General features: G+C 43.3%; 3 protein-coding genes and 1 pseudogene across 10 annotated transcripts in view; all 4 read right to left on the bottom strand.

The window, feature by feature from the left end:
* LOC147009944 (uncharacterized) overlaps nt 1-33,112 on the bottom strand; it is a 34,399-nt gene extending 1,287 nt beyond the window's left edge. Inside the window, exons 1-5 of the mRNA XM_085863252.1 lie at nt 32,792-33,112; nt 32,478-32,637; nt 30,567-30,626; nt 13,399-13,506; nt 1-3,866 (exon numbers count right to left, since the gene is read on the bottom strand). The exon at nt 1-3,866 is cut by the window's left edge and continues 1,287 nt beyond it. Coding sequence (XP_085719378.1) covers nt 1,864-3,866; nt 13,399-13,506; nt 30,567-30,626; nt 32,478-32,580 — 2,274 coding nt within the window. The 5' untranslated portion in view covers nt 32,581-32,637; nt 32,792-33,112 and the 3' untranslated portion in view covers nt 1-1,863. The remainder of the gene's footprint in view (nt 3,867-13,398; nt 13,507-30,566; nt 30,627-32,477; nt 32,638-32,791) is intronic.
* Nucleotides 33,113-36,371: 3,259 nt separating this feature from the next.
* On the bottom strand, nt 36,372-38,142 carry LOC147009943 (uncharacterized; annotated as a pseudogene).
* Nucleotides 38,143-47,562: 9,420 nt separating this feature from the next.
* LOC147009942 (uncharacterized) lies at nt 47,563-104,762 on the bottom strand. 8 transcript variants are annotated; one of them, XM_085863292.1, is made up of 6 exons: nt 104,389-104,762; nt 98,650-98,709; nt 95,249-95,356; nt 61,526-61,585; nt 56,583-56,690; nt 47,563-55,391 (listed from the first exon to the last, which is right to left on the bottom strand). In XM_085863292.1, exons 1-6 carry the CDS (start codon nt 104,540-104,542, stop codon nt 54,535-54,537), a joined length of 1,347 nt encoding a protein of 448 aa, XP_085719418.1. In that variant the 5' UTR covers nt 104,543-104,762; the 3' UTR covers nt 47,563-54,534. The 8 variants fall into 8 exon arrangements, with proteins under 8 accessions (XP_085719418.1, XP_085719423.1, XP_085719420.1 ...); XM_085863294.1 differs by lacking the exons at nt 47,563-55,391; nt 56,583-56,690; nt 61,526-61,585 and adding exons at nt 81,360-88,913; nt 96,815-96,855 and having other exon boundaries at nt 104,410-104,482; XM_085863295.1 differs by lacking the exons at nt 47,563-55,391; nt 56,583-56,690; nt 61,526-61,585; nt 104,389-104,762 and adding exons at nt 81,360-88,913; nt 96,815-96,855; nt 98,989-102,787.
* Nucleotides 104,763-106,669: 1,907 nt separating this feature from the next.
* On the bottom strand, nt 106,670-124,242 carry LOC147009941 (uncharacterized). The gene is made up of 5 exons (XM_085863302.1): nt 124,224-124,242; nt 123,167-123,377; nt 117,556-117,615; nt 113,865-113,972; nt 106,670-108,288 (listed from the first exon to the last, which is right to left on the bottom strand). The coding sequence occupies exons 2-5, from the start codon at nt 123,318-123,320 to the stop codon at nt 107,201-107,203; spliced, it is 1,410 nt and encodes a 469-aa protein (XP_085719428.1). The 5' UTR covers nt 123,321-123,377; nt 124,224-124,242; the 3' UTR covers nt 106,670-107,200.
* Nucleotides 124,243-144,179: the final 19,937 nt, after the last annotated feature.

The following is a 144,179-nucleotide window of genomic DNA, read 5'->3' as shown; positions in this document are numbered from 1 at the left end:
CATGTATGGAATACGTTTGGCAAGAGAGCATAAATTACTTTCTTCGATACACCAGATCATCCCATTTACAATTCTCGTGTTTATCTCGAGTTGCTACATATAAGTTGTTTTTGAGGTCGGTCTCACTTTTATCTGGCTTATTGCTTTGGTGCATAGCTCCATATCATAACTCGATTGACATCTTCGTCACTGCAAAATATATTATAATTTGTTTTTCCAACAGGGATCAAATGTAAATGTATTGCCCGCTTCTGAGAAAACGCATTACTGCACAAAATGCACCGACATGGCTTCTCTCGTTGGTTGTAAATCTCCACTTTTGGGGTTCAGAAGGTGGAAATGGAATCCTCCCAGGATTAAAAGTATCCTCAGTTTTGGTAAGGATGATGTTTAAAGCCCAAGTTGTGAAATTTTCTCGTTCTCAATTCTTTGTTTGAAGTATTCTTTTTATTGCAGTCACAGAACCCCGGACAGCTTCCAATTGTAGTTTGTTTGTCGCCATTTCCCCAGTGTAGTTTTTAAGATCTCAGTGAGGTTCCTTTTTATTACTCCAACTGTCATTAATGTCAGCGCTCTTTAGTTTCCAGGTTCTTTTGATTTGATTTTTCAAAAACCTGGTACTTGATCATTTTTCCAATTTCTATGTAATTTAAACCGAAGTGGCCGTGTACTGACTGCCACCTCAATTAGAAATGATGTCCTTTCCTTTTTGCATCCAACTATTTTGTCCGGCAGCAACTTGATGTTTTCTCTGTTCAAACTTAATGGGAGGGTCAGGTCACATGTGAGCACTACGTCCTCATTCTCAATGATCGCTTTTGGTTCGTGCTTGCATTCGTTTTCAAGACTGGACAATGACGTTTTCCCAGAGGTGTCAGTGGATTACTCCGCATACAATGATGTGCCTTTGTGTGTACAGCTGGTCTGACATGAGTTTTTTACATCCCAAGAGAAGGTGGTTGGTGCTTTGTTTCTTCCCTGCAGAACCTACACTTGTCTGACTGACTCAATCCTGCCATCTTGTTCAAGCCATTGGGAGCATGTCCTTCATCTTGTTCATTTATTCTGACTCGTTCTCCATCCAAGTTAATCTGACCTATTCTTAGCCACTCAATTTATTCTTTTTTTGTCTATCCCCACTCTGTCCGAGCTATTCTTTTAAACATTCCTACTCTTCTTTCATTTTTCCAATTGTAAGTAGATGTTTGTTTATTTTGTTTTATACATTTCCTTTGTCTTATTTGCAATCATTGGGGCTGCATTCAATGTTGTTGCAATTTCATGTGAAGCATCTTCTATTGACACCCACTCCTGAAAATCTTTTCTAAGGTGAGTTAGAGATTCCTTTTTCTGACTTGTCTTCATATATGTGTACAAAATAGATTCGGTAGTGTGTTGAGCTTTGCACTTACAGTCAGATCCTGCAGTTGTTGTTTTGTGCATTTGGTTCAACTCCATCAGGTCACCTCCTCCTTTTTGTTGAGGCAGGTACATTCTCTGGATGCACTGGTTTTTGTAGAACATTTTGTGTCTCTTGAGGAGCTTCCTGGTTTTGGTATCAAGCATGTTGATTTCTGATTTTTGTGAGTCTATTGTTAAACCCACAACTGTATTGGAACAATGGTCCTGCTGGTCAGTTTATGGGTTTGATTTTGTTTCTTGGGGAGAGAGATGTTGTTTGGATCAGCCTCGTTCCACGTCGGTATTCCTTGGCATTTGTTTAAAACATTTGTTTTTGACATTTGATGATTCTCATATACTCAAAGGTATTTGTATGATGATTCGTTTTCGAGCTCATGTCATTGTAAGGGAGATATTTCTGTTGTACTTCGTGTATATGAATGTTTTTGTTCATTAATGAGGTCATTTAGTGTGTGTCCTCACGTGTGCACGGCAGCCTGAGGGGTCACTGAATGATTTATCACAGAGACTGCACTTATGTGGCTTTTCCCCAGTGTGAATCCGCATGTGTAACTGGCAGTGTGAATTCCGCGTGAATGATTTTTTGCAAAAAGTGCAGGAATATGGCTTTTCACCAGTGTGGGTCCTCATATGCATCTTGCAGTGTGACACGCGCCTGAAGAATTTATTGCACACATCGCACTTGTACGGCTTCTCACCAGTATGAGTCCTCATGTGAGTCTGACAGTGCGTATTATAAGAGAATAATTTATTACAGAAGCTGCACTTGAACGATTTATCATTATTATGAATCCTCATGTGTGATTTGCGGCTCGAGTAATGACTAAACCATTTGCTACACACAATGCACTTATACGGCTTCTCCGTAGCATGGGTCCTCATGTGTCCCAGGCGCGATGAGGACTGACTGAATGATCTATTGCACACGGTGCACTTGTACGGTTTCTCACCGGTGTGAGTCCTCATGTGTCCTCGCAAGGCAGATGACTGAATAAACGACTTATTGCACACGGTGCACTTGAACGGCCTCTCGCCAGTATGAATCCTCATGTGTTGCTGGCGGGATGAAATCTCACAAAACGTTTTATTGCAAACGCTGCACTTGTACGGCCTCTCACCAGTATGAGTCCTCATGTGATTCTTACAGTTTGCTTTGTAATGGAATAACTTATTACAGACGCTGCACTTGAATGATTTCTCAACAGTATGAATCTTCAGGTGTCTGCTGCATGTCGAGTAACAATAAAACGATTTGCTGCACACGCTGCACTTGTACGGCTTCTCACCGGTGTGACTCCTCATGTGCAATCGGCAGGTTGATGATTGAATAAATGATTTATCGCACACAGTGCACTTGTGCGGCCTCTCACCAGTATGAATCATCATGTGATTCTTACAGTGCGAGCTGGAACGGAATGACTTATGACAGATCCTGCACTTGAATTGTTTCTCGACAGTATGAATCTGCAGGTGTCTGTTACGGACTGAGTAACTAATAAACGATTTGCTGCACACGCTGCACTTATACGGCTTCTCACCGGTGTGACTCTTCATGTGCAATCGGCAGTTTGACGACTGAATAAATGTTTTATCGCACACGGTGCACTTGTACGGCCTCTCACCAGTATGAGTCATCATGTGATTCTTACAGTGCGAGTTGGAATGGAATATCCTATGACAGACGCTGCATTTGTACGATTTCTTTCCAGTATGTATCTTCCGGTGTCTGTTGCAGGCTGAGTAATTGATAAACGATTCGCTGCACACGCTGCACTTGTACGATTTCTCTGCAGAATGAATCTTCAGGTGTCTGTTGTAGGCCGAGGAATTGAAAAACGATTTGCTGCAGACGCTGCACTTGTACGATTTCTCGACAGTATGAATCTTCAGGTGTCTGTTGTAGGCCGAGGAGTTGAAAAACGATTTGCTGCACACGCTGCACTTGTATAGCTTCTCCCCCGTGTGTGTACACATGTGCATGTAGCAGCTTGATTTCTGACTGAAGGATCTTTTGCAAAAAGTGCATTTAAACAGTTTTTCGCCGGTATGAATCCTCATGTGCACCTGGAACGCTGACTTCCATTTGAATGACTTATTACAGATAAGGCACTTGTACGGCTTTTCCTCAGGATCAGGATGTGTCCTCATGTGTGTCCGGTAGAAGGAGTTCTGCATAAATGTTTCATTGCAAACATGAGACGTGTACGGTGTTTTTCCGGAGTGCATCCTCTGGTGATTCTGATAGGAATAAATGCAACCGAATGATTGATTGCACACAGCACACCTGTGTATGTTTTCAGAAGTGGGAATCTTCATCAGATCTGGTCGAGGAATGCTGTTCTGTTTGCAATCCATAGACTTCTTGTGTTGCTGCGAAGAATCTTCATTGACAGTGACAGTATTCTTGGTAAGTGACAACATCCTAATGACCGGGGTCCGTCTCTCTGAAGATTGGTCAGAAAAAAAAAGATTCGTCACAGGGATGCAAAAAACATCATCAACACATGAGGATGCATTTCAAAAACAGCCATTATTATTATTATTATTATTATTATTATTATTATTATTACTAAAACAGCCAGGAAGACAATCAACATCTTTTTGAACGAACCAATTACTCTTCAACAACTTGAAACCATGCGAGTGGGGAGAGAGGTACAAAAGTGGAGCAGAATGAAAGTTTCCATGATAAAACCTATTGATGAGACTTCAGGAACTGAGAAGGATTAGTGCGGAGATCTTTATACAGGGAACGTTCATCATCACAATGGGAAACAAATCATGCACCAAGTTTCATCATAATCCGTCCACAACTTTTTAAGATATCATGCTATATATCATTTTTGGCCCCATCTTTCAATGGTAAAGAATCACATAAAAAAACTAGAGGGGGAGCACTTGGTAGAGTGCAAAACCTCCGCCGCCAATACTGCTGGGTCACTTAAGTGAACCTGATATCCTATTCATTGTAGGTCAAAATGGATCAGACTCTACTGAACCACGATTGAATAAACTAAACTCGATCGACGCGCATGTAGAAATGTGAAAAGAATAAAATCGAAATTTTTTTGAAAAAAAAGGTGCAAAATTTGTTTTTTTTCTCTAACAATTTTTTTTTGGGGGGGGGGGTTGGAAATCACTTAAAGCATGTAGAAATGCAAAAAAAATCAAATATTTTTCAAATAAAATCGAAATTTTTTTGAAAAAAAGTTGTAAAAAATTTTTTTCTCTAACAAATTTTTTTTTTTTTTGGTTGGAAATCACTTAAAACATGTAGAAATGCAAAAACAAAAATTCAAATATTTTTTTCAAAATGGCCGCCACAGCAGCCATATTGGACTTTGGACCGAGTCAAAAATCTAATGGCATGATCCTTGGACCATACCTAATCCCCCCACCAAGTTTCGTCGAAATCCGTCCAGGAGTTTTTCCGTAATACTGTTCACAAACAAACAAACAAACAGACAGGGGTGAAAACTAACCTCTGTCAAACTTCGATGGCGTAGGTTAATTATCGTGTTCAAATCCAGATCCAGATCCAGATATTCACCAAAATGTAATCAATTCTTCCTTTTCACACAACCAACCTGTCCACCAAATTTCGTAGAAATTGGTCCATATCCTTTTGAGACATCCCACTCAAAGACAGAGAAACAAACAGACACACAGACAGGAGTGAAAACATAACTTCTGTCTACCTTCAGTGGTGGAGGGAAAAATGAAAAAAAAACACCTCTCATGTCCGGATCCGGATCTTCACCAAAATCAAATCTCCTTGTTGTTGTCACCGACCCAACTCAACTACCAAGTTTTGTCCTAACCCATCTGCAACTTTTTGAAATATCATGCTAGAAATCGTTTTTGGCCCTTTCTTTCAATGGTGAAGAATCACATTGCAAACTTGAGGGGGAACACTCGGGAGAGTGCAAAACCTCCGCTGCCAATACTGATGGGTCACTCAAGTGAACCTTATATCTTATTCATTAAATATGATGTCAACAGTGCTGACAGAGTTATAGTTCTTTTCTCCAACATTTTTTTTGGGGTGACGAGTGGGGGGGTGGAAAGCAATTAAAACATGTAGAAATGCAAAAAAAAAAAAAAAAAAAAAATCAAAATTTTGTTGAAAAAAGAGTTGCAAAAATTTTTTTTTCTCTAACAATTTTTTTTTGGGGGGGGAGGTTGGAAATCACTTAAAATATGTAGAAAGGCAAAAAAAACATTCTTTTCTCTAACAATTTTTTTTTGGGGGGGGGGTTGGAAATCACTTAAAACATGTAGAAATGCAAAAAAAATTCTTTTCTTGGGGGAGGTAACAATTTGTGGGGGGGTTGGAAATCACAAAACATGTAGAAATGCAAAAAAAAAAAAAATTCTCTTAATTTTTTTTTTTGGGGGGGGTAACAATTTTTGGGGGGAGGGGGTTGGAAATCATTTAAAACATGTAGAAATGCAAAAAAAAAAATTTCTCCAACAATTTTTTTTGGGGGGGGGGGACCAAGTCCAAAATTTAATGGCATGATCTTTGGACCATACCTAACCCCCCCACCAAGTTTCGTCGAAATCCGTCGAGGAGTTTTTCCGTAATACTGTTCACAAACAAACAAACAAACAAACAAGCAGTCATAGACTGGTACTTATGAAATCGTCAACTTGACCTCTGACCTTGTCTAATAAAAGCTGTCTCTCGAGAAGGTAGCGATGCAAACCAGAAGTTTCTTCGATGATTCTGTACCAAACCATCAAAAATCGAATGTTTTGGATGTTTGACCTCACTGTGACCTTGACCTTTGACCGATTTTGACCAAAATCTAATCAGCGCAAACAACCACCCTCCTGAATCACGTGGTGCAATTTGACATTGGTAGCTTCTTCCCTTCGCAAATTATCATTTTTTGGATGTTTGACCTCACTGTGACCTTGACCTTTGACAGATTTTGACCAAAATCTAATCAGCACTAGCCATCACCCTCCTGAATCATGTGGTGTAATTTGACATTGGTAGCTTCTTCCGTTCGAGTTATCTGTACCAAACCATCAAAAATCGAATATTTGACCTCACTGTGACCTTGACCTTTGACCAATTTTGACCAAAATCTAATCAGCACTAGCCATCACCCTCCTGAATCACGTGGTGTGATTTGACATTGGGAGCTTCTTCCGTTCTCGAGTTATCTGTACCAAACCATCAAAAATCGAATATTTGACCTCACTGTGACCTTGACCTTTGACCAATTTTGACCAAAATCTAATCAGCACTAGCCGTCACCCTCCTGAATCACGTGGTGTAATTTGACATTGGTAGCTTCTTCCGTTCTCGAGTTATCATGCCTACAAACAAACAAACAAACAAACAAGCAGTCATAGACTGGTACTTACGAAATCATCAACTTGACCTCTGACCTTGTCTAATAAAAGCTGTCTCTTGAGAAGGTAGCGACGCAAACCAGAAATTTCTTCGATGATTCTGTACCAAACCATCAAAAATCGAATGTTTTGGATGTTTGACCTCACTGTGACCTTGACCTTTGACCGATTTCGACCAAAATCTAATCAGCGTGAGCCATCACCCTCCTGAATCACGGGGTGTAATTTGACATTGGTAGCTTCTTCCGTTCTCGAGTTGTCATTTTTTGGATGTTTGACCTCACTGTGACCTTGACCTTTGACCGATTTTGACCAAAATCTAATCAGCGCTAGCCATCACGCTCCTGAATCACGTGGTGTAATTTGACATTGGTAGCTTCTTCCGTTCTCGAGTTATCTGTACCAAAGCATCAAAAATCGAATATGTGACCTCATTGTGATCTTGACCTTTGCCTGATTTTGACCAAAATCTAATCAGCACGAGCCATCACCCTCCTGAATCACGTGGTGTAATTTGACATTGGTAGCTTCTTCCGTTCTCGAGTTATCTGCACCAAACCATCAAAAATCGAATATTTGACCTTGCTGTGACCTTGACCTTTGACCGATTTTGACCAAAATCTAATCAGTACTAGCCATCACCCTCCTGAATCACGTGGTGTAATTTGACATTGGTAGGTTCTTCCGTTCTCGATTTATCGTGCCTACAAACAAACAAACAAACAAACAAACAGAAGTCATCAATATACTTACGAAATCTTTAGATTTCGTAAGTAACAAACAAGCAGTCATAAACTGGTACTTACGAAATCGTCAACTTGACCTCTGACCTTGTCTAATAAAAGCTGTCTCAAGAGAAGGTAGCGACGCAAACCAGAAGTTTCTTCGATGATTCTGTACCAAACCATCAAAAATCGAATGTTTTGGATGTTTGACCTCACTGTGACCTTGACCTTTGACCGATTTTGACCAAAATCTAATCAGCGCTAGCCACCACCCTCCTGAATCACTTGGTGTAATTTGACATTGGTAGCTTCTTCCGTTCTCGAGTTATCATTTTTTTGGATGTTTGACCTCACTTTTACCTTGACCTTTGACCGATTTTGACCAAAATCTAATCAGCACTAGCCATCACCCTCCTCAATCACGTGGTAATTTGACATTGGTAGCTTCTTCCATTCTCGAGTTATCTGTACCAAACCATCAAAAATCGAATATTTGACCTTTGACCTCACTGTGACAAAAAAAACCTCACTGTGACCTTGACCTTTGACCGATTTTGACCAAAATCTAATCAGCACGAGCCATCACCCTCCTGAATCACGTGGTGTAATTTGACATTGGTAGCTTCTTCCGTTCTCGAGTTATCATGCCTACAAACAAACAAACAAACAAACAATCATAGACTGGTACTTACGAAATCGTCAACTTGACCTCTGACCTTGTCTAATAAAAGCATGAATCAGTCAGAAGCCCAAGGGGAGCTTGAATTCTGAATTCATTGTGGTCTACGATTTTACACTGTGGTTTGCAGATAATGAGTCCCAGACAAAAACTAGATTTCTTATAAAAATTCCATTTTTTTGTTTTTATTTTTAAAAAAAGTGATTCAGTACCAGCAGGATATGCCAGATAATAGGTGTATTACTTTTCAGAAGAATATGATAAAAGACTTATTATTTATTATATATATCAGTTATTCATCGCTGTTCCACAATTTCGACAACCGAGTTTTAAGCGTCCGAAGCGATCGCAAAAACCGAAGACAAAATTAAAATCGAAGTTAACACAAACTCGTAACGTCGAGCGAAGCAAAAATACTCCATTTCTCCACGCAAAACCTTAACGTCACTCAACGACGCGTCTGCTCGAGTGCACTGCATCACGTGACGACCCGTGACGCGTCGAGTGAAATATTTTTTATACAATCTTAAAACGTCTCCAAAACATCCGATTTTTACCAGAATTTCGACAACCGAGTTTTAAGCGTTCTAAGCGATCGCAAAAACCGAAGACAAAATTAAAATCGAAGTTAAAACGAACTCGTAACGTTGAGCGAAGCAAAAATACTCCATTTCTCCACATGAATTTACGGAATTATGTTTGACCTCACTGTAACCTTGACCTTTGACCGATTTTGACCAAAATATAATCAGCACTAGCCATCACCCTCCTGAATCATGTGGTGTAATTTGACATTGGTAGCTTCTTCCGTTCTCGAGTTATCGTGCCTACAAACAAACAAACAAACAAACAAACAAGCAGTCATAGACTGGTACTTACGAAATCGTCAACTTGACCTCTGACCTTGTCTAATAAAAGCTGTCTCTTGAGAAGGTAGCGACACAAACCAGAAGTTTCTACGATGATTCTGTACCAAACCATCAAAAATCGAATGTTTTGGATGTTTGACATCACTGTGACCTCACTGTGACCTTGACCGATTTTGACCAAGATCTAATCAGCATGAGTAATCAGCCTCCTGAATCAGTTGGTGTAATTTGACATTGGTAGCTTCTTCCGTTCTCGAGTTATCTGTACCAAACCATCAAAAATCGAATATTTGACCTCACCGTGACCTTGACCTTTGACCGATTTTGACCAAAATCTAATCAGCACTAGCCATCACCCTCCTGAACCACATGGTGTAATTTGACATTGGTAGCTTCTTCCGTTCTCGAGTTATCGTGCCTACAAACAAACAGAAACGGAAGGCATCAATATACTTAGGAAATCTTTAGATTTCGTAAGCAACAAACAGAAAGGGGTGAAAACAGTAACCCTCATCCATCTTCGAAGATGGCTGAGGTTAAATATATAAAAACTCTCATCACCGGATCCAGATCTTTTCCAAAATGGAAACCATTAATTATTGGCACAAACCCAACCTGGCCAACAAGTTTCCTCCGAATCCATCCATAACTTTTTTGAGATATCGGTCCATATATCGTTTTTCGCCTGATCTCTCAATTGTGAAAGATCACAAAAAAAACATTCTCGTATCCAGATCTGGATCTTCACCAAAATCGAATCAATTCATCATCACACACCCAATCTGTCTCCAAAGTTTTGTTTGATTCCATCCCTAACTTTTTGAGACATACTGCTCATAGACAAACGAATAGACAAACAGGGGTGAAAACACAAACTCTGTCCACCTTCGGTGGCGGAGATAATTTTAAAAAGTATATATTTCTATAACTGGAAGCCTGGTGTTGGCGCAGTGGTTAGGGCAGCGGCTTGGAATACAAAAGGTCCTGAGTTCAAGCCCCGTTGGGCCACTGAATTAATACACCAGGGGGTTGACTCAGCCTGTCATCCTTCCGAGGTCGGCGAAGTGAGTACCAGTGTACTGGGCCGGTGTATACCCCGGTTAAAATAGGTGTACCATATCCCTGTGTTGTAAGAGGTAACCAGGGTTGCGTCAGGAGGGCATCCGGCATAAAACATGTGCCAAATCACGATGCGGATCATACGGATGATCCGCTGTGGCGACCCCTAACGGGAGCAGCCGAAAGCTGAAGAAGAAGATCTTTCTATAACTGATTATACGAGTGTTTGAGTGATGTGGAATCAGTCAGGTATAGACAATTTTGCAAAAGAGTGAGTCTTCCATTTATAAAACAAAAGACATGAATATAATGGGTCCACCTTGTACCGTAATGACTCATGGAAATAAATAAATAAATAAATAACTATACCTCAACTATTTTCCATCGTCATCAAATTCATTTTGAGTTCCTGATTTCTATTATTGTATTATATAACTCCTACCCACCTACAAGGCCTTCATCTGCAGCTCGATGGAATACTACCCTCCCCGCTGGGCTGGCTCACATGCCTCACATCTTGCTCAGCTTGACGCTGTGGAAACCAAGGGCCTCAAGATCATTGGAATCTCCCCCAAAATTAAGCCGAGTCTACAGACGTATCACTTTCCCATGGCAGACAGGTTGGTGGTCTCTGTCTTCCACGACCTCCTTTCTGGTCTTGCACCCTCTGCTCTTTCCATGCTTTGCCCCCCACACCCACCCCCAGGTTTCTGCAGGGCTCATACGGTCTACAATCAACCCCTTTCCGGTAAAACTACCCAAATCCAGGATCACTGTTCACCTCCACTCATTTGTTCCTCTTTTTTCCCCCACCTGTGGAATCAACTTCCACATCGTCTTCAATAATTCTTCCCAACAGGTCTTCAAGACAGCTGTTCACCACCATCTCACACCATCCCCAATCCAAAACAATGATCTTTTCTACCCTCGTTAACCCCACCAAAATAATCTGCCCTCTAAATTTTCCAGTTTTTACTCCTTGGAGTTTCTTTCTCCATACATGAGTGTTTTGCGTCCTGTTTTTGTTTGTTAGTTCCTGATCTGTTTGAATAGTGTACTGGCTCTTCCATGAGCCTCAAGTAAGTTTACAAAAAAAAAAAACCAACAAAGCAACTGTTGAATCTGGCACTTATTTGTACCTGATTTTGTTGTATGTGACACCACAATTTCCTCTATTTCAACAAGACAGCGTTCCCAAATTGAAGAAATCAACTTCCATATTTTCACTCAAATACCCCCACACTCTGCTAAACCCTGCACCTGAGAAAAAGGTGAAAAAAAATCAGGCGCAAATAACGTGTGCACGGGTATACTTTGCAAACCAGCTACACGGGAGATACACGATCTCCATATTTCCAGCACACGGCACGGCTTTGTTGTCAATGGCCAACAAACGGCTCTTTTCAAATACAACTGCGGTGAATAAGCAATTGATATTAAAGTGAATATCTTGATAAAGGGTTGTGATAATTAAAGTTTCCTGTACTGGTGTTAAAAACGAGCGTGGTTTCCAGTACCGATGCGGTACCGAACCACGCTGCTCATCCATTAGAAACGTATAAATACCCTACAGACTTGAATTTCATATCATTACACAAAATCGTCCATACCATTCCAAGTTCCTGCCGTGCAATGTCTGCTGTCAGTCCAAGTCAGAGAAAACGTTAAAGGTTTCTTTCTCGGCCAAATTCAAACAGAAAGTTTGTCATTTTGCAGAAGAGCACGGCAACAGAGAAACTGGTTATGTATCTTATTTACGGAAGACGATTCACCAGTACTTCAAATAGCTTTGGAATTTTTAAAATACTTTATGTGAAAGAACAGCAATTAAAGATACTACAATTAAACTTGCAAAAATTTTTAAAAACAGCTGCTAATTTTGTATATCCTTGATAATTCAATTTTGGTGATTATTATCACGTGCCATATGGTGAAATACTGTGTATCACCCGCACATCAGTTTTCCCCGCAGATGGAATTTTTGTAACTAATTTCACGTATAGCCCACGGGTGATTTGCATGAAAATACCGAACTGCAGGAACTTCAGTCAAATAAAAAAAAATTCATTTAATCTTATTTTGTAGTTTCAAAAATGGAGGAAAAACATTTTTGTCATAGAAAGATTTCTGGTGGTATATTCACGATACGTTTGCTGCAATATCTGTTCAACAGATCCAAGAATCACCAACTAAGGGTGAATAATTGGTCCACCCATGGAAGGTTCGATGACATAGCACACACACCACACATCAGCCTCTGAGATCTTAGCAATAGTTTTGCTTCCAAAATCACCAATCGTCACACCCTCTTCTCTCTCTCTCCCACCCCTCTCATCCCCCACTCCTCCCCCTCTATTGAGGGGACGGTTTAGTTTTGAATTTAAAACTGCTTCCCCAGAGTGCAGCATGCACGAATCAGATGCAGAGTGAGCCGTCCGGAGGGGTATAAAGGTCGCTAAATGTACGAGTACACATGCATGTATGCAGGCCTTTGCCAGGAAGACAGTGTAGGTTTTAAATGCTCCCACCTGGTTTTATGTGGAACCCGGCGGTTAAAAAGAAAATGTTGCTGTTTGGGTGCATTTTATCACACTTCCCTTCCCCTCACCTCCCTTCATGCTGCCTTTCCTTGCCTGCCCCTCACACTGTCTTCCCTTCCCTTCTACTCATGCTGCCTCCCTCTCGCCGCGTGCTGCCTTCCCTTCCATTCACACCACATTCCCCTCCCCTCACACTGCCTTCTTTCCCCCTCCCCTCACACTTACATCCTCCAAACCCCCTCCCCACTCCTCTCAACCCCTCATGGGCATCTCCGGATGGTCTCCGCATACTGTATTAACGTGGTTTCACCGTACCTCATTTCCTTCTTATCCTACCTCTCCTTCCCCCCCCACCCCCACTTTTCCACAAGTGACACTACCAAATGCAATTCAAGAACCCTCTCCCCCCATGCTTATCTGCTTCCATTCCCCCTCTCCCTTCCCACTTCCCCCTTGTCTCTCCACCATCCTCCTCGCTCCCATCCCCCTCCCGGAGTGCATAGTGATGTTTGGTGAGGCATTGCTCTCCCAGCCCCCTCCTCACTCTTCCCCCCTTTCCTTGCTACCCCACCCTCCTTGCTCCTCCTTCCTCATTGCTCCCCCTCCCTCCTTCCCTTTCCTTCTTCTCCATCCCCCCTTCCTTCTCTCTCTCTCCCTCTCCATTTCTCCTTCCCCTGAAAACCCCCATCAGTGAGATGGGTTGTATTTGCGAGTATTTAACAAGCCTGTGAGCTCACCATTGGCATTGGAGGAATCTTCACTCAGCTCTTTCTTCACATGGATTATGTTTGAAGTTGGAAGTTTGTTATCACGGAGACATCTCCCCTCATCTTGACCAGTTTCACCTGCACAACAACCAGCATCAGAGCAGTACAGTATTTTAATTATTTAATAAATTCCATTTTCAGCATTAAGGATTACGTTTGATTCCAATTTATTTTCATATTCAATGCAATAACTCGTGCAAGAACAAGGAGAGGGAGAACAAAAGAGCAACGTATGGACAGTGGTGCCATAGATAGATGCAACAAGTAAGGGAATGAGGATAAAAGAGCGGAGGAAACCTGTAAGTAAGAGCATTGGGATATATTGGATTAATGGGGGTATAAAATATTGCAGGTATGGATGGAAGATGACATCAGATGGTGGAATATCACAAACTTGAATCAGTGGACGGAAGGATGGAATCGAACAGCCAAAGGAAGGAAGTTCCTTTGGAATTGGAGAGAAAAACAAAAAAAACAAAGAGTGAACAGGGAAGTCTAAACATGGATTTCAGGAATTTTTCCAAGTGAGGATTACAGGAAGAAGGCATGTGCCCAGGAGCTGGATAGAGTTGAGGGATTAAAATACAGAGGAAGCCAGACCTGACTAGAGATGGTAATAAAATAAAAACTAGAAGGGCACTCAGTACAGCGCACACCTCCGCCAGGCTGATTAGTTACCTCTACCACCGATGGTGAAGGAGGTTATGTTTTTATCCCTTTCTGTCTGGCTGTTTGGTTGTGGACGGATTCGGATGAAATTTTGTGGACAGGTTGAGTGTGTGATAAGGATGAACCGATTAGATGAACCGACCAGACAGCCAGCAACCCGTCTCCAATGTGAAGTGAGTGCAACTGCTCTGCCTTTTTCCTCAAAGCAGGAGATGAAAGGATTTTGACAGCTTGAGATTCAACAGAATTCCAGAGAAACAAATGTTTTGTGAAGTGCCAGTGCCGAGGGGATTACAGTACTCTACTGAGATGCAGAGAAAGGATTGTAGGCTGTGCAAAGTTTCAATTTGTCAAGGAATGACAATGAATGCACCTGTGTATCTTTTAACAGGTGGGATCTGTGGCTGACTTTGCCTGCAGTCTTTGTGACTGGGTCAGCATGGAGAGGAGAGATTTGACCTCTTCCAATGCCCGACCAAAGAAATACATCGGTGGGTTCGTTTGACAATCCTTCCGGCATGAGAAGATGAGACCGTTTGAATTCTCAGGATTAAAAATACAGGGTGTTCCAAAAAGAACCGGACAACTTTGGTTGTTAATATATTTAGAAAAGATACCATGATGCTAAACCAGAAGACGATTGTTGTGTCGTATTGTGGCATCGTAATGTGATGTCATTCTTCATTCTTTTTCTTCATCCATCACAATCCCACAACAAAAGTAAAATATCAAAAGATGTGACGGTAATTCATAACAGGATTGTGGTGTCGTATTGTGGCATCATAATGTGGTATCATTCTGACCTTGTTTGGTTCTTTTTTTGAGATTTCGTCCCTCTATGTTTTTACTTTTATCTTCATATATACATACATATATATATATATATATATATATATATATATATATATATATATATATATATATATATATATATATATATATATATATATATATATATATATATATATATATATACACACACAACAATTACTCGATGTTTCGATCAGTAACACGGAGCAACCATGCACCCTTTCTCAAAAGTAAATAAAAACTCAAATTCCCCCTGACAACAATGCGAAAAAGTGGGTGTGGCATAGCTGGACCCACCAATCAACGCCATTCTGGCACCAGACGCGTGACTTCACATTTCATTTTGGCACGTTAAATCAACCGAACCATCAATTAAGCCAAACTGTAAAACCAAATCCAACCCAACATTGGTACGTTAAATCAAACCAACTACTAAATCAAACCAACCTCATTACAATTCAACTTAATCTATGTAACCCAAAACAAACATGAATACAATACTTGCTTCAGGTGATGGATGTAATGTGAATCAATTAAACAAAACTGATATATGTATTACCTACAAACATTAATTTAATGTAATGGCCTGAGACACCAGGAATGATTGTGACTTTGTATTTGAAAGGTGAAGCATTTTCCAGAGACAAACTTGACACGGCGCCACCAGGTTTGAGAGGAGGGAGACAAGTTTGAAAGTTCAGTCTTTACGTTGGACAAGTGTTATTTTCTGGCTCTCCTGAGAGTACACACACACACACACACTTGATACAGGCTTTGTGTAATGATCTGAGGTTACCTTCGGTCGGAATTGCCTTCCAGGAAGAGAATTAAATTTTTCCAAAGCAACTGCCTCACCACAGCATTCAGTGTACCATGGGTGGGAGAATAGGTAGGATAACTGAAGATGACATCGGATGAATCTGTGCATAAGGGAGAGCAGGTTTCCATGGAAGAATCCCCAGGCTGAGTTAATATCAGGGGTGGTAGATATGGGAGACCAGTCCTAAAGTATGACGGCTGTTTGCAGTCCCTGCCAGTCTGCCCGAGTGAACTGCCACACTCATCGACACTGAGGCTGTTCTGTGAGAATGGGCAGCGATGTTGACCTTTACAAGAACATAATAAAGCACCTTCACAGTGTTTTATTTGATTGTCATATTTGCTTTGATTTGTAGCATTTTTGTTAGCTCGCCTGTTTGAAGAACAGAAAGTTATAGCGATACCCCCGGCGTGAGCGTGAGCGTCAGCGTGAAAATGTTAAAGTTTTTGGTGCAAGTTATTTCCTTTCTAATGTTTTTATCTACCACACTATTTTTTACTGATTACAATATACAAATACATATATTGCTTTAAAATTATTTGGATCAGACCACTGCAATGCTTTATAAAAAATATTATTAGACTAGTCTTTTAAAAACGATAAATGTATAAACAGGCGAGCATTGGGTGGCTTTGACACCAACTCTCTGGTTCATCTTGTCCTGGTCTCTCATTTATTACCCTGATCACACGAAGCGAAAAGCAGGGTGAAGCAATCGCTTCACTTCTGTCTGCCCATCCATCCAACCACAGACGTTAGTGCATGATTGAGGAACAACTTAATTTCAATTGAATGTTATATTTTGAACACAAATTGAAAAACAAACTTGTAGTTTTGCAGCACATCGTCTCTGAATTTGGTCCGATTGTGCAAGCTCAGAGAGGAAGGAGTAACATCGTTTATTTTTTGTTTTTAACTCTGCCTGCCTAGCACTAAAACAAAATTAAAAATCATTCCAAATAGGAAACTTACCGTTTTTAAGGACTTCATGAAGGACACAAACAACAAGCACGAACAACTCATGTAACGTGTTAAAAAGGTGCTGTAAAAGATACTGCATCAACGGCAGTAAACATTTTACTAAGACGTTTAAAATCTACATTGTATTTCAATTTAATCATGTACTTGAACAGTGTAGAACACAAATCGCCATTTTGAAACTTTCAAAACCCTTCCGTTTTTCACAGTACTTAGACATCAATAACTAGAAGAGGCACCAATCTGTGTCTGTCTGTCTGTCTGTCTGTGAATTTTTCTCAGGGATGGCCAAAACGGATCTTCGTCAAACTTTCAGAGGTTCATCACTGAATATCAGGGAGTATTTTCTGCAAATAATTTTTTGAAAACTTAAAAAACACAAAAAAATCCAACTTTTTTATTTTTATTTTTTTCTCCTCATCGCTCTATAGTGCCTACACCTCTATAGCAATGTGAAAGGTAAGATCAAATGATCCATGACACCCCCCCCCCACTTCCAGTTGTTGTTCGCACACCACTTCCGGTTGTTCGCAAGCGGCTGGGATGGCAGAACCTGAGACAATGGCAGGTTGTCTTGTTCAGCGTTCCAAACTACCTGGAGCACTCCCTACCAAGTCAGTGTTCATCAGATCGGCAGTTCGGGGTTTTCGGCAGATGGATGTTGGATCAGCAGTTTGGGATTTGCTGCATATGGACGTCAGATTGGGGACGCTTCGACGACCGCGTGCCAATTGACTTCCGAACATTTTCATTTAATTGAATGATAACACTGTTTCATTTCTGTTTTGTCTGTCAACTAAATAAATTGTTGTTTTTATGTCTGATTAAGCTGTTTTTATCCTGCAACGTGCCATGAGCGTCACCACTTGATGGACACCGGTGCGCTATAAATGTCAATATTATTGTTATTATTCATTAGTAGGTATCGGGAAGTGTTTTTGGTTCCCCCCAAAAAAGATATTCTTTTTGATTTCTTCAAAATGTCAACAGGATTTGAACAGCACCGAGCAACACCGGGTACCCCTGCTAGCGTTAAATAAGGTGGTGTACAGGGTGGTGCAGAGCAGACTGACACATTTGGATATGCGATAATTGAACCACATGAGGTTTATGTTCAAAGCTTGAAATTTTATTAGTTATGGGAGATAAAATCAGGAAGGTGGCCTCCACCAGTTGAAGTGCATCGTCTTAGAAAAAATGGCTCCACAACCCCAAAAGTTCCCATCCGACCCCTCGGAAAGGAGAGCGGTCTGAAATGTGTCAGTCGGCTCTGCACCACTCTGTTTACGACACCATAAATGAAGCTAAACCTCTGGAATGTTTTTTTAATACAACCTTTAAAAACATTATTTTATTTAAACTGAATTAAACACTGAAACACTATGTGGGGTAAGGTGTTCTACGAACTCTCCAGGTGAATGATGTACTTATTGTGAGGAGTGCTATGTTATGGTCACATCCGATCCATACTTAATACATATATATTAGTTAGATCTAGGGATTCGAACCCACTTTTAAAATACTCTGTAAATGCTTTGGTTTAACTGTCTTTTAGTGGCATGGTGTCCCAGCAAGTCAACCCACCAGATGCCCTCGAAAGACGCAGGCTGTGTTATTTCAATGATAGCGTCCCGAGGAAAATGTTATCTGGATTCTCCACTCCTGGGCCATTTGATTAGGTTAAAAAAGGGTCATCGCCTGTAAATGCTGTCAGGTTGTCCATCATTGGCACAGGGCTGCCCCCTAATGGTCAACCCACATTCCTTTTCTGAGAAACGAATAGAGCTGGGTTCTTTTACCAAAGCCAGACCTGTTTTCCTCTTTGGATTTATGGGAACTTAAAAGGGATTTCTGTTTGTCCTGCAACCATCCCACAGTGATAACACTTTTGGACGTGGGAGATGGACGACTGTTAGGCCATAAAATAAGAGCTCTTGTCACACCAACTCGGGTTAGAGTACAACCAGACATAGATTGGAATTAGAGATAGATTGCTCTTGTCACACCAACTAGGTTAGAGAATAACCAGACATAGATTGTATATAAGGGAGAGTTTGTGAATGTAAAACTCAGTTTGGTTTTGGGAGCTCTCCATTGTCGGTTGGGCTGCCAACACCAACTCTGCTGGCAGGCGTGTGGTCCTTCAATAATGCTGCATTTTGTTGAATCCTCTTCTGTTGACTCTCTTCATACCTGGCCGGGGAACGGAGTCTTCACAGTTGGCGACCCCAGAACGGGACCTCACAAGACTGAGGCTGTGGACCGGAGGAGTGCCGCTTGGTGTACAGCACTTACAAGGGTCTCAGTTAAAAAGGTACGTGATGCACAACACGTTGGGCACCTGCAAAGGATAAGCCCTAGTTTAGGTAAGAACTGTACACCCAGCGGAGAAAGTTCCTTTGAACGCAGCTTCAGGTTTTTGCTGAGGTGACGAACTAATAATGGTAACATATGAGGAGAATCAAATGCGGTTTTATTGATTGATTGCAAGGGGCTGTGAGGCCATGTTTGTTGACCGGGAAAGGTGGTGGATAAGGATATCCAAGTGAAATAAGAAGAGACAAGTTGAAGTCTTGTACTCTGTGGTAGGGGAGTACAGCCACTTGAAATCTTTAAAGTCTGTGTTGTTGTATGAAGAGGATAACAAATATCCATGTGAAATAAAGAGAAGCAGAGTAAAATCTTGTTTTCTAAGGTGTTGTGTGAAGAAAGACTAATAGGTTAAAGTCCTGTAAGGAGGCTTAAAGGCTGTTGATAAGAACGGGACCCCGGTTCCGTGCAATAAAAGGAGAAACGTTTTTTTAAGCTACAAGGCGGTGGTAAAAGCTTAGAACATAAATATGGGGAATAGCTCTGTTAAATCACAGGAGTTACCAAGAGGAACACCATTGAAAACCGTGGGGCAAAAACACGGAATGGAAAAAGTAGAGGGAGTGCAAGATTGGGTGAACTGGACGGCGGGAAGAAAGGATCCCTTCCCGTTGGCCGGATCCTTCGATCCAAAAGTATTGCACACAGTTAGCACGGTGCTGACAGAGGGAAAAGCGGGAGGCCCGAGACAGAGAGAAACACTGGAGGACGCTAGCCGCTTGGTTAACGGAGGCACAAGCTCAGACAGAAAATAAGCGTACGGGTCTCGAATAAATTTTGAACCAACGAATGACACACGAGGAAGCGAGACAGGAGCAATTGAAACAAGCACTAGCGCAGCTAGCAGAAAAGAATGCTAACAGACGGGAAAATAACCATACGACCTGGGATAACAAAAGGAAATTACCCCGTCCTGGAGGAGGAAGGAGCGATGGGAGGGACTGACATTAAGCAGTTCCCCATGGTGCAAGTGGCGCACAACGATTGGGTCTGGAGATCATGGACACCCCAAGACATTAGGGGGGTAAAAGCCAGTATGGAAGAATGTTTGAAATCAAACCCAAGGAAAGCAATCAAAATACTGCATGACCATATAAAAATGCATGGGGCAACTAGAACAGATATCGGGTTCATATGCACAGCTGTGCTACCCAGCTCGGTTTGGGGTGCCCGCGCAGCGGCTTGGGGAGTAAAACCGGAGAATGAGGTGGACAATACTTTGAACCGACCCGGCTTCAACGACGATGAGCGAGTAGCACAGACAGCATATAGAACCAGAGTAACTGAACTAATGGATCAACTAGCAACTGACATGGCCCCGAGAGTGATGGATTGGCAGGCAATCACAGAGGTTGTACAGGATATAAAGGAACCACCTAGCGCATACAAAGCAAGATTGTATGAACATATTGAACTACACTTGGGATATGAGGAGATGGGAGTAGTGCCCAGACAATTCCGAAACAATATGTTTGTGGAAGGGTTGTGTGACGAAATAAGGAGAGAAGTAAAAGCAACTCCAGATTGGAAAAACGTGGTACCCGCCACTCTACATGAAAGAGCAAGGCAAGCATGGCAGACTTTAAAAGAAGAAGACAGGAGGGGGAAAAGAACCGAGAGAGCCCTTGTAATGAAGAATCTGAGGAGAAAGGACCGCCAGTATGAAAACCAGGAACGGAGACCCCGCAGGGATAACCCGGACTGGGAACCAAGGCAGGAGAGGGGACAGGATCAACGAAGACCGTGGAACAGAAATAATAGCCCGCAGAGGGCAGGAGAATGTTATACGTGCGGACAATCAGGACACTGGAGCCGGGAGTGCCAAGCTGCACCCAGACAAAGGAATTGGGACCAACAGCTGCCACCAAACCGGGAAAGACCAACAGCGCCTCCTGGGGGAGAGGAGAGACGGGAGAAGAACTATTGACATAAGGATACCGTAGTGGCTCCGCAAAGGGAAACGAGGAACGTGAGAGAATTAACCACAATGGTTAACATAGAAGGAAAACAGGTAACATTTCTAGGAGACACGGGGGCCACACGGTCGACACTAAAACAAGGAGAGATAAAGAACCTGCCGCTCTCCAGCAACTCAGTAAGAGTAATGGGGGTCTCGGGATGGAGAGAAGATATCCCGATTTCAGATAAATTACGAATTGAAGTAGGCCCCCTGAAAGGAGAACATGCATTTTTGATCGCTAAACACACTCCGATGAATCTGTTGGGTGGAGATTTGTTGTGGAGAATGGGATGTACCATAACATGTAACAAAGACGGAGTTTTCATAGATGCCCCGCTAGCATTACAAGAAGTAATGACACTCATGATGAATGAACTCGAACCAGTGGTGTATTGGTTGCGAATTGTGTCTCAGGAGGGTAGAAACCAGCTGGGTTGGGATTGGGAAAATGCAACAAGATTGCGAAATGTAGAGGAATGGTTGCTTAGCAACGACATTGATTTGGATGAAGTGAAATTGACTTTGCACTGTACCGTCTACTACGATGAAACAGGGCAGCATTTTGAATACTCAGCCAAAGTGCATAGAGATTACACCGGTAAGCGCACACTGATGACAACCAATTTATGGATCGGAAAGGAAGAAGCAGCGGTGGAGGTGGAACTCGCCGCCGAAGAGCGTGAACTAATGAAGCATAGAGAAGGACTTACACCACACATCTCCATGGCAGTAAGTAAAGAACACAGCGCAGGAGAATTGGGGAAAATGATTACATGATTGAGATGCGCCCCGAAACCAACAGAAAGGGGTAACGAGGCTCGGAACACCTAACACGCAATGAGGCGCGGGGATGGATGGAAAGTATGCTTACCTGATAAGGTTTTGACTTGCGTATTGGAAAGGCATGAGATGAACAGCGAGAAGCCCCGCCGCCAGACAGACAGGCGAGCGGGGACCGAGGAAAGATTACAGGAAGTACCAGACAGATTGTGGACAGAACATCGAAATGATGTAGGGGGGGTGCTGGCTGCAACGCCTGTGTCCATTCAGGTAAAAGAGGGGATACCCCTGCCTCGAGTGAGCCAATATCCATTGCGAAAGGAGGCAATCGAGGGAATCGCACCGGTGCTTGCATCATTGCGGGAGCAAGGAGTGATAATACCTACAAAGAGCCCATGTAATACGCCTGTCCTCCCGGTTAAGAAGCCCAGTGGAAATAAGTGGAGATTCGTGCAAGATTTGCGGGCGGTGAATAAATGCGTGAAATCATCTTTTCCTGTAGTGCCGCACCCTGTCACGGTGCTGGCAGGGGTGCCATCGAGCGCGACATATTTCTCCGTGGTTGATTTATGCTCGGCGTATTTTTCTATTCCCCTGGCAGAGGAATCACAATACTTGTACGCCTTTAGCTACGCGGTTCAACAATGCACTTGGACGGTACTTCCACAAGGATTTTGCAATAGTCCAACACTCTTTTCGCAAGCCTTGAAGAAAGATTTGGAGGACATAGAGCTTCCGGAAGGTTCAGTGATGATCCAGTATGTCGACAATTTATTGATATGCTCAGACGACCAGAGGAAATGCGAAACGGACACGGTGGCGTTGTTACAGGCGCTCGCTCAGAAGGGTCACAAGGTTAGCAAGGAGAACTTGCAGTTCGCACAAACAATGGTAATGTACCTGGGACACGTACTGGAACAAGGACAGAGGAGTTTGGGAGACGAGCGAGTGGAAACAATCCTGGGACACCCGAAACCAACTACATCGCGGGAACTTTGGCGATTCCTTGGGATGACAGGGTACTGCTGGCAATGGATATCTGACTACGCAGTTCAGGCACGATCACTGTACGACATGGTAAAGGAAGCGAAGGGGGATAAGATCTCTTGGACGCACAACGTGGAAAAAGATTTTGATACACTGAAAACAGGCTTTGTCCTCAGCACCCGCATTGGGGTTACCCAATTATGATCTTCAATTCACTTTTTTGGTCCACGAAAGAGGAGGGTTCGCCCAAGCAGTGCTGACACAAGAACACGGGGGGAAAAATAGGCCAATTGCGTACTACAGTAGTCACTTGGACCTGGTCGCCGCCGCCTATCCCAGGTGTTTGCGGGCGGTGGCCGCGGCACAATACGCCGTGACCGCAACAGCAACTTTGGTTTTAGGCTCCCCACTGACAGTGAAAGTTCCGCATGATGTGGCGGCGCTGATACTGCAAAACAAAACACAACATATATCGGCGGCGCGGGCAGTTCAACATGATCTGGTACTCTTGCAAGCAACTAACATTACGATCGAAAGATGTTTGTCATCGAATCCAGCCTCCCTACTGCCAACAGGTGGCGAGGGAGAGCCACATGTGTGTGAACGAGTGCTGGTGGAAGAAACGAAGGCCAGACGTGATCTGCAGGAAGCCCCAATCGCGAACGCAGAGTTGGAACTGTTTGTAGACGGAGCGGCAAGGAAGAATCGCTGGGGGGAAACCATTGCTAGTCTTGCAGTATGTACCGCTAATGCCACCATGTGGAAGGAATTGTTACCAAAAGGATTTTCAGCGCAACAAGCCGAATTGAAAGCACTAATACGTGGATGTGAAGTGGGAGCCGGTAAAAAATTGAACATCTATCTATAATTCCAGCAGTGTGTGTGTGTGTGTGTGTGTGTGTGTGTGTGTGTGTGTGTGTGTGTGTGTGTGTGTGTGTGTGTGTGTGTGTGTGTGTGTGTGTGTGTGTGTGTCCGCTGTTTCTCGACAACCTCTGGTCCGATCTAATTGAAACTTGCCAGGTATATTGCTGGGGACCTGAGGATGTGCCTTTTCAAGGTTTGATATTAATCGGACAAGTGCTTCCCAAGTTATGGCCATTTATTTACCAAACCAATGGGAAGACACATTGTTGCGTGGGCGTGGCCAATGGGGAAGGGAAGCACAGCCACGTTCCCCATTACGGATTACAACGTACGGGCTTCCGGAGAGTGATGACTTCGTGTATTCTAATAATTTCTCGATTTCTTATGCGCATTTATAGATAAACACAATGGCCCAAGTTATGATCGTTTTCATATTAGACGGTGTATAAATTTCGGGAACATCAGAGTGCTGGTATGCTCCGAACCAGGAAGTAAATTTTTTCTCTCTCTTCTCTTCTCTTTTTGTTTTTCCTTGCCACGACATTGCGAAAAGGTAAAATACGTTGGCGCTCATTGAATAATTGGGTATTAAAAAGAAATTGCGAATAATATCGAACTTCCAGGTCACGCACGTACAGGCACGTGAGGGCGAAGAAACGGCCTGTGTGGTTTATTTATTTTTTATTATTATCTTTTTTATGGGCACATACTAGTATATACAGATTCCAGATATGGCTGGGGCATTTGACATGACTCCGCTGCCATATGGGCCTTGAGGGGTTTCAAAACGTCTGCTGGAAAAGTTATCAAACATGGGGAGCTGATTAAAGAGTTGATACAAGCGGCGCAAAAGCCACATCAGATTGCGTTGATTAAATGCAAAGCCCACACAGGAGGGACAGACGATGTTTCGAAAGGGAATAATCGAGCGGACTTGGCGGCAAAAGCAGTGCTCGATGAAGAAGAATCTAACCCGCAATCATCCGCCGGCATCTACGTGGAACAAATGGTGGAGGTTCCCCAAACACAGGAACAACTCAAGGATTTGCAAGCCTCCGCACCAATGGAAGAGCAGGAATCATGGAGGGTGAAGGAAGGTGCACAACAAAACACACAGGGAGTGTGGGTGGATGAACAGAGTCGACCTTTCGTGCCTCAGAAATTGCTACCGTGGCTAGTATTAACTGCCCATGCACAGGGACATATGGCCGCTAAGGGAGTATCAGAAATTATTCGTCAAACCTGGAATGCTCCAGATGTGACGAAAGCGGTGGCAGAGATGGTAAGCAATTGTGCGACCTGTGGTAAACATAATAGAAAGCATGCCACCAAGAAACGGGGAGCACACCTGCCCCCGTCTGGACCTTTTCAACTCTTGCAGATGGATTTCATAAGTTTGCCCGCATATAAACACCACAAGTATGTGTTGGTAATCGTAGATATGTTTTCAAAATGGGTGGAGGCTTTCGCCACCACCAACCAGGAAGCTGAAACAGTAGCCAGGCTGCTTTTACAGGAAGTAATTCCGCGATTTGGGATTCCAACACGATTGTCGTCGGATCAAGGAGGGTCGTTCACGGCAAAGGTAATGGTGAATGTAGCCAAGGGCTTGGGCATTAAACAGAAACTACATTGCCCGTACCATCCTCAGTCTGCAGGAGCAGTGGAAAGGGAGAACCAAACCTTAAAACAGACACTTGCAAAACTGTGTGAGGGCCAACAACTGCCCTGGCCAAACGCGCTTCCCATAGCGCTCATGAGAATGCGAGCAACAAACAATGCCACAAGGTGGCTCTCGCCCCACAAAATAATAACAGGATGCCCAATGCAGCTACCGGCCTCGGCTCCCCCGGATATGGGAGAATGGGATGTGTCTTGTATGACTGACGGGATGATGAATTATTGTAAGGCGCTAACTGCTACCATCAGGAATTTTCACTCACAGGTGCAGGAAGCGCTACCGATACCTGCTGGAGGCCCTTTGCATGATTTTCAACCCACCGATCGGGTTTGGGTGAAAGAGTTCCTGAAGAAAAACGCCCTACAACCAAAGTGGACGGGACCTTACACTGTACTTTTGACAACGCCCTCCGCCATCAAAGTGGGAGGTAAGAGTGCATGGATACACCACTCGCACTGTAAAATAGCACACGAAGCGGCGAGAGACACCCAGGATTTGGAAGAAGTTTATCCCCCAGGAGAAGTCAACCCTCCCATTGCAGATTCAGTTTCCTTCAGAGACAGTGAAGAGGACGACGAGGTGGAGGAATTGATACCACATCACCCACCACACGTTCCCACCAACATCGCACCAGCGGCGGCGGAAGGAGAACCAGGACAGGAGAACCCACCCCGGGAGCCCATTGAAGCCCCAGAGAACAATGAGCCTGGACAAAGTGACCTGGAAGAAGATAGCCGGAGGAAATACCCCCAACAGAGGATCCAACAGTGTCCGATTCAGCGTCTCACCAGGACAGTGAGGACAACGACGAGTGGGAAGACATACCTCATCAGGGATACCCTACACCGCCACCGAACCAGGAAGGAGCCGGCCCGGCAAGACAAAGAGACAGAGTGGTGAGAGACCCATCGCAGGAGGACTCAGACACCCTGCCGAACGTGGAACCGGGAGGACCAGGGAACAGAGACCTTGGAGCACCGGGGCCAGCGGCAGAACCCTTAACGATCCAACATGCGTCTCCTGGCACTGACACTACTCCTTTGCAGCTGGGGCCTGTCACTAGGCAACGAACTAACACACTCAAGCTGAAGACACCGTACACACCTCCACGGTAAAGGAGGGAACGGAAAGGAACTTGGAGCAACACAGCAACGACATAGGAGGAAAGCAGATGAAGAAAGAACAGCAGAAGATAAATACGCAGCCTTTGGAAAAACACATAATCCAGAGCTAGATAACGTAAAGGTATTTTCAAAAGGACAGGTAAGCCTTTTTCGTTCCTCGTTCCCCAAAGTGATGAGGGAGACCAGGGGATAATCCCACAACTAATCCAACCACAACAACTCATAGAGTTGCCATGCATTTAAGCCAATGGAACTTATGATCTGGTGGAACGGAACGAAGAGATAAGAATAGTTAATTGGTCTTATAAGGAAACCCTCAAGGAGGACACAGCAATAGGGAAAAGATTTGGAGTAGCTTGGCAGGTAAGATCAGAAATAAAAAACACCGGGGACATGGCAGGAAAGCGGGATTCGCATGGGGTCAACATGCATCTTTAATTACACGAATCCCACTGGTCCCCAATAATACCCGTCTAGATGATACTTGTTCAATCGTACGGCCAAACAAGGGACACCATGAAAGCTCCATAATGTCCTTTGTGGTGCGCAGCAAGGAATCTCCAGTAAAACCTCCAAACACCTTTGTGGCTTTAGCTACCGAGATAGCCAACATCCAAAATCGTAGTGACTTGGGTTTGTATGGAACCGCCAATGGGGTCTTTGAGTGGCCTCCACTTAGCAGTATTACCATTGACTTTCTTCAAACATCTCAGCAATCCGGTGGAGGGCCTGACAGCTATAGCAGACGGCAACCACACAAGACGGGTTTTTGCACCTAAGAATCCAGGGGCCAATACGAACCAGGTCCCGTCGCCTCTCTGGGTGGAGGACACCACAGGATCAGTATGTTTCACAGGAAAGGGGGCTAACCCCATGGGACAGTCCTCTTGTGAATTTTCCCTCCCCATGCCAACCCAACGTGAGCAAACAGTAACAGCCACGAATCCGGATCGCCATACCAGGGATCAGGTGACATTCACTATAACGATAGAGCTTCATCACGAAAATAAGATAATCCCACCAAAAGGCATCTCCCTGGTGTGTGGGGACAAGGCTTACCCCTACTTACCAAAAGGATGGGCAGGAAGCTGTTATTTAGCCTCAGTATTTCCGGATGGTAGAATAAAGACCACTTTCCATCAAACCTCCCCGCCCCAACGGTACCGGCGCAGCACTTCCAAAACTTTGGACCCAAAGGGATGGGTCGGTGTAGCAGAGCGCTTAGGACCGTTGACGGGAACATGGTGGGAGAAGAATATTGGGTTTTTATTTCTGGGAGCCGGTATGGTTATGAGTAGCGATAGGATAGATAAACTTTCACTAGCCCTGGAATATGTAGCCAATGTATCCATGGCTTACTATACCGAATTGTCGGATATGTTAGTATCAATGCGTACCATGGTAATGCAGAATAGAGTAGCTTTAGATATGCTTTTAGCAGAGCAAGGAGGGGTGTGCGGGATGATTAAAGGAGAATGTTGCGTTTGGATTCCGGATCCTACTAACATAACTAACCGGGCGGTGGCCCGACTACAAAAAGTTGCAAGCGCCCTCACTAGCAGACGAATGGATCGCGAGGAGGGCTATGAATGGTGGAGATCCATATTTCAGGGCTGGGGAGGCTGGTTGCTGCGCTTGATAGGGTCAGCGCTTCTAATCATCGTGGTGGTGATTTTTTGAGTATTTCTGATTAAGATTCACATTTCCATTTGTCTAAAGAAATGCTCTGAAGCCTCACCCCTCACCCACGCCATCATAATAATTAATAACGAACTCAGGGAGGAAGACCCCGAGGACCTCTGTATGGGGCCACAACCAGACCCGACCCCCACCAGCTGAGGGGCCAACAATGTGTTCTGGCGGAGGGCGCCCTGGGGAAGACTCTTCCAGGTATTACTGATTACTCAACGAACTTTCAAGTGAAAAGGTAAGCCAAACATGGACTCACACATCTCACTACACACACCGATACAGGAAGTTGTAACAAGAAAGAAATGAAATCTACAAGTAAAATGCTGCTGGAAGTTTATGATAAATGTGGCAGTGTTTTTGACTAGCATATGCATAATCGGGGAAAATGGACAATACCAGATAGTGAAGACATGTATGGGAAAATACTGGTATGACCCTTATATGTAAATATGCATCTCATGAGCCTCTTTTGTCTTCTAGCGCAGGTTGAGAAAGGAGCTTACACCACACCTTGAGTGCTCACAGTGCTGCTCACCCATTATTACATTTGCATATTGTCGATAAGTATTGCTGTAATTAGTGTCTAGTATAATTACCTAAATAAGTATTGTTGCAAGTAGTGTCTAGTAGACTTACCTAAATAATATTGTCACAATTAGTGTTGGTAGAATTACCTAAATCATATTGGGGCAATTAGCATTTTGTGAAATTACCTACACAATACTCTGAATAAGGAAAATTTACTACAATTTGATGTGAGGCATGTGGCAGCAAGAAGGACAGATGCTAACCTGGGCCACCAGTCGTCGGGGTCTTCTCATTTGGAGGTTGTCATTGGCTGTTCACGGCATTTGCAAATACCGTTTGGTGGTGGCGGAGCCTCGGGATGGTCAACTCAGCCGTCAAATGGAGGCCCACCTATTCGGTGAGCTTGGGAAATGGCAAAGTATGGTCAAATGTGACCAAGGAGGGATTGTGAGGAGTGCTATGTTATGGTCACATCCGATCCATACTTGATACATATATATTAGTTAGATGTAGGGATTCGAACCCACTTTTAAAATACTCTGTAAATGCTTTGGTTTAACTCTGTCTTTTAGTGGCACGGTGTCCCAGCAAGTCAACCCACCAGATGCCCTCTAAAGACGCAGGCTGTGTTATTTCAATGATAGCGTCCCGAGGAAAATGTTATCTGGATTCTCCACTCCTGGGCCTTTTGTTTAGGTTAAAAAAGGGTCATAGCCTGTAAATGCTGTCAGGTAGTCCATCATTGGCACAGGGCTGCCCCCTAATGGTCAACCCACATTCCTTTTCTGAGAAACGAATAGAGCTGGGTTCTTTTACCAAAGCCAGACCTGTTTTCCTCTTTGGATTTATGGGAACTTAAAAGGGATTTCTGTTTGTCCTGCAACCATCCCACAGTGATAACACTTTTGGACGTGGGAGATGGACGACTGTTAGGCTATAAAATAAGAGCTCTTGTCACACCAACTTGGGTTAGAGTATAACCAGACATAGATTGCTCTTGTCACACCAACTTGGTTTGAGTATAACCAGACATAGATTGGAATTAGAGATAGATTGTATATAAGGGAGAGTTTGTGAATGTAAAACTCAGTTTGGTTTTGGGAGCTCTCCATTGTCGGTTGAGCTGCCAACACCAACTCCGCTGGCTGGCATGTGGTCCTTCAATAAAGCTGCATTTTGGTGAATCCTCTTCTGTTGACTCTCTTCATACCTGGCCGGGGAACGGAGTCTTCACACTTATTAGCTTAAGCAGTGCATCTGCGATGCTTCTTTTTCACACCATTTTGTCGTGTCCAGTTTGGTCCAGAAATGTTAAGATACCAGACCCGATTAGCATTATGTGCCGTTCTCTGGTTCCTATTGTCCAATCATTTATTTATTTGTTACTGTTACAAGGCATTGTAGACAAAGTGTTATTGATTTTGATGTGGATAATAATACAGTTCAAAGTTCAAAAGTTCAAAGGTTTGGAAAATGGCTTCGTGGTCCAGTTGTTTATAAAACCCAATTTATAACTGATGGCATTTACTTCCCGATCAAAGCACGCGGCATATTCTCACTACTCGGGTGTGCTTTAGGGTCAACCAAGTTAATTAGAATGAGCTATCCGTGGAAAAGGTTTGCAGTGCATGGTCTTCGTTACTCTGTGGGTACTATGTGTGTGGATCGAGGACCGTTCACGTGATGATATGCATATAAACGTTGGGAGGGTTCATTTCAGCTTCCTCTATGCTGTCCAAAAACCTTTGGGAATATTGCGGAAAGCGAGTCAAGGAAAGCAAAACATACAAGGACAAAAGATCACGTTGAATTCAAACTCAATTACAATCAAGTGTCATTGCCTTCAATTTGAATATTATTATTTTAGATTCTTACCTTGTGAGGGAGAACCATTTGTCGGTTCAGGTTCTACCTTCACCACCACAATAGAAGATTCTGCCAAAAACAAGACATGCTTTAAACAAAGCAAAGAGAAATAGAATAAAGATTATGAACAAACACATAACATTAAAGAGTAACAACATTTACTTGTGTGCAGCTTCATGAACATATAAGGGAAAAGGCAAAACATATTAACACGTTGGTACTCAAACGGACAAGGAACTAATAATAGATATTCCTGATATTTCATTTATTCCTGTATAATAGTTATTGTGTTATAGCTTCCACTCTGAATAAACCATCTGCATTTGCAAATAAACATTACAGTCAAGATTGTTAGATTTTTGGTGCACGCGGAGGGTGTGCTACATGGTGCACCACCCTCCATCCTGGTGGAAATGCACAACAAAAGGGTGAAATCAAATTTAACTCTCCAGAGAATAAAATCCAGGACCAGACAGCATGGAGGAAGGGAAGCTATGGGGGGAGGGTGGGGGGTGGGAGGAGAGAGAGAGAGAGAGGGAGAGTGGTTGGTGGGGGGGGGGACGGATATGTTGTTGGGTGTTTACGAACAATCCAAGTGTAAATGTTATAAACAAAGCACTTGGTGTGTAGTTTTATCAGGTTAGAAGAACATTAATCCAATGAGATATGTGTAAGAGCCTGCTTTATGGTCTGCCACAATCTGATGTCCATCAGAAACTAAAATTACCGAGAAAGTTACAAGAAGGCAAGATATCTCACACGTGCTGAAAACAAAATCTCCACCGGCTTCCCAGTGAGAAGAGAATCGTTTTTAAGATCCTTGGACTCACCTATAAAGTACAAAACAACATGAACCCCGCCTACATAATGGACATGATCACCCCTTATGTACTAGCAGGCATGTTGAGATCTCCAGCCAAATCACTCCTCAGTGTCCCAAAAGTCTCAACTCGCTATGGCAACCGAGCATTTTAAATATCCATCCATCCATTGGGACCATACTCTGTGCAGAGCATTGGTGCTGCCTCAGCAGTCTCCTTGGCTATTGGGCACAATTCTGGATGGGTTGCCACTCCGACGCAGGAGACCAGCAAGTTGGCACTCATTTTGCCGACCTCAGAAGGATGACAGGCAGAGTCAACCCCACCTGGTATTAATTCAAAATCCAAGCAGGATTTGAACTCAGGATCCGAGGATCCCAAGCCCACCACCCTAAACATTAAGCCAACACCAGGCATTTGAAATATCTGCTCCAACTATTTGGAATCCACCCCCTTCACACATCCATCAATCAGCCAGCCTATAAATGTTTTAAACAATGCTCAAAAAACACATCTTCTTAGCAAGCACGACATTAAAATCCCCATCTTGATGAAGCATACGTTCCCACATTACTGTTGTCAAGGGTGGTCCAGATGTCTTGTGACTCCACATTTTGTTCTCCTAAACATAAAACATTTTTGTCTATCAATGGGTGTGTAATGTAAGTATAAGTAACATAAAAATGATGTCTTTATGAAATGTCATGATTGTAAATATTAACAATGTCCTTGTTAAGGATCCAGTAAGTCTGTGTGAGAAGCAGCATTTTCTTTGCACAGGATGATTCGACGCCATGTCCTATTTATTATACGAGAAACGTGACTCACCGTCGTCAGATCCACCAGGAGCAAATGAATGAGAAAAAGAAAAAAAAGAAAAACAATTCGGGGTAACAAGACATCTGGACCACTGCTGGAGTTTTCCCATTTGACATAAACGTTCGTTAGTTAGTTATAGTTAGTTAGCTAGTTAGTGAGAACATTGTTGATCGCAATTGATTCATATTTGTAAAGCGTGTGGAGGATATTAAATTATTTTTAATGCGCCATGTAATCCATACTTCACATTATTATTCACCTGGACGAGAGAACCACATACCTGGTCCCAGGTGCGGACCGTCCTGTCCAACAGGAAGGTTCTGAACGTCCAGGATCTTGAACCCTCTGATCCCTCCATCGGAGCTCGTGGGGTCTTGGTTCATGACCCTCAACACGGAGTCCGTAATGAGGGAAGAAATCCAAACCACCACGATCTCTCCCTAGTGGTCGAGCCAACTCTCAATAGAACAAACTGTCCCAAGATCCAAATCGCGAGCACACGTGGATATAGACCGGAAGTAAGAAAACATACCAAGGTGACCATTTCCTCATTACATTTACATCTATTTACACAATCACTCTCTGTCAACATACCTCATGGATCTCACATCAAAGTTCTTCTTCTTCTTCACGTATTTTAATAATTTTCTTCACTTCGTGAGGTAAATATTCTTTTTTTATCTCCACACCGATTGTTGTACCTCACAATCCTATTTATTTATTACGTACACAGTTTGGGGGTAGCGTGTTACCCCCCCCCCCTCCAACGAACCCTCCATTCCGTTCCAGTTTAATTCCTCTTCCCTTATTTTAAACAAAGTTCCCGTTCCCTCCTCGTGTCCATATTTAAGGAACCCGTTCCCAAGGTACATCTGTAATGGGCTGTCCATGTGTATTAAAGGTGAATCCATGTTGTATCAAACCCTTCTTGTGTTATCATCGAACAGATGGATTCTCTTTGGTACAAAAAAAGATTGTCCATCAGGTGTAACAGTCGCCGAGTGCCGACAATGATTCAGACTACTTTTTTATACATACGCCAAACTAACGCGTCATCAGCCGCGCATTAATATTACTAGTGCGGGCACGTAGGTGCGTGCCAGTATGTGCAGCTTCGTGCCTGCAGTATCAGGTCCCCAGCATCAATTGTGACGTCATATCAAACGAAGAAGAATTGTGACGCCCCTCTCTCTCTCGCCCCTCCTCTGCCCCCGCTCCTCTGTCCCTCCCCACCCCTGCCCCCTCTCACCCCCTCTCTCACCCTTCTCTCTCCCTCCCCTCTCTTACCCCCCTCTCACCCCCTCTCTCCCCCTCCTCTCTCCCTTCTCTTGCCCCCCTCTCACCCCCTCTCTCGCCCTTCTCTCTCCCCCTCCTCTCTCCCCTCTCTTGCCCCCCTCTCTCGCCCTTCTCTCTCCCCCTCCTCTTGCCCTTCTCTCTCCCTCCCCTCTCTTGCCACCTCTTCTCACCCCCTCTCACCTCCCTCCTCTCTCCCCCTCCTCTGTCCCCCTACTCTCTCTCTCTCGCCCCTCTCTCCCCTCCTCTGTCCCCCTTCCTCTCTCCCTCCCCTCTCTCGCCCCTCTCTCCCCCTCCTCTCTCGCCCCTCTCTCTATAAATGTATTCACAAATGTCTACCAAGCACAACGATTAATTCCAACCTTGGGAAAAAACAGCTTTCAAACCCTTGGGAAACAGCTGTTTCCCTCGGGAAAATTCAAACCTTGGAATTAATTAATAATTTGAATAATATCAAACCTTGGGAGTAAATAATTAAATAAATTAATAATTACATAATAATCAAACCTTGGGATTAATTAATTAATTCAAACATTGGGAAAGAACAGTTTTCAAACCTTGGGAGACACTTGGGAAACAGCCGAAATGGATGAGGAAGAACGATACCAAACCCAGGCACATACCCAGGTCACCAGTGTCGATTGTGATGTCATACCAAACGAAGAAGAAGAATTGTGACGTCAATCCTTAAAAAAACAATTAATTAAATAAACATTAATTGTGACGTCATTCGTGCATTCCACACTTTCCCATCATAAAGTCTGAAGGTAGCAGGTCCTCTCTGTTCACTGATCTTGAGGGGTTGAGTAAACTTGTTTTGTCCTTTCTGGTGAAGTCCAGGTTTCTGAACTCGCATAAAAGAACCACATTGGAAGATGGAAGGTTTCGCTCCCCGATGCTTGTCTGTGTATCGTTTAGACTTCTCTTGTTTCTGTTGAACACAGCGTCTAACATCCTCGAGCCTTGCAGCAGGTACGCTGATTTGATGGTCCCCAATGTGCAACTTGGTGTGCAATGTACGTCCATGTAGAAGTTCAGCAGATGTCTGATGAGCTGTTGCAAGTCTTGTAGCTTGATACGTTTGCAAGAAGTTGGGTACGAATGATTTCCAGGGCTTCCCTTCGAAATTTGCAGCATGTAAACAGTCCTTAAACACTCTGTTGAAGCGTTCTATCTCCCCGTTGGCTTGTGGGAAATAGATAGAACTGTGGCAGTGCTTGATGTTTCTTCCTTACAAGAATGTCTCAAACTCACTCAAAACAAACTGAGATCCATTGTCAGAGATAAGTTCCTGCGGATTTCTTTCACGACTGAATACTGATAGTCGGGAACTTGATAACTGTAGCAGATGTTACTTGGGATGTAAGGGCTACTTCTGATCATTTGCTGAAGTAATCATTTAAGGTAATGGCATAGTGGCCGTTATCCAGTGGTCCCACGATATCGATGGCAAGCTTTTCCCAAGCAGCATTAGGGAGAGCAACTGGTTGCAAAGGATTCAACTGGTTGAGAGGAGAGGAACTGGTTGCATTGGAGGCTCCTTTCAACGATTTTATAGGTTTACCCTTGATGGGATGGTCAGATCATACATGAGAACAATTCCTCATTTTCAATGATCACTTTTGTTTTGCGATTCCATGATTTTTCTCAGACTGGGATATTGAAGCTTTTGGATTATTCTGCATACATGGTTGTGCCTTTGTATGTACAGCTGTTCTGAAATGAGTTTTTTGTATCTTGAGAGAAGGTAATTGTTGTTTTCCATTTTGACGTTGCAGAACCCACACTTGCCATTTTCCTCAAGCAATCGGTAGTTTCGTTGATGTCGGCCATTTATGATATCTTCATCTCCATCCCAGTTAAGCGGATCTTTTCTTTGCCACTCCAAAGATTCCAAATGTGTCCAGCACTTTTAGAAAAATTCTCTTGCTCTTTCGTCATTCTCTCAATTCTCGTTTTTTTCTATTCAAACATTTTGAATAAAAAAGCATTTTTCTATTCAAACATTCTATTCCCAATAGCATTTTGTACTCAAACCTGTTCTTGAAAATTGTGAGGTGAGTGAGGGATATCTTTTTTGGCTTGTTTTATTCATGCTCATCATGTGGATTTGATGGTCTGTTGGGTTTTTGACATGCATGGCCAATCGTATGGACGTCGTTCTGTGCACCATGTCAAGGTCCACGAGGTCACACCGCCTGATTCCTGTCATGGTAGATACAATCTTAAAATGCAGTTTTTTTGTTTGTTTGGTTTTTTTTTGTAGCTTTTGTGCTTCCTAAGCAATGTACTCGTTTTGGTCGGTCATCCATCAGATTACTTGAAGCATCCAGAAGCAAGCAAAATAAATAAAAGAGGGGGAAGACTATCTCCTGGAAAGTTATCACAGTGTACTTTAATATCTGGAATTGCAAGTGTGGCTCTCATGTGCATTTATAATCCCATAATGATGTAAAAGTCTTGTGACAGAGCATTTGTACAAGTGTTCACACCAATGTGAATTATCTCATGTTCTTTCAGGCTAAAGAGTGTCATGAAGACTTTTTCACAGAGCCATGCAGGGTTTTTTTGCCTGTGTGGATCATCTCATGTGTTTTCAAATTTCAAAATGTTGCAACAGTCCTTTCACAGACAGAGCATTTGTATGTTATGCGAAGAATCACTGATCACCATTCACTCTTTCATTCCTCTTTTATCCCACCTTTGGAACAAACTCCCACACTCTCGTCATTCCGCTCTCTTCCCTCCAGGTCTTCAAAACAGCTGTTCATCACCGTCTCTTATCTTCCCCCATCCAAAACCACTATCTTTTCTACCCCCGTTAATCAACCCCAAACCCACCTCCTTCAAATTCCCTGCTTTCCTTCCTGAAAGTCCCTGTGGTGTCCATCTTGTTTAGCCTGTGTACTCCACCCCATCCCTCTCCCTTCCACAGATCTCCTCATGTCTCTGTTCCCCACTGTTTTTTCCTTCCCTCCTGCTCCCCTTGTTGTACATTCTGTGTGTTAGCTCCCATACGAGCCACGACAGTGGATACAAAAGAAGGAATTCTCTAATGTTTCTTCAAACATGATAATAAAGCAAAGGCCTTGTTACAAAAAGAGCATTTGTGTGTATTTTCATACTTGTGCATTTTCTCATGTATCTTCATACAAGATAATGTAAAACTTTTCTGGCAACCAGAACACGCATTTTTACCCGTGTGCATTCTTTAAAGCATCTTCATACAAGATACTGTTGAAAAAAAACCTCTTACAAACAGTACATGTGTATATGCCGATCTACATTTTCTCATGCCTCCTCATATAAGGTAAGGTTGAAAAAGCTTTCTGACAAACAGAGTGCGTGTGTTTGCCCGTGTGAAGATTTTCACGCCTTTTCAGACTCGAGAATCCTCCGAAGGATTTTTCGCAAGCAAAGTATTTGTACAAATTTTTATTTGTGTGAATATTCTTATGCCTCTTCAGATAGAAAGATGTTTTGAAGACTTTTCAACAAACAAAACGCGCATGTGGTTTTTTTTCATGAATGAATTATCTTGTGATATTAAACTCTGATTGCACAAACAGAACATTTATATTGCCTTTCGCGCATGTGAATCGTTTTGTGCGCTTTCAGATCATTTAAACCTTTGAAGCCTTTTTCACAAATAGTGCATTTAAAAGGCCCTTCGTTCAAATGGTTTTCCACATGTTGATCAAATTTATTTTTGCAGATAAAAGTAGCTACAATCGGTCTTATGCTGTGGGCGATTCCTGGAGTTGCTTCTCCGTTTGGGGTTGTTTCAAAGTGATGTTATTGCAGAAAGAAGACCACTTTGAACAACTTTCACCATTCACTTTGCTCTCTGAAAGGATAATCCACAAACAAAACAAAACGTTAATTTCTGAAAAATAATGTCCTTTTCAAAGCTGAACTGAATGCAATACATAATACTCTGGTTACGAGTAATTCAATATGATGGAGAATTGCCATGAATAACTTTTCAGTTTTGCTCAATTCGAGTGTTTTTGTTGGCATTTGAATGCAGTTGCCAAATCTTATTCACAACGCGGTATGTAGATTGATGTTGTTATGAGCCCCCAATTTCTGTTATGTGTTGACCTCAGGGAAACACAGCGTGTGCACCAATAACCCGGAGGGTGTCACGGCAGAAAATGAATAATGACACTGATGTGCCCTTAGTGTTGTTTTACTGGTAAAACAAACATAAGACAGGAGACAAGGGTAACTTTTTATGAAGAATATTTATTATTTATGAATACTACCTTAAGCACGATAATACTAATTAAATGTAACACTTAATGACTTTTGTATGAATCCCCAAATTAAATAAGTACAAATGTCACAGACAACAATGAAGTCCTTGAAGAATGTCACAGATAGAGGGTGTACACACAGAATGAAGCTGACTGGGCAGTCACGTTTTACAAGTCCTCAAGAAGGTGAAATCCTCATACATTGAACGATTGCGAAGAATCCAAGTCCACAGGCAAAGTTGTGTCGAAGATGAAGACGGGAACTCCAAGCTGTAAAGGACAATGTGTTGCTTTAAGGAGAGGTTGGAGAGACGAATAAGTCCTGAGAGTATGCACCATACCAGTCAATCAGCCACGAGCCTTCTCAAAAATGGCACGTCAATCACCTGGCATGGTACCAATGAAGGTATACAAGCTTTTAAATCATTGCTGGGATAACAGCAGTGCAATGTCCAATGGGTAGATTCTGTGAGTATAGGAGTTCTGAGAAGAATACCGCACAGGGTATGATATAAAAAGCGAAGCTGAAACCCCCACAGACCAATTCATAGCAGGTTGATGTTGGTTTATTGTGATCAGGGAATACGTGGGTCGCTGAACCTCTTAAGGTTCGCATATAGAAGACCCCATATTCCTCCACTCACTGGGTATGTCAGTTTTAAAATGGCTTGCAATGTTTGGAAACGAGCATGACAGCTCCGGAGAACATGTCTTTGCCTTTCTCTCCTCGTTTCTCATTTCCTGCCTTCCATTCTGAAAACTGTCCTTTTGTTTTTCTTGTTGTTGTTGTTGTTGTTGTTGTTGTTGTTGTTGTTGACTTAACAAGAAGTTTAACAGACAACATAACCTTCACCAAGGCCCAATTAAATGTTATACTTTTCCATAGCACTCTCCCCCTTCATGGAAGAAAGTTTGAACAGAGTGAGAACTTTCTTTCCCTTTATACAAAATGCAAACAACACCAAAAATAAATTTTCAAAGCTAGGAATAGCATTCAGAAATCTATAATAATAATAAATGTCAGAGTGTGTATGTGTGTCAGACAGTGTCTCCTCCATAACTCCAAAACCATGAAACCAAGTGCCCCCAAGGGAGTGCATGAGTGAAAATTGGATGTTGGGGTAAATTTAAGCATCCCTTTTGAAAATAATTTAGGGTGTGCTCATCATAAAACCAAAACAAGCCTGACCAAGATGGTGGCATGCCATATTTGTTAACCCTCTGTCATATCGCTGGAGTCTCACACACACACACACACAAGCATTTAAAGGCCATTTTCCCCGCTAAAGCGGGGGTTAGCCTTGCGGGCCCCATGACAATCTTCTCCACTTTACCCTGTTTTCTGCATCTCCCCTTCTTAATCCCCTTGCCCACATTTCCTCTTCCACCACATTTAGCCAAGTTTTTCTCGGTCTTCCCCGTCCTCTACTTCCGACTACACTCATTTCCAACACTCCTCTCACCCAGTCACTTTCTTCCTTCCTCAACACATGACCCAACCATCTCAACCTGTTTCTCTTCACAACCTCCATCACAGACTCTATTCCCATCATCTTCCGCAAGTCATCATTTGTCTTCCTCTCTCTCAACGATACTCCACACATCCACCGAACCATTCGCATTTCCATCCTTTCCAGCCTTTGTTGCTGCTCCATGTTCAGTACCAATGTCTCACTCCCATAAATCATCGTACTCCTCACACATGTAGCATACACCTTTCCCTTCAGCTTCAATGACACTCCCCTCTTGGTCAGCACGCCACTCAGTTCCCGAAACTTCTTCCATGCACATCTCACTCTAGCAACTGTCAAAGAGTCTGATCCACCTTCTCCATTGAGCATGTCTCTGAGATAGCAAAATGTTTTCACCCCTTCCAGCTTCACACCATCTCCAAGATCCAACTCAACAATTCCTTCATCTGCTGCTCCCTCGATGCACACCTTACACTTGAATGTAGCTGCCACACTGGTTAATGACCCTCTCACCCCACTGCATTTTCGATGAACCCATTCAGCACACATTGTACACTGAATGGAGTTCACTCCGACACCCTTCCTGCACACAGCACACGGCCACTTCCCAGTCCTTTCCACCTCACCACATGCTTTACCACTTGCCATCACCTTCGTCTTTCCGATATTCACCTTCAAACCTTTTGCCTCCATACATTCATTCCACTTGTTCATCTTCTCCTTCAGTCCATCCAGACTCTCTGCAATCAACACCAGATCATCTGCATACAGCAGCTCCCACGGTAAACCCTCCTTTACCCTCCGAACCAGCACCTCCATCACAACTACAAATAGAAGTGGACTTAGTACCGACCCCTGGTGCACTCCTACCCTCACCTCAAACTCACCACTGTTCCCATCCTTCGTCCTTACAGCTGTGCGCGCTCTCTCGTACATGGCCATCACTACTCTGATCAACCATTCCTCCACTCCTAACTTCCTCAATGCCCATGTCATAACTTCATGTGGAACCCTATCAAATGCTTTCTCCAGATCAACAAACCCAAAAAACAACTTCTTCCTCTTCTCCATGTACTTCTCCTGCAACTGCCTTACAATAAAAATTGCATCTGTCATTCCTCTTCCTGGCATAAATCCAAACTGCATTTCGTCAATCTTTACCTTCTTCCTTATCCTCTTCTCCAACACCCTTTCCAATACCTTCATTCCATGCTCCAATAACTTTATTACTCTATAGGAGCCACAGTCCAGAGGGTCACCTTTCCCCTTGTACAGAGGGACGAGGGTACTCAGTTCCCAATCCACTGGAATGCGGCCTTCTTTCACCACCAGATTACAGATCTCTGTCATTCTCTTCACACCCCAACTTCCCGCTGCCTTCAACATATCTCCCACAACTCCCGTCGGCCCTCCTGCTTTTCTACTCTTCATTGCTCTTATAGCTTCCTCAACTTCCTTCTCAGTTATCTTCTCTGCTGGTCCTAAAACTGGGTTACTCTCGATGTTTCTATCCCATTCATTTTCTACATTCAACAGCCTTTCCATATATCTCTTCCATCTTCCTTTAATTCCATCTGAATCCACAACGATTTGTCCCACTTCATCCTTCAAGCAACTCACCCCCGTCACATCAAATCTCTCTCTCGCTATCTGCTTTGCAATCCTGAATACCGCTCTCTGACCCTCCTCCGAATCCAAGCGTTCTCCAAACATTTTCCTATGGGCCTCCTGCGCCTTTGCAACCTCTTTCTTTGCAGCCTTCTTGGCTTCCTTATAACTTTCATGTGCAGCCTCTTCTTCCACCGTATCCTTTGCCTTTTGCCATTCCTTGAACTTCTTCCTCTTCTCTTCAATCGTCTTTCCAACTTCATCATCTCACCACCATGTTTCCGAGTGCCTCGGTGGTCCTTTTGTCCATCCACATACCTCACCAACGGCTCCCAATAGACTATGTTTCATTGACATCCAACCACTTTCAAGCTCAACCACATCATCTTCAACCATACTCAGCCTCTCTCTTAATGCTTCCTTCACTGTTGCCTCTTTCAACCTCCACACCTTCATCCTCGGTTGGTACTACACCCGCCGAATTCTCCGCGCACCTTTCACCCTTATATCGCAGACAACCAGGTGGTGCTGCGAAACAGTCTCCTCCCCTGGGATCACCTTTGTGTCCCGGAGGTTTCCCCTATCGCGCCGACGCACCATCAGGTAGTCAATGGTTGTCGTCAACCCACCTGACGTGTATGTAATAAGTTTATTATTCACTTTCTGGAATTGAGTATTACAGATCAACAAATCAGCTCCATCAGCAAACTCCAAGATCCTTTCACCTTCTCCATTTCTCACACCATATCCATAACCCCCATGGACTCCCTCAAAACCGTCTGGACTCCTTCCCACATGTCCATTCAAGTCTCCTCCAACCACAACAACTTCCTCATCTTTCACATTTTCCATCAACTTCTCCATCGCACACCAGAACATGTTCTTCTCTTCATCGCTTCGACCGACCTGCGGGGCATATCCCGAGATGACGTTCACCAAGAGATTTCCGATCACAATTCTCACCATCATCAACCTTTCACTCACTCTAGTCACACTCACTACACTGTCTTCAAACTCCTCAGAAAACATGACACCAACACCATGCACGCCTTCCGGGCACCCTTGCCACATAAACTTGTACTTCTGCCCCTGCCTTCCCTTCACCATTCTCACACCACTTCCCTTCCACCGTGTCTCCTGCACACAACATATGTCCACTCTTCTTCTGACCAATGTTTCAACCACTTCTCCAGATCTCCCTGTCATTGTCCCTACATTCCATGTACCAAACCTCAGAAACCGATCTCCATGTGGGGCATCAGACGATTGGTCATCATAAATGGAAAAATTTCCTCCATTGCTTCGATCGGGTTCCCCACCTTGAGTTTTAACGAGAGGGGGTGAGGACCCCCACGGGGTACTTCGGGCTGTACCCTGCCCATCAGTTGTACTCATCATGGTTTCCTTTTGAGGTGATGTTTTTTTATGGCCGGATGCCCTTCCTGACGCCAACCCTTTTAGTCGCCTCTTACGACACGCAGGGATACGGTGTACCTATTCTAACCGGGGTACACACTGTGCTCATCATAAAACCAAAGCAAGCCTTACCAAGATGGTGGCATGCCATATTTGTTAACCCTCTGTCATATCGCTGGAGTCTGAAGCCACCATTTTGTTCGGCCTGCTCAAACATTCCTTTACTTGAAACAGACCGCAACAGTTTCTGAACGATGAAGTGCTCAATTTTTTTTTCCACTTTCCTCACTCTTATCTCGAATGTCTAGGATCTTCATACCTATGAATCGCTGTATACATCACTTTTGTAAGTGCTATAGTTTTCAAATTATGAACTTCGAGCAATTTTATGCATTATATGATGCGATTTTCCATGATGACCTCTCACAGACTAATTAATCAAATAAATGACCAAATACAGCACTGGAGTATCAGGAGGAACCCAAATAGACAAAGGTGGAGTCATCAGGAGGAATCTGAATAGGATTTGGGTTTTGGCTGCTACTCCTCTACCCTCAAACTCATCCAGGTGCAGCCAAGTGAGCCTTACAAAAACGATTTGCAAGATTCACCCCTCTGTAGACAAAGAAAAATAAAGAAAGACAGATGGAGGACAAAAAGAAACCATGCATACCAACAGAAAACACCCACACCACATACCAACAGAAAGCGCACACATTTTGAATTAAAATAAAAAATAAAAAAATTCTCGTATTCAGATCCGGATTTGGATCGTCACCAAAATCTAATCAATTTGTCCTTGCGACACACCCAACCTGTTCATCAAGTTTCATCCGAATCCGTCCACAACTTTTTGAGATATCGTTTTTGGCCCCATCTCTCAATGTTGAAGAATTGTAGTAGTCGGAACTGGATCTTCACCAAAATTGAATCAGTTCAGCTGTCACACACTGAACCTGTCCATAAAATTTCATCCGGATCCGTCCACAACTTTTTGAGATATCCTGCACACAGACAAACAAACAGACAGAAAGGGATGAAAACAACCTCCTTCACCTTCAGTGGTAGAGGTAACAAGGAAAATGTTAACGAATAGTGGGCTAATAGTACCGTTCCCTCCCACTGGAATGCCTTTTGTTGAAATATTTTCATGCAAGCATGGAAACAGCCATTAAAACGATGATGATGATGATGATGATGATGATGTACTCTGACATCATGGGATCTCATCAGGGCCATGCGGTCCTTCTTTGTGGATCTCGGGGTCCTCATTAGTTTCCGCTTTGACGCGGGTCTTCATTTTGCCTCGTATTTTGCCTCGTCTTCATTTTGCCTCGGGCAGTGGGGAGTCCACCATGACATGTACACGCCGCATCTACCACGCTCTTACAGCCACGCTAAGGCCACCGTCAAGGCGATGAAAACCTTGGTCACTAAAACGATGCACAACGGTATACTCGACGATGATGATTTTTGCAGAGGACAATTGGAATGGCAGAACAGTCCTCGGGACATAGGCCGCTCCCCGGCTCAGGTCGTGTTCGGCCACCCTACACGTATCACGGTGCCTGGTGTTGGCTAAGTGGTGTGGACCACTGCTGAGTGGCAGATGCTTGTGGACAAATGTGACGCAAAAGCCACCACACTGCACGCAAAAACCAGCACATATTACAAGACTGCGAAGGCATGAAATCACTCCGGATCGGCACGGACGTGTCTATCTAGGATCCGGATATTAAACTGTGGAACAAGACCAGTATCATCGTACTGCAATGAACAATACCGACGGCTGCACTGACTACCACACATGCATGCGTTGGCCAATTCTCCAGACAGTAGACAGTGCTTCCTTTCATTGATTATGAAGAGAAAGACGAGGAATTTGTTTTTCTGTACACATAGTCGAGGCTCATGGAAGATCTAGTATGAGTACACTGAATGGATCGGGACACAACACTACAAAAGGAACAGTTCAGAGAGGGGGGAAACACCACCAGCAGAGTTGATGGTCAAAATTGAGGCAGATTTGGGAAAACAATGGGTGTGGGGAGGATTTGGGGACAGGAGAGGATCCATAGGGTGGACAAGATGGATACAGAAAGAAACTCTCAGAGGTAAAACTGGAAATTTGGAAGGAGTAGCGATTGGGGTGGGGTGGGGATTGACGAGGGTCGAGAAAAGATCATGGTTTTGTAATTAGAATGATCTGAGATGGTAGTGAACAGCTGTCTTGAAGACCTGAGGGGAAGAATGAGATTAAAGAGAATGTGGAAGTTAGTTTCATTGGTGAGAACAAAAGAGGAACGAATGAGTGGAGGTGAGCAGTGGTCCTGGATTTAGATTTAGTTTCACCAGAATGGGGTTGATGGTGAACCATGTGTGCCCTGCAGAAACCTGGAAGGAGGGGGGAACAAAGCACGGAAAGAGCAGAGGGTGTAAGGCCAGAATAGAGTCTGTAGAAGACAGAGAGACCACCAACCTGTTTGTGATGACAAAGTGATGGAACCATATACTCAGATTCATAACGGGAGATTCCAATAATCTTGAAGGCTTTGGTTTCCACGGTGTCAAGCTGAGCAAGATGTGAGGCAGGGGAGCGAGCCTAGCGGGGAGAGTAATGCTCAATCAAGCTGTGGATGAATGCCATGATGAATCTATGTTTATGGATAGGAGTGCAGGTGTGCCAAGGTAGAACTTTGAACCATGGAGGACGCCTAGTCTGCGGCTTGTTTTGGAGGCCAACTTTGAAATGTGGTTTGACCAAGAAAGATCATGGCTGATAGTGAGACCCAGGAGTTTGAATGACTGAACTTCCTCAAGAGGATTGCTAAGAAAGTAGATTGGAGGGCAGGGGGGGGCTGCCATACAGACTTTTCGGATATAAATGCAGTGTGAGAGATTTGTCAGGATTGAAAGACATATTCCATGAATTTGTCCAGCTTGTGATTTTGTCAAGGTCCGAATAGAGGGAAGAGGCTGCAGCCTGCCTGTTTGAAGGATGAGAGATGTCACGGCACAGAATGGTCATCAGCAAATAGATAAAGAGAATTTTATAGAGAGAGAGAGAGATCATTGATGAAGATCAGCAATAGAATTGGGCCCAGAACACTGCCTTGGGGCACTCCAGCCTTGACAGCGAGAGAAGATAAAAAGGATTCCGTTGAGAGCCATGTGTTAGCTATGAGAGTAGAAAAAGTCAGTAAGCCATGTGTGGAGTTGGCCTTGGATGCTCCAGGCAGAAGGAAGACAACTTTGAAAGTTGATTTTTGAGGTTGGACAGACCCAGGCAAAAATGCTATCATTAGAACTGTAGTATATGAGAGTGGTACTCTCATATACCACAGTAGTCTGCAGAGAATTACTGCAGGAAAGGAATACTATTTTGCCTGGGAACGTTTGACTTCTGGTTGTCATGAGAGTGGACACACACTCGTTGCGGATTTTTGTTGGAATGCACGGAAATTGCTTTCGGTTGGATTAGCCTTCCAGGAAGAGAATGTAAGTTGTTTCAGAGCAACTGCTTCACCACAAGATTCAGTGTACCATGGGTGGGAAGAAAGGTAGGATAATTGAAGACGAGATGAATCTATGCATGAGAGATAGCAGGTTTCTGTGGAAGAATTCCCAGACCGAGTTAACATTAGAGGCAGGAGATATGGGAGACCAGTCCTGAAGAGAGATGGCTACTTGCAGTCTCTACCAATCTGCCCGAGTGATCGTTCGACTCGAGGGTTACGTCCCCCGAGACCTGGATAAAAATGGTAACCATTTCCTGGTTCATGCTGCAGGAGCATGTCAGTGATATTTAGCATGAACGTTTGACCAACTAAAATAAAATTTCAAGAATAAAGATGATAATGAATTTTAAAGCCAGTCATTTTTTGTACCAAAAAAGTGCAAACATGTCAGCGGCCTCAGTTTTTTTTTTTCTACTGCAGATCCTCTGTTTCCATTCCCTCTGCTTTCTCAGTGGAAACTTATAATTGCCTGCTCTTTCGACATAACCCCCTTGTCGTTCAACATGAAAAATTGAGGCGGTTTACTTACCTGAACTCCTTTGTTCCTCACTTCTTCCATTTGTGCAGCTGCCTTCCTGAGGCTGTTATATCTCACACTTCCTTCCAGGACTTCAAGCAGGTGATTAACGTCCATTGTTAGTCACAATCTTCTTTATTAACCCCCGCTAATGCTCTCACATTCAGGTGACTGTGTTTCATCTCCATCTCTCTCTCTGTTCATTAAATTCCTCGCTTATCGTGTCCAACCGTTTCCCATTATCAGTTAATACACACTGTCAACTACCTCTTCAAGATCCCCCTCTCTTCCTTCCATAACAACCAGATTTGGAGTATGAGGAGCTCAGATTGTGTGCACAGCTAGGGAGATTGGGTTCATGAGTCCATAAGGAGGGGAAAAAGCCCCCTTCCTATTGGTGCAATAATGATCTCTTCCTATTGGTCCAACCAGCTCTCAATGGAGCAAACTTTCCCAATATTTAAATCATGGACACACTTGGATACACACCGGAAGTAAGACAAGCCGGTAGGCGGCATGGGTGGTCGCTACATAATTGCATACTAGTCATACAGTTTTTGACGGATCGGGCTGAAATTTTTTGACAAAGAGGTTGATTGTAGTGCGCATAAAAGCACGGAAGCCAATTTTTGATTTTCGAAAAAATAATTTTTTTAGGATTTTTCAAAAAATTTCAAAGTCCCGTTGCTAGGCAACGGTGGTGTCCATAGCAACGGTGCTCAAAAGCATATAACTAGATCCTGGTACGAACCTACCTGTCAAGTTTCATCAAAATCAGTTGACTCCTCTGGCCTCCAGAGCTGTCCATTACATACAAACATACAGACAAGCCGGTAGGCGACATGGGTGGTCGCTACATAATTGCATACTAGTCATACAGTTTTTGACGGATCGGGCTGAAAATCTTTGACAAAGAGGGTGATTATAGTGCGCATAAAAGTGCGGAAGCAGATTTTTGATTTTCGAAAAAATTATTTTTTTAGGATTTATCAAAAATTTCAAAGTCCCGTTGCTAGGCAACGGTGGCATCCATAGCAACGGTGCTCAAAAGCATACAACTGGATCCTGGTATGAACGTACCTGTCAAGTTTCATCAAAATCAGTTGACCTCTCCAGAGCTGTCCATTACATACAAACAGACAGACGGAAAACCTGAAAATAACAGTAGTCTAGCAACCACCCAATAAGATACAAAGGTGACCATTCTTACTCAGTCCTCACCTTTTCATCTATTTGCAGAATCACTCTTTATCCACCTGCCCGATCGATCTAAATGAAAGTTTGGGTGAGAGAAGAGGAGACGAAAGGAAAGGAAAGTTAAAACACAATTGACAAACCCAGTAAAGGTGAGAGGAGGAGGTGTGATCAATCGGTGTGAAAATTGAGACAGGTGTGACAGTCGTTTTTTTTAAACCAATGAATCGAGGAATTTTCGAGTTTTTGATCATCATTCTCTCTTTATTTCTTCCATTTCCAAACTTACAAGTTTACAAAGAATTAAGGTGCAGGAGGTCATTCGGCCCATTATGCCTGCACCACACCAATACCAGATTTACTCAATCTGTTGATACCCCTTCCCTTCATGTGCAGCCTTTTTGGCTGCAACACTGGTACTCATTTCACCGACCTCGGAAGGACGACAGGCTGAGTCAACCCCCTGGTATTAATTCAGCGGACAACAGGGCTTGAACTCAGGACCCCAGGATCCCAAGCCACCACCCTAACCACTTAGCCAACACCAGGTTGAAGTTACCTCTCTTATGCAATAAACCTTATGATTGCAAAGTTTGTTCACAAGTTTATTGTTCACAATTGTAACGTAGGCCTCACAGCGTCTGAATAATCTATATTTATCCAAAAAAAACCCCCAACTTTGATCACTATACCGTATGTTGCAGGATGATTGGAGAGGGTGAAACAATCTTTCTCAAGGTTAGGTATCTCCACTCCCTTCAAGCCCCAAAACACTCTGAGACAACAACTGGCCTGATTGTTAAGGACCAGCTACACAAGGAAAGGAAATGCGACGTGGTGTATGGTGTAAGTTGTGATCAGGTGGACTGCAAGGACCATCATATTGGGGAGATGCAACAGTCTCCGAAAGCCAGGATCAGCCAACATAGAAGGCCAAGTCCCGCAAAGTGTATTCCACATTCAACCATGTAATCTCATTTGAAGACCACCGGTCATACCTCGAGCACCAAGAAAGTCATGATATTAAACAGAAAAAGCAAGTTGTTCGAGTGCAAAGAAAAGGATTCTATTTGAGAGAGTTGAGGGACCGACGTTCAACAAGAAGGGAGGTCTCCGCTTTAATTTATCCCACGCGTGGGAATCGGCACTCGGGGAGGTTCTTTGTCGCCTGCCCCGTGAGTAAAGGTCACCTGATTGTCAACAGCACTCATCACATGACCATCACCATCAAGGATCATAAAGTGACACTCTGCATCATATACAATTGAGGAGTGGGCAATTGAACTGAGGTCACTGCCAGTTGAAACCGATTGGATAATCGACGCAATGTCATATTAGGAGTGAGTCCAATTCCAGAATGGAACTTAATCTCTCATCGTTATATCTTCCACGTTGAGAATTGTAATTTTCGTTATTATATATTCATGCACGTTGAGAGTCTTGTCCTGCATGTATTTTTCTTTGTTTTAACGTATCAATTCAAGTACAAACGCTTCAAAAATCCTCAGGATGACCAAAGTGCGAGCTCTTCCTCGAGGGCTACAATTGTCTTCTGCCCATCTCCTCATTGAAAACCTGTAATTTGGGACCTTTATCCCAATTGCAAGTCAAATCAATCCATTGTGGCATTGGTGGCGATGCTCCCTCTGTTGGTGACCATTCACTTCCGACTGTTTCCTTCAACTTTGCTTCTCTTTGGTTTAATTTCTTTATCTTTAAATGCTATTTGTTGGGATATATTTACTTTCATCAAAATTAGCATCTGTCGCCTGACATGTTCTTCACACTGGCAATGCTTTCAAAACACTGGCTCTCACATTCATCTTGTAGAGATTTGTCTGGTGTATTCCCGTACCTGTGACAAGGTAAGTTTTTGTTACCTTTTGACCATTTTTTTTCTTTTTTTGGGGGTTATATTATTTGGTCTTGGGTCATTTCTCACTGTTTTTTTTTTTTCTTGTCTGACTTGCTAAGTTATTTCCTCAATTCTTTCTTTTCATGGGTCTCGGTGTACTGTAGTTGGAAGTGTTATGATCTTTTTAAGTATAACTGTCTCCACCTTTTGAAGATATTTTTGACTTTTTCAGTTTATCCTTGAAACGTTTCCCTTTACATGTGTTCCCCATGCCTCATGCGTGAAATATGCTTGGCAAATGAGGGCAACCTCTTTGTCTCTATATTCCAGCTCATATAAATTTACACCTCTTCTGTTCATCTTGAGCTTACTTCATTACTTCCACCACCGAAGGTGGACGAAAGTTATGTTTTCACCCCTGTCTGCCTGTGAGCAGGATATCTCAAAATGTTATGAACAGATTCGGATGAAAGTTGCTCGATGATTGGGAGTGAGACCAGGACAAATTGGTTTGATGTCAGTGAATATCTGGATCTGAGAATTTTTTAGCCTTATGCTTCGGTGTATAGCTCTTTCTCAAAACAAGATTGATATCTTCTTCGTCAGTGCAAAATATTTTATAACTTGTGTCCACAACATGGATCAAAATTTGGGACATATCTGGATATGGAAAATTTCCTGAGAAGTATTGTCATCTTCTAAGGAAGTGATTTACTGCACACAGTGCACCGATATGACTTCTCCTTTTGGTTGTTATCTCCATTTGCAAGTTTCAAGGGGGTGGAACGGAATCCTCCCAGGATTCAAACTATCCACCTCCATTTGGTAAAAGGATCACGTTTCAAACACCAATATATGCATTTTTGTTGTTCTTTGATCTTAGGGTTCTTTTCAGGATCGTCACTGAACTCCTGGTGTTTCACGGATAGGGTAATTCATCAATGTGTGTGCAGTCAACTCAGGTAGACGTTAAACTGGGAATCCCATCTTCCAGCATTAGTTGGTGGACGTAAAAGACCCCATGGTGACCTTTATGAAGAACAGGCAAGCTATCACTGGCAACCTGGCCAAAATCCAATTTCCTGCCCTGACTTCCTGTGTTAGAGTGGCGAGCCATCCAGGATTGTAACCCGAGCCAAAGAAACTGCTTCAGCAGAACTGACGCTTTGTAAAGAGCATGGTACATGATCCGATCTGATAGTTTTTAAAATCTCAGCCAGGTTCTGTTTTTATTATTCCCATTGCTCCAACAATCAATGGCACAATTTCCACACTCTTCAGCTTCCGGAATCTTTTGACTTCATTGTTAAGCTCCTGGCACTTGGGTATGGTCCTAACTTCCATGTTATTTAGGCCAAATTCACTGGGTAGTGACACCTTGCTTAAGCCGCTGTCACACCTTGACGTTTTTAGCCAGCGTATGGCAACGTATCAAAATGTATGTAAAACGCTGGCGTACGCTGAACTATTGATGTTTTTTTTTTCCAGTTTTTGGCGTATTCATAACGAGTTGGACGTATGCATAACGTATGAGTAACGTACACAGAACGTTTCGATAACATATAGATAACTTATACCAATGAATGCTTAGCGTGTTGTCAGCGTTCACAACCTATGCCCAACGATAATCTAACTTATGCATAGCGCGGCAGTGTATCACCGACGATCACGTGGCGTAGGCAATTAAAGGGTGTGGCTCGACGATTCAAATCATAACCGCACTAGACATCGAAGTGTCAAGCCGCTGCACACCTTGACGTTTCAGCCAGCGTATGCCGATGTATGAAAAATTTGCCAAATACGCTCGCACACGTCGAATAAGTTATGGGTACATTTTGTATACGTTAAGAGCACGCTGAAGCATGCTGGCATACATCGTAGTACGCCGAGTACGTCGACAAATTTTAAGCATGCTGAATATTTTTCGACGTATGCCAGCGTATGACGCACACAATCCGCATATGCTGGCCATAAGTTGTAGGCACGTTATGCGATCGTTGACACACGTCGACACACGTTACTTGTAAGTTACTCATAAGTCGAAACACGTCGAGGTAATGTTTAGCGTACCCGAAATTTATTTCTAACCTATGAGTAACGTGCTTTGAACCTATGTGTAACGTATCTCCAACGCATATTGACGTATGTAGATGTATTTGATGTCTTCCGGACGACCACATAACTTACTGAACGTGTTACCAACTTACAGCTACCGTATAATGACATATTGGCAGCGTTAAGGGGGAATTGGTATGTTAAAATGGGGTTCACACAGGAGGAACCCGTCAGTGTTCCAGACTCCATGGTTTTTTTTTTTCTTTTTTCTTCGGCATGACGGTGATGTTGACACTTCGATTTCTAGTGCGGTTATAATTTAAAGCGTTGAGCAGCAGCCTATTAATTATATTATATGATAACCGCACTAGAAATCGAAGTGTCAACATCACCGTCATGCTGAAGAAAGAATAAAAAATATAAAATAAAAAAAAACATGGAGTCTGGAACACTGACGCTAAACATTACCTTGACATGTTTAGACTTATGAGTAACTTACAAGTAACGTGTGTCGACGTGTGTCAACGATCGCGTAACGTGCCTACAACTTATGGCCAGCGTATGCGGAATGTGCGAGTCATACGCTGGCATATGTCGAAAAAGTTTGAGCATGTTAAAATTTGTCGACGAGCTCGGCGTACTACGACGTATGCCAGCGTGCTCTTAACATATACAAAACTTACCCATAACGCATTCGACATGTGCCAGCATTTTAGACAAATTTTTCATACGTCGGCATACGCTGGCTAAATCGTCAAGGTGTGACAGCGGCTTTAGCAAAGCCATCGTTTGTATCTGAGTACTATGCCCAGTCATAATACTTTGTTTTCTGTGTTCTCGCTTAATGGGGTGGTCAGGTTGTACGTGAGTACGACATCCTCATTTCCATTGATCGATTTTGGTTTGTTCTCCCATTAGTTTTCTGAGACTGGGATATTGAAGTTTTTGCAGATGTGCCTTTGTTTTGTTCTCCAAACAAGTTAAGCTGACAACTTCTTAGTGACTCCAATGAACTTTTTTTTGTCTGTCCCCAATCTGTCCAGCTAATTTTCTATCTTCCCACTTCTGTCATTCTTCCAATTGTCGGTGTATATTTGTTTACATTTTGTATTATGCTTTTCCTTTGTCTTTCTTTGCAATCATTGGGGCTGCATTCAATGCTGTTTCTATTTCACGTGAAGCATCTTCGATTCACACCTGTTCCTGCAAATCTTTTCTCAGGCATTAGTTGGTGGAGGTAAAAGTCCACCAACTAATGGTGAGTTAGAGATTCCCTTTTCTGGCTAATCACGACAAATTGATTCAATTTTGGTGAAGATCCGAATCCGGATACGAGACTTTTAAAAATTTTTTAACTGATTCTTCACCATTGAGAGATGGGGCGAAAATGATATATAGCATGATATTTCAAAAAGTTATTGGACTCAACATGCTCCACTGGATCAGGCATTGCGTGGCGGAGGTATACGCTCTACCGACTGCCCTTCTAGTTTGTGCTGTTATACTCAGAGGTATTTGCATGATGTTTTGTGTTCTCGCTGTTGTTGTTTTTACATCCATATTTATGTTGTCTATTTTTGTTGGTTTATCTGCTACGAAAGTGTATACATACCAATTGAATGTCCTCGTAGTACCGTTTTATGAGTTTTAGTTGTTCTGCCAATTCTTCATTGTTCGGTGCAATGAGTTTCAAATCATCCATATACAGTAAGTTCCTTTGGAAGATCTTCTGTTGGATGTTAATACATAATCAATATTTTTGCTCGTTGATGAGGTCATTTAGTATCGGTCCTCAAGTGCACATTGCATACTGGAGAGAAACCATTTAAGTGGTCTTCATTTAGTATGGGTCCTCAAGGCTCTTTTCAGAATCTTCATTGAACCTCTGACAGCCTCCACTTGTAGCTCGTGTGTAGTGATATTCCTCCGAATGATTTCTAAGTACTGAGGAAGGTTTTCTTTATCATACCTGTAGCTGCAACTATCACTGGTATAATTTAAGCTTTCTTCAATTTCCACATCCCCTTGACCTCATTTTTCAGATCTTTGTATTTGGTCATTTTCCTATATTTCTGGATCATTTCGTCCAAAGTCATTGGGAATTGAAACCTCGATCAACAACGCTCACTTTTCCTTTTTGTGTTTGAGCACTATGTCTGGATGCAATGCTTTGTTTGCAATGTCCACACTTGATGTAATCATCTTGCCATGTGTGAGCATGAAATGTTCATTTTCAAGGGTCTGATTTGGTTTATGTTTCCATGATTGTTCTGGAACCAGGATGTTGAAATGTTTATAGATGTGCCAGTTGATTACTCTGCAGACGCTGTCATGCCTTTCTATGTACAGCTGTTCTGACATGAGTTTTTTTACATCCCGAAAGGAGGAGACTGACACTTTCTGTTTCTACCCCACGAAACCTGCATTTGTTCAATTTTTTCCATCCCAACATTTTCTTCAAGGCATTAGTGTATAGTATCCTTGGTCTTGAGCATTTATGATGGCACGTTCTCCATCCCAACTAATTTGACGTCTTCTTACCCATTCCAATGAGCCTTCCTTGTTGATCCCTATCCTGTCATGCTCTTTTTAAAAAAAATCTTCCTGCTCTTTTGTTATTCTCCCATTTGTCAGAGTATATCTGCTGATATTTCTTTTTGTAGTTTTTGGGTTTTTTTAATTTGCAAACATTGGGGCTCTGCTTGTTTCCGTTTACTTTTCCTGGGAAGTATCCAGAATTTGCACCTGTTTTGGAAGTTTATTGCTAAATGGATTAAGGATCCCTTTTCTGGTTTGTTGTTTTCTTGATCATTTACAAATCTCATCCTATAGTCTGAGCTTTTCACATACTCTGCTAGTCTTACACACGATGTTCTGTGTACTTGGTTAAGCTCCAACAGATCGCCTCCTCGTCTCGGTAAGCACAATCTCGGTATGCATTGGTTTTTGTAGAATATCTTGTGAATAGTTAGAAGTTTCCTTGTTTTGGTGTCAAGATTGTTGATCTCCAATTGTGGCCAGTTTATAATTACACAGCCATATTAGAATACCAACATTACATGTTGGTTTATAGCTTTGGTTTTGTTTCTTGAAGAGAGGGATGACTTCAAAATTCGTGTAATTCTGCATTGGTTCTCTTTGCTGATTATTTTACGCATTTTTTGTGTTGTACCTGAGGGTCTTCTTCTCCGCAGTGTGAATCCTCATGTGTATCTGGCAGTGTGCATTGGTACTGAATGAATTGCTGCACACAGTACACTTATATGGCTTCTCCCCAGTGTGAATCCTCATGTGTACCAGGCGGGATGAAGAGTCAAAGTATGACTTGTAACAAAAAATGCACTTGTATGGCTTTTCCGCAGTGTGGGTCTTCATATGTTCCTGGCACAATGATATCTGACGAAATGCTCTGTTGCAAACGGTGCACTCGTACAGCTTTTCACCCGAATGGGTTCTTATGTGTTTCTGACAGTGCCAGTTCATACGGAATGATTTATTACAGATACTGCACTTAAACGGTTTCTCTCCAGTATGAATCCTCATGTGCGCCTGGTATGTAGACTTCCATTTTAATGACTTATTACAGATAATGCACTTGTATGGCTTTTCCCCAGGATGTGTCCTCATGTGTGCCCGGTAGAATGAGTTCTGCATAAATGATTTGTTGCAAACATGACACATGTACGGTGTTTCACCAAAATGTGTCCTCAGGTGATTCTGATAGGTTGAGATGTCAAGGAATAATTTAAAACAAACACAACACTTGAACTGATTATCTGACGGGTGGGTCCTCAGGTGTACCCGACAGGATGAAATGCAATCGAATGATTGTTTGCACACGGTGCACACGTATATCTTCTCAGAAGTGGGAACCTTCATCTGCTTTTGACGATGAAAGTTTTTCTGTTTGTAATCCGCAATCTTCTCGTGTTGCTGCAAAGAATTTTCATTGAACGTGATCATATTCTTGGCAATCGACAACATCCTCATGACTGGGATCCGTCTGTCTGAAGATTGGTCAGAAAAAAAAGGAGATTTGTCACAGGGATGCAAAAAGATAGTCAACACATGAGGATGCATTTTTAAAACAGCCATGAATCAGGAAATTTACACTTTCATGAAAACTTCACCTGGAAGCCGATCAATGTATTTCTGAGAAAACCATTTACTCTTGGAAATGCTTTACCCATTCGAGTGGGGAGAGAGTGGAACAAAAGTGGAACAGAATGAAAGTTTTCAAGATAAAACTTATTGATGAGATGTCAGGGACTGAGATGAATTGGTGTTGAGAACTTTACACGAGGAACCTTCATGATCACATTGGGAAATTAGCAGGTGTTTATTCATCACTCTTCAGTTTGAAGTGTTGGGAAAATATTAAGGATATTCCATACTAAAGAAAAAAAGCACATATTTCTTTGACCGTTCATATCGGTGTTCGAGTCATGTGCAGGTAGACAGACAATCTTACAAAAGACCGAATCTTCCCTTTGGAGAAATCTCACTTATAAAATAGTTATGAACATGAACACATCATCTCCACATTCAACCATTTCCTTCTGATTTCCTGATTTCTATTCCTGTATTATTATACAACTCAGTTCAATCTGGCACTTCTTTACACCTGATTTGGTTGTACATGACACCACAAATTCCTGTATTTCAACAAGACAGTGTGTCCTCATTGATCAAATCACCTACTGCAGGAATTTGGGAGAAAGGAAAAAAAATTATTTAATCTTATTTTGTAGTTTAACAAATGTAGGAAAAACAGTTTTGTCATAGAAAGATTTCTGGTGGTGTATTTGCTGTTGACGATGTGTTTGCGACAATATCTGTTCAACAGTGACAAGAATTACTGATTGAGGGTGAGTGAATGTTTTATCACAAAGCACACACCACACATCATCCTCTGAGAAGATCTTATCATTGGTTTTTCTTCCAAAATCACCAATCGCACACCTTACAGTAAATTGATCTCGAAACACAACCAACACTACTCTCATCAAACCTCTCGTGTCATTTTGATGCCGAGGTTTGACTTTCTAAACAAAATGTTTTTGAGAGCAAACTTTGATCTTTTTCATAAGGGAAATTATCTTGATATGTTCTGGACTAAATAAATCTGAACAAGGAGTAACGAGAAACAGGAAATTCAAGGTACAATCATTCTATACTTAACAAGCCTGTGAGCTCACCATTGGCGTTGCAAGAATCTTCACTCAGCTCTTCCTTCACACGGATTGTGTTTGAAGTTAGAAGCGAGTTATCATGGAGACATCTCCCCTCATCTTGACCAGTTTCACCTGCACAACATCCAACATTAAAGCAGTACAGCATTTTAATCTATACTAATAAAAAAGGCAATGTGTGTCAGTGTGTTGAGTGAGTGCGTCTCCTCCATAACTCAAAAACCATAAAACCTCACAGCCTGAAACTTTGCATGCAAACTAAGAAAACTCCAAGGAAGTGCAAGAGTGAAAATTGGGTGTTTGGGTTCATTAAAACACCCCTTTTGAAGATAATTAATGGCCTTATTTAATTATATCCTTCATCAGGCAATCCTCAGCCACCTCGCTCTCTGGGTCGGAAGGCGTTTCCTGGGTAACCTCGCTGGGGTCTGAAGCCACCATGTTTTTTTGGCCTGCTCAACCATGCTTTGACTTGGAATAGGCCGCAGCGATATCTTAATGATAAAGTTGTTTTCACTTTCCTCACTCATATTATCGAATCGATGGGTACATTGCAGTGCTTATAAGCATCTGGAGATGTCAGCATTCATGGATTGACATTTCGGGCGTCTCCGGGAGATGTATGTTTAACGTGTTGCAAATCGCATGCCAAACTAGATGTCTCTGAACAACCGTTTTGTTTGAGTGCTTGCTTGAGTGCTAAAGCCACTTGGAGAGCGCTCTCCAAACTGCTTGGTTGTTCGTTTTGGTAAAAGTATCCGTGCTTTTAAGGGAATATTGATTAGACAGACGTACGTTTCCGCCTGTGTTTGGCCCTGCGGTGCCGTGCAGTTGGTGTCTCCAGAGGTGTCTCATCTGCTGAAAATGTGCAATTATATTTTTACAGGATATCGCTTTGTTTAACCTTTTGTGTGATCTCCCAATGTAATCCACCCCTCACTTCGACATCGATACAATTATAAAAACAATAAGGTTCATCATGCGTCATGGTGACATGTGTCTGCTCACCTTCCCCACAGAAGGTGCCCATCTTGGAACTCTTCTGTCACCCTGGCAACCTCTGGTCCAGTAACCATCCAATGGCAAAGGGCACTAAGGTTGTCAGGAAGGCCAACTCCTCCACTGTCCCCTTTGATGAGGGCATTGTTCTGCTCATGTGCCTGGTCAATGAGGATTGAGGAGAACACCTTCCTCCTCTTCTACATGGTGAAATTGCCAGCCTTGAATTCCGTGACTCCATATTGGTGCTCTGTGAGAAATTTAGCCATGTCCCTCAGGTTAGCAGGGACCCATCTGGCATAGTTGGTGTAGTCCAGGGAGTGGAACCAGGAGACCCACTCAGTCAGGGAATCAAGGTACATCATGAATGATGCCTGCCACAGAGAACGCACATACATGAGTACTGGCATCTCAAGTTCCAGCATGGCTGCCCAGTGCTGAAACTGAGGGTAGGCATATTCTGTTTTATTATACCAGTCTTCAAAGTCTTCTCCATCCCCTGAAACAGCTGGATGCATCTGACAGCTGCGGTCATTTGCTCATCTTTGGCGGGTGTACAGGGAAACTGCGGTGACCTGGTGAGCTCACCTTGTGCGCATGATGTGGGCTGCTCACAAGAAAGAATCGGCTGTCCCTGGCGTTGCGAGCTCAACTTGCGCTAGTGCTTGGACCCAACCACTCCTTTGCAAATAGTCTCCCAGCACCTTCAGGGCTCTCATGTCGATGTGGAAACCACAAACACATCACCACTAGCTTGTCTTCCCCGTTGCTCTCAGGCTATCTCCACTGAATCTGCTTTGCTGAGGCAAACAGTGGCACGTCGAAGGTGACTACTCATGTCTACCATGGATTCAGATGACTAACAGCATTCTTCACCACATCCACTGAGTGTCGGATCATGGCCATTGTGTGTGCACTCTCAAGGAAGAGTGGGAACAGAGCAGTGGGGGCAAATGAATCGAGCTTCTGATGGCTGGCGGCTAGCATGAAAGGCAGCTCAAGACATGTTTTCATCTGTGCTAGATCTGTCTTCAAGGACCTGACTTGTGTGGTCTAGTCACAGGCATTCATTCTCTTTCTGCTGTTGGAGGCCATCTCTGCTTAGTGACACACCGGTAGATGGGATAGATGAATTATTGATGCTGCTGGTGACGGGGGTGGGGGGGGGATCAGTGAAGTAGTGTAGCAAGCCGGAAACCAGCTGGGAAACCAATGAAGGGCTTGGTTTCTCCAAACATTTGCTGGCAGACCACCTGTGCTGCATGAGCAAGATGGACTGCATCACTGTCACTGTTCAGCTCGTAGGCTTTGGCAAGAGCAGAACCAAAAAAATCATTGAATGCCAGTAGGGCATCTCTCCCCTTGTGGGCAATCATAAATGGGAACTGTGCCAGGAGTCGTTCTTTCAGTCATGTCGTGTGAACTCTGCCATCAAGTTTGACTCCAAGATGCCCCAACCTGGACGTGTCGAGGCGAGCAAAATCAATCAGTTGAACAAGGGTGCTGTCTTCTCATCCAGACGTGTTTCCTCAATGTAGAGAACTAATTCGGCAAAGACAGGAGTGGATACTTTCCTCTTGTAGTCAGTGAAAGTGGATTCGGCAGCCTTGGTCTTCCTGCCTCGATTGTACAAGCCCGCCAACAAGCACTTGGCATGGTACTTGGCAGCCAGAGCCACCATGTCACCTGCACTGTGTCTGGCCTGCAGGTCAGTGTCTTCAAGAAGGTGTGCACAAGCCCACACCCGGCTGTCTAGTTGGAAGGTTGCTGCTTCGCCGAGTCCTTCAGGGCCAGCTGCTTGTCTGCAGAAGAAGCACAATGCCTCTTGGACCTTCTTCTCAGTACTTCATATTCATGACCTGATGCGCTTGCATGTAGCTGATTGGTCTACATCTTGGCAGAGACAGTCTCTTCACAGCGTCTGCGTTTTTGCTCCATTCAACATGGTGTTGTTGAATTTGAGCCGGCATGTGTGGTGATAGTTGTGCATTGTAAGCGAACACGGTGGCTTTAATGTCGCATCCTTCGTCGAGTCTTTCACGCTACGATGCGGAAGTAGATGCAGTTCACTTAATTTGGCCAGGATTTCTGCCAGTGTAGTGTATCCACTCCCCATGTCAGTTATTTTAGACTGTGAAGGAAGTGTCAGCTACTCTGCCTTATCCTTTTGGCAGATGATGCACTGCTTCATGTTTGTCTTACTTGGATACGCACTTGGATGCAGGGAGGTTGATGGGCCAGGATGCTCTGGGTCAACAAGTTTGAAGCTTTTACATGTAGACACGGTCATCCCTTGATTGCAACCATGCAACAAGACAATGAAATCATGGGAATAACTAATCATCATCTTCTTCTTCTACAACTACTACTACTACCACCACCACTACTGATGAAACTATGGCGTGCACATGAAAAAAAAAACCACCATGGTATGGAGTTAAGCCCTTTGCTTTGTTAGCGTAATTGGTCAACTGAAACTAATTTGACAAATTAGTCTGCCAAAATCATTTGGGTTCTGTTCTCCAACATATCTACATGTGTCTGTGTGTTCATTAGCCTTCACTTCCAACTTTTGGACAACAGAGTTCAGCCGGTCAATAGACTAATGGAAACTGCTCGTGGCCATTTTGTAATATGGCTTCCACGGCTGTCAGGGGCCAAATCCACGATGCCTCAATATACAGATCTGTTCACAATATATTGGTCTATCTCTGTGACAAATTTGATGCTTGTATCATTAAATTCACAATTGTTGTCTATTTTCAGCTATGTCACCACACTAAATGAGATTCAATAACTGCTGCACAACTTTATAAAAAGCACATGCCACTTTTCATTGTGAGGAAATACGAATATGTTTATGAACGGGGTGGGGCGAGGGGTGAGGGGTGAGTTCGGAGGGGATGGATGATAAGTGGATCGGGATAAGTTGTCATGTATTTGTGCGCTACTGGAAGGCAGTGGGTAACCTGTAGTAGCTATCGAGGTTATGGTGTGTGTCACGTTATTCTTCCATGTCTAATGGGAATAACCATTCTCGGAGTCAGGATGTCAAGGGGGAGGAAGAGCTAAAGCAAGGATTGGCTAACGGCCCCTCACCTGGTGGCATGGCAGGATTCGCTGGCAAAGGACTACCACAGGTATTGCAAACTCTGAATGGCAAGGGGGAGGCATGCTGTACTCAGAGCATTGCCCCCGCAAAAGTCAGTAGAATGAGTGAAAACCCATCATACTAGCCTGCTGGTTTCCCAAAACATCATAATATCAGTTAACTGGTTCTTTGGTCATGTGAATGGTGAGCAACTGTGGCACCTTACAATCCTCGTAAGAACTGTAGTTGTTTTTATCGTTTGACTAGTATTGAAAACTTTCTGAGTTTTATTTGATTGTCATACTTGCTGGGATTTGTCGTGGTTTTTGTTCATCTCATCCTGGTCTCTCATTTATTCTTTACCTTAAGCAGCGCGTCTGTGCTGCTGCTTTTTCGCGCCATTTCGTCGTTTCAAGTTTAGTTTGGAAAACTCCTTTGGGGTCAAATTGATTGCAAAACCCTGATTTATAACCAAGGGGATTTAGATCGTGATCGAAGCACGAGGCACATTCTCACCGCTCGGGTGTGCTTCGGGGGTCAACTAAATTAATTAGAATGGACGATCCACAGAAAAGGTTTGCAGTGTATGGTTCTCCGTTCCTGCGTGTGTGGTTACTACATGTGTGGAGCGGAGACCATTCACATGATGATATGCACATACACGCTGGGAGGGTTCATTTCAGCTTCCACTATGCTGACCGGAAACCTTTGGGAACATTGCGGAAAGTGAGTCAACGAAAGCAAAGAATACGAGGACACAAGATAACGTTGTGGAATTCACACTGAATATCTCACAACACAAGTACCATCATCAAGTATCATTTCCTTCAATTTAAATATTATTATTTTAGATTCTTACCTTGTGAGGGAGAACCATTTGTAGGTTCGGGTTCCACCTTCACCACCACAATAGAGGATTCTGCCAAGAAACAAGACAATGCTTTAAACAAAGCAAAGAGAACTAGGATAAAGATTATGAACAAACACGTAACATTAAAGGGTAAAAACATCTACTTGTGTGCAGCTTCATCCACATATAAGGGAAAAAGCAAAACATATTAACACGTTGGTACTCAAAACGAACAAGACGTACGGTGTTTTCAAGTGTATAAATCACAGCCGTGTATTAACCGCACCCATGTGTTTCACTCTCAAAAATCAATAAATAAACTATTCCGGTGTATTTAACCACACCCATGTTTTTCACCCTCAAAGGAAATATTGTTCATTATATTTTCTGATCTAGATCTAAATGGGTTTGTACATTAACTTTGCACGGAACAAAGTGACGGAGGTATCAACATGTTTACTCCCATGTCCGCTTAATTTTGCGTTAGTCTTATTCTCATTTTCAAGAAGAGAGAGAGGAGAGGATACAAAAAAGTTATTTATTTTTCTTTCTTATTTAAAAAAAAAATTTTGACACTAGAAAAAGGAAGAAAAGGGATTCATGCCGGGATCATACATTTTTCTTGTGGATTTGTGGCCCGAAAGAGGGCTGTTTGGGTTTGATGAAGCTTTTCCGCTAAATCCGAGGAAATCCTCGTCAATGCTTTCCTCGTGGAAGACGGCACGTAACTCCTTGTCCGAATCAGGGTAGAGCAAGTCCCCTTCACCGTCACCGTCAATTTCAGCATCCTCCTCCCAAATGATGTCGTCTTCTGAGACGTCCATGTTGTTCGAGATGCAGCATTTCAGAAATGATCGCTTGATGATGTCCGACGGTGTCTCCTCTGACACCTTGACGGATCCAGCCACAGAACGTCGGAAGGTCAATCTTTCTCATATTCCCGATGAACGCCGGCAGTCTCCCAGTCAACATATTGCTCAACCAGTGCAGCTACGGGAGTAATGATGAAAGTTCAACCAAGATGTATGTGGCAAATGCTCCTCGGAATCGGGGTCGAAAATCCCGGCGGGAAACACGTCACGAATGTCGATTTTCAACTGATGAAAACACCAAGTCCGGGGAACAGGAAATTTTGTTTATGGTGATTCCATCGAGATGCAGTTAATGTTCCTCGAAACCCAGTTCAAATACAAAGGCCTGCGAAGTCTGAAAGTTTGTCTGGTCGACGCGACAGGGTCGGATTTAGACATGTGGTGGCCCTGGGCAGCCTTCAGTAGTGGAGGCCCACCCTACCTTAGAATACTAAAAAGGTGACAAGACATATTTACAGTCATCCATAAAGGATATTTTTCAAGAACAAAGAATCTGAACTTCTATATAAAATCGAGAATGAGATAAGATGAATATCTTATATCTGTTCCACTAACTATCAACTACCATTCAGGCACTCACAAATACATTTTTCCTTAAAAAAAACAATTTTCATGAAATATGTGGAGGCCTCATGCTTGTGGAGGCCCCTGGGCAACTGCCCGAGAAGTACTCGGGGTTGATTGATTGTTCCTAATTTTAAACCGTGCCCTTCTATCCAGCATTTGCTAGCATATCGTCACCATGTAAGGAACAAGCTTGGTAGATTAATTCTGCCTGCATTGGATGTTCATGTAGAAAATGATGCGTGTAAAAAGATAGTCACCACTACAAGTCCCTCGTATAGCGACCCCTTCTGCTGCGCACGAACAAGGATGCCAGCTGGAATCTTGTCATTGGGTAGTGTCATCCTCTTGGACACCACATACGAGGGAAGCTTGCCACGCAAGCTTATTTGAGGTGGGTGCTCCATTACTGGACTCTAGCCATTGTGAATAATTCTTCTGTTGATGTGAGACCAGGTGTTGTTCTTCTTCTTTTGTGTTTAATGATGTTTTCAGAGCCGCGAGGCTTATTTATGCCACACACCTGAACTCCGGGTGTCTCCGGACGTTTCCGAGCGTGACTTATTTAATTTCCGCACACGGTTAATCAAACACTCTACAAACTCTTAACCGGAACCGATTTTCAAAATTTAACTGGAGGAATGGAGCTGAACATGGCGGAAAATGTCCATCTCATACACCCACCTCACCAAGAAACTTGGTGGGGGAGACGGGTTAGTCGCCGACAATCCGACCATGGAACAGGTTAGTGCAGGTTTACATGGTATCTGTAGCAAGTCACAGATCTAATCTGATCTGACCTGACCTGACAATAGAAATCCGCATTCTCCGATCATTTCACCCTCTTTATAATATGTGTGGCCATCCAAGGATAATTGTGATCAGTGCTTTTTCTTAATTTTTTTCTCTCTTTTACAGGTAGACGTTCCTTAATCTTGGCCTGTGTGTACACAGGAAAGAGGCCATGACGCATGACGTATGGTGAAGGACAGGTATGTGAGGGGAAATAAGCGAAGAAGGCGCTGGATCGAAGGGTTAATGTGGTGAGAGGTCTCGGTGAGTATGTTGGGTTGGCAGGAAGGCCGAGACCAGCGTTTCTCAACCGGGGGCCCGTGGCCCCCCAAGGGGGCTATCGGCCTTCGACCGGGGGGGCCATGAGCGGACGCCGAAAAACTGCGATTCAGAATGCAGAAGCTTGTAATGTGCAATTGAGGTGACGAGTATCTGGTCACAGTGTCAAAGTAAAAAGGGTAGATGAGTTTAACCACGATTTTAAAAGAGAAGGCGGAGCCCACAGAGCATTCATAATAAACCAATGTTTACAAAAACGTAAGAATTTTGTTTTTTTCCATTTTTTTCTCAGATGTCGAAGGTTCGAAAATGGAATGACAGCTATGTCAAGTTTGGATTCACGAATGTCAGTCGAGATGGCGTGGACTGCGCACAATGTCTGCACCACTCGGTTGTGATGTCAAATGCATCACTACGTCCTTCCAAACTTTCAAACCATCGCGACAAGATGCATCCCGGAAGGAAGGAAGATAATATCGACGCTCTGTCTGCGAATCGATTACGATATGACCGTGAAGCGACACTTCCCAAATTTGGATTCTGGCCAGAAGAAAAACCTGCTCTTCAATCCAGCTACGAAGTGGCATACCGAATTGAGAAGTGCAAGAAGCCGCACACTATTGCTGAGGACCTTATCAAGCCATGTACAGAGAAAATGGTGGAATTGATGATCGGACCAGAGGCGAATAAGAAGATCCAGCAAGTTTCGCTCTCTAATGACACGATCCGACGACGGATTGACGACATGGCCGCTGATGTGTGCCGTCAAGTTTGCTCCAAAATCAAACAAAGCACGCTCCAGGCTCGCCTTCAATTAGACGAGTCTACCGACACTGCCCTGGAGAGCCAGTTGATCGCCTTCGCTCGCTATGAGAGAAAGGGAAAGATGAAGGAAGAGTTCCTGTTCTGCAATACCCTACCAACCACAACGACAGCGGCAGATATCAAAGCTATTGTGGACTCTTTCTTGAAGCTAATGGACTCGGTTGGCAGAATTTCAATCAGATTTGTACTGATGGTGCCCCAGCGATGGTCAGCATCAGAGGAGGGTTCGTCACGCTTGTGAAGAGCGAATGGCCCCATGTGACGTCCTCCCACTGTTCGCTACACCGATACGCCCTTGCGTCAAAGACTCTTCCGCCTCGTTTGCTGGAAGTCATGGACGTCACGGTCAAAGTGATCAACTTCATTCGTGCGAAGGCCAAAAATCATCGGCTCTTCCAACTCCTGGCCAACGAAATGGGAGCGGAACATGTTGGACTTCTGTTCCACACCAAAGTCCGTTGGCTATCGAGGGGGAAATGCCTCTCTCGGCTGTATGAACTCAGGGTTGAGGTGGAAATCTTCCTGCGAGACAACGAAAACAACCTCCATGTCCACTTTGACAATGAAGAGTTTGTCATGATGCTCGCCTACCTGGCCGATATATTCGGCCGACTCAACGAAATGAACCAGTCCTTGCAAGGCCGTGATGTGACAGTCAGTGATGTTCAAGACAAGCTTGCCGGACTGTCTGCTAGAATGGAAGTCTGGCAGGCACGAATCAAGGCCGGGTCCACTCCCTCATTTCCTTTCTTGGACGAGCACCTGCAGACGCAGAGGATTGAGCTTCCCGTAGGCATCAAAGATTGCATCACTAGACATCTTGACAATCTCTCCGCTGAGTTCAAATCGTATTTCGACGATGCACCGTTGGATGTTCCGTGGCACAAAGACCCGTTTAACGCCAACATTGAACCTATTGAAGATGAACCAGAGGAGCTGGCAGAGTTGAAGGTTTCAAAAGCAATGAAGCTGGTCTTCAGTAACAAAGAAGACCACTCCACCTTCTGGTTGTCTGTTCAGGATGCGTATCCACTACTCATCAAGAAGGCATCCGTAATGCTCATTCAATTCGCCACAACATATCTTTGCGAATCTGGATTTTCTGACCTTGCGACCATTAAAACGAAGTCCAGAAACGGTCTTGACGTTGGGAACGATATTCACCTTGCTGTGTCCAAGACGGAGCCGGACATAAGAGGCCTCGTCAGACAAGCCCAACACCAAGTGTCTCATTGATTGTATTGCTTAGAAAAATGTTTACTTTGATTTATCTTTGAAGACTGAGTAAATAAATTTCATAAAACGAAATCTGCATCTTTTATTGAAGGGCAGTGGACCACGAATGTTAAGCGACTCGGTAGGGGGGGCCATGGGCCATCAAAGGTTGAGAAACACTGACCTAGACATATGCACACTTACCTCTAAGCTGTCTCGCCTGAGTTTGAATCTCGGCCCAGCTATAAACTGTCATCCTGGTTTTCACAGACAGGTGCCATCTCTTGGGTAGACATCAAACTGGGAGTCCCATTTGCCGGCATGAGTTGGCGGACGTTGTAGATCCCACTGTGTTCTTCGGAAAAAGTAGGGGAGCTATCCCCGGTCCAAGGATGAAATAGACACTCCAGTTTGCTTGCCTACTCAGGCCTACAACTTACTGATCAACTCTCAAACACTAACTTCCATCAGAAGTATTTTTCTATACATTGGTAAGTGACTTTGATGATCTGTCCCATCGTAATTTTTTTTTTTAATCATCCCATTCGTCTACTCTACTTGGCTTCCTCACTGATCAATGAACCCAGATAAATTTTAATTGCAATGTATTTCACCACATTGTGTTTTTATTCGCAGTTGGTGAAGCAGTGAATGGGTAGGGCGTTATGTGGATCTCTTTATTTTACCCGAAATAAATATTTTTTTCATTTTCAAATGAATATTTCATAAATTTTGAACTGACTGTTTTTTCAGAATTATATGTACTAGTGCGTGCCCGTATGTGCGTGACCGTACGTGCAAAAAAAACAAAAAAACTTTCAAACCGCATGCCAGAAACAACAACCGCGCAGGCCGTTCCTTCCCTCTCGGTTCCTGTACGTGCGTGGCCATACGTGCAAAAAAAAAAAAAAACTCAAACCGCGTGCCAGAAACAACAACCACACAGGCCGTTCCTTCGCTCTCGCGTGCCCGTACGTGCGTGGCCATACGTGTAAAAAAAAAAACAACTTTCAAACAAACACACAGGCCGTTCCTTCACTCTTGTAAATGACGACTGGATTGGGGCATTGCGTTAATCGATAAATGTGTTGTCGAGAAACAGCGGTCACAGACAGACAGACAGACACACAGAGATTGCTGGAATTACAGATAGATATCTAAAAAAGGCCAAAAAAAAATCTCTCTCTCCCTCGCTCTGTGTGCGTTTTATGCACGGCAACATCTTTTAAATTGCAAACTCCAAACTCGGGGTACAAATACAACTAGGTGTGTGTGTGTGTGGGGGGGGGGAAGGGGTGGGGCGGGGGTAACATAGGTTACGTGGCCACACATGGGGTCGTCGGGGGGGGGGGCATAAATTCTCCATGTAAATGCGCACCGTGTAGCGCCACCTAGTGGTGGTGGCAGAGGGTATTACAATTTCCTTTTGTACCTGGGCAATGCTAAGGTTAAAGCACTCTTGACATGGGTAAATTTGTTCTCCATCCATTCTTCTCCCCACCCCCCCCCTTCCACCCCAAATGGAAAGCTCTCAGTCAATGTTGAAATGCCATTGCATCAGTAAGTTAATCCCACTATTACTATTACATACCATTGCAGCACATAGTTTTTGCCTGCCTGGGGGGTGGGGGAGCAGGAGAGCTTTAAAACGGTGAGTTGAGGTGATGCTGGTTTTAATTTATATAAAACTAGAAAGCGCCCGCCCGTCCTTCCCATCCCGCAAAGCCAGTCGGCATCAGCTTTGGGGAAAAATAAAATTAGGTGGTGTAAGGAGCGAGAAGGGGGACTTCAATGGGATCTTCATCACACCCTTTTTAGATGAGAGAGACTGACTGACTTGTGCAGAAGCAGAATCGAGTGCTGGAGCACTTTTATAACTGGTTGGACATAGAAAAAGTGAAAAAAAGAAACGAAGACAGAGTCACTGAAGTACATGAGGTCATACAAGTTGGACATCGGTTTGAACAACATGGAAGAGGGGATGAAACTGAAGAACAAATGTATGGCAATATTGGACGAGGGGTTGAGCCGGAACAGGAGAGAGGTGAAACAGACTCACACCTGCAGCTCTCTCTGTCGGTCTTTGTCATAATATGGTGTCATGTATCCTATTTAATTATTCTTTTATTAAGGTTTGAATTTGGAAATTTGTGGACACCTCGTATGAATGAAAACGATCGAAATGGAATAAAACCGTGCCATTTAAAATATGTCCTCGAAAAGGACTGATAAAGATCACCAGGAAGTGTAGGAGCGAATTGGAAATCACAGATCGATTGATTCGTGGTGACGGCAACATGGTGGACGTGATCAGAAGTGAAGTGATACTGTTGTGGGGAATCCTGGAGGACGTCGACGTGGCCTTCAGTGAGGAAAGCTCATGACGTCACACAGCCTGACGTCACACACTAGATACCTTGCATATCGACTTCAGGTCGATCAGTCTGTGTGTCAGTCCTTATGAGTGGAATGGAAGTGAAACATTGCGTTTTTAAAATTGATCATACTTTCCATCCAATACGGGTTTTGACCTCGCCAAAACGGGTCTGCGGGTCTTCACAAACAAAGCGGGTCAAACCCATAAAATCCAGGTCACTTGCCATCGATGCGTAGAAACCTTACCCAACCTGTCCATTGCATTGCATATTCCGCTGACAATTTGTTTGAATAGCCAGTTGTGAGCGCAGATTTTTGGTTCGCGGGCGTCAGTAGTGCCCACTATTTTCGTTGTGTCTGTGTGTCTCTCTGTCTGTTTGTGACTCTCCAGAGCATAGGTCTGTGACGTTTGATGCGATCTTGATGAAACTTGGACACAAGCTATATATCATTGTGTGGTTGTGTCTTTTTGTATGAGGGGCGTCCCACGCCCCTTGTGAGCGGAGCCACGCCGACTTGAACTTTTTATTTATTTATTTATTTTCTCGATTTTTTTTTTTTTCTCGCAATTTCATTTCCTAAAAGCTGTGTGTAACGTCCATAAGTACAACATATAAAAAATCCGATTTGATTTGGTCAATTTTGACGGAAGAGATAGGTTTTTACGGTAGGGCTTCCTCAAAAGCTTCCACTAACTCAATTGTACCTATCGTGACGTTGTTCAACAATTCCCGCGAACCATCGTCGCCTCCCGGCTAGTTTTATACTATAACTGATCAAGAATGACCTCAGGTCTCACCAACTTGGAAATCTTGAACATAGAAAGTGGCATGGCCCAGAAAATTAACTCTGATGAAATTCTGAATGATTTTTCCGGTCGATATCTGAGGTAGCTGAGACATTAAATCAACGCCAATCTCCCAGGAAGGTAAAACCATGGCGATTCGGTGCCGTGTGTCGGTGCATATGAAAACAAACAGAGATGGGCCTCTTCAATTCCCTGGATGCCAATGATGAACCGGAAGTGACGTGGGTTGAAGAAGATTCGCCAAAGGATCATTGGGGCCTGAATTTCTTCGTTCACACTTAACTGTCAAACACTTACAAACGTTAAATGAAGAGTGTACACGAGTTAAAAAAAAAATTGTTTCGGTTTGAAGTCTTCTTAAATTTCTACCAGTTAAGTTGGGATATTGTAAATTTAATTTTGAACAGCTTCCAGGCAGCGCTCGACTGTTGAACCCGCTGTGGAACCTTGGAGCTCTTCCATATGACCCTCTCCAGAATTCCTGATTACACTGTGACCGCCGGGATATTTCCCTTTGGTCCCGGGTGCCACCAACCCGAAGTACGTCACAGACTCCACCTGATGAGAGGAACATGAATCCGATGAGATGTCGGTGAGAACCTCCTTCATGGTTACAATCTGATGTACATCAGTTACAACGTGGACAAAATACTGTTAGAATTACTGAGAAAATTACATTCACCTGGACGAGAGAACCACGTACCTGGTCCCAGGTGCGGACCGTCCTCTCCAATAGGAAGGTTCTGAACGTCCAGGATCTTGAACCCACAGATCTCATTAATCGCACCCGGACCCCCTCTGATCCCTCCATCGGAGCTCGTGGGGTCTTGGTTCATGACCCTCAACACGGAGTCCGTAATGAGGGAAGAAATCCAAACCACGACGATCTCTCCCTATTGGTCGAGCCAACTTTCAATAGAACAAACTGTCCCAAGATCCAAATCGCGAACACACGTGGATATAGACCGGAAGTAAGAAAACATACCAAGGTGACCATTTCCTCATCACATTTACATCTGTTTACACGATCACTCTCTGTCAACAAACCTCATGGATCTCACATCAATGTTCTCCTTCTTCTCCACGTATTGTAATAATTTTCTTCACTTCGTGAGGTAAATATTATTTTTATCTCCACACCGATTGTTGTACCTCACAATGCTATTTATTTATTACGTACACAGTTTGGGGGGAGTTTGTTTAGTTAATGTTTTTAATTAATGAAATTAATTTATTTTTTATTTTTATTTTGAAAAAAAATTACATCGACTTATAAAGTTGTTCTTTTATGGGTCAGAATCATTAAAATGAACCGATGTTCTACCAAATACCTACGTTTGGGGATTACCCCCCCCCCCCCCACAACGCCCATAAATCCCCTTCGACCCTGACTTTTTAAATAGCATGAACAAACTTTTATACGTCATCAGTGATGAAGGTTGTGGTGAAGTTTCATCAGAATTGTATGTGTAGTTTCTGAGAAGAAAGGAAATACCTATTTTGGGGGCAACCACCAAGACCCCCTTCCAATCCTATTATTTTCATGCCATGAACAAGGTTCATGTCGATACAAACAGGGTGATGAAGGTTGTGGTCAGGTTTCATCGAAATGGTATGTGTTGTTTCAGAGAAAAAGTTGCAAGTATTAGTGGACTGACGGGCTGACTGACCGCGCCATCCCATAAGTTCCCCAGAACAATGTTCCAGATGAGCTAAAAATCATTTTCTTTGTCTTGACTTGTCACTATACTTGCAAATACAACCTGTCACTTCGCTGACTGGGTTATTCAGGATAGGGGGGGGGGAGAGGGAGGGGAGAGAGAGGGAGGGGAGGGAGAGGGGAGAGTGGGGAGCTAGGGGGGAGGGAGCTAGGAGAGAAGACGGAGGGGAGGGACAAAGAGGGGATGAAGGGGAGAGCAATGGGGAAGGGAGAGACGGGGGAAGGGGGAGGGAGAGCAGCAAGGGGGAAGGGAGCGAGGAGGGAGGATTGGTGGGGGATCTAGTAGGAGGTGAGGAAGGGCGGAGCCAGGAAGGAGGGGTTGGGAGAGCGATGCCTCACCAAACGTGATACACTCCGGGAGGCAGGGGGTGGTAGTCAGGAGGATGGGGGAGAGACGAGGGGGTGAAGTGGGGAGAGGGGGAGTTTTGGAGAAGGTGAGGGGAGGGGTTCTCGACTTCCATTTGGTAGTGGGATTTGTGGAGAAGGGGGGTGGGGGATAGCATGGGATTGAACGAAATGGGGTACATTAAAACAGCACATTAATACAGCATGTGGAGACTGCCGGGAGATGTCCACCGGGGGTGGAGAGGGAAGGGGGGTTTGGAAGGAGGTAAGTGTGAGGGGAGTGAGAGGGAAGGCAGTGTGATGGGAAGTGAAGGGAAGCTAAGGCAGCGTGAGAGGAAGAGAATGTGGTGTGAGGGGGAAGGGAAGGCAGCGCTGGAGGGGGCATGCATCACAAGGGTTTGGAAGGTCGCGCAAGCGATTGGTAGGCAGCGTGAGGGGGAGGGTAGTGGGAAGGCAGCATGAGGGGGGGGAGGCAGTGTGAGGGGGAGGCAGTATGAGGGGGCAGACTAGACACCATGAGGGGAGGGGAGGCAGCTTCAGGAAAAGGGAAGGCGGTGTGAGAAGGGATGGGCGATAAAACATGCCTAAACATCAACATTTTCTTTTTAACCACCAGGTTTGATATAAAACCAGGCGGGAGCTTTTAAAACCCACTCAATCTACTTGGCAAATTCAAAACTAAACTGTCAGTCCTTAACAGTCCCCTCAATCAAGGGGGGGGGGGGTGGAGCAGTGAGTGAGAGGGAGGGACTGGGGTGGGAGGGAGAGGGGGAGAGGTGGAGAAAGGGAGAGGGGTGGGAGAGAGAAAGGGAAAGGGGTGGGAAGGAGAGGGAGAGGGGTGAGCGAGGGAGAGGGGTGAGCGAGGGAGAGGGGTGAGCGAGGGAGAAGGGTGGTCGTTCTGCGTATGCTGGAATGCGGTGGGTCACTAACCGACAGTGAATGCCAATAACTCAACCACGTGACTGAAGGTCCTCCATCTAATATCGGTTACCTAAAAATATTCACGTGACCTAATTACCGAGGGACACACTCTCGGAAAGCCTTGTCCGAACCGGATCACCTTACCAGATCAGATGCAGCCGAGCGACACTGCCAAGTAACGTACCGGCTAAAAGGAACGGATTGTTGGGAATAAAGTCCCGGCGAGGCTAGGATACAGACCATGTTGGATCAATGAAAGAAAAGACAAAAACGAGCTGGGAACATTTCTACATAAGCATTTATTACAGGCAGCCTCGGAAAAATATTCGGCACAGTGAATAGATTTATTGTTGTGTGTAAGCAGGGATAGAAAGACATGTGTGGTGCGACAACAAAACAAGCAACTTACTGAAGCAGACACAGATCAGACTTATCCCGGTATAATTCTTCTGCACTCTTAACTTAAGCGAGGACAAGTGCCATTACACACACACACACACACACACACACACACACACACACACACACACACACACACACACACACACACACACACACACACACACACATATATATATATATATATATATATATATATATACACACACACACACACACACACACACACACACACACACACACACACACACACACACACACACACACACCAATGAAGAGGAGGTAATCTCAAGAAAGGAGATGAGGCTAACGGTCTCGTAATACCTTGCACAATTGACCGACCACGCCTCCCAGTACGTTTTTGGGGGATGCTCCAGTGAATGATCCTTCTTTGATAGTTGGCGCGTTGTCTCCTGCTTGGCTATGGTGCGGCAAAGCATCTGCACCGACCTAGAGAATAGGCATGACCGTCAAGCGTGGGAGGGACTTTAGGTGGAGCCAGCGGCGAGTGGGTGGAGTAGACGGATTCGAGAGTGAGTGGGTGGAGGAGCAGCAGCAGGCTGAGTCAGGCGGATGGGTGGAGAGAGTAGGTGGGTGGAGCCAGCGGCAAAAGGCCTAAAAAGGAAAACTGCAGGGCCTATAAAGGAAGGATCGCGAAGCCGTCCGCAGAGTAGTAGTTGTCGTGAGCGTCCTGATCCTCTTTGCCTGGCCTTGGATCAGTCTCTGCATGCGCCTGTTGCCCCGCCTTCTCCTTCACCCACTCGCTGCTGGCTGCACCCACCCACCTGATCCCATTTGCCACTCCACCCACTCGCTCTCAACTCCGCCTCCTCCACCCACTCACCGCTGGCTCCACCCACCCACCTGATTCCGTCTGCCACTCTGCCCGCTCGCTCTCGACTCCGCCTCCTTCACCCACTCACCGCTGGCTCCACCTAAAGTCCCTCCCTCACGCCGAACAGTCTCGCCCATTCTCTGGATTGGTGCCGGAACCTCAGCCAAACAGGAGACGACGTGCCAACTCTCAATCAAGGAGGGATAGTTCAGTGGAGCATCCCCCTAAAACGTACTGGGTGGTGCTGTCGGTCAATCGTGCAAGGTATTACGAGACCGTTAGCCTCATATCCTCTCCTTTCTTCTCATTATCTCCTCATCGGGTTGTGTGTGTGTGTGTGTGTGTGTGTGTGTGTGTGTGTGTGTGTGTGTGTGTGTGTGTGTGTGTGTGTGTGTGTGTGTGTGTGTCATGGCTCCTGACCTCGCTTATGTTAAGAGTGTAGAAGAATTATATCGGTGTAAGTCTCCTCTGTGTCTGCTTTAGTAAGCTGCTTGTTTTGTTGATGCACCACACATTTCTTTTTATCCCTGCTTACACACAACAATAAACTACATTCACTGTGCCACATATTTTTCCTTGCCTGCCTGTAATAAATGATTGTGTAGAAATGTTCCCAGTTCGTTTTTGTCTTTTCTTTCATTGATCCAGCATGGTCCGTATCCGAGCCAAGCCTCGACTTTATTTCCAACGATCTGTTCTTTTAGCCCAGGGTTTCTTAACCTTTTTAGTTTTGTTTCCCCCTTTGAAATTGCTGAATAATGATATTTCCTCCCAGCACATTATCAACACTAAATTAATAAAAAAAACTAAAATTTATTTTTAAAATATTTTCATAAAAATATTGATACACAATTTATTGCATAACATGAACAGTCTTATATTATTTTAACATTAGCATTCCTAAAATCAGCATTAATTTTTGTTCCGCTAATTTTTCATCGCTTGGGAAGCGTATTCGGACGACGTATTCAACGCATTAAATAGTTTGAAAATTGTTCAACCTAAAAAATAATTCAACCCAAGACCCGTATCTTGCCAAAAGGTGACCACGTGTGACTTCTTTAAGGTCACACTGAGGTGAACAGAGCTGCTATCCACCAGGAGCGACTCCTTGAGGAATATCTGCCGACGAGAGATTCTGATGAGAATCGTTCTACAGAGTAACCATGAAAAATATGCGTTTGCCTCATAACGTCACCAAATTATGTCGTAATGTCTCAAGCTTGACATATCTAGAAAGCACTCATCGAGGTGTTCAATTTGAGGTACTACACGATATGGTTCCTAAAACTTAAAAATTTGACCTTGGGGTCAAATATGTTTGACCTGAGGTGCTAACCATGAAGGTCAAGGCCAATCGCCACCAAAAATTAATCAGCTGAGCGCCAGACCATGAACTATATTCCTATGAAGTTTGAAGACGATCCGATCAAAATTACTCAAAAAATAAGGGTTTCGTCGACTCCCCTGATTTGTGACAAAGTGACCTTGACCTTTGACCTTGACCTTCAAAATTTTATGCGCTGAAAGGAACCTCTATAGGCCTCTGATATGCGAAGTTACAAAAATTTCCAATGACAATTGTGCTCTGCAGAGTGATTTATACGTGATTCCAGACCAAAAAAAAAACAACAAAAAAAAAACATATGAAGGTCAAGGCCAATCGCCACCAAAAATTAATCAGCTGAGCGCCAGACCATGAACTATATTCCCATGAAGTTTGAAGACGATCCGATCAAAATTACTCAAAAAATAAGGGTTTCGTCGACTCCCCTGATTTGCGCCAAAGTGACCTTGACCTTTGACCTTGACCTTCAAAATTTTGTGCACTGAAAGGGACCTCTATAGGCCTCTGATATGCGAAGTTACAAAAATTTCCGATGATAACTGTGCTCTGCAGAATTTTTTATACGTGATTACAGACAAACAAAAAAAAAACAAAAAAAAAAAACATACAAGCTGACTAACATATTTTGCAAAAACTTCATTTTGGCAAGATAAATAATTTCCCCCCTGAAATCCAGGTTAAGAATTACTGTTTTAGCTGGTACGTCCTTGGCAGTGTCGCACGGCTGCATCTGACCCGGTTCGGACAAGGTGACGGAGGGCGTGTCCCCCAGTAATTAGGTCACATAATTACAATTAGGAAACCGATGTTAGACGGAGGACCCTAAGTCACGTGGTTGAGTTATTGGCGTTCACAGTCGGTCAGCGACCTGCCGCGTCACGGAGTTATCCGTGTGTGACGGCCTACGATTCTGGGAAGTCTGGTGGGAACCCAAGATAGCTCCCCTCCCCCCCCCCCACACCACCTTGTGGTCTTCTCACCCGATCCCCGGGCGAAACAATATGATTGTATAGTATAGTATGGCATGAACCGTGGGGGAAGGAGACATCTCGATGTAATTCAGGTTGGGAAAACTGTGAGCTTAAGATTGTTTACGTGTCATTACATGGGAGGTGGTGTTGTGTTAACTAGGTAGGGTCTTAGACTAGTTTCTCTCAATATGCGATTGCCCCCGTGACCTTTTTGACAAAACGTTTTTAAGGCTGGCCATAAAAAACAAACACGTTTTTACTACAATAACCAACCAAACTGTTGACAGAACCCAAACATTTCTGAGTGGATTAAATCCCACCTCCCAGGAATCATAACCAGCAGGCGACGCCCACCCCCCCCCCCCCCAAGATTCATGATTGATTGGGGTGATGTCAGAGAGGAGGTTCAAGGGAGAAACGGTGCTTGGAACAGAAGTGTCTGTCTCTTGGGTTTTCTTTGGCACGGACAAGAAAGCTGCACGATTTTCGTTGTTTGTGCTGGTGCAAGACGCTAGCTCGCCATTGTCTGTTCGGCTGCGTCGTGGAGTTTATGCACTCTGGAGGAGTGGGGAGCGCGTCTCTCTTGGCTCTTACTCTGCAATCTCGTATGATCGAGGAGTGTGTGGTGTGTGTGTGTGTGTGTGTGTGTGTGTGTGTGTGTGTGTGTGTGTGTGTGTGTGTGTGTGTGTGTGTGTGTGTGTGTGTGTGTGTGTACCTGGTACTGAGAGAGAGTGGTGTTAGCAATTTTGATTGTGAGGAGGTGTGGTGGTGGTTTGTGGGCTCTGGGCATTTTGGACGGAGCAGAGAGTGAAAGAGGACCGCCTGCACGAGTTTCCTCACACACGTGGCACCACAGAGAGCGACTCCGCGCCGTCTTGTGCGCTTCCCGTGCGGTGACTTCGAGGTTTGACAACCACCAGGCTCCTAAAGATCATCTCCAGATGCAAAGCTGAGTGCCGGCATAAAGGGGGGATTTTCTTTTATTTTATCGTTCCCTTTGACTGTGTTTGTGACTGAGTGGAGATGTCTCAAATTAAGCTTTAGTTTTACCTCACCTTTCATTTTCGCCTCTGATTTATTTTCATGAAATCATTATTGGGTGGTCGTTAGACTACCCTTAGTCTCAGGTTTTCCGTCTGTCTGTATGTTTGTTTGTAATGGACAGCTCTGGAGGCCAGAGGAATCAACCGATTTTGATGAAACTTGACTGGTAGGCTCATAACAGGATCTAGTTCTATGCTTTTGAGCACCGCTGCTATGGACGCCACCGTTGCCTAGCAATGGGACTTTGAAATTTTTGAAAAAATCCGAAAAATATATTTTTTATCCGTGCTTTTATGCGCACTATAATCAACCTCTTTGTCAAAAATTTTCAGCCCGATCCGTCAAATACTGTATGACAAGAATGAAATTATATTACTATATGCTTTCACCCCAACGTTCGCGTTGGGATTCCCTAACGTAGGGTTAGGGAATCGAACACAAATGATGAATGGACAGTTGCTCGTCATGTTCCTATATGGAACAACGAACAGCAAAAATGCCTTATCTACATATTTCAAATTCGCCTTAGTCTAGTGACCACCCATGTCGCCTACCGGCTTGTTGTTGAATTTCTTCGTGTTCATTTATTCGTTGTGGGTTCGAGAATACACCTACATGCTTCCGTTCATGTAAGTGCCTTTGCTGCCTTCCATCCCGCATGTGCCCAAACCACCAATAATTTTGGCTGTTCACCTCGGTGTTTAGACCGTCTGGCTATTCCTAATAATTATAATGCACACGACAATAATTTCCCTTCATGTCCATGTCAAACCCCTCCATGTCAGTACCATTCCCCCATATGCTACCACTGCCCTTTTCTCAGCTCCCCCCCCCACACTTCCCACCACCACTGCCCCTTCCCTCCTGGCTTTGCACTCTCTCCACACCCTCCTAGCTTCCCCCAACCCTGCACTTTCTCCTTGCTCCTTTCCACATCCCTACGTCCTATCAACAGCTCCTCACCCATCTCTAACTGTGTGGACCTAAAACATCTGTGGCCTAAGCTCCAACCTGATTGATCTCTCAATCCAGGCCACTGCCGATAGACATCATGTGTTCAACAGAATCCTTCCTTCCACACGACATCCCTGACTCCTTAGTGTCTCTCTCTGGCTATTGTCTCCTCTGGTTTGACCGACCTGAACCCTGTACTGGCGGTGGACTTCATTCCTCGATCTCCATGTACTGATCTTGCACCTTCCAATTCCCAGGAGTACATACCTCTGGCTACGACTTCCTCTTCGCTTCCACCTCGTTTGTCTATGTTACTATCCTCACAACAATAACAACTCCATCTACATCTCTCTCTAGATGACATGGACCAACTTTGAACCACTCAGCCCAATTCTCTCTCAAACATTTGTGGTGATTTCAGTTGTCATCATGAAACTTGGCTGGGTGTTGGTACCACTCTCTCACCAGCCATGGCACTTTAGTAAAGGAGTTCTGTGACTCCATGGGACTGATGCAATCTGTGAACCTTCCCACCCAAATTTCTTCCAATGTCAAATCTTCCCTTATGGATTTGGTGATGACCACTTTCCACACCAAGGTGTCTTGCTCAACCTCTGCCCCAATTGACTCATCTGATCATGTGCCTGCAAAGGTCAACATCTCTCTGGCCATTCTCAGAGAACAGCCTCAGCACCGGTGAGTCTGGCAGTTCACTCAGGCAAACTGGCGGGGACTGTAAACAGCCATCTCTCTTAGGGACTGGTCTCTGATATATGCTGCCCCTGATAGTAATTCAGCCTTGTAATTCTTCCATCGAAACCTGCTCTCTCTTATGCATACATTAATCCCATATCGTCTTCAGTTATCTTACCCATCCTCCCGCCCTTGGTACTCTGACTCCTGTGGTGAGGCTGTTGCATTAAAACAACTTGCATTCTCCTCATGGATGGCAAATCCAACCAAAAGCAACTTCAGATCATTCCACAATGCCCGCAACAAGTGTGTGTCTACCCTCAGGATAGCCAGAAAAAAAAACATCTGTCCAATCTCAAGAATGAGTCTAACTTGTCTCCCTCTTCTAAAATCTGGTGGTGCCTTGTAAAGTTTGTCTATGCTCTCTCTCTATCTCACCCTTCCCAGTCATACCCAACTGCTCCTGGATGCTGTATCCATTTGCACTTGAGAAGCTGGAGAAGTTTCTGGCAATCCTTGACTCTGACTCTCCAACTGGACCAGACGGCATCAGCTCACGTGTCCTAAAAAAAACCCTGCTCTGCTGCTCTTGCACATCCTCTTACTGCCCCTTTCACCCGATCATTTGTCCAAGGTCATCTTCCATCTGCTTGGAAAACAACCAACATTACAGCATTAAATATAAAAGGTTGAGATTATCATGTCTGTCTGCCTCAGCGTCGGGACCTGTCATCCCAGGAAATGCCCAACCATCTCTCTACTGCATTGCGTTCAGTTATTTTCCCTTGCGTTACTGTTCCCCAAGGACCATTTAAATGAGCCAAAATTGACGGCACACACGGAAAGCAGATGGCTCAAACACGTTTTCTTGCCCTTTAAAGGGTTTATTTGTAAATAAAAGTACAGGGAAGAGGGTAGATGAGATGCTATCATAAACTGTATGAACCAAGCAAACCAAAAGACATAAAGAGGGAAATGGGGACACACAAACTTGTATACAATGATGAGAAATAAAGTGCGAAACCTCACCCATCTAGGTGCCACAGATGACACTTGTACAACAAGTTAAGAAAACAGTCGGGACTTCCCATTGTTTATGATGTGCAGGGTGGATACAAGACTCGGTGCAGCCCGATTTGGAAACCAGGTGCGAGACGACGCTTTGGAAACCAGATGCGTGAGAGCTTGTGACAAAGTCAGTCCAAAGACGAATTGAACCAGCCATGGAGGAGTGCCAGCGATGATCAGCCCCTCAACCAGCCCTCATGACCCCCTTTGTCCTTTCCAGACGAGGCTTCCTGATCAGCCCTTCTTCTTCCTCTTTAAAGCAGTTATTTGCACTCCATGCACATGCAGGTCTTTCTTTTTCCTCTGCAGTGAGGTCACTTCTTTTTCCTCCTCAAAAACAGGGTGACACAAGCTTGGGTCAATCCCAAACTTCTTCAAAGAAAATCACAACAGTGTTCTGCATCACAAGCTCCTCCATGAACAGCCTGTTCATCTCTCCCCTTCCTCCTGGACAGTCTTCTTCTGGGCCACCCCAATAAAAATAAATGTACAATCTTTTCTTTTCAGCCCCACAGTACATTACGCTGCCGTGACTGGCACACACCGGCCAGAGAGATTGTGACGGCATGGTATCACACAAGTAGAGGATAAATGGGGTTTCTGGGACTTCCATTCAAATGAATGGGGGAAAAGGGAAAAACTTTCTGACAAGCCCCAAAAGCCCAAAATAGGAGACTGGTTTTCTCCCCCCTCCCATACAAGCAAATGTAAAATTGATACTTGCTGATTAAAGCACTTCTTCCCTTTCATATTTTCATTCCACTCAAAGAGCGAACCAACGAATATTTGCCCATGTTCTACTTCAGGGAATAACTTGATTTTCTTATAACATTCATTTCCATCGAGTATATTCACAAAGAATAACTTGGAACTTGGTTCTTTGTTGAACAGAAATGAAATGATAAACTTCTCTCAATGCTCTTGTTTGAGCATATTTTGGTTCCACTCATGTACATTAAACTTATATAGAGTCAATAAAATTGTTAAAATTAAACTCAAACATGAATACATTACGTACATTCTGTCAGCTGTCTGAGTGCAGCTGAAAACAGGAAGCTTGAGAAAATTTCCAGAATTACTGAGATGTTGAAAAACAGGAAAGGGAACAATGAGGCAACTCCTGGCAAAGATCCAACTAACTTCGTTCAACATGGTTTATAAGCCAGGCATTTCTCTCGGATGAAAATCTCTTCTGTTTGACGGTTTTTCATTTTTCTCATCTTGAACCATTGGTAAATGACGGAGACATGAACTATCTTTCATCTGACAAAGAACATAACCCATCACAATATTGGTAAGTTTGTGTGTTTGTGTGTGTGTATTGTAAAGTCTGGCTTCCTCTTCGAATGATGGTGAAGCAATTGATTATTAATTAAATCATGATACGACATTATTTTTTTATTTTTTTTCTAACAGGTTGTCCCCAATAAGAACATCGTTGATAGCTGATGTTGAAAATGAGTTATTTGAATTATATGACGAGCACAGTGTGACCACTCCTCATTTTCATAAATGCCAAGGTGAGCCAATGAGAAAAGCCAAGAATTCACATGGTTTTGGAAATGCGATGATAAAAGAAAACCTATAGAAAACGAAGACGCCAAGGTGAACAACAAATAGCCAAGATCTTGTGAAAAAAGCCAAGGAGTGGTCACACTGGATGAGTGGATAAAAATGAATGACTTCCTTGAAGACATTTATTCATTTCGAAAAGAAATGAATGATATTTTTCTTGGATGGCAAGAAATTCTCTCACGTCCTTTGATCTTGAATGACTCGAGTCTAAGGTGAGAAATTATCGCTCTGTCTCTGTGTGTGTGTGTGTGTGTGTGTGTGTGTGTGTGTGTGTGTGTGTGTGTGTGTGTGTGTGTGTGTGTGTGTGTGTGTGTGTGCGCACGCGCGTGCCTGTCTTTGATTCATTATTTTTTTATTTTTCAGTTTAAACACCTGTCTGGATGAACCAAATACACAACTTAATCTTCTGGAGGAATCTGACATGACACTATCTTCTGGAGGTAAATGTTATATTTATTATTTTATTAATATCATAATATTGTTGTGGAAATTGCCCTTAGTGTTATTAAATATAGGATTAGTCCAGATCCCCCATTAAATGCATGTTTAGCCAGGTTGTTCGGTAATTGGACGTTACATGTGTGTCGGGAGGTGTACGAAGCTGTTGATTGTTCGTGCAATGGTGGTGTACCGAGAGGTTCTTCTTCTTCGTTCCTCTCTCCGAAAGAGTCCCCGCCCAGGCTCTGAGAGGGTGTGGCCTCGAGGAGCGAGCGCCGGAAAGGCGGTGGTGAAACTGAGCGCCGAGGTGGCGTGATCGGCCATACAGGGGACGGCTGTGTCTGTTTGCGATCGGCTGTCGTGAGGAGCGAGCCGAAAGAAAGGCAGGGAAGGGACTGCATCAGGTCTGTCTGCCGTCGGCTGAGAGGCAAGCGAGCGCCGGGAAGGCGGTGGTGAAACTGAGCGCAGAGGTGGCGCGATCGGTTTTTCGTAAAGAGTGAGCTGAAAGAAAGGCAGGGAAGGGACTGCATGAGGTCTGTCTGCCGTCGGCTGGGAGGCGAGCGAGCGCCGGGAAGGCAACAGAGAAACGATGAGTGTCAAGCCGGATGATCGGCAGTAGGAGGAACTGAACCTGAGGATTAGTGAGAAATTTGCTTCGAGAGGAACTGGCTGTTGTGTGAGTCGGCGATCGACTTTATGAGGAGGTCAGACAGGTTCAACCTGCGTCTAACCACGGAGCCTCTGTCCTTACTCACGGCACGGCCCGGCACGTCTCGACACGTCTTGTGGTCCTATCGATCCACCTGCGGAGCCCAACACCCTGATTTGGCCTAACCTGGTGAACAGGACAGGCCTGGACTTGTATGCTGGACCTTGTGGAAAGCCAGCTGGAGCATACCATAGATCTTTCGTATTGTGCCGTCGACCTTACGGGGGCTGAACGCGCTGAGGCTGCGTGTGTAGGCGGTGCGACAAAAGGAGGACGAGCGCCATTTTTCCACGCAGCGTGTTTGACCTTGGGTGCTCGAATCCGTTGACATCGGCTTGTCACGAGCTGCATTCGTACCTTTGACATTTTCCTCTCGTCCATGAGGCATCACCAAGTACTCTGTGTCTTGTCTGCATGCTGTTCGTGTTTTGTCTGCATGTTGTCAAAGGTTTATCTCGCTTGGATCCCCTTCGAAACCCATAATCCGTAGCTCCCTAGTTAACAATGGGTTATAGATTAATTATAACATCGTCGTGAATGCTTTGCTTGTGTTGTGTTCCCCGATGTGTCCCCAATAAATCTGGCTGAGTTATACGAGATTTGTCGCCTTGAATTATTCGTGCCGTGCTGAGAAACAATTCGCTCGATTGGTATATAAAACCAAACGGGCTACGGACTGGTCTCTGGCAAATCCAGTCTGTAGTCGGGGGGATATTCCCCCAGCTGGCAAGGCACAGGTGTATTTTGGTATCGTGATCTGAGGCGCGTAACCCGAGAATTGTGCCGAACCAGCCGGGGTTATAACCCCGGAGACGGCGGTGCTGTTAAGTGACATCCAAATCCTTAACACTGGGGTCAAGAGTCGGGTGCGAATCCCGCCACCGCTGAATCCGAAACAATATAATCATCTTTATATGCCCTAATTGTTCTTCACTCTTTGTTTTGAACAGAATATGTTGATTGAGTTTCAAAACCAAAACAAACCATCAGACTGCTGCGAAAGAAGATTTTGTTCAATGTTATTACTTTTGTTTAATTATAAATGCTTTCCTTATAATTATTTGATTTTGAATTACAAGAAAAGAATAAAGGAGATGTAAAGGGGAAAAGGGGGGGCAGGGGGGGTAGGTGCACTCCCTCAATGACCCACCACCCCTCTCATCCCACCCCGCTCCCTCCCCATGTGTGTGTGTGGGGAAGGGTGGGGGGTGGGATGAGGGGGGTGGTGGGCCAAAGGTGGGGGCGCACAGGGAGGTGGGGCTTGTGTGGGGTGGGTGGGGCTTGTGTGGGTGGGTGGAGCTTGTGTGGATGGGTGAGGCTTGTGTGTTTTGGGTTTGTGTGGGTGGAGCAATTTTTTAAATTAAATAAGCATGTTGAATGTGGGGAACTAATTAACTGATCACTAATTATGTGAATATGATAGATGTGGATGTGGCTTGTGTGGGTGGGGTTTGCATGGGTGGGGATTGTGTGGGTGGAGCTTGTGTGTGTGGGTGGGGCTTGTGTGGGGTGAGGCTTGTGTGGACGTAGTCAAAAAGGGGCGGAGTTTAAAAAAATTCGATTTATCTTTGCCTTTTGTAATTCCTGTGAATAAAATGAACCTATAATCTCTTCCCCTTCTAAATCACATAATTTGTATGTCCAAGGGGTTTTTTTTCAATATATCTTTGTCTTTTGTAATTCCTGTGAATAAAATGAACCTAAAATATCTTCCCCTTCTAAATCATATACCTTATAAGTCCAAGAAATTGTATCTTTTACATCAACAATTTTAAAAAGTTCATTTGTCCATCGCTAAGTATAACCTTTTTCAAAAATGAGATTTCCACCTGTATATTCATACTATATCACCAACTTTGAACTTAGGCTTTCTGACATTAATCTCTTTTTCATATTCTAATTTTGTAAATGTTTCTGATGGTTTCGTTTTCATTGAGGTATGAATAGTATGATTATACTAATCTACAATGTCCTGAATTAAAGACAACCATTGTTGAGAACTGAGTTGAGTGAATTTTTTATATAGTTTTTAAGTGAATTATATAGTGAATTTTAAAGTGCGATTGAATCACTCAATAACAACTGCTTTTCCTTCATTAAAGGTGCTGTATAATATAATGCTGTTATTTTAAAGAAAATTCATAAATGTTTTGTTCTAGAACTCTGTACCCTCATCAGTCCAATTTTCTTTAGGTTTTCGCTTACTTTTATTAAATATCTGTTGGAAAGCTAACATGAGTGTATTCCCGGTTTTATTTTTCAAAGGGATGACCCACGCATATCTAGTCCTCAAATCAATAACGGTTAAAGCATACTTGTACCCCTTATCATTATTGAGTTCAATTAAATCAGCGGACCAGATATAATCAACTTCCTTGGAATAAACCTTCCTTCTATGAAACTTTGTGATAATTGGTTTATGTAATTCATCAGCTCAATGCTCTTCAATCTTAATGACATCATAAGAGCCGATAAGTTTTTTGAATTTCCAAGCCCAAGTTTCAATTTAGCACTGATCATCTTCTTCACGATGAACCTATCAACTTTTTTTCTCAAGGTTGGATTTTGTATCAGAGACAAATTATACAACATTTCTCTATCGGCTCCATGTTTTTCTTCCAACGTTGTGCTATTTCCATAATCAATATCATGCCTCATGCACACTTCATCAACCCTATTGATAGGTTTTCTCCACGGTTTAGGATTGTCAGCCTCATCTAATGTTTTATTCAAGTTTGTTCCCAGACCACAGAAAAAATACCCTGGTAGATGTAATTCCCCTGGTATTCCAGTTGTTGTAAATTTACTTCCTGATAAAAACTTTTATATATCTCCCCCCACATTTGTGTTTGGAGATGAATTTACTCTTTTCAGAGCCACACACCGAACATATGCCTTTTTGTATAACCCTGTCATTTTTACTTTTAAAATGAGATTTTTTTAGTATTAATTTTCTTTTTACATTTGAGACAATAACTCATTTATTTATGAGAAAAATTCCGAAAGAGTGCGAAAACCGTTTTAGTTTCCAACATGCACATTTGAATCCTAATTTTTTAAAACATAAACAATCCTCAGAAATGTCTTCCCTCTCTCCTCCATTTATTTAATAAAAAAATATGGAAAACTTTCATAAATGTCAATCACACCAACATCATCAAAAATATAATCTTTTCCTTCTTACTCTTCTTTATCTCCACTTTCTCGTTTATATCTTCTCCCTGAAGTCGATGTTAATAATCTTGATGCATATATTTCTAATAGACTTGTTAATTCTTTGTTTTCCTCCTCAGTGCATTGAGATTGATTTATTTTCGGTGATACCTTTGATCTTTTTAAAATCCCACTGTTTCCATATTTATTCATTATCTCTCTTTCCTCCCTCTCTCTTTCCTCCTTCTCTCTCTTCTCCCTCTCTTCCTTCTCTCTCTTCTCCCTTGCCTCATTCTCTCTCTTCTCCTTCTCCTCAACTCCTTCCTCATCCCCTACGACCCTTGAACCACTATCACCCCATAGAATATCATACATATATTCATCTGGATTCTGCGATACTCTTGAATCCACAATTATTTTTCTCATAATAGGAAACCAATAAGATTTGTTGATGATTTCTAAAAGAGTTTTTCATCAGATTTTGTAATGATACATTAAATGATAAAGAAAGTTATGTTTTGCATCAAAGGAACTTGAGACAATATTTATGTGCTAGGTTGAGAGTGAGGAAAATTCATCGGATTTTGAAATTTAAACAGTCATTGGTTGAAGAAGTATATTTATTTTAATACAAAAATGAGAACAGAAGCAAAAACAGATTTTGAGAAGGACTTTTATAAAGTAATGAATAATGCTGTATTTGGAAAGACGATGGAAAATGTTAGGAATCGACAAAATATAAGACTTGCTACATCTTGGAAACAGGCTGCAAAGTTAATTAATAGACCAAGTTTTGAATGAGCGGAGGTGTTTTCAGAGATAAGAACTTTTGTGCTATTCATTTGAAAAAAGAGAGTATTGAAATGGATAAACCGATTTATATAGGAACATCAATTCTTGACTTGTCAAAGTCGGTAATGTATGACTATTATTATAATAATTTAAAATCAAAGTATAAGGATAATGCGTCATTGTTATATATGGATACAGATCGTCTTATATATTAGGAATTAAGACAAGTGATGTGTATGAGGATATGATTGATAATATTGATATATATGATACAAGTAATTATAAGTCAGGTGATGTGTTGTTTTCATCAAAGAATAAAAAGGTTATTGGAAAGTTTAAAGATGAATTGGGTGGGAAGGTCATGAGTGAATTTATAGGATTGAGATCAAAGTCTTATGCTTTTACGTATATTGATAATAATAACATTGAAAGGTGTGATAAGAAGCTAAAGAGAATAAAGAAAAATATAATCAAAGAAACAATAAACTTTAAACATTATTACAACTGCTTAACCTTAAAGAAGGAAGTGTACAGAAAAATGAACACAATAAGAAGTTATAAACATCAATTATATACAGAAGACATAAATAAGAAAGCATTAGGAGCTTTTGATGATAAAATATATATTTTAGAGAATGGAATCAATTGTCTCCCTTATGGTTGTAAGTATAAGTGTTAAGATATTGGATTGGGAATTTTAACAGGCTACTGCCGTCTTTTTACTGATTTATAAATGATAGAACCAAGCAATAACCAAACCAAAGAGTGGAGATGTAATCAGCCTTGGTACTTACATGGTAAAACATAAAAAATGTGAGAAATATCAAATAAGTCTTATTGAAGAAATAACCGGGGTAAAAGTAGATAAAACAAATAAGCGAATAAATTTAATTATAAATAACTTGGAGGATGTAAAGAAAAAAAATTAATATTCTTGAATGGACTGAAAACTTTGATGCTTATCAATGGAACAATGGAAAAACAATTTACTACAATCTCAAAATGATATGTGGCTCAAGAGGTGGTCAAATAAGAGCATTAAGAGAAGTTTATCATTTCATTTCTGCTCAACAAAGACACTTAAACCAAGAAGCAAGTTCCAAGTTATTCTTTGTGAATATACTCGATGGAAATGAATGTTATGAGGAAATTAAGTTATTCCCTGAAGTAGAACATGGACAAATATTCGCTGGTTCGCTCTTTGGGTGGAATGAAAATATGAAAGGGAACAAGTGCTTTAATCCATGTCTCAATTTTACATTTGCTTGTATGGGAGGGGGAGGAAATCAGTCTCCTTTTTTGGGCTTTTGGGGCTTGTCAGAAAGTTTTTTCCCTTTCCCCCCATTATTCCCCCCCTTTCCCCCCACCACACTGATCACAGTCTACCTATGGATTCCCTCCCCCCTCAGGGGCCTTTCTCCAAAAAGGGGCCGAAAAGCCTTTTTACAAACAGAGCACTAGTCTGGCTTTTTGCCCATGTGTATTCTCTCATGCACTTTACGGCCCAAGGGTGTCACGAAGCCTTTTTTTTTTTTACGAAGAGAACACGTGTAGGGTTTTTTGCCAGTGTGAATCATCTTATGCCTTTTCAAATATGAAAATGTTGCAAAAGCACTTTCACAGACAGAGCATTTGTATGTCATGTGACTTCTCTCATGTTTCTTCAAACAAGGTAATAACGCAAAGACCTTCTTACAAAAAGAGCATTTGTATGTATTTTCACGCCTGTGAATTCTCTCATGTATGTTCAAATAAGATAATGTCGAAAAAGCCTTCTTGCAAACAGAACACGTGTTTTTACCCGTGTGCATTTTCTCATGCATCTTCATGTAAGATAATGTTGAAAAAGCCTTCTTACAAACAGAACACGTGTTTTTACCCATGTGCATTCTCTCATGTATCTTCATATAAGATAATGTTGAAAAAACCTTCTTACAAACAGAACATGTGTTTTTACCCATGTGCATTTTCTCGTGTTTCTTCATATAAGATAATGTTGAAAAAGCCTTCTTACAAACAGAACATGTTGGTTTGTCCGTGTGCATCCTCTCATGCATCTTCATACAAGATACGGTTGAAAAATCTTTCTTACAAACAGAACATGTGTATTTGCCTATATGCATTTTCTCATGCCTAATCATGTAAGTTAATGTTGAAAAAGCTTTCTTACACACAGAACACGTGTATTTGCCCGTGTGAAGATTTTCATGCCTTTTCAGAGATGAGGATCTTCTGAAGGATATTTCGCAAGCGGAGCATTTATACGGCTTTTTATCTGTGTGAATATTCTTATGGCTCTTCAGATAGAAGGAAGTTTTGAAGGATTTTCCACAAACAGAACACGTGTGTGGCCGTTTTCCTGAATGAAGTCCTTCGTGCTTCTTCATGTATGAGAAATATTGAAAACTCTTTGCACAAACAGAACATTTGTGTCGCTTTTCACGCTTGTGATTTGGCTTGTGCGCTTTCAGATCAGTTAAACCTTTGAAGGCTTTTTCAGAAACAGTCCATTTAAAAAGCCCTTCATTCAAATTGTTTCCCACATGTTGATCAAATTCACTTTTGCAGATAAAAGTAGAGTCACAACAATCGGTCTTATGCTGTGGCGATCCCTGGTTGGGCTTCTCCATTTGGGATTGTTTCAGAGTGACATTATTGCAGAAAGACCACTTAGAACACCTTTCACCGTTCACTGTGCTCTCTGTAAGGATAATCCACAATAAGAAAAACAAAACAAAATGTTAATTTCTGGAACAGAAGATATTTTTCAAAGCTGAACAAGTGAATACATCATACTTTGGTTTCCGAGTAATTCAATATGACGAATAGCATTCCATCCTGTTCTTTTCAATTTGCAGAGTTTGAGTGTTTATGTTGTCATTTGAACGCAGTTTCCAAATTGTATTTACAATGCAGTATGTGGATTGATGTGCACTTTGTTCGAGAAAACCGTAAAATGATGATAAATCGGTGAAATAATGAAATTGTCAAATAATGTACTTTTTGTCCCCAACCCATCCAACTACGTTCCCATCTTATCCACCGTTTACTGCACTTTGCATCCTTTGTATCACCTGGTGGACCAATTTACTCTGAATGGGTGACAAAATGTGATGGGAAAGGGAGGATCTCTGTAAAAAGGTCTCACGTCCTAAAATCCTGCTTTGCTGCTCTTTCTCATCCCCCCACCCCGTGGCCTTTTAAAAAATCTTTCATTTTCTCCATCGGACTCCATCTGCTTGGAAATCGCCAATTTTGATTCGCACCAGATCACTCGATCTTGCACATGCTGCTTCTACTCACTCAACAATGGATGGAGGCCCTCAATGTCAGACAAGAGAACAGAGCCTTACTCTGGATATATTGTTGCGGATCTGGAAGCCATGAGCACACAACATACATGTCCTTTAGATCAGTTATATTGGTAAGTACATGTTGCCAGTTAGGGTCCCGACCCTAGTGTAATGGGTAATTAAATGTTCCTGCGTTGTGGAGTTATTTTAATAGTCAGGTTTTCTTTTTGTTTATTTTTACATCACCGACATCAACGCCGACGACACCGCATCGCCCTCGCCTTCACTTCGCTTCCTTCACCTCGCTCTGACCGACGTCAGGGGTGAGCGGAGCCCCTGGAGAAACATGTTGCTCAGCTTCCTGTTGGAGGGGCGGTCCTTTGGAAGAAGGCGGAGTTCGGGGAGGAGACACGTGGCGGCCCTCGACCAATTGGTGTGCAAGGAGTGGGGTGACCGTTGCTCGGCCAATCGGACTTCCGCGACTCTGTGAAGGGCGGTCCAAGTGATGTCACCACGCCACCTGGCGAATCAAGGGGTTTGCCGCCTGTTTTGGCCAGTGAGAGGGACGGCGAGCTTTTTGCGCGCCAAAACTGGCCAGTGACTGGGTGACGAGGGAGTCTGCGCAGAAGGCCGTCTGGTGTGGAGAAGCGGGGAGGTCGGAAACACCCCCACCCCCCCCTTCTGCGGGGGAACAAAGTAAAAGCGCAGATGGCTGAACCAAAAACGAAGAGAGATTTATTCACCGCCCTCGTCGCCGTCAGCCCTGGTCCTCATCCTCATCCACCTCCTCCTCTTCCTCCTCCGAATGATCGTGAGTTTGGGCGACGACCTCGATTCACCTTAGTTGGGTTCAGCTGCGCTGGTCCGTCCTACGGTGACCGGAGCTCCGGGAAGAAGGGGATGCCCAGCCGCACGTTCGCGGCCAGGTAGCCAGCTACCACTGATCTGCAGCCCGACTGCCCTCCGGGCTGGAGATCCAAATAAAGACCATTGGGGTCCACTTCTGTCTGTGTGTGTGTGTCTGTGTGTGGGCCCCGTCTTTAAGTAACAAAACTGTTAAGTGCTTGTGCTGTATATATTTGCATTGCCTTGCTTTATTTGGTTTAAATCTAATATTCTGTGTTCCCTCGTTCCCCATTATAGTATAAATAAAACCCATTTGTTCAATGTTTTCAGCTCGTTCGTGTCCATTCTTGCATTGACTGAGCGTGTCGCATGTGAGGGATTAGCTGGCCATTGCCGTTGTAACAGGATAATAGGGACTGACGGTTCTCGGCGATTAAACCGCTCAAAATCGCACAAAGAACGAGCGCGCCAAGCAGCTCGTTTCCGTACGAGTTCCGTCGAGGGTGTGAAGACTCGGTAGATCGCCACACGGTCTCGAGGTATTTTGAAGATTTGGCAAATAATCCTGTACCACGTGGTAGAAATATTGACTCTTCACGGTCAAAAACAAGGACAAACAAGGTCAAAAAAAAACAAAAAAAAACAAAACAAGGACTCCGGACTTATCCGGGGCGATGATCTGAATTCCGGGCGATCGATCGAGCCGACTTGCGGCTCCATCCAGCGGACAGACCGCGGCCGACGTCCCGGCCCCGCAACAATTGGTAGCCAGGAGTGGGGTGTGAATCCATTCACCTCCGTAAATTTGCAGGTTCGAATCCCGCAACAATTGGTGTTCAGGAGTGGAATTTGAACCCATCCGTCTCCACGAAATTTACGGATTCGGAACAGGGGTGTAGGGAGTGAACCCCCCCCCCCATGTCCCCAAATTGCGAGCATTTTAAAATTGTATTCCCAACACGCGACATGGCCAGCCAAGATGAGCTGAGGTGGGTAGTGAGGTAGATGTAGTGTTAATAGAACCCATGGTCCAGGACACCACCCCCATGCAGGAACTTTCCCCGCAAATAAATGCAGAGTCCGAAATGGGCGCAGTGGCTGGGGTGGCGGACGAGCACCCCCCCCCCCCCACATGCGATTTCGCCCACGGAACAGATGATGGAGATGTTTGAGGCGTTGATGGGGAAAATGGACGCAAACACGCAGGATATGCAAAACGAAATAAAAGCGAATGCGCAACAAATGCGAAGCGAAATGAAAGAAAATACGTGAGCAATAAAAGAAGAAATGAAAAACAAAATGGATGCGCTGAGGGACGATATGCACACCCAATAGGGTGAAATGCAGTGCATGGGGTTGAACCTCTAGGCAGGGCAAAAAGGTATAATGGCGGTTGCGCGTAACGAAATGCGGACAACGGAGCAAAGATGGCGGCACCACGTGGCAGAGATGCCGAACCAACGAGGGGGAGTGTGGAGGTTTGTCGACCCGCAATGGGGACGGGTGAGGTCGGGGTGATGACGGACGCCATCACGATAATTCGGGAGACGTGTAGGACGAGACACGTGGAGGTGACGGAAAAATTAATGGTGACGGAGACGCGGATAATCAAAGAAATAAAGGAAGAAAGTAACAAACACGAGGAGACAAAAGGGGTGACAGAGACACAATTAATAAAAGAGACGACGAAAAGAACAACAGAGACGCGGGAGATAGAAAAGGTAGAGGAGGAACTGCACGATACAAGGGAGCACACACACCTGGAAGTAATAGGGGACAATGGGGTTGAACTAAGGGAATGTCTTGTGACCCGATGCGAGAGGCAAGATGGCCTCCTTCAAGAACGAGGGGAGACGCTATGCCCCCTTGAAGCAGATCACAACCGGTTGAGTTCGGTCGCACCAAACGAGGTTGGGAGAATGAGTGCTGTGAACGGGTGCACGCGCAGCTTGGGGGGTATAGAGACTCCGAGACCCTTTGTGTTAGCGCGAATCCCCAGCCCGATTGTCCTGGTGTGTGTGGTAAAGGGTGTGAGTGGTACAGGTAAGTATGGTACGAGTGAAATAGCATGCGTGAGTGCATGCGTGAGTGCATGCGTGAAACGCGGATGTGTCCAGACGAGGGACGCGAATGGCGAGCCGAAGAGGCCGCATAGGGTTATTTCAGGAACCGCACCGGTTTCACGGGACGTCGCGAATGGGGCCCGTTCGGCATTTCGGGAATGGCCTTCATGGAGGGATTTTGGCGCGGGAACGTCCCGTGGTTCGGGAAAGACCATCGTGTGGACAGTTAAAATGTAGGCGGGTGATAGGTGAATTCGGAACACGGGGGTTCCCATGTGTGCTCGTGTGTGTCTGGGGCCCCGTCTTTAAGTAGTAAATTGTTTAAGTGCTTGTGCTGTATATACTTGCAATTCGCAATAGTCTGTTTAGCTCTGCCCTTACGTGCTTCCCTCATTCCCCACCTACTGTAAAAATAAACCCCCATTTGTTCAATGTTTCAGCTCGTTCGTGTCCATTCTTGCATTGACTGAGCATGTCGTGTGCTGGGGAATTAGCAGGCCGCCACGGTGGCCGTTGTAACGGGATAATCGGACCGACGGAATGTGGCGATTAAACCGCTCGGGACGCACACGGAACGAGCTCGCTAAGCAGCTCGTTCCGTACGGGTGCCGTCGAGGGTGTGAAGACTCAGTAGTTCGCCACGTGGTCTCGAGGTATTTTGAAGATTTGGCAAATAACCCTGTACCACATGGTGGAAATATTGACGCTTCACGGTCCAAAACAAGGACCCGTCGACTCCGGACTTATCCGGGGCGACGATCTGAATTCCAGGCGATCGGTCGAGCCGACTTGCGGCTCCATCCAGTGCATGGACCGCGGCCGACGTTCCGGCCCCACAACAATATAACCTTCTTCCACCACCGGTGGTTTTTGGTCGATTAGCAGGTGTTTATTTATGGCTCTTCAGTTTGAAGTTTGGCAAAATATCAAGTATATTCAGCACTAAATAAAAAAATAGTACATTGTAAACCCTCATTTATTGCCAGCTTGAATATCTTGGGTCTCGACCAATCACGGGCAACGTATTGTTTTCCGATTTAGTTATCGCCAGACTTCATTTCAGTCAATTGTGGTTTTTGAGTCAATTGTGGTCAGATGAATCATCGTTTGTGTCCGCATATATGATTACCTCCCATTACGATACTTTTGTTGTTTCTCGTGTACTGTTAATAACGGCATCCAAACGTACAATGATGGACAAAATTAGTTGTGCCAAAAGGCAGAGAAAAAGAGCATGACATTGGGTGAAAAAAATGTTATGTGAGATGTTAGGTTGGCAAGAGGTGAAAGTGCAGCATCTGTGGGCCATCATTATGGGATCAATGAATCGACTGTGCGATATATCCGTAAAAGCGAGTCAAATATCCATGCAAGTGTTGCCGCCAGCGCTCCGCAAAGTGCAAACGTCTCATTCCACTCCTGTGATTGTCATATTGAAAGGATGGAAAAAGTGCTTAATATTTGGATTGAGGACAAAACACAGAAAACTCGATGGGGAGCACTCGGTAGAGTGCAAAACCTCGCCGCCAATACTGCTGGGTCACTTAAGTGAACCTGATATCCTATTAATTGTCGGTCAAAATGGATCAGACTACTGAACCACGATTGAATAAAGTAAACTAGATCGAGGCACATGTATAAATGCCCCAAAAAAAAAAATCGAAATTTTTTTGAAAAAAAAAGGTGCAAGATTTGTTTTTTTTTCTCGAACAAATTTTCTTTTGGGTGAGGGTGGGGGGTGTTGGAAATCACTTAAAACATGTAGAAATGCAAAAAAAAATTCAAATATTTTTCAAATAAAATCGAAATTTTTTTGAAAAAAAGTTGCAAAATTTTCTGGGTTGTTTTTCTCTAACAAATTTATTTATTTTTGGTTGGAAATCACTTAAAACATGAAGAAATGCAAAAACAAAAATTCAAATATTTTTTCAAAATGGCCGCCATAGCGGCCATATTGCACTTTGGACCAAGTCCAAAATCTAATGGCATGATCCTTGGACCATACCTAATCCCCGCACCAAGTTTCATCAAAATCCGTCCAGGAGTTTTTCCGTAATACTGTTCACAAACAAACAAACAGACAAACAAACAAACAAACAAACAGACAGGGGTGAAAACAGTAACCTCCGTCCATCTTCGATGGCGGAGGTTAAAAAATGCCTTTGAGTGGATCGGTGATACGGGAGAAATAATCGCGGATTTACCAACGTTTCCACGAGGCAACTGGGGCTGAAGGCTCCATTTCAACCATGGCTACCGATAAGTTCCACGCAGGCAAGGACTGGTTTGAGAAATTCAGAAGAAGGCTCAGCCTCCAAAATGTCAAATCAGCCAAGGGAGCAGCATCGCCAGACAGCGAAAAACTAGCCACCGCAACTCATGGAACTAATCAAGGTGAAGGGATTTATACTTCACCTTAATTAGCATAAATCAGGAGCAGGTTATTAATGCCAATGAGACAGAATTATTTTGGAAGTGGATGCCATCTCGTACATTCCTGTCCAAGCAGGAAAGATCTGCTGCGGCCTTCCAGATGCATGGCTCACAGAAATAACAAAATAAATAAACCTCAACCATTTTAGGTCATCATCAAATTCATTTTGAGTTCCCAATTCCTGTATTTCAACAAGACGTTTGACTTTCAACGTCATTTCAACAAGATGATGCAGAAGTTTGACTTTGTAAACAAAATCCTTTTGAGAGCAAACTTTGATCTTTTTCAAAAGGGAAATTATCTCAATATGTTCCGGATTAAACAAATCTGAACAAGGAGTAACAAGAAACAGGAAATTCAAGGTACAATCATTCTATACTTAACAAGCCTGTGAGCTCACCATTGGTTTTGCATGAATCTTCACTGAGCTCTTCCTTTACACGGATTGTGTTTGAAGTTGGAAGGGAGTTATCATGGAGACATCTCCCCTCAACTTGATCAGTTTCACCTGCACAACATCCAACGTTAGAGCAGTACAGCATTTTAATAATTTAGCCAATGCCAAGTTCAGCATCAAGGATTGTTCTTGATTAAAAAACAAAGAACAAAGAGTGAATTTGGTGGTCTAAGCATGGATTTCAGGATTATTTTCAGGTGAGGATCAAGAGAAGAATGCATGTGTCCAGGAGCTGGAGAGGATTGGGGGCTGACAATGCAGAGGAAGCCAGGCTGGAAGAGGAGAGGTGCTTAACAAACAAACAGAGAGCCAGCAACCTGTCTGTTATGTGATTGCAATAGCTCTGCTTTTGCCTCAACTGTGATGATGAAACAATGACAGCTTGAGATTTAACAGAATTCCAGAGACAAATATTTTTGTGGAGTGCCAGTGCAGAGGGGATCACGGTACTCCATTGAGATGCAGAGAAAGGATTGCAGGCTGTGAAAAATTCAGATTTTTCAAGGAATGACTTCAAATGCACCCATGTATCTTTTTAGACGTGGGATCTGTGGCTGGGTTTTTTTTTTTTTTTTTCGGCCATCTTTGTTGCTGAGTCAGCTGTGGAGAGGAGAGACAACCTCCTCCAATGCCCGACCGTAGAAATTCATTGCAGGGTTCGTTTGACAATCCTTCCAGCATGAGAGAAGAAAAATAAGGATTGGCCAATGGCCACTCGCCAGGTGGCGTGGTAGGATTAGCCGGAAAAGGACTGCTGCAGGTATTGTGGACTCTGAAAGGTGAGAGCAGGAGTGACGAAGCAATCACACCAGCAAAAAGCAATCTCTGTCAAGTTATTTTGGCCGTGTGTCCAGGACACTGCCTCAGACTATGCACCACCGAGTCGCTTTGTTCGCAGGAGGATCCCACTCCCAACCAAGTTACGCCCAAGTTTGTCCTTGGACCGTTCCCTAGTCTGCTGGTATCCAACAACATAATTTCTCAGTTAACCGGTTCTTTGTTCATGCTAATAGTGAGCAATTGTGGCACTGTAACATACAAGTAGAACTGTAATGTTTAAATGCAGTTCTACCGCTATTGTAAGGTTGGTTTTTTTTTTGCATACATTAGATTTTTTAAGGCTCATGGAAGAGCTGAAACACAGAACAAATCCAGACACAACATAACAAAAGGAACAGCAGAAAGAGAAAGGGGAAATGCCAACAGGAAGGAGAAAATAGATGAAGACAGACAAACAAGGGATGCGGGCAACAAGAATGGGTTGGGGAGAATGCAAGGGGTGGACAAAAGGGAAACAGAAGTAAAATTTGGGAGGGGTGGGGTGGTTTAACGGGTGCAGAAAATATCATGTTTTTTGAGAGGGGAGGATCCGAGATAGCGGTGAACAGCTGCCATAAAGACCTGAAGGGAAGAATGAGATTGAAGAGAATATGGAAGTTCGTTCCTCGGGTGGGAAAGAAGAACAAATAAGTGGAGGTGAGCAGAGATTCTGGATTTTTGGAGCCTTACTTAGAAGGAGGTTCGGTGGAATGCGTTCACCTTGCAGATACCTGGGGGGTGGGGGGGGAAAGGAGAGGGAAGAGAATGAAAGACCAGAAAAGAGTTGGAAGAAGGCAGAGAGGGACCACCGACCTGTCTGGGGTGGGAAAGTAATAGGCCCAGAGACTCGGCTTGATCACGGGAGATTCAGTTGTGTTCAGCCTGACAGAGGTATGCGCTTGTCAGAGTGCCGTTCCAGTTCAATGGGGGCATTTGTTACCTTAAGCAATGCATCTGTCCTGCTTCTTTTTCCCACCATTTTGCCATGTCAAGTTTGGCTTGGAAAACACCTTCGGGGTCAAGTTGATGATGAAACCTGATTTATAACTGACGGGATGTACGTCCCGATCAAAGTGGAAAATCCTCTATTTCTCTTTGCCGACGACTCCACCCTCTGCCGTACCATCTGTCATCCCTCAAACCGGCAAGCAGCAGCTTCTTCGCTCACTGCAGATCTGGATAAAATCACAAACTGGTCCAACACGTGGAACATGTCTTTCAATCCAGACAAATCTCACACTCTCACTATGTCTCTTCGAAAGGACCGTTTAGAAACCCCCCCATCCACTTTCTCAACAATCCTCTGGAAGAAGTCTTTTCTTTCAAGCTTCTGGGTCTCACTATCTGCCATGACCTTTCCTGGGAAAGTCACATTTCCAATCTCGCCTCAAAAGCCAGTCGCCGACTGGGAATCCTCCGTCGTGCAAAGTCCTTCCTCGGCCCTCTTGAGCTCCTGACCACTTACAAAGCTTTTGTCCGTAGCCTGATGGAGTACTGCTCTCCCCTCTGGGCTGGTGCTCTTGCCTCCCACCTTTCTCGGCTTCACGCTGTCGAAACCAGGGCATTCAAGATCATCGGCATCTCCCGCAATGAAGCTGAGTCTTTGGGCCTCTCACTCAATCACCGCAGGTTGGTCGGTGGTCTTTCTGTCTTCTACAGACTCCTCTCCAACCATGCCCCCCCTGCTCTCTCTGCGATTTGTCCCCACCACATTTCCACAGGGCGCTCAAGGTCCGCCAACAACCCCCTTCTGGTAAAACTACCAACATCACGAATCACTGCTCATCTTCACTCTTTCATTCCTCTTTTTTCCCGCCTTTGAAATAAACTTCCTCACTCTATTCTTTCCCATTCTTCCCTCCAGGCTTTCAAAACAGCTGTTCACCACCACCTCTTATCTTCCCCCATCCAAATCCTCGATCTTTTCTACCCCCGATAATCCACCCAAGCCCACTTCCTTCATTTCTCCTACTTTCCTTCCTGAAAGTCCCTGTAATGTCCATCTTCTCTTCGCCATGTTCCCCGTCCCATCCCCATCCCTCTCCCTTCCACAGTTCACCTAATGTGTCTGTTCCCCACTGTTTTGTCCCTTCCACTCCCACCCCTCGTCTCATGCCTCCTTGCTGTGAGTTGTGTGTTCGCTCTCATACGAGCCTCGACCAAGGTATACAAAAAAAAAAAGTGGTGAGAATACACATTCTCACCACTCGGGTGTGCTTCGGGGTCAACTCAGTTAAATAAGATGGGTTATACACAGAAAAGGTTCACAGGGCATGGTCTCCGTTCCAAAGTGGTTGTACTACATGTCTGGAACGAGGACCGTTCACGCGATGATATGCATATACACGTTGGGAGGGTTCATTTCAGCTTCCACGATACTGTCTGAAAACCTTTTTGGAATGTTGTGGAACGCGACTCAAGGAAAGCAAAACATACAAGGACAAAAATCACGTCGGACGATTCAAACTCGATGACAATCGAGTGTGATTCCCTTCAATTTGAATATTATTATTTTAGATTCTTACCTTGTGAGTGAGAACCATTCGTAGGTTCAGGTTCCACCTTCACCACCACAATAGAAGATTCTGCCAAGAAACAAAACAATGCTTTAAACAAAGCAAAGAGAAATAGAATAAAGATTATGAACAAACACATTAAAGAGTAAAAACATCTACTCATGTACAGCTTCGTGAACACACAAGGGACAAAGCAAAACATATTGTCAAGTTAGACACTGTTGACATGGGCCGTAACGTACTAAGTTCAGTGACTTATGAAATCTTTACCGTTCCCCAAGGTCACCCAAATGAACCAAAATTGATGGCACGCACGTCGGAGGTAGGTGGATCGAACATGTTTCTTACCTTTTTAAAGGTTTGTTGATAAAGGGAAAAGGTGGACGAGAGAAGCAGTTCGGAACGGTCGAAGCAAATCACCAGACACGAAAAGGGAGAAGGGAACGTGCAAACTTATACACAATGATGAATAATAAATAAATAAATCCGAACCCATATTCGATGCCACAGGATCACAAACATTAAAACTGCAGGTGAGGACTTTCCTTCGGCGTAATGTGCTGGGTGGAAGGCAATGGTCCAGCAGGAGAATAGCGTCCACATTTCAGGGAGCCGTCCTCCCCGATCAATGACAAGTGAGCAATTCCTATAAACCTCTCACAGTTACCACCTGCATGTCACGTAACACCATCTACCCTCCTCTTATTTCTTTCCCTCCCCTCTCTTTTGGCAGGACCAACGTAAGCCGCTGGCTTGCGTCCGCTGAGCGAGAGGACACAGACATGCCTTTTTTATTTTTCTTTGTGTGGACAATGTCGAGGCTCATATGAAAGTTAACACACAGAATGTACAACAAGGGGAGCAGGAGACAAGAGGGGCGGGAGGGGAAGGACAAAACAGTGGGGAACAGAGACATGAGGAGATCTGTGGAAGGGAGAGGGATGGGGCGGGGAACACGGGGTAAACAAGATGGACACTACAGGGACTTTCAGGAAGGAAAGCAGGGAATTTGAAGGAAGTGGGTTTGGAATGGATTAACGGGGGTCGAAAAAAATCGTGGTTTTGGATGGGAGAAGATAAGAGGTGGTGGTGAACAGCTGATTTGAAGGCCTGGAGGGAAGAGTGGGATTGAATAGAGTGTGGGAGTTTGTTCCAAAGGTGGGGAAAAAAAAAGAGGAATGAAAGAGTGAAGGTGAGCAGTGATTCTTGATTTTGGTAGTTTTACCAGAAGGGGGTTGCGGGAGAATCTTGATCGCCCTGTGGAAATATGGGGATGGGAGAAAAAAAACATATCGCATACAGAGCGGGGGGGGGGGAGGGGTGGGTGATGTGCTGTGCTTTGTTTTGGGTGATGGGTGATGTGCTGTTTTTTGTTTTGGGTGATGTGCTGTGTTTTGGGTGATGGGTGATGTGCTGTATTGAGTTTGCACCAAAAAGTTCCATCTTTGTTTTAGCAGACCAGAAAACTTTTTGCTACATGGCTTCAGAATCTCTGGAGTGGTTTTTTGCATTCCTCAAATGGGACTCACGGTGGGCTATTTTAAGTAATGGCTTCCTTCTTGCCAACCTACCATTCAGGCCTGGCTTGTGGAGTGCTTGGGATATTGTTGTCACATGCACACAGTGACCAATCTTTGACATAAAGTCACGTGGCTCTTTCAAAGTTGACATTGGCCTCTTGGTGGCCTCTCTGATCAGTCTCCTCCTTACTTGGTCATCTAGTTTGGAGGGACGGCCTGATCTCGGCATGGTCTTGGTGGTACCATATGCCTTCCACTTCTTATTGATTGTCCCTTGGAGCACAGTTAAGACATTCATGGCCTTTGAAATATGTTTTCCCCATTCCCGGATCTGTGCCTTTCCATGACTTTATCATGGAGGTCTTTTGAAAGCACCTTGGTGCTCATGGTTGAGCCTTTGCTGTGAAATGCCCCACACAGCAGAGGGAATCTTCAGGAACAGCTGATTATATTCTAAAACTGGAAGGGCACTCGGTAGAGGCATACCTCCGTCACGTAATGCCTGATCCACAAGAGCATATCGGGCCCAATACATTTTTGAAATATCATGCCATATTGTTACGAATCTGGCAGCCATGAGCACTCAACAAACAGGTCCTATAGATCAGTTATATCGGTAAGTTTAAACCATCCTGTGTTTAATGGGTGATTAATTGTACGTGCGCTGTGAATTATTTTATCGTTAGGATTTTTACATCACCAACAACAACGACAACAACACTCTGCTCGAGGCATTGTCGGAGCTCTTCGTGCGCTCGCCAGCATGCGGGCGTGTGCGGAATTCCATGCCTCAGGCGGTGTGGATTTCGCACCAAATATGGTCACGAAGCGTTTCATTCTGGCTTGGCGCCAAATAAGGGTATGCGTCATTTTCCGCCCAATGGGAGCAGGCGACTGGGGAGCGGACCGTGCCCTAAAAAGACGACGGAAGAGTTTATGAAGAATTGCGTCCCGTGTGCTCGGGGCGCTTCTGTCTGGTCTGGGGCTGACTGCATCGCGCGCATCCGAAGCATCTCATCTGGCACAGTCCTGGAAGAGGTCAACCATCTCATCACGGGAGATTACCTCGTCTCGCCTCCTCTGGGTTCGGCTGCCCTGGTCCGTTCTTTGGCGACTGGTGCTCCGGGAAGTTGCGGACGTCGAGCCGCGCGAACGCAGCCAGGTCACCAGCACGTTCTCTTCCCTGAGCTTGTCTTCCCTCCGAGCTGAAGGGGTAATATAGACCTTGAGGTCCATCTCTTTCTGGGTATCTGTGTGTGCGTGTGTGTGTCCGTGGGGCCCCGTCTATAAATAGAATTAAGTGCTTTTTGTTGTACATTATTTGCATTGATTATTCGGATAACTCTGCCTTTACGTGCTCCCCTCGTCCCCCGACTATTGTTCATAAATTCCCCTCTTGTTGAATGTACCAGCTCGTTCTGTCATTTCTGCCATTGGTTTGCCACGGTGCGTATTGCGGATTAGGAAGGCCGTTGTCATAATTGTGCATTTGGACGGACGGGCCTCGGTAACCATCCGCTGGGGTTACACACGGTTCGAGTACGGTAACGGCTCGTTCCGCTCGAGGCCTGTCGAGGGTGTGAATTCCTCGGTAAGCTTTGCCACGTGGGTACTTAGGTATACTGAAGTTGGCAATTAACCCTACTCCACATGGAGAATTATTGGCGATTCATGGTCCTGTAAGGGACCTGTACCTTCGGACTTATCCAAGGGTCACGACCTAAATTCCGGTGTGTTCAGTGGAGCAGACTCCACTGCTTCCCCTTGTGGTCACGCTCGCCACCGATACCTGGCCCCACAACAATATATCATTTTTGGCCATATCTCTCAATGGTGAAGAATCACTTCAAGAATTAAATAATTCTCGTATCCAGATTCAGATCTTCACCAAAATCAAATCAATTCTTCCTTGTCACACAGGCAATGTGTCCACAACGTTTCGTCCGAATCTGACTACAACGTTTTGAGATATCGTGCGATATGTCATTTTTGGCCCAATCTCTCAATGGTGAAGAATCACTTAAAAAATTCTCGCCGTTGGATCCGGATGTTCACCAAAATCGAATCAGTTTGTCCTTGTCAAACATCCAACCTGCCCACCAAATTTCATCCGGATCCTTCCACAACTTTTTTCGACATCTTGCACACAAACGGATAGACAGGGATGAAAACATAATCTCCTTCACCAACGGTGGTGGAGGTAATAATCAGAATCACGACAATTTAACACAGGTGGAGGCTAATTCAGCTGGTATGTGATTTTGAAGGTGATTGCTTACACCTGAGCTAACTTACAATTGCTATTATAAGGGGGGGGGGGGTGGACACATCCAACCAAGATATTCTAGTTTTGTATTTTTCATAAATTTTGTGAAATTTGTAGAATTTGTTTTTCACTTGAAAGTTGTGGGTTATGATGTGTAAATAAAGGTGGAAAAAGTCTCATTTAATTCCAGGCTAGAAGGTAACAAATGGTGAGAAATTTGAAAGGGGGTGCAGACTTTGTATAGACACTGTACGTCATGATATCACATAAAGTTATGGACAGATTCGAAAGAAACTTATGGATAATTTGAGTGGGGGACAAGAACAATGAAAACCTGAGTGCAAGAAGTAGTTTCATCACAAAATAACACTTTTGAGATATTGAGGATCAAAGTTTTCAAAACATGCTGCAGATACTTTTTTTTGAAGGTGGCAAACGATGGAGCATGTTGCTGGTCCCAGGGGCTACACGGAGCATTCAAACCCTTTTTTGTGGAAAAATAATCCTATATTACGAAGAAAACGAGAAAATTAGTTTTGGATTCAAGTACTTTTTGTGGCTAAATACCTGGAATTAGGTACTTTTTGCGACAAAATGGTTCGACTTGGCTACTTTTAATACACAAAGCCCTTTATTGCTCATTTTCGATTGCCAAACAGTCATTTTGCTCCGTCTCCTTGCCTTTTGTGGTTTAATTTAACGCAGAAATACTCCGTTACCTACAATATTACCCGGTTAAGTCCAAAATTACTCAGTTGAATCGGAAATTAATGTCCTAAATAAAAGAAAACCGAACTTTGGTGCCAGTCGTCTTTCACATCACAAGTCCCTCATTCAGCAAAGTCCTCCTGCTCAGAAAGTTTGCATCAAAATCATACCAGATCGGAAATATTACAACAAAGTCAACTCTTAAGATTATAAAAATACCATGGCCACCTTTATGAGGGCTCAAAAGCTGATGACGAATGTGGTGTCTTTTTCAGTACCAGCAAAGTATAATGAATCGAAACTACATTGCTGATGCTTTGGCATCCTTCATTCTCTTTGTAGCCCAGTCTCCAGGGTTTCTTTTACGTTTTTTTGCCCCTGTTATCAGGGTTATCCTCATTCACACCATGCTGTCCAGCCTCCATGGTCACCATTTTCACAGCTTGTCACGTGACACGTACAAGCAATTTGATTGGACAGTCATGGACTTCGGAACATCTTGCTCAAACATTATGGACTTGGGTATTTCTTGCACCACATTTTAGTGAATTCAACAATGACCATATATCAATATACAGGACTTGAGGACTTCTTTTTGGAATTTCTTGGTATCAAATGATGCTCTGGTCATTATAGATTATAGTACTGGTGCCAGCTCATTTTTTTTTTCAAAAATGTGACTAAAGTACTTCTTGCACCCCCAGGTCTTCAATCGAGGTTAGATTCTGGTTAAGGTCCGAGATGCAGATCCGACCTATTAGTGGGATACAAAATGTAAACTGTTCAGCTTGGTGGAAGTATGTACTCTACCGAGTTCCATTCTAGTTAAGTCTGTCTGTGGTGTATGCTTCCCTACCATGCCTTCTCCCCAACCAACTAAGTCAAATCATTCCAAGTGAAATGCGATGGGAAATTAAATGGATATGCGAGTCGGAGGAGTTGAGAGAACAGGAGATGAAAAGAAAGGAAGTCTAAAACACAATTGACAAACTTAATAAAGGTGAGAGGAAGGGGTATGATGAATCAGTGTGAAAATGGAAACAGGTGTGAGTGTTGAGGTATCATGCTGGTGGTGAAGAACAATACAAGAGTAGAACGTTTTAAACAAAACACTTGATGTTTGGTTCTACGAGATGAGAGGAACATGAATCCGATGAGATGTCGGTGAGAACCTGCTTCATGGTTACAATCTGATGTACATCAACTACAACGTGGACAAAACACTGTTAGAATTACTGAGAAAATTACATTCACCTGGACGAGAGAACCACGTACCTGGTCCCAGGTACGGACCGTCCTCTCCAATGGGAAGGTTCTGAACGTCCAGGATCTTGAACCCACAGATCTCATTAACCCCTCCCGGACCCCCTCTGATCCCTCCATCGGAGCTCGGGGGGTCTTGGTTCATGACCCTCAACACGGAGTCCGTAATGAGGGAAGAAATCCAAACCACCACGATCTCTCCCTAGTGGTCGAGCCAACTCTCAATAGAACAAACTGTCCCAAGATCCAAATCGCGAGCACACGTGGATATAGACCGGAAGTAAGAAAACATACCAAGGTGACCATTTCCTCATCACATTTACATCTATTTACACGATCACTCTCTGTCAACAAACCTCATGGATCTCACATCAAAGTTCTTCTTCTTAAAGTATTGTAATAATTTTCTTCCCTTCGTAAAGTTTATTTATTACGTACACAGAATGGGGGGAGTGTGTATCCCCCCCCCCCCTCCAACGAACCCTCCATTCCGTTCCAGTTTAATTCCTCTTCCCTTATTTTAAACAAAGTTCCCGTTCCCTCCTCGTGTCCATATTTAAGGAACCCGTTCCCAAGGTACATCTGTAATCGGCTGTCCATGTGTATTAAAGGTGAATCCATGTTGTATCAAACCCTTCTTGTGTTATCATCGAACAGATGGATTCTCTTTGGTACAAAAAGATTGTTCATCAGCACAGAATCTTGTCGGTGGAACACAAACACATGAATAATCAAAACTAAAACCATTTGTGTGTGTGTGATGGGTCTTGGATCATCTTGGGAACTCTCAGGACAACAAAGTGGAAACTGAACCGAGGTTTGTCCCAATTACTCGTTGTAGGAGGTTTGTCCCTTTTACTCGTTGTAGGTTTGTCCCAATTACTCGTTGTAGGAGGTTTGTCCCAATTACTCGTTGTAGGAGGTTTGTCCCAATTACTCGTTGTAGGAGGTTTGTCCCAATTACTCGTTGTAGGAGGTTTGTCCCAATTACTCGTTGTAGGAGGTTTGTCCCAATTACTCGTTGTAGGAGGTTTGTCCCTTTTACTCATTGTGGGAGATTTGTCACAATTACTCGTTGTCGGAGGTTTGTCCCAATTACTCATTGTGGGAGGCTTGTCCCAATTACTCGTTATAGGTTTGTCCCAAGTACTCGTTGTTGGAGGCTTGTCCCAATTAATCATTATAGGTTTGTCCCCATTACTCGTAGTACATGGTTTGTCCCCATTACTCGTTGTCAGAGGCTTGTCCCAATTACTCGTTGTAGGAGGTTTGTCCCAATTACTCGTTGTAGGAGGTTTGTCCCAATTACTCGTTGTAGGAGGTTTGTCCCAATTACTCGTTGTAGGAGGTTTGTCCCAATTAATTGTTGTAGGAGGTTTGTCCCAATTTCTCGTTGTAGGAGGTTTGTCCCAATTACTCATTGTAGGAGGTTTGTCCCAATTACTCGTTGTAGGAGGTTTGTCCCAATTACTCGTTGTAGGAGGTTTGTCCCTTTTACTCATTGTGGGAGATTTCTCACAATTACTCGTTGTCGGAGGTTTGTCCCGATTACTCATTGTGGGAGGCTTGTCCCAATTACTCGTTATAGGTTTGTCCCAAGTACTCATTGTTGGAGGCTTGTCCCAATTAATCGTTATAGGTTTGTCCCCATTACTCGTAGTACATGGTTTGTCCCAATTACTCCTTGTAGGAGGTTTGTCCCAATTACTCGTTGTCAGAGGTTTGTCCCAATTACTCGTTGTATGAGATTTGTCCCCATTACTCGTTGTAGGAGGTTTGTCCTGAATTACTCATTGTAGGAGGTTCGTCCCAATTGCTCGTCGGAGGTTTGTCCCCATAACTCGTTGTAGAAGGTTTGTCCAGAATTTATCGTTATAGGTGGTTTGTCCCGTTATAGAACCTCAAAAATAATTCACTGGTTGAACTCGGTAACCTGAAATATAAATCCTCTTTACATTTCAAGTCAATTGAATAAAAATTGAGGATTTTAGAAATCCCACCTTAATTGTTGACTTCAATAGTAATTCACTGGTTGATTTCAGTCACCTGAAATATAAATCCTTTTCAAATTTCGAGTCATTCGGATGAAAATTGAGGATTTCAGAATGCCACCATAATTGCTCACCTTTGGCCTTTGTTGACCTTTTGATTTCAAAAATAATAGGCTTCTTATGACGAACTCTACCTTGTGGTTCAGTGTAGTGACGATCGGTTTAAAATTGTGACCTCTTGGTGATAAACAAACAAACAAACAAACAGAATAACGCACGCAACCAACCAACATACTTGAAAAAAATCTTCGATATTTGCAAGTGTCAAAGAAGAAAATGAAAAATCACTCAAACAGAGACATGACCAAAGTAAATTGACACCTTAAATTTCTTCATTTCATCTGTTGAAAGCAAATTTTACTCAGTGATTTGTATTAATATTCAACAATTAATTTGCAGAAACGAGTTCCTGGGTCTTGATGTGTGCCTCTGATGGGAAGTCCTCACCTAGCCCCACCCACAAATTTACTGTCTACCATGTCTATAAATTACAAACGCTGTCTCCTCAGCATCACATGCAACAACTTATTTTGACAGGTCCTTATTGCATGGCAATCTAACCTACTCAAAACACATTGACCATACCACACTGATCACAGTCTACCTATGGATTCCCTCCCCCCTTCGGGGTCTTTCTCCAAAAAGGGGCCGAAAAGCCTTTTTACAAACAGAGCACTAGTCTGGCTTTTTGCCCATGTGTATTCTTTCATGCACTTTATGGCCCAAGGGTGTCACGAAGCCTTTTTTTTTTTTTACGAAGAGAACACGTGTCGGGTTTTTTTGCCAGTGTGAATCAAATTATGCCTTTTCAAAAATGAAAATGTTGCAAAAGCACTTTCACAGACAGAGCATTTGTGTTTCATGTGACTTCTCTCATGTTTCTTCAAACAAGGTAATAATGCAAAGACCTTCTTACAAAAAGAGCATTTGTATGTATTTTCACGCCTGTGAATTCTCTCATGTATGTTCAAATAAGATAATGTCGAAAAAGCCTTCTTGCAAACAGAACACGTGTTTTTACCCGTGTGCGTTTTCTCATGCATCTTCATGTAAGATAATGTTGAAAAAGCCTTCTTACAAACAGAACACGTGTTTTTACCCATGTGCATTCTCTCATGTATCTTCATGTAAGATAATGTTGAAAAAACCTTCTGACAAACAGAACATGTGTTTTTACCCGTGTGCATTTTCTCGTGTTTCTTCATATAAGATAATGTTGAAAAAGCCTTCTTGCAAACAGAACATGTTGGTTTGTCCGTGTGCATCCTCTCATGCATCTTCATACAAGATACGGTTGAAAAATCTTTCGTACAAACAGAACATGTGTATTTGCCTATATGCATTTTCTCATGCTTAATCATGTAAGTTAATGTTGAAAAAGCTTTCTTACAAACAGAACACGTGTGTTTGCCCGTGTGACCATTTTCATGCCTTTTCAGAGATGAGGAAGTGTTGAAGGATTTTCCACAAACAGAACACGTGTGTGGCCGTTGTCCTGAGTGAAGTCTCTCGTGCTCCTTCATATATGAGAAATATTGAAAACTCTTTGCACAAACAGAACATGTATATTGCCCTTCACGCGTGTGAATCGTCTCGCGCGCTTTCAGATCAGTTAAACCTTTGAAGGCTTTTTCACAAACAGTCCATTTAAAAAGCCCTTCGTTCAAATTATTTCCCACATGTTGATCAAATTCACTTTTGCAGATAAAAGTGGAGTAACTACAATCGGTCTTGTGCTGTGGCGATCCCTGGTGGTGCTTCTCCGTTTGGGATTGTTTCAGAGTGACATTATTGCAGAAAGAAGACCACTTTGAACACCTTTCACCATTCACTGTGCTCTCTGTAAGGATAATCCACAATAAAAAACAAAACAAAATGTTAATTTCTGGAACAGAAGATATTTTTCAAAGCTGAACAAGTGAATACATAATACTTTGGTTTACGAGTAAGTCAATATGACGAATAGCATTCCATCCTGTTCTTTTCAATTTGCAGAGTTTGAGTGTTTATGTCGTCATTTGAACACAGTTTCCAAATTGTATTTACAACGCACTATGTGGATTGATGTGCACTTTGTTCGAGAAAACCGTAAAATGATGATAAATCGGTGAAATAATGAAATTGTCAAATAATGTACTTTTTGTCCCCAACCCATCCAACTACGTTCCCATCTTATCCACCGTTTACTGCACTTTGCATCCTTTGTGTTACCTGGTGGACGAATTTACTCTTAATAGGTGATAAAATGTGATTAGAAAGAGGATCTCTGTAAAAAGATCTCACGTCCTAAAATCCTGCTCTGTTGCTCTCTCACCCCCCCCCCCACCTCCTGGCCTTTTAAAAAAATCTTTCATTTTCTCCATCGGACTCCATCTGCTTGGAAATCACCAATTTTGATTCGCACCAGATCACTCGATCTTGCACATGCTGCTTCTACTCACTCAACAATGGATGGAGGCCCTCAATGTCAGACAAGAGATCAGGGCCTGACTCTGGATATATTGTTGCAGATCTGGAAGCCATGAGCACACAACATACAGGTCCTTTCGATCAGATATATCAGTAAGTACGTGTTGCCAGTTAGGGTCCCGACCCTAGTCTAATGGGTAATTAAATGTTCCTGTGCTGTGGAGTTATTTTAATAGTCAGGTTTTCTTTTTGTTTATTTTTACACCACCGACAAACGCCGACAACACCGCATCGCCCTCGCCTTCACCACATCGCCCTCGCCTTCACCTCGCTCTGTCCGACGACAGGGGTGGGCGGAGCCCATGGAGAAACATGTTGCTCAGCTTCCTGTTGGAGGGGCGGTCCTTTGGAAGAAGGCGGAGTTCGGGTAGGAGCCACATGGCGGCCCTCGGCCAATTGGCGTGCAACGAGTGGGGTGACCGTCGCTCGGCCAATCGGACTTCCCCGACTCTGTGAAGGGTAGTCCGAGTGATGTCACCACGCCACCTGGCCAATCGAGGGGTTTGCCGCCCGTTTTGACCAGTGAGAGGGACGGCGAGGGTTTTTGCGTGCACAAACTGGCCAGTAACAGGGTGACAAGGGAGTCTGCGCAGAAGGCCGTCCAGTGTGGAGAAGCGGGGAGGTCGGAGACACCCCCCCCCCCCCGCTTCTGCGGGGGAACGAAATAAAAGCGCAGACGGCTGAACCAAAAACTAAGAGGAGAGATTTCTTCACCGCCCTCATCGCCGCTAGCCCTGGTCCTCATCCTCATCCACCTCCCCCTCTTCCTCCTCCGAATGATCGCAAGCGTGGGCGACACCTTGATTCACCTTAGTTGGGTTCAGCTGCACTGGTCCGTCCAATGGTGCCCGGAGCTCTGGGAAGAAGGGGACGCCCAGCCTCGCGTTCGCGGCCAGGTCACTACCACTGATCTGCAGCCCGACTGTCCTCCGGGCTGGAGATCCAAATAAAGACCATTGTGGTCAACTTCTGTCTGTGTCTGTGTGTGGGCCCCGTCTTTAAGTAGTAAAACTGTTCAGTGCTTGTGCTATATATATTTGCATTGCCTTGCTTTATTCGGTTTAAATCTGCTATTCTGTGTTCCTAGTTCCCCATTATAGTATAAATAAACCCAGTTTGTTCAATGTTTTCAGCTCGTTCGTGTCCATTCTTGCATTGACTGATCGTGTCACGTGTGTGGGATTAGCTCGCCATTGCCATTGTTACAGGATAATCGGGACCAACGGTTCTCAGCGATTAAACCGCTCGGAATCGCACACGGAACGAGTGCGCTAAGCGGCTCATTTCAATACGAGTTCCGTCGAGGGTGTGAAGACTCGGTAGATCGCCACGTGGTGTCTTGGTATTTTGAACATTTGGCAAATAACCCTGTACCACTCTTCTTCCTCTTTCGGCTTGCTCCCGTTAGGGGTCGCCACAGTGGACCAACCGTCTCCATTTCGCTCTATCCTCCACATCTTCCATTGACACTCCAACCACCCGCATGTCCGCCCTCACCGCATCCATGAACCTCTTCTTTGGCCTTCCTCTTCTCCTCCTGTCTGGCGGCTCCATCTTCAACATCCTTCTCCCGATATACTCCGTTTCCCTCCTGTGCACATGTCCAAACCATCTCAATCTCGCCTCTCTCACTTTGTCTCCAAACCGTCCTACCTGCGCTGTCCCTCTAATATACTCATTTCTTATCCTATCCATCCTCGTCACTCCCAACGAGAATCGCAGCATCTTTAACTCTGCCACCTCCAGCTCTGCTTCCTGTCTTTTTGTTAGCGCCACCGCCTCCAAACCATACAACATAGCTGGTCTCACTACAGTCTTGTATACTTTCCCCTTCACTCGTGCAGCTACCCTTCTGTCACAAATCACTCCTGCAACTCTTCTCCACCCACTCCATCCTGCCTGCACTCTCTTTTTCACTTCTCTCCCACACTCTCCGTTACTTTGGACAGTTGATCCTAAGTATTTAAACCAATCCACCTTCCCCACCTCAACTCCTTGCAACTGCACCATACCACCACCCTCCCTCTCATTTACGCACATGTACTCCGTCTTACTCCTACTGACTAACATTCCCCTTCTCTCCAGTGCGTACCTCCACCTCTCAAGGCTCGATTCAGCCTGCTCCCTACTCTCCCTACAGATCATGATGTCATCCGCGAACATCATAGTCCATGGAGACTCCAGTCTGATCTCGTCCATAAACCTGTCCATCACCATTGCAAACAGGAAAGGGCTCAGAGTCGATCCTTGGTGCAATCCCACTTTAACCTTAAACCGGTCCGTCATTCCTACCGCACACCTCACCGCTGTCACACTGTCCTCATACATATCCTGCACGATCCTCACATACTTCTCCACCACTCCCGACTTTCTCATACAATACCACAACTCCTCTCTTGGCACCCTATCATAAGCTTTCTCTAAATCCACAAACACACAATGTAACTCTTTCTGGCCTTCCCTATACTTCTCCATCAACATTATGTCCACCTTTCTTCTCTCCATCATATCAGCCAACTCTCGCCCTTTCAGCCACCACGTGGTACAGGCAAATAACCCTGTACCACGTGGTGGAAATATTGACGCTTCACGGTCCAAAACAAGGACCCGTCGACTCCGGACTTATCCGGGGCGACGATCTGAATTCCGGGCGATCAGTCGAGCCGACTTGCGGCTCCATCCAGCGGACGGACCGCGGCCGACGTTCCGGCCCTGCAACAATATAACCTCCTTCCACCACCAGTGTTTTTTGGTCGATCAGCAGGTGTTTATTTATGGCTCTTCAGTTTGAAGTGGGACAAAATATCAAGTATATTCAGCACTAAATAAAAAATAGTACATTGTAAACCCTCATTTATCGCCAGTTTGAATATCTTGGGTCTCGACCAATCACGGGCAACGTATTGTTTTCCGGTTTAGTTATCGCCAGACTTCATTTCAGTCAATTGTGGTTTTTGAGCTCAGATGAATCATTGTTTGTGTCCACATATATGATTACCTCACATTACGATACTTTTGTTGTTTCTCGTGCACTATTAATAACGGCATCCAAACGTACAACGATGGACAAAATTAGTTGTGCCAAAAGGCAGAGAAAAAGAGTCTGACATTGGGAGGAAAAAATGTTATGCGAGATGTTAGGTTGGCAAGAGGTGAAAGTGCAGCATCTGTGGGCCATCATTATGGGATCAATGAATCGACTGTGCGATATATCCGTAAAAGCGAGTCAAATATCCATGCAAGTGTTGCAAAGTGCAAACGTCTCATTCCAGTCCTGTGATTCTCATATTGAAAGGATGGAAAAAGCACTTAATATTTGGATTGAGGACAAAACACAGAAAAAAAGTGCCCTTGAGTGGATCGGTGATACGGGAGAAATAATCGCGAATTTACCAACATTTCCACGAAGCAACTGGGGCTGAAGGCTCCATTTAAACCATGGCTACCGATAAGTTCCACGCAGGCAAGGACTGGTTTGAGAAATTCAGAAGAAGGCTTGGCCTCGAAAATGTCAAATTAGCCAAGGGAGCAGCATCGCCAGACAGCGAAAAACTAGCCACCGCAACTCATGGAACTAATCAAGGTGAAGGGATTTATACTTCACCTTAATTAGCATAATTCAGGAGCAGGTTTTTAATGCCAATGAGAGAATTATTTTGGAAGTGGATGCCATCTCGTACATTCCTGTCCAAGCAGGAAAGATCTGCTCCGGGCTTCAAGGTGGCGAAGGATTGGCTTACCAGCTCCAGATGATCCAACAGCCATCGCAAGTCAAACATCTACATCTTTCTAACCTCTACCCCTCCCTACTCCCCACTCCATCAGCATCATCCTGAGATAAGTCTTGTTTTTTTACATTTACTGTCGAGTATGGTAATATTTTTTTTTACCCTTACCCAACCTCGCTGATTTGAAAAAAAATCACCTCTTGTTTTGGAATAAATTAAACAGTAAATGTGTTGTGTTTTTGTTTGTTTTATTTATATGTTTATTTAAATGTTAACGATATATATATATATATATATATATATATATATAAATATTACATGTTTATGTCAACTGTGATGTGTATTTTCAGCTGCTGTCTACCTACATATATATTTTCTCGAAGCCCAGGAACAGGCCCCCACCCCCTTATCCAATCAGCCCTTGTAATTAACTATCCTGCCATTTTCAAGGACTGTAACCCCATGATATTTGAGGGTTTATTCTTTCTTTCTTTGACTGATCATATCAATGTTTGAGTCATGTGGAGTCGGGTAGCCAGACAGATAACTTTGCTAAAGAGGGAGTCTTCCATTCAGAGAAGTCTCCCTTATAAAAACAGTCATGGATTCCAATACATCGCCTCACGGAAATTACAAAATAAATATACCTCAACCATTTTAGGTAGTCATCAAATTCATTTTGAGTTCCCAATTCCTGTATTTCAACAAGACAGTGTGCCACCACCCCCCCCAAATAAATAAATAAATTAAAAATTATTTCATCTTATTTTGTAGTTTAACAAATGGAGGAAAAACAGTATTGTCATAGAAAGATTTCTGGTGGTGTATTCACTATTCACGATGTGTTTGCAACAATATGTTCAACAGTGACAAGAATTGCTGATTGAGGGTGAGTGAATGTTTTATCACAAAGCACACACCACACATCATCCTCTGAGAAGATCTTATCATTGGTTTTCCTTCCAAAATCACCAATCGCACACCTTACAGTAAATTGACCTCGAAACACAACCAAGACTACTCTCATCAAACCTCTCGTGTCTTTTTGATGCAGAAGTTTGACTTTGTAAACAAAATCCTTTTGAGAGCAAACTTTGATCTTTTTCAAAAGGGAAATTATCTCAATATGTTCCGGATTAAACAAATCTGAACAAGGAGTAACAAGAAACAGGAAATTCAAGGTACAATCATTCTATACTTAACAAGCCTGTGAGCCCACCATTGGTATTGCATGAATCTTCACTGAGCTCTTCCTTTACACGGATTGTGTTTGAAGTTGGAAGAGAGTTATCATGGAGACATCTCCCCTCAACTTGATCAGTTTCACCTGCACAACATCCAACGTTAGAGCAGTACAGCATTTTAATAATTTAGCTAATGCAATGTTCAGCATCAAGGATTGTTCTTGATTAAAATTTATTTTCATATTCAACACAATAACTCAGTTCAAGCAAGAGCAAGGAGAGAGGGCAAAGGAGCCACATCCAAACAAGGGATGGATGCAACAAGCAAGGGAATGAGGAGGAAGGAGTGGAGGAAACTTGCAAGTTAAAAGCCTTCAGTTGCATTGGATTAATGAGGGTATAAAATATTGCAGGTATGGATGGAAGATTACATCAAATGGTGGAATATCACCAACTTCAATCGGTGGATGGAAGGATGGAATTGAACAGGTAAAGGAAGGAAGTTCCACAAATTGGAAAGAAAAACAAAGAACAAAGAGTGAATTTGGTGGTCTAAGCATGGATTTCAGGATTATTTTCAGGTGAGGATCAAGAGAAGAATGCATGTGTCCAGGAGCTGGAGAGGATTGGGGGCTGACAATGCAGAGGAAGCCAGGCTGGAAGAGGAGAGGTGCTTAACAAACAAACAGAGAGCCAGCAACCTGTCTGTGATGTGATTGCAACAGCTCTGCTTTTGCCTCAACTGTGATGATGAAACAATGACAGCTTGAGATTTAACAGAATTCCAGAGACAAATATTTTTGTGGCGTGCCAGTGCAGAGGGGATCACGGTACTCCATTGAGATGCAGAGAAAGGATTGCAGGCTGTGAAAAATTCAGATTTTTCAAGGAATGACTTCAAATGCACCCATGTATCTTTTTAGACGTGGGATCTGTGGCTGGGTTTTTTTTTTTTTTTTTCGGCCATCTTTGTTGCTGAGTCAGCTGTGGAGAGGAGAGACAACCTCCTCCAATGCCCGACCGTAGAAATTAATCGGAGGATTCGTTTGACAATCCTTCCAGCATGAGACAAGAAAAACAAGAATTGGCCAATGGCCACTCGCCAGGTGGCGTGGTAGGATTAGCCGGAAAAGGACTGCTGCAGGTATTGTGGACTCTGAAAGGTGAGAGCAGGAGTGACGAAGCAATCACACCAGCAAAAAGCAATCTCTGTCAAGTTCTTTTGGCCGTGTGTCCAGGACACTGCCTCAGACTATGCACCATCGAGTCGCTTTGTTCGCAGGAGGATCCCACTCCCAACCAAGTTACGCCCAAGTTTGTCCTTGGACCGTTCCCTAGTCTGCTGGTATCCAACAACATAATTTCTCAGTTAACCGGTTCTTTGTTCATGCTAATAGTGAGCAATTGTGGCACTGTAACATACAAGTAGAACTGTAATGTTTAAATGCAGTTCTACCGCTATTGTAAGGTTGGTTTTTTTTTTGCATACATTAGATTTTTTTAAGGCTCATGGAAGAGCTGAAACACAGAACAAATCCAGACACAACATAACAAAAGGAACAGCAGAAAGAGAAAGGGGAAATGCCAACAGGAAGGAGAAAATAGATGAAGACAGACAAACAAGGGATGCGGGCAACAAGAATGGGTCGGGGAGAATGCAAGGGGTGGACAAAAGGGAAACAGAAGTAAAATTTGGGAGGGGTGGGGTGGTTTAACGGGTGCAGAAAATATCATGTTTTTTGAGAGGGGAGGATCCGAGATAGCGGTGAACAGCTGCCATAAAGACCTGAAGGGAAGAATGAGATTGAAGAGAATATGGAAGTTAGTTCCTCGGGTGGGAAAGAAGAACAAATAAGTGGAGGTGAGCAGAGATTCTGGATTTTTGGAGCCTTACTTAGAAGGAGGTTCGGTGGAATGCGTTCACCTTGCAGATACCTGGGGGGTGGGGGGGAAGGAAAGGGAAGAGAATGAAAGACCAGAAAAGAGTTGGAAGAAGGCAGAGAGGGACCACCGACCTGTCTGGGGTGGGAAAGTAATAGGCCCAGAGACTCGGCTTGATCACGGGAGATTCAGTTGTGTTCAGCCTGACAGAGGTATGCGCTTGTCAGAGTGCCGTTCCAGTTCAATGGGGGCATTTGTTACCTTAAGCAATGCATCTGTCCTGCTTCTTTTTCCCACCATTTTGCCATGTCAAGTTTGGCTTGGAAAACACCTTCGGGGTCAACTTGATGATGAAACCCGATTTATAACTGACGGGATGTACGTCCCGATCAAAGTGGAAAATCCTCTATTTCTCTTTGCCGACAACTCCACCCTCTGCCGTACCATCTGTCATCCCTCAGACTGGCAAGCAGCAGCTTCTTCGCTCACTGCAGATCTGGATAAAATCACAAACTGGTCCAACACGTGGAACATGTCTTTCAATCCAGACAAATCTCACACTCTCACTATGTCTCTTCGAAAGGACCGTTTACAAACCCCCCCATCCACTTTCTCAACAATCCTCTGGAAGAAGTCTTTTCTTTCAAGCTTCTGGGTCTCACTATCTGCCATGACCTTTCCTGGGAAAGTCACATTTCCAACCTCGCCTCAAAAGCCAGTCGCCGACTGGGAATCCTCCGTTGTGCAAAGTCCTTCCTCGGCCCTCTTGAGCTCCTGACCACTTACAAAGCTTTTGTCTGAAGCCTGATGGAGTACTGCTCTCCCCTCTGGGCTGGTGCTCCTGCCTCCCACCTTTCTCGGCTTCACGCTGTCGAAACCAGGGCATTTAAGATCATCGGCATCTCCCGCAATGAAGCTGAGTCTTTGGGCCTCTCACTCAATCACCGCAGGTTGGTCGGTGGTCTTTCTGTCTTCTACCGACTCCTCTCCAGCCATGCCCCCCCTGCTCTCTCTGCGATTTGTCCCCACCACATTTCCACAGGTCGCTCAAGGTCCGCCAACAACCCCCTTCTGGTAAAACTACCAACATCACGAATCACTGCTCATCTTCACTCTTTCATTCCTCTTTTTTCCCGCCTTTGGAATAAACTTCCTCACTCTATTCTTTCCCATTCTTCCCTCCAGGCTTTCAAAACAGCTGTTCACCACCACCTCTTATCTTCCCCCATCCAAATCCTCGATCTTTTCTACCCCCGATAATCCACCCAAGCCCACTTCCTTCAATTCCCCTGCTTTCCTTCCTGAAAGTCCCTGAAATGTCCATCTTCTCTTCGCCATGTTCCCCGTCCCATCCCCATCCCTCTCCCTTCCACAGTTCACCTAATGTGTCTGTTCCCCACTGTTTTGTCCCTTCCACTCCCACCCCTCTTGCCTCATGCCTCCTTGCTGTGAGTTGTGTGTTCGCTCTCATACGAGCCTCGACCAAGGTATACAAAAAAAAAGTGGTGAGAATACACATTCTCACCACTCGGGTGTGCTTCGGGGTCAACTCAGTTAAATAAGATTGGTTATACACAGAAAAGGTTCACAGGGCATGGTCTCCGTTCCAAAGTGGTTGTACTACATGTCTGGAACGAGGACCGTTCACGCGATGATATGCATATACGCGTTGGGAGGGTTCATTTCAGCTTCCACGATACTGTCTGAAAACCTTTTTGGAATGTTGTGGAACGCGACTCAAGGAAAGCAAACATACAAGGACAAAAATCACGTCGGACGATTCAAACTCGATGACAATCGAGTGTCATTCCCTTCAATTTGAATATTATTATTTTAGATTCTTACCTTGTGAGTGAGAACCATTCGTAGGTTCAGGTTCCACCTTCACCACCACAATAGAAGATTCTGCCAAGAAACAAAACAATGCTTTAAACAAAGCAAAGAGAAATAGAATAAAGATTATGAACAAACACATTAAAGAGTAAAAACATCTACTCATGTACAGCTTCGTGAACACACAAGGGACAAAGCAAAACATATTGTCAAGTTAGACACTGTTGACATGGGCCGTAACGTACTAAGTTCAGTGACTTATGAAATCTTTACCGTTCCCCAAGGTCACCCAAATGAACCAAAATTGATGGCACGCACGTCGGAGGTAGGTGGATCGAACATGTTTCTTACCTTTTTAAAGGTTTGTTGATAAAGGGAAAAGGTGGACGAGAGAAGCAGTTCGGAACGGTCGAAGCAAATCACCAGACACGAAAATGGAGAAGGGAACGTGCAAACTTATACACAATGATGAATAATAAATAAATAAATCCGAACCCATATTCGATGCCACAGGATCACAAACATTAAAACTGCAGGTGAGGACTTTCCTTCGGCGTAATGTGCTGGGTGGAAGGCAATGATCCAGCAGGAGAATAGCGTCCACATTTCAGAGAGCCGTCCTCCCAGATCAATGACAAAACAGAGTGCCAGTAACGAAGTGAGCTCAAAGGTGAGACAAGCCCACCAGGAGGAGCACCTGGGGACATGCACCCTGAGCAAACCCTCATGACCCTCTCTTATTGGTGACAGGTCTTCACCCTCCTTGTGCACACCGGGAGCTATGGCGTGTCCGTTCTCTTTGTTCTTCCTCATCCTTCTTGGCAGAGTGCTCCTCCAGACCATACCACCAGCAGGCGCCCCAAAAGAAATGTCTTTTCCTGCTTCTGGGCCATAAAGCGCATTACGTCACCACAACTTGCACACAACGGCTTGAGATATCGCGATGGCCTTTTTGAAGTGTGACATTTTTGTGTGCCCCTCACCTAATGGGAAGTCCTCACCCAGCACTGTCCGCAAACAAGAGGTGTTTATGCATGCAATGTTACTTTGGCTATCCTGTCTCTGAATTACATACGCTGCTTCCTCAGTGTCATGTGTAACAAAACGACTTGCTCTGACAGGTCCCTGTTACATGGAAATCTAATCTTGAAACACACGGACCATGTTACACTTACCACAGTCGAGCTATGGATCCTTCCCCCCCCACTTCGGTCGACGGCGGTACAACGGGACCTGGGCACATCCAATGGGTGCTGCCTGGAGATAGGGTAGGCCAATAGTGAGGCAAAACTCTGTCAGCCTTGACAACAATTGCAGGAGTGGAATTGAGGTAACCCCAGCACAGCAGCGAGGGGAGAATAAGCTGCTCATCCACAATGCCACACCTCTTCACGGTTTATAAAAGCCAGAGCGGAATGCAAATCGAGGAGTTGGAATGCAAATGACAGTAAGCTGGTGGCCGGAGACCTGGTGGAGAGTGCGATCCAGCATGGGTTCGAGCAAGGAACGGGCCCAGCCAGCGGTGATTTCCCAGACGCATTGGTCATGACACTGATTTACACTTCCTTACTCTTGCTTTCCCAACTTGTACTTCATTCCCTTTGAACACGGAACATCAATGAGCGCCCCTTGTCATTTTCAGTGCTGACTTGCTCCTCACACTGTCTTCCTATAAACCTCACACAGTTACCACCTGCATGTCACGTAACACCATCTACCCTCCTCTTCTTTCTTTCCCTCCCCTCTCTTTTGGCAGGACCAACGCAAGCCGCTGGCTTGCGTCCACTGAGCGAGAGGACACAAACATGCCTTTTTTATTTTTCTTTGTGTGGACAATGTCGAGGCTCATATGAAAGTTAACACACAGAATGTACAACAAGGGGAGCAGGAGACAAGAGGGGCGGGAAGGGAAGGACAAAACAGTGGGGAACAGAGACATGACGAGATCTGTGGAAGGGAGAGGGATGGGGCGGGGAACACGGGGTAAACAAGATGGACACTACAGGGACTTTCAGGAAGGAAAGCAGGGAATTTGAAGGAAGTGGGTTTGGAATGGATTAACGGGGGTCGAAAAAAATCGTGGTTTTGGATGGGAGAAGATAAGAGGTGGTGGTGAACTGCTGTTTTGAAGGCCTGGAGGGAAGAGTGGGATTGAATAGAGTGAGGGAGTTTGTTCCAAAGGCGGGGGGGGGGGGGAAAGGAATGAAAGAGTGAAGGTGAGCAGTGATTCTTGATTTTGGTAGTTTTACCAGAAGGGGGTTGCGGGCAAATCTTGATCGCCCTGTGGAAATATGGGGGGTGGGGGACATATCACAGACAGAGCAGGGGGGATGGGTGGGTGATGTGCTGTGTTTTGGGTGATGGGTGATGTGCTGTGTTTTGGGTGATGGGTGATGTGCTGTATTGAGTTTGCACCAAAAAGTTCCATCTTTGTTTTAGCAGACCAGAAAACTTTTTGCTACATGGCTTCAGAATCTCTGGAGTGGTTTTTTGCATTCCTCAAATGGGACTCACGGTGGGCTATTTTAAGTAATGGCTTCCTTCTTGCCAACCTACCATTCAGGCCTGGCTTGTGGAGTGCTTGGGATATTGTTGTCACATGCACACAGTGACCAATCTTTGACGTAAAGTCATGTGGCTCTTTCAAAGTTGACATTGGCCTCTTGGTGGTCTCTCTGATCAGTCTCCTCCTTACTTGGTCATCGAGTTTGGAGGGACGGCCTGATCTCGGCATGGTCTTGGTGGTACCATATGCCTTCCACTTCTTATTGATTGTCCCTTGGAGCACAGTTAAGACATTCATGGCCTTTGAAATATGTTTTCCCCATTCCCTGATCTGTGCCTTTCCATGACTTTATCATGGAGGTCTTTTGAAAGCACCTTGGTGCTCATGGTTGAGCCTTTGCTGTGAAATGCCCCACACAGCAGAGGGAATCTACAGGAACAGCCGATTATATTCTGAAACTGGAAGGGCACTCGGTAGAGGCATACCTCCGTCACGTAATGCCTGATCCACAAGAGCATATCGGGCCCAATACATTTTTGAAATATCATGCCATATTGCTACGAATCTGGCAGCCATGAGCACTCAACAAACAGGTCCTATAGATCAGTTATATCGGTAAGTATGTGTTTCTAGGTAGGGTCCCATCCTATGTTTAATGGGTGATTAATTGTACGCGCGCTGTGAATTATTTTAGTTAGGATTTTTACATCACCAACAACAACGACAACAACAACACTCTGCTCGAGGCATTGTCCGAGCTCTTCGTGCGCTCGCCGGCATGCGGGCGTGTGCGGAATTCCATGCCTCAGGCGGTGTGGATTTCGCACCAAATATGGTCACGAAGCGTTTCATTCTGGCTTGGCACCAAATAAGGGTATGCGTCATTTTCCGCCCAATGGGAGCAGGCGACGGGGGAGTGGACCATGCCCTAAAAAGACGGAAGAGTTTATGAAGAATTGCGTCCCGTGTGCTTGGGGCGCTTCTGTCTGGTCTGGGGCTGACTGCATCGCGCGCATCCGAAGCATCTCGTCTGGCACAGTACTACAAGAGTTCAACCATCTCATCACGGGAGATTACCTCGTCTCGCGTTCTCTGGGTTCGGCTGCCCTGGTCCATTCTTTGGCGACTGGTGTTCTGAGAAGGTGCGGACGTCGAGCCGCGCGAACGCGGCCAGGTAGCCAGTACGTTCCCTTCCCTCAGCTAGTCTTCCCTCCGAGCTGAAGGGGTAATAAAGACCTTGAGGTCCATCTCTTTCTGGTTATCTGTGTGTACGTGTGTGTGTGTGTGTGTCTGTGGGGCCCCGTCTATCAGTAGAATTAAGTGTTTTTTGTTGTACATTATTTGCATTGCTTATTCCGATAACTCTGCCCTTACGTGCTCCCGTCGTCCCCCGACTATTGTTCATAAATTCCCCTCTTGTTGAATGTACCAGCTCGTTATTTGTCGTTTCTGCCATTGGTTTGCCACGGTGCGTACTGGGGATTAGGAAGGCCGTTGCCGTAATTGTGCATTTGGACCGACGGGCCTCGGTAACCATCCGCTGGGAACGGCTCGTTCCACTCGGGGCCTACCGAGGGTGTGAATTCCTCGGAAAGCTTTGCCGCGTGGGTACTTAGGTATACTGAAGTTGGCAATTAACCCTACTCCACATGGAGAATTATTGGCGATTCATGGTCCTGTAAGGAACCCATACCTTCGGACTTATCCGAGGGTCACGACCTAAATTCCAGTGTGTTCAGTGGAGCCGACTCTACTGCTCCCCCTAATGGTCATGCTCGCCACAGATACCCGGCCCCACAACAATATATAGTTTTTGGCCATATCTCTCAATGGTGAAGAATCACTTTATGAATTAAAGAATTCTCGTATCCAGATCTTCACCAAAATCAAATCAATTCTTCCTCGTCACACACGCAATGTGTCCACAACGTTTCGTCCGAATCTGACAACAACGTTTTGAGATATCGTGCTATATATCATTCTGGGCCCAATCTCTCAATGGTGAAGAATCACTGAAAAAATTCTCATAGTCGGATTCGGATGTTCACCAAAATCTAATCAGTTTATCCTTGTCGAACATCCAACCTGCCCACCAAATTTCATCCTGATCCGTCGACAACATTTTTCGACATCCTGCACACAAACGGATAGACAGGGATGAAAACATAATCTCCTTCACCAACGGTGGTGGAGGTAATAATCAGAATCACGACAATTTAACACAGGTGGAGGCTAATTAAGCTGGTATGTGATTTTGAAGGTGATTGGTTACACCTGAGCTAACTTACAATTGCTATTATAAGGGGGGAGGGAGGGGAGTGGACACATCCAACCAAGATATTCTAGTTTTGTATTTTTAATAAATAGAGAAATTTGTAGAATTTGTTTTTCACTTGAAAGTTTTGGGTTACGATGTGTAAATAAAGGTGGAAAAAGTCTGATTTAATTCCAGGCTAGAAGGTAACAAAGGGTGAAAAATTTGAAAGGGGGTGGAGATGTTCTATGGACACTGTACGTCATGATATCACATAAAGTTATGGACAGATTCGAACGAAACTTGGTGGATAATTTGAGTGGGGGACAAGAACAATCGAGGTTAGATTCTGGTTAAGGTCCGAGATGCAGATCCGACCTATTAGTGGGATACAAAATGTAAACTGTTCAGCCTGGTGGAAGTATGCACTCCACAGAGTTCCATTCTAATTAAGTCTGTCTGTGGTGTATGCTTCCCTACCATGCCTTCTCCCCAACCAACTCAGTCAAATCAATCCAAGTGAAATGTGATGGGAAATTAAACGGGTATGCGAGTAGGAGGAGTTGAAAGGAAAGGAAGTCTAAAACACAATTGACAAACCTAGTAAAGGTGAGAGGAAGGGGTATGATGAATCAGTGTGAAAATGGAAACAGGTGTGAGTGTTGAGGTATCATGCTGGTGGTGAAGAACAATACAAGAGTAGAACGTTTTAAACAAAACACTTGATGTTTGGTTCTACGAGATGAGAGGAACATGAATCCGATGAGATGTCGGTGAGAACCTGCTTCATGGTTACAATCTGATGTACATCAACTACAACGTGGACAAAACACTGTTAGAATTACTGAGAAAATTACATTCACCTGGACGAGAGAACCACGTACCTGGTCCCAGGTGCGGACCGTCCTCTCCAATGGGAAGGTTCTGAACGTCCAGGATCTTGAACCCACAGATCTCATCAACCCCTCCTGGACCTCCTCTGATCCCTCCATCGGAGCTCGGGGGGTCTTGGTTCATGACCCTCAACACGGAGTCCGTAATGAGGGAAGAAATCCAAACCACCACGATCTCTCCCTAGTGGTCGAGCCAACTCTCAATAGAACAAACTGTCCCAAGATCCAAATCGCGAACACACGTGGATATAGACCGGAAGTAAGAAAACATACCAAGGTGACCATTTCCTCATCACATTTACATCTGTTTACACAATCACTTTCTATCAACATACCTCATGGATCTCACATCAATGTTCTTCTTCTTCTCCACGTTTTTTAATATGGAATAGGCAAAGCCGAGAAGCGAACGTAAAATTCTTCTTACATTCGCTTCTTAAATATATCAAATTAAACAGTCTTTTTGCTATGAAAAATAAATATTACCTCAGCATTACCTTCACCACAACAACTACACCGCCGAGAACAGGATCTCATCTGAAAAAAAATATATATATATTACCTCGACATTACCTTCACAACGACAACTACACCGCCTAGAACAGGATCTCATCCAAAAAAAAAATATATTACCTCGACATTACCTTCACAACAACTACACCGCCTAGAACAGGATCTCGTCGAAAAAAATTAATATTACCTCGACATTACCTTCATCACAACAACTACACCGCCTAGAACAGGATCTCGTCTAAAAAAATTAATATTACCTCGACATTCTACCTCAACATTACCTTCATCACAACAACTACACCGCCTAGAACAGGATCTCATCTGAAAAAAAGAATTTCCTCAAAATTACCTTCACAACGACAACTACACCGCCTAGAACAGGATCTCATCAAAAAATTAATATTACCTCGACATTCTACCTCAACATTACCTTCATCACAACAACTACACCGCCAAGAACAGGATCTCATCTAAAAAAAATTAATATTACCTCAACATTATCCCTCAACATTACCTTCACCACAACAACGACACCGCCGAGAACAGGATCTCATCTAAAAAATTAAATATTACCTCGACATTACCTTCACAACAACAACTACACCTCCTAGAACAGGATCTCATCTAAAAAAATAAATATTACCTCGACATTACCTTCACAACAACAACTACACCGCCTAGAACAGGATCTCATTTAAAATAATTAATATTACCTCGACATTACCTTTACAACACCCACTACACCGCCTAGAACAGGATCTCATCTGAAAACAAAAAAATTTCCTCAACATTACCTTCACAACGACAACTACACCTCCGAGAACAGGATCTCATCTAAAAAAATAAATATTACCTCAACATTACCTTCACAACAACAACTACACCACCTAGAACAGGATCTCATCTAAAAAAATTAATATTACCTCGACATTCTACCTCAACATTACCTTCATCACAACAACTACACCGCCTAGAACAGGATCTCATCTGAAAAAAAAAATTTCCTCAAAACTACCTTCACAACAACAACTACACCGCCTAGAACAGGATCTCATCAAAAAATTAATATTACCTCGACATTCTACCTCAACATTACCTTCATCACAACAACTACACCGCCAAGAACAGGATCTCATCTAAAAAAAATTAATATTACCTCAACATTATCCCTCAACATTACCTTCACCACAACAACGACACCGCCGAGAACAGGATCTCATCTGAAAAAATTAATATTACCTCGACATTACCTTTACAACAACATCTACACCGCCTAGAACAGGATCTCATCTAAAAAAAAATGAATATTACCTCGACATTACCTTTACAACACCCACTACACCGCCTAGAACAGGATCTCATCTGAAAACAAAAAATTTCCTCAACATTACCTTCACAACGACAACTACACCTCCTAGAACAGGATCTCATCTAAAAAAATAAATATTACCTCAACATTACCTTCACAACAACAACTACACCACCTAGAACAGGATCTCATCTAAAAAAATTAATATTACCTCGACATTACCTTCACAACAACAACTACACCGCCTAGAACAGGATCTCATCTAAAAAAAAATGAATATTACCTCGACATTACCTTTACAACACCCACTACACCGCCTAGAACAGGATCTCATCTGAAAACAAAAAAATTTCCTCAACATTACCTTCACAACGACAACTACACCTCCTAGAACAGGATCTCATCTAAAAAAATAAATATTACCTCAACATTACCTTCACAACAACAACTACACCACCTAGAACAGGATCTCATCTAAAAAAATTAATATTACCTCGACATTACCTTCACAACAACAACTACACCGCCTAGAACAGGATCTCATTTAAAATAATTAATATTACCTCGACATTACCTTTACAACAACAACTACGCTGCCGAGAACAGGATCTCATCTGAAAAAAAAAAATCCTCAACATTACCTTCACAATGACAACTACACCGCCTAGAACAGGATCTCATCTAAAAAAATTAATATTACCTCGACATTTCCTTCACAACAACAACTACACTGCCGAGAACAGGATCTCATCTGAAAAAAAAAAAAATCCTCAACATTACCTTCACAACGACAACTACACCGCCAAGAACAGGATCTCATCTAAAAAAATAAATATTACCTCAACATTACCTTCACAACGACAACTACACCGCCTAGAACAGGATCTCATCTAAAAAAAAATGAATATTACCTCGACATTACCTTTACAACACCCACTACACCGCCTAGAACAGGATCTCATCTGAAAACAAAAAATTTCCTCAACATTACCTTCACAACGACAACTACACCTCCTAGAACAGGATCTCATCTAAAAAAATAAATATTACCTCAACATTACCTTCACAACAACAACTACACCACCTAGAACAGGATCACATGTAACAAAATTAATGTTACCTCGACATTACCTTCACAACAACAACTACACCGCCTAGAACAGGATCTCATCTAAAAAAAAAATGAATATTACCTCGACATTACCTTTACAACACCCACTACACCGCCTAGAACAGGATCTCATCTGAAAATAAAAAAATTTCCTCAACATTACCTTCACAACGACAACTACACCTCCTAGAACAGGATCTCATCTAACAAAATTAATATTACCTCGACATTACCTTCACAACAACAACTACACCACCTAGAACAGGATCTCATCTAAAAAAATTAATATTACCTCGACATTACCTTCACAACAACAACTACACCGCCTAGAACAGGATCTCATTTAAAATAATTAATATTACCTCGACATTACCTTCACAACAACAACTACACCGCCGAGAACAGGATCTCATCTAAAAAAATTAATATTACCTCAATATTACCTTTACAACAACAACTACACCGCCGAGAACAGGATCTCATCTGAAAAAATTAATATTACCTCAACATTACCTTCACAACAACAACGACACCGCCAAGAACAGGATCTCATCAAAAAAAATTAATATTACCTCGACATTACCTTCACAACAACAACTACACCGCCTAGAACAGGATCTCATTTAAAATAATTAATATTACCTCGACATTACCTTCACAACAACAACTACACCGCCGAGAACAGGATCTCATCTAAAAAAATTAATATTACCTCAATATTACCTTTACAACAACAACTACACCGCCGAGAACAAGATCTCATCTGAAAAAATTAATATTACCTCGACATTACCTTTACAACAACAACTACGCTGCCGAGAACAGGATCTCATCTGAAAAAAAAAAATCCTCAACATTACCTTCACAATGACAACTACACCGCCTAGAACAGGATCTCATCTAAAAAAATTAATATTACCTCGACATTTCCTTCACAACAACAACTACACTGCCGAGAACAGGATCTCATCTGAAAAAAAAAAAATCCTCAACATTACCTTCACAACGACAACTACACCGCCAAGAACAGGATCTCATCTAAAAAAATAAATATTACCTCAACATTACCTTCACAACGACAACTACACCGCCTAGAACAGGATCTCATCTAAAAAAATTAATATTACCTCGACATTACCTTTACAACACCCACTACACCGCCTAGAACAGGATCTCATCTGAAAACAAAAAATTTCCTCAACATTACCTTCACAACGACAACTACACCTCCTAGAACAGGATCTCATCTAAAAAAATAAATATTACCTCAACATTACCTTCACAACAACAACTACACCGCCTAGAACAGCATCTCATCTAAAAAAATTAATATTACCTCGACATTACCTTCACAACAACAACTACACCGCCTAGAACAGGATCTCATTTAAAATAATTAATATTACCTCGACATTACCTTCACAACAACAACTACACCGCCGAGAACAGGATCTCATCTAAAAAAATTAATATTACCTCAATATTACCTTTACAACAACAACTACACCGCCGAGAACAAGATCTCATCTGAAAAAATTAATATTACCTCGACATTACCTTTACAACAACAACTACGCTGCCGAGAACAGGATCTCATCTGAAAAAAAAAAATCCTCAACATTACCTTCACAACGACAACTACACCGCCTAGAACAGGATCTCATCTAAAAAAATTAATATTACCTCGACATTTCCTTCACAACAACAACTACACTGCCGAGAACAGGATCTCATCTGAAAAAAAAAAAATCCTCAACATTACCTTCACAACGACAACTACACCGCCAAGAACAGGATCTCATCTAAAAAAATAAATATTACCTCAACATTACCTTCACAACGACAACTACACCGCCTAGAACAGGATCTCATCTAAAAAAATTAATATTACCTCGACATTACCTTCACAACAACAACTACACTGCCGAGAACAGGATCTCATCTGAAAAAAAAAAATCCTCAACATTACCTTCACAACGACAACTACACCGCCAAGAACAGGATCTCATCTAAAAAAATTAATATTACCTCGACATTACCTTCACAACAACAACTGCACTGCCTTTGAACAGGATCTCATCTAAAAAAATTTATATTACCTCAACATTACCTTCACAACAACAACTACACCGCCAAGAACAGGATCTCATCTAAAAAAATTAATATTACCTCGACATTTCCTTCACAACAACAACTACACTGCCGAGAACAGGATCTCATCTGAAAACAAAAAATTTCCTCAACATTACCTTCACAACGACAACTACACCTCCTAGAACAGGATCTCATCTAAAAAAATAAATATTACCTCAACATTACCTTCACAACAACAACTACACCACCTAGAACAGGATCTCATCTAAAAAAATTAATATTACCTCGACATTACCTTCACAACAACAACTACACCGCCTAGAACAGGATCTCATCTAAAAAAAAATGAATATTACCTCGACATTACCTTTACAACACCCACTACACCGCCTAGAACAGGATCTCATCTGAAAATAAAAAAATTTCCTCAACATTACCTTCACAACGACAACTACACCTCCTAGAACAGGATCTCATCTAACAAAATTAATATTACCTCGACATTACCTTCACAACAACAACTACACCACCTAGAACAGGATCTCATCTAAAAAAATTAATATTACCTCGACATTACCTTCACAACAACAACTACACCGCCTAGAACAGGATCTCATTTAAAATAATTAATATTACCTCGACATTACCTTCACAACAACAACTACACCGCCGAGAACAGGATCTCATCTAAAAAAATTAATATTACCTCAATATTACCTTTACAACAACAACTACACCGCCGAGAACAGGATCTCATCTGAAAAAATTAATATTACCTCAACATTACCTTCACAACAACAACGACACCGCCAAGAACAGGATCTCATCAAAAAAAATTAATATTACCTCGACATTACCTTCACAACAACAACTACACCGCCTAGAACAGGATCTCATTTAAAATAATTAATATTACCTCGACATTACCTTCACAACAACAACTACACCGCCGAGAACAGGATCTCATCTAAAAAAATTAATATTACCTCAATATTACCTTTACAACAACAACTACACCGCCGAGAACAAGATCTCATCTGAAAAAATTAATATTACCTCGACATTACCTTTACAACAACAACTACGCTGCCGAGAACAGGATCTCATCTGAAAAAAAATCCTCAACATTACCTTCACAATGACAACTACACCGCCTAGAACAGGATCTCATCTAAAAAATTAATATTACCTCGACATTTCCTTCACAACAACAACTACACTGCCGAGAACAGGATCTCATCTGAAAAAAAATCCTCAACATTACCTTCACAACGACAACTACACCGCCAAGAACAGGATCTCATCTAAAAAATAAATATTACCTCAACATTACCTTCACAACGACAACTACACCGCCTAGAACAGGATCTCATCTAAAAAAATTAATATTACCTCGACATTACCTTCACAACAACAACTACACCGCCTAGAACAGGATCTCATTTAAAATAATTAATATTACCTCGACATTACCTTCACAACAACAACTACACCGCCGAGAACAGGATCTCATCTAAAAAATTAATATTACCTCAATATTACCTTTACAACAACAACTACACCGCCGAGAACAAGATCTCATCTGAAAAAATTAATATTACCTCGACATTACCTTTACAACAACAACTACGCTGCCGAGAATAGGATCTCATCTGAAAAAAAAAAAAAATCCTCAACATTACCTTCACAACGACAACTACACCGCCTAGAACAGGATCTCATCTAAAAAAATTAATATTACCTCGACATTTCCTTCACAACAACAACTACACTGCCGAGAACAGGATCTCATCTGAAAAAAAAAAAATCCTCAACATTACCTTCACAACGACAACTACACCGCCAAGAACAGGATCTCATCTGAAAAAAAAAATCCTCAACATTACCTTCACAACGACAACTACACCGCCGAGAACAGGATCTCATCTGAAAAAATTAATATTACCTCGACATTACCTTTACAACAACAACTACACCGCCTAGAACAGGATCTCATCTAAAAAAAATGAATATTACCTCGACATTACCTTTACAACACCCACTACACCGCCTAGAACAGGATCTCATCTGAAAACAAAAAATTTCCTCAACATTACCTTCACAACGACAACTACACCTCCTAGAACAGGATCTCATCTAAAAAAATAAATATTACCTCAACATTACCTTCACAACAACAACTACACCACCTAGAACAGGATCTCATCTAAAAAAATTAATATTACCTCGACATTACCTTCACAACAACAACTACACCGCCTAGAACAGGATCTCATCTAAAAAAAAAATGAATATTACCTCGACATTACCTTTACAACAACAACTACGCTGCCGAGAACAGGATCTCATCTGAAAAAAAAAAATCCTCAACATTACCTTCACAACGACAACTACACCGCCTAGAACAGGATCTCATCTAAAAAAATTAATATTACCTCGACATTTCCTTCACAACAACAACTACACTGCCGAGAACAGGATCTCATCTGAAAAAAAAAAAAATCCTCAACATTACCTTCACAACGACAACTACACCGCCAAGAACAGGATCTCATCTAAAAAAATAAATATTACCTCAACATTACCTTCACAACGACAACTACACCGCCTAGAACAGGATCTCATCTAAAAAAATTAATATTACCTCGACATTACCTTCACAACAACAACTACACCGCCTAGAACAGGATCTCATTTAAAATAATTAATATTACCTCGACATTACCTTCACAACAACAACTACACCGCCGAGAACAGGATCTCATCTAAAAAAATTAATATTACCTCAATATTACCTTTACAACAACAACTACACCGCCGAGAACAAGATCTCATCTGAAAAAATTAATATTACCTCGACATTACCTTTACAACAACAACTACGCTGCCGAGAACAGGATCTCATCTGAAAAAAAAAATCCTCAACATTACCTTCACAACGACAACTACACCGCCTAGAACAGGATCTCATCTAAAAATTAATATTACCTCGACATTTCCTTCACAACAACAACTACACTGCCGAGAACAGGATCTCATCTGAAAAAAAAAAAATCCTCAACATTACCTTCACAACGACAACTACACCGCCAAGAACAGGATCTCATCTAAAAAAATAAATATTACCTCAACATTACCTTCACAACGACAACTACACCGCCGAGAACAGGATCTCATCTGAAAAAATTAATATTACCTCGACATTACCTTTACAACAACAACTACACCGCCTAGAACAGGATCTCATCTAAAAAAAAATGAATATTACCTCGACATTACCTTTACAACACCCACTACACCGCCTAGAACAGGATCTCATCTGAAAACAAAAAATTTCCTCAACATTACCTTCACAACGACAACTACACCTCCTAGAACAGGATCTCATCTAAAAAAATAAATATTACCTCAACATTACCTTCACAACAACAACTACACCACCTAGAACAGGATCTCATCTAAAAAAATTAATATTACCTCGACATTACCTTCACAACAACAACTACACCGCCTAGAACAGGATCTCATCTAAAAAAAAAAATGAATATTACCTCGACATTACCTTTACAACAACAACTACGCTGCCGAGAACAGGATCTCATCTGAAAAAAAAAAATCCTCAACATTACCTTCACAACGACAACTACACCGCCTAGAACAGGATCTCATCTAAAAAAATTAATATTACCTCGACATTTCCTTCACAACAACAACTACACTGCCGAGAACAGGATCTCATCTGAAAAAAAAAAATCCTCAACATTACCTTCACAACGACAACTACACCGCCAAGAACAGGATCTCATCTAAAAAAATAAATATTACCTCAACATTACCTTCACAACGACAACTACACCGCCTAGAACAGGATCTCATCTAAAAAAATTAATATTACCTCGACATTACCTTCACAACAACAACTACACTGCCGAGAACAGGATCTCATCTGAAAAAAAAAAATCCTCAACATTACCTTCACAACGACAACTACACCGCCAAGAACAGGATCTCATCTAAAAAAATTAATATTACCTCGACATTACCTTCACAACAACAACTGCACTGCCTTTGAACAGGATCTCATCTAAAAAAATTTATATTACCTCAACATTACCTTCACAACAACAACTACACCGCCAAGAACAGGATCTCATCTAAAAAAATTAATATTACCTCGACATTTCCTTCACAACAACAACTACACTGCCGAGAACAGGATCTCATCTGAAAACAAAAAATTTCCTCAACATTACCTTCACAACGACAACTACACCTCCTAGAACAGGATCTCATCTAAAAAAATAAATATTACCTCAACATTACCTTCACAACAACAACTACACCACCTAGAACAGGATCTCATCTAAAAAAATTAATATTACCTCGACATTACCTTCACAACAACAACTACACCGCCTAGAACAGGATCTCATCTAAAAAAAAAATGAATATTACCTCGACATTACCTTTACAACACCCACTACACCGCCTAGAACAGGATCTCATCTGAAAATAAAAAAATTTCCTCAACATTACCTTCACAACGACAACTACACCTCCTAGAACAGGATCTCATCTAACAAAATTAATATTACCTCGACATTACCTTCACAACAACAACTACACCACCTAGAACAGGATCTCATCTAAAAAAATTAATATTACCTCGACATTACCTTCACAACAACAACTACACCGCCTAGAACAGGATCTCATTTAAAATAATTAATATTACCTCGACATTACCTTCACAACAACAACTACACCGCCGAGAACAGGATCTCATCTAAAAAATTAATATTACCTCAATATTACCTTTACAACAACAACTACACCGCCGAGAACAGGATCTCATCTGAAAAAATTAATATTAGCTCGACATTACCTTCACAACAACAACGACACCGCCAAGAACAGGATCTCATCAAAAAAATTAATATTACCTCGACATTACCTTCACAACAACAACTACACCGCCTAGAACAGGATCTCATTTAAAATAATTAATATTACCTCGACATTACCTTCACAACAACAACTACACCGCCGAGAACAGGATCTCATCTAAAAAATTAATATTACCTCAATATTACCTTTACAACAACAACTACACCGCCGAGAACAAGATCTCATCTGAAAAAATTAATATTACCTCGACATTACCTTTACAACAACAACTACGCTGCCGAGAACAGGATCTCATCTGAAAAAAAAAAATCCTCAACATTACCTTCACAATGACAACTACACCGCCTAGAACAGGATCTCATCTAAAAAAATTAATATTACCTCGACATTTCCTTCACAACAACAACTACACTGCCGAGAACAGGATCTCATCTGAAAAAAAAAAAATCCTCAACATTACCTTCACAACGACAACTACACCGCCAAGAACAGGATCTCATCTAAAAAAATAAATATTACCTCAACATTACCTTCACAACGACAACTACACCGCCTAGAACAGGATCTCATCTAAAAAAATTAATATTACCTCGACATTACCTTCACAACAACAACTACACCGCCTAGAACAGGATCTCATTTAAAATAATTAATATTACCTCGACATTACCTTCACAACAACAACTACACCGCCGAGAACAGGATCTCATCTAAAAAAATTAATATTACCTCAATATTACCTTTACAACAACAACTACACCGCCGAGAACAAGATCTCATCTGAAAAAATTAATATTACCTCGACATTACCTTTACAACAACAACTACGCTGCCGAGAACAGGATCTCATCTGAAAAAAAAAATCCTCAACATTACCTTCACAACGACAACTACACCGCCTAGAACAGGATCTCATCTAAAAAAATTAATATTACCTCGACATTTCCTTCACAACAACAACTACACTGCCGAGAACAGGATCTCATCTGAAAAAAAAAAAATCCTCAACATTACCTTCACAACGACAACTACACCGCCAAGAACAGGATCTCATCTAAAAAAATAAATATTACCTCAACATTACCTTCACAACGACAACTACACCGCCGAGAACAGGATCTCATCTGAAAAAATTAATATTACCTCGACATTACCTTTACAACAACAACTACACCGCCTAGAACAGGATCTCATCTAAAAAAAAATGAATATTACCTCGACATTACCTTTACAACACCCACTACACCGCCTAGAACAGGATCTCATCTGAAAACAAAAAATTTCCTCAACATTACCTTCACAACGACAACTACACCTCCTAGAACAGGATCTCATCTAAAAAATAAATATTACCTCAACATTACCTTCACAACAACAACTACACCACCTAGAACAGGATCTCATCTAAAAAATTAATATTACCTCGACATTACCTTCACAACAACAACTACACCGCCTAGAACAGGATCTCATCTAAAAAAAAATGAATATTACCTCGACATTACCTTTACAACACCCACTACACCGCCTAGAACAGGATCTCATCTGAAAATAAAAAAATTTCCTCAACATTACCTTCACAACGACAACTACACCTCCTAGAACAGGATCTCATCTAACAAAATTAATATTACCTCGACATTACCTTCACAACAACAACTACACCACCTAGAACAGGATCTCATCTAAAAAAATTAATATTACCTCGACATTACCTTCACAACAACAACTACACCGCCTAGAACAGGATCTCATTTAAAATAATTAATATTACCTCGACATTACCTTCACAACAACAACTACACCGCCGAGAACAGGATCTCATCTAAAAAATTAATATTACCTCAATATTACCTTTACAACAACAACTACACCGCAGAGAACAGGATCTCATCTGAAAAAATTAATATTACCTCAACATTACCTTCACAACAACAACGACACCGCCAAGAACAGGATCTCATCAAAAAAAATTAATATTACCTCGACATTACCTTCACAACAACAACTACACCGCCTAGAACAGGATCTCATTTAAAATAATTAATATTACCTCGACATTACCTTCACAACAACAACTACACCGCCGAGAACAGGATCTCATCTAAAAAAATTAATATTACCTCAATATTACCTTTACAACAACAACTACACCGCCGAGAACAAGATCTCATCTGAAAAAATTAATATTACCTCGACATTACCTTTACAACAACAACTACGCTGCCGAGAACAGGATCTCATCTGAAAAAAAAAAATCCTCAACATTACCTTCACAATGACAACTACACCGCCTAGAACAGGATCTCATCTAAAAAAATTAATATTACCTCGACATTTCCTTCACAACAACAACTACACTGCCGAGAACAGGATCTCATCTGAAAAAAAAAAAAATCCTCAACATTACCTTCACAACGACAACTACACCGCCAAGAACAGGATCTCATCTAAAAAAATAAATATTACCTCAACATTACCTTCACAACGACAACTACACCGCCTAGAACAGGATCTCATCTAAAAAAAAATGAATATTACCTCGACATTACCTTTACAACACCCACTACACCGCCTAGAACAGGATCTCATCTGAAAACAAAAAATTTCCTCAACATTACCTTCACAACGACAACTACACCTCCTAGAACAGGATCTCATCTAACAAAATTAATATTACCTCGACATTACCTTCACAACAACAACTACACCACCTAGAACAGGATCTCATCTAAAAAATTAATATTACCTCGACATTACCTTCACAACAACAACTACACCGCCTAGAACAGGATCTCATTTAAAATAATTAATATTACCTCGACATTACCTTCACAACAACAACTACACCGCCGAGAACAGGATCTCATCTAAAAAAATTAATATTACCTCAATATTACCTTTACAACAACAACTACACCGCCGAGAACAGGATCTCATCTGAAAAAATTAATATTACCTCAACATTACCTTCACAACAACAACGACACCGCCAAGAACAGGATCTCATCAAAAAAAATTAATATTACCTCGACATTACCTTCACAACAACAACTACACCGCCTAGAACAGGATCTCATTTAAAATAATTAATATTACCTCGACATTACCTTCACAACAACAACTACACCGCCGAGAACAGGATCTCATCTAAAAAAATTAATATTACCTCAATATTACCTTTACAACAACAACTACACCGCCGAGAACAAGATCTCATCTGAAAAAATTAATATTACCTCGACATTACCTTTACAACAACAACTACGCTGCCGAGAACAGGATCTCATCTGAAAAAAAAAAATCCTCAACATTACCTTCACAATGACAACTACACCGCCTAGAACAGGATCTCATCTAAAAAAATTAATATTACCTCGACATTTCCTTCACAACAACAACTACACTGCCGAGAACAGGATCTCATCTGAAAAAAAAAAAATCCTCAACATTACCTTCACAACGACAACTACACCGCCAAGAACAGGATCTCATCTAAAAAAATAAATATTACCTCAACATTACCTTCACAACGACAACTACACCGCCTAGAACAGGATCTCATCTAAAAAAATTAATATTACCTCGACATTACCTTCACAACAACAACTACACCGCCTAGAACAGGATCTCATCTAAAATAATTAATATTACCTCGACATTACCTTCACAACAACAACTACACCGCCGAGAACAGGATCTCATCTAAAAAAATTAATATTACCTCAATATTACCTTTACAACAACAACTACACCGCCGAGAACAAGATCTCATCTGAAAAAATTAATATTACCTCGACATTACCTTTACAACAACAACTACGCTGCCGAGAACAGGATCTCATCTGAAAAAAAAAATCCTCAACATTACCTTCACAACGACAACTACACCGCCTAGAACAGGATCTCATCTAAAAAAATTAATATTACCTCAACATTACCTTCACAACGACAACTACACCGCCGAGAACAGGATCTCATCTGAAAAAATTAATATTACCTCGACATTACCTTTACAACAACAACTACACCGCCTAGAACAGGATCTCATCTAAAAAAAAATGAATATTACCTCGACATTACCTTTACAACACCCACTACACCGCCTAGAACAGGATCTCATCTGAAAACAAAAAATTTCCTCAACATTACCTTCACAACGACAACTACACCTCCTAGAACAGGATCTCATCTAAAAAATAAATATTACCTCAACATTACCTTCACAACAACAACTACACGACCTAGACCAGGATCTCATCTAAAAAAATTAATATTACCTCGACATTACCTTCACAACAACAACTACACCGCCTAGAACAGGATCTCATCTAAAAAAAAAATGAATATTACCTCGACATTACCTTTACAACACCCACTACACCGCCTAGAACAGGATCTCATCTGAAAACAAAAAATTTCCTCAACATTACCTTCACAACGACAACTACACCTCCTAGAACAGGATCTCATCTAACAAAATTAATATTACCTCGACATTACCTTCACAACAACAACTACACCACCTAGAACAGGATCTCATCTAAAAAAATTAATATTACCTCGACATTACCTTCACAACAACAACTACACCGCCTAGAACAGGATCTCATTTAAAATAATTAATATTACCTCGACATTACCTTCACAACAACAACTACACCGCCGAGAACAGGATCTCATCTAAAAAAATTAATATTACCTCAATATTACCTTTACAACAACAACTACACCGCCGAGAACAGGATCTCATCTGAAAAAATTAATATTACCTCAACATTACCTTCACAACAACAACGACACCGCCAAGAACAGGATCTCATCAAAAAAAATTAATATTACCTCGACATTACCTTCACAACAACAACTACACCGCCTAGAACAGGATCTCATTTAAAATAATTAATATTACCTCGACATTACCTTCACAACAACAACTACACCGCCGAGAACAGGATCTCATCTAAAAAAATTAATATTACCTCAATATTACCTTTACAACAACAACTACACCGCCGAGAACAAGATCTCATCTGAAAAAATTAATATTACCTCGACATTACCTTTACAACAACAACTACGCTGCCGAGAACAGGATCTCATCTGAAAAAAAATCCTCAACATTACCTTCACAATGACAACTACACCGCCTAGAACAGGATCTCATCTAAAAAAATTAATATTACCTCGACATTTCCTTCACAACAACAACTACACTGCCGAGAACAGGATCTCATCTGAAAAAAAAAAAATCCTCAACATTACCTTCACAACGACAACTACACCGCCAAGAACAGGATCTCATCTAAAAAAATAAATATTACCTCAACATTACCTTCACAACGACAACTACACCGCCTAGAACAGGATCTCATCTAAAAAAAAATGAATATTACCTCGACATTACCTTTACAACACCCACTACACCGCCTAGAACAGGATCTCATCTGAAAACAAAAAATTTCCTCAACATTACCTTCACAACGACAACTACACCTCCTAGAACAGGATCTCATCTAAAAAAATAAATATTACCTCAACATTACCTTCACAACAACAACTACACCGCCTAGAACAGCATCTCATCTAAAAAAATTAATATTACCTCGACATTACCTTCACAACAACAACTACACCGCCTAGAACAGGATCTCATTTAAAATAATTAATATTACCTCGACATTACCTTCACAACAACAACTACACCGCCGAGAACAGGATCTCATCTAAAAAAATTAATATTACCTCAATATTACCTTTACAACAACAACTACACCGCCGAGAACAAGATCTCATCTGAAAAAATTAATATTACCTCGACATTACCTTTACAACAACAACTACGCTGCCGAGAACAGGATCTCATCTGAAAAAAAAAAATCCTCAACATTACCTTCACAACGACAACTACACCGCCTAGAACAGGATCTCATCTAAAAAAATTAATATTACCTCGACATTTCCTTCACAACAACAACTACACTGCCGAGAACAGGATCTCATCTGAAAAAAAAAAAATCCTCAACATTACCTTCACAACGACAACTACACCGCCAAGAACAGGATCTCATCTAAAAAAATAAATATTACCTCAACATTACCTTCACAACGACAACTACACCGCCTAGAACAGGATCTCATCTAAAAAAATTAATATTACCTCGACATTACCTTCACAACAACAACTACACTGCCGAGAACAGGATCTCATCTGAAAAAAAAAAATCCTCAACATTACCTTCACAACGACAACTACACCGCCAAGAACAGGATCTCATCTAAAAAAATTAATATTACCTCGACATTACCTTCACAACAACAACTGCACTGCCTTTGAACAGGATCTCATCTAAAAAAATTTATATTACCTCAACATTACCTTCACAACAACAACTACACCGCCAAGAACAGGATCTCATCTAAAAAAATTAATACCAGAAGCGAACGTAGTATTCCTCTTACATTCGCTTCTGACTTTACCTACAACTTGTTCACAACTGTATGCGCAATTTCCGGTTACTTCGGCCTGGATTCGGGATCCGCGATCAAATAACGTAAATCACTGTAATGTCTGGAGGGCAGTGAGACTCGGAGAGTCGTGAGGGTTGTCGAACTCTGTTTATTGCCCGTCCGAATGCACACTACTGTAGACTACCCACACGCCTCTAGCGGCGCAAACACCTATATGCCTTGCAGACACGTGACTACCAAAACCACTCCTCCACGCCCCCACAACGCTCCCGCATTGTGCCTTGCCCACGTATGCCAATACACCACATTCCTTCCTCCTAAAAACATGAGTATAAAATGACCATTATAATGATAAGTAAAATCGGCAAAGCAAACTACGACATAAAAAAAAACAAAGCGGAACAAAATGACATTAATCAAAAACCATAGGCACCACAACACAGAAAGCAACCAGAGCCAAACATGGCATTAATCTTGTGGCCGTGAAGCAAACCCAGATGAGACGGCACAAAAGAAAACGTGCTTCATCTGCACAACCCGTCACAATCATGCCGTCGATATAATCTGGCCCACAATTCAGCCCTCAATCTCCATCACACATATTTCGCGTCGATGCGAGCGAGTTGAATCCCAAAATGCAGTGGACAGGTGCTCGAGTACTGAGTTGCACGACGAACCCAATGACGTTTGCAGACCACAAAAACCCTGGCCGTGTTAAAGATATAAAGAAGCAAGTTGGGGAGCACAGCATCACTACGCAGCCGAAGCGCCCCCAGGCGGCTCATGCTGGCACGCCAACCGGCGAGGTCGCGGTGACACGCCGAGATGACCTCCCGCGCCCCCTGGCCGACAAGCTCAGTTTGTCCAAGCTTGCCAAACTCGCCCGTCCTTGCCCGTTTGATAAGCTCGCACGTCCCCCCACGGACAGAAACAGGTAAACACGCTGAGTCTGCCCGACATAAGGGCGCCGCCGCTGGCGCGGAGCAGCGGGTGTGGCGGCCTTGGGAAGATAACGGCCTGGCCCCCGCGAGAGTAACGGGAGGGGTGACGCTGAACAGCGCCGGCGTCCCACATGCGAGTCGAACCGGCAATTAGCCGGCTGCAGTCCCAGCAATCTCATACAAAACCACGCATCACACTCAGCCATGTTATAAAGCAACAAGAACACCGTCTGCGCAGATGCAAACTTCCCTTCACGTACAGCGCGTTTCCCAGTATAATTCCAACACATGAGAGGGTCGCGAACCGCGGACTGTCCTCACAGCTGGAGATCAGAAAGACCTCTTTATTCGCAGCGATCGTCCGCAAGTTCTTCACATCATATTGATCATCATATCGATTGATCTCAACCAAACACATTATGCTCACACGCGGACTGTCGACATTTGCTTTTACAATGCCATGCGGAATCACTCGTGCTGTGAGCATCAAATACACAACAATTAGCAATTTATGAATCACATTGTGCGTACGCCTCTTGGTTGTCACGACGTTGAGACAACTTGCGTGCCGGTCTCCATCTAAACGTTGCAGAGGCCACCGTCGATGTTCGCGTTCCGCGAACTTCTTGAATGCGACCGGCTCGCTCCAATCCCCTGCTGAAATCGCCTGAACGACACGGGTGTGCACTGTATCACGAGCGCAGCGGAAGCGCGAGAGGCCGTCACAGCTGGCAGCATGGCCCCCGTTGCTCCGGAACCGTATATCGTAGTTGCAGGAATCAACGACCGCGGCTCCTGCTGCTGGAACCTCGCCCTCGGGTCCCGAAGGAGGGCCGGGCCCAAACGGAGGTACGTACCCCGAAGGAGGAACAGGCGCACCTGGAGGTACGAACTCCGAAACAGGAACCTCCTCCTCCTCCCCCATGCCGGGCGGTCTAAGGCCACCAGCTGGCGCCATCCCGTCTTGCCTGAGGCGAGCCAGCCAGTCCCAGCCCAAAAGGGCGGGCCCCTCCCCTCGTACCACAAACAATCAGAGTAGGGCACTTTGATCTTGGTAGATCACCGAGACGTCTGTCACAGCAAATGGTGCAATCGCTTCGCCGGTGTACGTGTACAGCGAAAACGTTGTCTTGACCAGGTGAACACCGCGGAAGTCACGAGCGGTCCGTTCGCCCATGACCGACACTGCAGCCCCGGTATCAACTTGAAACACGATCGGTGTCCTATTCACCTCGACCTCCACTGTTATTGGTCTTGTCACCTCCGGACCAATTGAAAACAGGCTCAACATTGGTTGCATTTCCTGCTCCGGACCGCTGGGATCGCTACGCCCCAGCTGCAGGCTGCTCTCCAGTTCGCTGGGGTCGTTCCGCACCTCGCTATCCAAGACCTTAACGGCGGCCCCCGCCATTCGACATACATGCTTCAGATGTCCCACCTTGTGACAATGCAAACACACGGTGTTGTTATACGGGCACACCCGCCACAGATGCTGTCCTCCACATCCCCAACATCCCTGTGTGTTCATCTCGCTGCTCGCGCGGCCACGGCCCGCACCGAAAAGCGTGCGCGTGGCCTGGGGCACCTGGGTCATCGCGTGGACCCCGGGGTCACCCGACATGCCCCAGCTGGAATCACCCGCCACGCCCTGGCCGGCGATGGCGCGGACATCTGTGAGTGTCTGCTCGACAGCTGAAGCAGTCTCGACCACCGAGTCGAATGTAACGTCGACCCCTCGCAATCGCAGAATCGCCGACACCATCTTCGCATCTTGCAGCCCAGAAATAAAGCGATCTCTGAGTCGAGCTGGATGCTCCCCTGCCGTGAACTTGCAAGCCACGGCCAAATGCTTCACCTGCACCACGAAATCTGCGACGCGCTCCTCCGCACCCTCCGCGAGGTGATCGAACTGGTATCGAGCCAGCTGCAATGACTTCTCCGGCGCCATGTGGGCTTTCATCTTCTCTACCATGTCCTGAAACGACAGCCCGTCGTCACTGGGCTTATCCGGCGCTACCAAATCACTTAGTAGAAAATAATGTTCCATTGATAGCGAGGCGAGCAAGATCGATTTGCGTTTGCTCTCGTCGTCTACATCATTCGCATGGAAATAGCGCCCCAATTGTTCTGAAAACAATTCGAAGTTGTCTCCGACGAAGACGGGCACTCGTCCGTGCGCCGTGCCCCGACCTTCCACCATCCTCGAGCCGTGCTGCAGCTCACTCGACGCAAATTCGTAGGTGACGGCGAGACGCCTGACTCGACCCACACCGAAGACTGTGCGTGCGGGCGCGCGAAACTCGCGATGCGATTTCCTGGGCTCCTCGCCAGGTGATCGAACTCGAACCGCGCGAGCTGCGCTGATTTTCCCGGCACTCCGTGCGCCAGACAATCCAATTGCTCCGGTAACGACTCCAAGTCAATACCGAGGAAACCAGGCACTCTGCACACGTCGATCCGAAACAGACTCGTCGCCAATGTAATGTGCGAAGGGCAGTGAGACACGGAGAGTCGTGAGGGTTGGCGAACTCTGTTTATTGCCCGTCCGAATGCACACTACTGTAGACTACCCACACGCCTCGAGCGGAGCGAACACCTATATGTCTTGCAGACACGTGACTACCAAAACGACTCCTCCACGCCCCCACAACGCTCCCCGCATTGCGCCTTGCCCACGTATGCCAATACACCACAATGACGATTAAAAATTATTTTTGATGATGTGGGAGATATCTTTATTAAAATCAGTGGAGAAAATATTCACCATGTCTGATATTATTTGGGTCTTTCATGTCTCGGACGATGCCTTTATCTCCCGGCATGCATCATTCCCCATGACAAAAACCGGAAAAAAACAAAAAAAAAAAAACCAGAAACAAAACAAAAACGGAAGAAAAAGGGTCATAGCTGACGACACGGATTCACAATTGGCAGGGTATTGTGTTGTTGTTGTTTCCACGCGTTAAGTAATATTCACAAGATAGAAATAAAACCCAATCGTGTTTGTACACCGCACAGCGTTTAAAAACAAACGGAAGCAAAAGGTCATAGCCGACGACACGGATTCCAAATAGCCAGGGGTATTGTGTTGTTGTTTCCTATTCTCTCATGTGCACGCGTTAAGTATTAAGCTCACTTCGTTCGCTAATAATTTTCTTCACTTCGTGAGGTAAATATTCTTTTTATCTCCACACCGATTCTTGTACCTCACAATCCTATTTATTAATTACGTACACAGTTTGGCAGGAGGATGTACCCCCCCCACCCTTCCCCCTGAACGAACCCACCATTTCGTTCCAGGTTAACTCCTCTTCCCTTATTTTAAACAAAGTTCCCGTTCCCTCCTCGTGTCCATATTTAAGGAACCCGTTCCCAAGGTACATCTGTAATCGGCTGTCCATGTGTATTAAAGGTGAATCCATGTTGTATCAAACCCTTCTTGTGTTATCATCGAACAGATGGATTCCCTTCGGTACAAAAAGATTGTCCATCAGCACAGAATCGTGTCGGTGGAACACAAACACATGAATAATCAAAACTAAAACCATTTGTGTGTGTGTGATGGGTCTTGGATCATCTTGGGAACTCTCAGGACAACAAAGTGGAAACTGAACCGAGGTTTGTCCCAATTACTCA

Source organism: Eptatretus burgeri, chromosome 17 (assembly GCF_056783735.1).
Source record: "Eptatretus burgeri isolate ZD-2024b chromosome 17, Ebu_testis_v1, whole genome shotgun sequence".
In the NCBI taxonomy this organism is placed as follows: Eukaryota; Metazoa; Chordata; class Myxini; order Myxiniformes; family Myxinidae; genus Eptatretus; species Eptatretus burgeri.
Note: the sequence above shows the minus strand (reverse complement) of the source record. Positions and strands in the feature narration are given on the sequence as shown.

Coding starts and splice junctions, on each gene's coding strand:
- LOC147009942 (XM_085863289.1), bottom strand. CDS start 104,542: ATGAACCAAGACCCCCCGAGCTCCGATGGAGGGATCAGAGGGGGTCCG. Junction 95,357..98,649: donor GAATGGTTCTCACTCACAAG/GTAAGAATCTAA, acceptor GATGTTGTGCAG/GTGAAACTGATCAAGTTGAG. Junction 88,914..95,248: donor AGATTCATGCAAAACCAATG/GTGAGCTCACAG, acceptor TTATCCTTACAG/AGAGCACAGTGAACGGTGAA.
- LOC147009941 (XM_085863302.1), bottom strand. CDS start 123,320: ATGAACCAAGACCCCCCGAGCTCCGATGGAGGGATCAGAGGAGGTCCA. Junction 117,616..123,166: donor TACGTGGTTCTCTCGTCCAG/GTGAATGTAATT, acceptor GTTTCTTGGCAG/AATCTTCTATTGTGGTGGTG. Junction 108,289..113,864: donor AGATTCATGCAATACCAATG/GTGGGCTCACAG, acceptor TTATCCTTACAG/AGAGCACAGTGAATGGTGAA.